General features: G+C 35.6%; 1 protein-coding gene and 2 non-coding genes across 3 annotated transcripts; 1 reads left to right on the top strand and 2 right to left on the bottom strand.

The window, feature by feature from the left end:
* Positions 1-17,393: 17,393 nt before the first annotated feature.
* Positions 17,394-17,512, bottom strand: LOC131150084 (5S ribosomal RNA). Its single transcript, XR_009135468.1, has one exon. It is a non-coding gene; the product is annotated as a 5S ribosomal RNA (ribosomal RNA).
* Positions 17,513-62,414: 44,902 nt separating this feature from the next.
* Positions 62,415-92,828, bottom strand: LOC131148566 (uncharacterized). The gene is made up of 4 exons (XM_058098354.1): positions 92,479-92,828; positions 89,474-89,575; positions 86,062-86,222; positions 62,415-62,738 (listed from the first exon to the last, which is right to left on the bottom strand). The coding sequence occupies exons 1-4, from the start codon at positions 92,573-92,575 to the stop codon at positions 62,631-62,633; spliced, it is 468 nt and encodes a 155-aa protein (XP_057954337.1). The 5' UTR covers positions 92,576-92,828; the 3' UTR covers positions 62,415-62,630.
* LOC131149931 (5S ribosomal RNA) lies at positions 84,412-84,530 on the top strand. The gene has a single exon (XR_009135324.1). It is a non-coding gene; the product is annotated as a 5S ribosomal RNA (ribosomal RNA).
* Positions 92,829-144,179: the final 51,351 nt, after the last annotated feature.

Here is a 144,179-nt window from a genome sequence, read left to right as displayed (position 1 = left end):
GGTTATACAACCCATCATGTGGGGAAGCATGACAGTGTGTTATTCATCTAGTAATGAATTCTAAATGCATAATGTAAATTTAACCAACATATAACATGAGAACATTGTATGTAAAAGCGGATTATGTGGTGTGGAATGTGAATACAATTATGTGATGTGAAATGTGGGAACAAAATATATGAATGCAGACCGGAATACAGAGAAAGTGAAATGTGAGAGTGAAATGTGGAAGTGAGATTTATGTGATGTGAAATACTGAGAAGTGTGAAAACTGAGAACTTGAAAAGATGAATAATACAGAGATAACAGACACAAAGTAAAGTAATAAATGTATTATATATTGTAGTATTATATGTATTTGGGGCGAAGTATACTCTCCGTCTGAGGGCTTGCTGAGAAAGGCAAGTGCCTTGATTAATATCAGATGTAGCCATATCGGGCTACATAACGTATTAGGGTAGAGGGAAGCTATCTTCCCTATCCTTGGGAATCTTTGCTGATAAGTAATTGTGTGGATGTGTGTGAATACGAGAAAAACTAACCACCTGAGGGCTTACTGAGTAAGATAAGTGCCCTGATGAGCATCAGTTGCAGCCACACCCTGTTGTATAAGGTATCAAAGTAGAGGGGTGCTACTTGTATCGGCGGGTAATCACCCAAATCATTGGGAAACTCTCGTTAATAAAATACGTTGCATGTGTGTGAGTAGGGACAGAGAATGATTTTATAATTGTGGATTAATTTGTAAATGATTAATATATTTTCTACACAAACCTCATGATAGCCACACACTGGTATTAATTTATTCCGTTTTACTGAGATGTGTCTCACCCGACATGAATTTCATCTTTTTCAGGACCTCCGCATGATCGAGCTTAACGAGCTTGGGGTTGGGTTTGTTGGCATAATATTTTTGTGAGAGGGTACAAATTTTTGTTGTATTCTTTTGGTTTATGTTTTTAGTTTTCTGGGAAGTATATATGGATACTGGATGTTGGGAAATTCCATTTTTGGGATGTTTATATAGAACTTTGGTATATTATTGAGGATGTTTATTTATTTTTCCGCTGCGTGATTGAAGTTATGGTATCAGACACAGGTAATTGGATCACATCACATCCCGGACCCACTTGGTGGGTTCGGGGTGTGGCAAGTTGAATTCTTAACACTTTTTTATTGTGGTGTGATCTATACTATCTCTGTGAGAATATTGAAAAATTTTATTTCTCTTCTTGATTTTTATGATCTTTGGTGGCTCTAAATTCCTAATATTGTATACTTGTGATCATGGATACTATTTTTAAGGTTAACAAAATGCACATCTTGGAACCTTTTAGTTTAGCTCTTGGATTTATTTTATTATAAAAAATTATAATATTCATATCTTTTAACAATATCATACTTTAGGGAATCCTATGTATTGGCTTTGTCAGACGTTATCACTAGTGGAAAGAATTTACAAGGGAGCAAGAGGAATGGGGATGTAAGCTTTCATACCTTAAAGAGATGGTGGATGTATCATACTTCTATGCTTCATACTGTTAGCATTACTTTCTGTTATTTTCTTCTTTTTTGCTTGGTTATTTATTCACGAAATTTATAAGAAAAGTTTGGAACTTGAGTAATGATATTTTTATAAGATTTTTATCTTTGCTTTCTTGAGCTTTAAGGGCAATAACAGAATAAAGAAGTCGCAACATATTAGCGAACTTAGATATTTACTTAGGATTTTAAAATATGTAATTGATTTTTAATTTGATTACATGTGATGTTTTGACCTTTCCACATACTTAGTGAAGAATACACTTACTCCTCTACTTTAAATTATAGTGCACGGTTTTTTTGGTTTTTAATTATAGAAAATTAGTTTTGCTGCACAATTGTTAGAATTTTATGGACTTACGTAGCTATTTTATAAAATCTTGATTAAATGAATACTAGACATTTTGGGAGCATGAAATTAATTAGCCTTATGGCAAGTGCTCACCATATTAAAGTTATAGACCTAAAGCATCAATCATAATATTTTAGTATGTGTATGAGCCTTGTTCGCACAAGAAGCCCATGACGTGTAGGGTTTCCTTGTGTTGGTATTTAAACAATAAAGAGAGGTCTTGCCCTCACCCTAATTTAGTACAATTGCCCACAAAGTCATATGTTGTGATATAACGCCTCTTACAACAATGCACAACGGAATAACGATTTTTGTTGTAAAGAATCAGAAGAGCACTTACAACAATCTAAATGGTGATAAACAAAATATATCCACAACCACAATAGTATAAATGAAGTAAAGATAAGAGCAACGACACTAGGGATTACGTGGTTCAGCAAAGCATTTTTCATAAATTTTACGAACGGAGGCACCTATTTTCATATTTGTCATTCCTTACCTTAATTCCGAATCTTTTTTTTTTTGTTTTTTGTTTTTGGAAGAAAATAAGTTTCTTTGAAATTTTGAACTTTGAATTGTATACCCATGAAAGAAATGTTGAAGTTGAAAAAAATTGACTAATCGTTCGTCCAACGAGTAACGAATAATCTTTTTATACAGAAAAAAGTAACTATCATGCCCTTTTTCGACGAATCATATAGTCTAGTGATTTCATTGATGAATAAAATTATCAAATGAATTGTAATTACAATTGAAACGATTGAAAAAGAGATATGAGTTAATATATGTTCTAAAGTGAAAAATATCATGAAAAATATTAATTTTAAGTAAAAGAAGAAAGACTTTGAAATGGAAATTGAGAACATTCATGGGAGCAATTGGCAAGAGATTTCACTATGAAGATCAAAGATTACACACTGCAATGATATTCTCTCATTCTCTCACCCTCTCACGCTCTCTTACATGTCAAAATATACCCAGAAGAACATATATAACAAGACCTCTGTTAACCTTATAGGTCATATTGTAATGCCCTGAACCCCTAAACTCAGGTTCGGTGCGTTATGCCTAATAATAACCTGATAAATTATAAATCCTTACATACATTCGCAGCGGAAAACATAACCATAATTTCCATAAACATAGTTCTACAATACAAACATTCCGTAATACCAGAGTTTGCTATATCCTAACTAGAATCCATAGAATTTATCCATCACCTGCATTTTCCATAGATATACATCTCCAAAACATTCCAGTATATTCACAATCATTCCATTCTCTACTCAATAACCTTTAAACATAAAAACATAAAACATAGAATATTTACATCCCCAAAGTTCATCATAATATACCCTTCCTCTTTTACAATCCTTAAAAATGCTAAAACCCTCAAGCTCTCTAGGCCTGACCTCGAGGATGTCCTGAAAAAGAAACATTTACATTCAGGTGAGACACATCTCAGTAAGGGAAGAAATATACATATTAAAATAGCGTGTGGCCATCATGAGGTACATAAATATCATTTTAATTACATGTGCAAATCATTATCATAACTCAGAAATCATTTTCTGAACCTAATCAACCACATGCAGAAATTTAACCCACGAGATTACTTCAGGATAGGGGTGATTACCCGCCCATACAAGTAGCACCCCTCTACTCTGATACATAGGTAACCCTAAGGTCACAACTAAAGCATACCAGGGCACTTATCTTACTTAGTAAGCCCTCAAGTGTTAGATTAATCTCGTACTCACGCATTCAATAATAGTTTAGCGACAAAGGCCCTAAGGATAGGGAAATATACCCGCCCATATAAATAGGTTCCCTCTGCCCTAGTACGTTATGTAGCTATTGCCACATCTGAAGCTACTAGTGCACTCGCCTTTCTCAGCAAGCCCTCAGGCAAAGAGTTCGTCTTGTCCAATCGTAACATGTTCTATGTACATACATACTTCTAATATCATAATACATCATTCCTTTCTGTCATTATACATTCATACACATTCATTCATGTTCATAACTTAACTTTGCATTTCGTTTCACTTTAAGTGACTCTTTCCCATTTACATCGTTTTTGTCATTTAATTTCATTGCCATTTCATCGTCATTTCATTGCATAACATTTCATTTCATTGCATAACATTTCATTTCATTACTTCGTATTACAGCTGGTCTTTAGTCATCATCAGTTAGTTTCCACATAGGAATGCGCTAGAATCTGTTACAGTTAGTTTCCACATAGAAATGCGCTAGAATCTGCTAACATGACTTTCTTTTAGCTGTCTTACATTTACATGGTTGCATTTAACATACACAAGCAACATTGTCCATATCATATTTTATTCATAAAGCTTTACTTACTTAACCTACATTTCGTATATTTAACATATATTCACATAGAATCTCATGCCACACAATTTAACAATAAAATTCATATACATTTCTTACAAAATAAGCCAACCCATAATTAACATTGATATATTGAAAATACATTTCATCACTTACTTAATTTCTCAGAAAATCCCTTTCACTTTCATTTTTTTACTTTCACATATACATAACTATATAAACATTCCTATGCTCAGAAAACATAAATTTCATGGTTGGCATTTTAAACCCACATATAAACATATATATTTAAATAACATATAATCCATTTTAGTTCATGAAAAACCTGATTTAATACATAAATTTCTCCCTTACCTGACTTTCAAATTACGCCTGTAGGATCCCCGAACTGATACCCACATGATGTTCACCTGGAACCTGAATCCAAAAATCCTAACTTAATTAAAATAAATTCCAATTAATTTAAATCTTAAAGAAAATACTTATTTACTATTTCCTAGACTCCAAATAACAATATTCCTTAAGAAAATCCCAAAATAACTAACTTACCTTGATTTTGGGATGTTTCCCAAACCCCTCAACCCAACGATCAACTCCTACAACCTTGAAGAGAATGATCCCATGAACCTCGTGGTGGTTCCAGATCGTCAAACTGGGTCAAAATTGGCCCGAAATCGAAGAGAGAAGGCTGGAGGTCCGTTTTTAGAGAGAGAGAGAGAGAGAGAGAGAGAGAGAGAGAGAGAGAGAGAGAGAGAGAGAGAGGGGATGAGAGAGAGAGAGAGAGAGAGAGAGAGAGAGAGAGAGAGAGAGAGGAGAGAAGAGAGAGAGAGAGAGAATTTATGCTAAAAATGAAGAAAAACCCTTTTTATATGCTGGGGTTTGTCGACGAGACACGTGGGTTCATTGATGAGGCACTATAAAGTCTTCGTCGACGAGAAGATACCTTCGTCGACGAAATTCAGGGTTTCCAAAATTCTCTCTCGGGATTTCTTTGTTGATGAGAAGTTGACTTCGTCAACGAGCTTAGAAGGACACTCGTCGACGAATACAGGACATTCTTCGACGAGGCCTGCTTTTCCTTCTAATTTCTTTCCTTTTCCCTTCATTATCCATTAATCCATTAAATTTATCATATTTTCTAATTATTTAAATTCCCGGGTCATTACACATATCCCATTTTGATTATGACAAATACATTGGTATTTAATGTTTGCGAAGTTTGTGTGCAGGATCATTTTGGAAAAATCATATGGCGGCGTATGATGACTTGAAGAAAATGAAGACCCAACATATTTATTTCTTATAATTTATATTTCATTCTAGGTCTGTAATATTATTAATTCCAAAGGTTTGTAATAATTGGTGCATATCATGCATATAGGATCTATAAGCTCAAGATCATAGATTGACCTTAAGGATCACCTGGTCGACCGATGCTGGGTTTTTGGGACTAACTCAAAAAGGCCTTAGAAAGACCCTAGGTCCTTACACTTACACTTAAGTTAGTCCCCATTATCACATATGGTATCGGGGGAACTTATTGAATTAAAATAGGACTTAATGTATAAGAACAGTGAGGTTTCGAACAACCGAACCTTGGTGTTCAAAACACCTCGGTCGACCGAACCGTTGAATAGTCAATGTGTTGACCTGACTTCAAGCAACCGAACTCAAAATGAGCTGAGTATCCACGGTCAACCGAACTCGTACCCTGACTTTTTCCAACTACTCGGGCACCCGAATATTAGCGTTCAAATCACCCTCGGGCGATCGAACATGTAAGTTTGGCAGACCGAACTTACGACCGGGTGACCGAATCTCGGACATATTAGAAAATCGCTTTGTTTAGCAAACCGAATCCTCATTCAGGCATCCGAACTTCAAAAATCAACTTTTCTATATGTGAGTGTTTGGGTGACCGAACATATGGCTCGATCAACCGAAACTCTCAGGTTGGCCTAATTTTTACCGAGGTTAAATGGGGTTAAACAAGGTTAATTTTCTTAAACTCTTTTAAAACAAATTTAATATTTCCCTATGTATCCCCAATGGTTATAAAATTAGCCAAGTCTATAAATACAAGTTCATTTGCTTATATTGGGATTTGATTAACATTTTGATTAGTAGCAAATCCTCTAAAATTTTTCAAAGCCTATTTTTCATACAAAGCCTATACTCTCTCATACAATCATTCCTTTGCTAAATCAATCTTTGTGAAAGCTCTTTGAGTGGTTATATATTGTTCTATTTTTCTAGAAACTCTCATTGTATTTGTTGTTGTTTGATTTTCATATTGAGAGTTGAACAAAGATTTTCCCCCCGATTTTATTTAATAAATCATTGTGTGGGAAAAATCTTGTAGCTAGTGAGTCTTTGCATCATTATTGCAAGACTCATTGAGCTTGTGTTTTTGATTGTGCAAGTATTATTTTTCACAAGCTAATTTTTCGAATATCTCTTGTGCTTGAACATTGAGAAAATATTTTTAGAGGTATTTTGATTAGGCTTGGTGAAAATCTTTGAAATCCTAAACTGTGATTGAGATTTACATCTATACATTGTTTCAAAGATTAGCTTGTTAATACACTCTTATGCTTGATTGAATATAGACATTATATTGAGTGTTGATTGCACACATATAACACTAAGCTTATAGTTCCTATCTTGTTGATGTGCATTGATTGATATTGGTACAAATCTGCTTGTTGAAGAAGCACTCATTTTGTACTCATCTTGTATCTTGAATTGGTTGTATTCCAGGTGTGGCCTGAAAAGGGAGACTTGCCCTGTGAAAAGTCCTGAATTGGCTTTGACCTAATTAGGAAAGTTAGGTGCACCATCCTGGTAAGGTATTGTAGTCGGTGCCACTCCACCCGTGAAGTGAGTCTTAGTGGAATCCTTGTGCTTGTGAGCCAAGGCAAGGACGTAGACAGTATTGGCCGAACCCTGATAACATTTCTTATGCTTACTTTTAGTTTTCGCACTTTAAATTTCAGCACTTGAATGTTTGCGTTTAATTGTTTAAATATTTGATTGGGATTGCATAGAAAGACCACAGGTTGTGAAATACTGCTAACATCTGGTTTAGCCTAGGAATAATTTTAAAATTCCAATTCACCTTCCTCTTGGGAATACACTAATTCCAACAATTGGTATTAGAGTCTCGTTGCATAGATTTAAATTTTTTTGCAAAAGATTGCAATAACTTACATTGGTGTATCCCCATTCGGCAAGGGACAATCACCTTCTAGCCCTCCATTGTTTTGTGGTGTAAATTACACCTATTGGAAAATTAGAATGAACATATTTATAAAATCTATGGACTGGAGGGTCTAACTTGTGACTGCTAAGGGAAGATGTGCACAAATAAATGAAAATGATTTTTATATGATTAATTCTAAAGCCATGGATATACTATACTGTACTTTAGGGACTAGTGTTTTTCATAAGATCATGGCTTGTAAAAGTGCATAGGAAATCTAGGTAGAGCTGAAAAAAAATATGGAATGACCCAGGAAAAGGGTAATACCACTTCAGAAGCTCCAAGCTCTAATGATCAGGAAGTGGTAAATCACAGGAATAGTGCATTTACAGAACATGAGGTATATGATCCTATCTCAGCCTCTATGATCCATTTGCTGAATTCTGTGATACACTTTATGTTGAATCATCTATTGAATATAATGATAGTTCTGTTGTTAATGCATGTGATGATTCTCGTGAAGAATTTTGTGATATAACTTGTGATGAATCATCTGCTAAAACTTGTGATATGCTGGCTGATTATAATGCATGCATTGATTTTGGTAACAATGATTGTATTAAATTTTGTGATGAATCATGTGTTGATTTCAATAATGAAAACATGCATGTGTATGAAGAACTAGAACATGCTTCATTAAAAATACTTAAGTTTCTAGTTAAGATATCTGAAATGAATTTTTTTTTGAAAAATGAGGATAAATAGGTGACAAAACAATTAAAAGAATTGAAAGCTTATCATTCCACCTTAGAAAAGAAAAATATTGAAAAATATTGAAAATTATGTGCTTAAGGAAAGAAGCAAATGATTATTTTATGTTATAATCAAAGCTGAAAAATGAAAAGAATAATCATAACGAACCCTTCGCAGTTAAAATGAAAAATATTTTCAAAAAGGGTTCATGTTCTACTTATCAAACCCATAGTCATGCCTCATCAAGTAAAAAATAGAATAAATAAGCATAATCTTTTATGTATATTCTATACTTGCGTATTTTGCAAAACTATGTGGTACGTATGGTTTAATTATTTACTTAGAAGTGCCAGAGGCTTAGACGAAGAAATAACATGGGTAATCGTGAGAGCAAGCCCTGTAGGACTTGAGGGAGAGTGGGATCAAATAAGAATTAAATATTCGTTTTAAATTCTTCCTTAAATTCCTAGGTTTAAGGGGTAGTGATGACCAAAAGGTTAGGAAGTGGTCTATGCTTAAAATATCAAATCTTAGAATGTTCATTCATTATACACTTTCATTATATACTAAGATCATTAGAAAATCTAGCCAAGATGCAATCTTAGGTAATATATCCAATTTGAACTTAACACGAATAAATATCATAATGGTTGGATAAAATATGAAAACATTGGCTATAGCATACTTGAATGAAATCCACTTCCAAATGGACAAGACATTGTTGCTTGGTAAATAATTCTAAATGCTAAATCCATATTTGAATGTAAAACTTTAAGCTAAGCATACCTCTTGTCCATTACACAAGCCTTAGGGAATCAATCTTGCCATATATCGTTATATACCCTAAGCTCATTCCAGAACATAAAAGCTTGATCAAATATCAGTCAATACTCTAGGCTTAAGCACTAATGATCATAAAATCCTATTCTACAAGTGCTTATTTAAAAGACATCTTGTTAACCAAATTAGAGGCATCCACTAAGGGAATCAAATCTTCATCCAGTTATAATAAAATTCTCCCTATGTGCTTAAATTATAAAAACTCCCTAATGTTGGTTCGCCTTCTCCTCCATAGGAACTCTTTACCAACCACGATCACATTCGGTCAAGTTTCATCCTATTCCATGGTTTGTATCCTCACTCAAAATAGTGATCATACGTAAAGGATACTTACCAATCACCAAAGAGCTACAGTCAAAATTCATATACTCTTTAGTGCTCTTTGCCAAAACAGTTAGGACAATATATTTAGACTTCTTATTTTGAAAAATGTCTTGCCTATCCTAAATACTCTTCTGTAACTATTAGTGATTTAATTTTCAAAGAGTATTTATTCAAACTTCCTTCACAAGCTCTCAAAATTTAAGTCAAAACTTTTAAGAGCTTCATCTTCGTGAATTAAGTTAAATGGCTAATATGATTGGTATAGGTTTCAACATATATGAAAATGCAATGTTTCAAGAAACCTATGTACGAACCTTAAAGTTTAATGCCATTTAAACTTGTGCCTCTCACATATTGAAATTCATAAGAAAAGAGGCAGACATAGGCTTATTACCTTAATGAATATTTGTGACTTTTTGGTCCGATAAGCTTAAAGCATTCATCGCCAAGTTTAAATCACTGAAAATCTCATAACTCTTGGCTAAAGATCTTGAAAAAGAAAAAGGCATAAAATGAGTTGAGTGCATAACTCAGGGGGAGCTTTTATTCTTCATGGTTATATAAACTGAAATGCTCTCTTGATATCATACCTTTTATGCTCATATGCCTTTATGATATCAGCATTGTAGACTACTATCTATAATGTATTGAATGATTAAATTTCCTTGATGGATGAATTTTTCTTAATTTTTGATTGCTACCTGATTGCATGCTTGTATTGAAAGCCTCTTGCATGGCGGATGCAGTGGATGTTAACTGCATGTTGGTAGTCGAATTTAGGTTGTTGCGTGCTTTGTATGATCTATTTTGATGAAAACAATCAATTATTAGGTACAAGTTTTATGGAAAAATGTTCGATTTACAGATGACATGCTGCCAAAATTTTTACAGGACTTTTCCCAACATAAGACCTTGTCCAAATATGATTATGTTAAAATAAAAGTTAAAATATTTTTGAAAGGATGAGTAAAACACTAATTGAATATTAAATTTCATCCTAGCATAATCATCAAATAGTTAGAGGAGCTCAGCTCCATACCTTTAGCAAGATTATAAAGGACTCACATGCATCATTTCACTCTTTGAATATTGAGGCCCTTCTGGAAACCTTGAGCATAATATCTAGCTTTCATGGTTTTATGATTGAGATATAGATTGCTCTTGGTAATGAGCATCATAGAATGTCTTAATATCTATTTCCGATGCATTTGTTGCCTATAGGGACGACTATACTGATCAGAGATAAATATGGTTAATAAATATCCAGTATAGTTGTTGAAGAATTGTTTGAGTGCTCGCTTACACTTTAGCATATTTAGTGAAATCAATTCCTTGTAAAGTATAAGCAATTTATTTCGTCTAAGCTAGAATTCAAATCAATAGGGGGAACATCCCAAAATTAAAAATGCCTATCTTGTTATGCTCACCAGTATTTTTTTTTTTGGCTTAGATCGGTTTGTTGTTCACTGTGGCTTGTGCTTAATTATGATGATCTTATTGAATATCTTAATTGAAAAATATAATGCTTAGCCACATGTTCTTTGTGCTACCATATGATCTTGCATTTGATTGATTATATCTTTAGGATCATTGTGGTTGTACTTTTCTGGTTACAGTTTGTGTGCTTAATTAACAAACCAGAAAAATGTTGCTTGCTTGCATGATCTTTAAATTTTTTGGCAAGCAACCCCTAGTACATCAAACAAACATCATAAGGGAGATATATATATATATATATATACACTTTTTGGTAAGAAATATTCTCAAAACTTAAAATTTTTATGTCTTGTCTAATTATTTATATATTTATATATATGATTTTAAATTGCATAACTAGTTCGGTAACTTCACATAAAAATACATGCAAACTAGTTAGACTGTGTTTGTGCTCATACCCTCTATTTGCTATCATATGCCGTGTGTGTTAAACTCAAATCTTTCACGAGTCTTATGATATGTTTCAATTGCAATGGTTTGTGTATATTTATGGTCTAACCTTGTTTTCATGTCATTTAAATCATTTAAATGACAAGTTATATTGTGTGTACTTAATTGCTATATTTTATACTTTATGAGGTTATCTTTGTCTTTCATTTTGCATTGCATGACTATTCTATCCCTTAGATGATAGACAATTATACTTATTTTTTATTATCTTGATCATATTGGATTGTTTGAGTTGATTATTGGGGATAATTGAAAATTTGAACTAAATCAGGTCATTTCTATACCAATTTTTTTTTTTGGGAAATGCTCCATTTTCAAACGGCATGCTGCCGAAATTTCTAAAAATCTTCCCAAACTATATCTTGTATCTAAATGACTATTACCCTTTGCTGGTTTGTAAGCTTAATGTCTTATCTTGGCTCTTTTTGCTGTTGCCAAAAGGGGAAGAAGTAGGCAAAACTGGGTAATTGGGCAAATGGGCAAATTTAAGCTTTAAATTTCTTTATGTATATTCTTAGGGGGAGCCTTTCATGGCTGTACCCACTTTTGCATAAAGTTTTTGTCATCATCAAAAAGGGGAGATTGTTGACCTTATGGGTCATATTCCGTTTTGATTATGACAAATACACAGGTATTTAAAGTTTGCCAAGTTTGTGTGCAGGATTTTTTTGGCAAAATCATATGGCGGCATATGATGACTTGAAGAAAATGAAGACCCAACATGTTTATTTCTTGTAATTTTATATTTCATTCTGGGTCTGTAATATTATTAATTCCAAAAGTCTGTAATAATTGGTGCATATCATGCATATAGGATCTATAAGCTCAAGACCATAGATTGACCTTAGGGATCACCCGACCGACCGACGCTGGGTTTTTGGGACTAACTCAAAAAGGCCTTAGAAAGACCCTAGGCCCTTGCACTTACACTTAAGTTAGTCCCCATTATCACATATGGTATCAGGAGAACTTATTGAATTAAAACAAGACTTAATGTATAAGAACAGTGAGGTTTTGGGTGATCGAACCTTGGTGTTCAAAACACCTCGGTCGACCAAACCGTTGAATAGTCAGCGTGTTGACTTGACTTTGAGCAACTAAACTCAGAATGAATTGAGTGTCCACGATCAACCGAACTCGTACCCTGACTTTTTCCAACTACTCGGGTGCCCGAATATTAGCATTCAAATCACTCTCGGACGATCGAACATGTAAGTTCGGCAAACTGAACTTAAGATTGGGCAATCGAATCTCAAACGTATTAGAAAATAGCTTTGGTTAGCAAACCAAATCCTCATTTAGGCACCCGAACTTCAAAAATCACCTTTTCTGTATGTGAGTGTTTAGGCGACCAAACCTATGGCTCGGTCAACCGAAACTCTCGGGTTGACTTAATTTTTACCGAGGTTAAATGGGGTTAAACAAGGTTAATTTTCTTAAACTCTTTTAAAACAAATTTAATATTTCCCTATGTATCCCCAATGGTTATAAAATTAGCCAAGTCTATAAATACAAGTTCATTTACTTATATTGGGATTTGATTAACATTTTGATTAGTAGCAAATCCTCTAAAATTTTTCAAAGCCTATTTTTCATACAAAGCCTATACTCTCTCATACAATCATTCCTTTGCTAAATCAATCTTTGTGAAAGCTCTTTGAGTGGTTATATATTGTTCTATTTTTCTAGAAACTCTCATTGTATTTGTTGTTGTTTGATTTTCATATTGAGAGTTGAACAAAGATTTTCCCCCCGATTTTATTTAATAAATCATTGTGTGGGAAAAATCTTGTAGCTAGTGAGTCTTTGCATCATTATTGCAAGACTCATTGAGCTTGTGTTTTTGATTGTGCAAGTATTATTTTTCACAAGCTAATTTTTCGAATATCTCTTGTGCTTGAACATTGAGAAAATATTTTTAGAGGTATTTTGATTAGGCTTGGTGAAAATCTTTGAAATCCTAAACTGTGATTGAGATTTACATCTATACATTGTTTCAAAGATTAGCTTGTTAATACACTCTTATGCTTGATTGAATATAGACATTATATTGAGTGTTGATTGCACACATATAACACTAAGCTTATAGTTCCTATCTTGTTGATGTGCATTGATTGATATTGGTACAAATCTGCTTGTTGAAGAAGCACTCATTTTGTACTCATCTTGTATCTTGAATTGGTTGTATTCCAGGTGTGGCCTGAAAAGGGAGACTTGCCCTGTGAAAAGTCCCGAATTGGCTTTGATCTAGTTAGGAATGTTAGGTGCACTATCCTGGTAATGTGCTGTAATCGGTGCCACTCCACCCGTGAAGTGAACCTTAGTGGTATCCTTGTGCTTGTGAGCCAAGGCGGGGACATAAGTAATATTGGCCGAACCCTGATAACATTTCTTGTGCCTACTTTTAATTTTCGCACTTTAAATTTTAGAAATTGAATGTTTGCGTTTAATTGTTTAAATATTTGATTGGGATTGCATAGAAAGACCCTAGGTTGTGAAATATTGCTAACATAGGGTTTCACCTAGGAATAAGTTTAAAATTCCAGTTCACCCCCCTCTTGGGAATACACCAATTCCTACACCCGCGGAGGCTTCCCTCCAAATCCCCAACTGCCACAATGTTTACATTCAAAATTCAAATATTTTCTCCCAGCCCAGAAGCACTCGTCAACGAGACAGAGAAGATCACTCGTCGACGAGTCTTTGCTACTGCCCTGTACCAAGAACACATCCATATGCTTTTCTCCCTTTGTTTATAAACCCCATAAGTATAAGATGTTGACTCTACGAGTCCAATCCTGTTTTGATAATGACAAATCACTTGGTATTTGATCTGTGCATTGAGTTTGTGAACAGGAACCATATTAAGCATGCACGGAAAGATAACGAGTCATGGAAGCCTTCAAGTAAAGCTTACAAATCTTGGCAAGATCCATGGAACTCAAAGAGTACGAGAATCAAGATGCAAGCGGCAAAGTTCAAGAATATCTTGGGATTAGAACTCATGTACTTACATTTTCATATGATTTAATTTGAGGCTCAACATAACTTAGAATTTCTTTAGAATTCATGCATTTCATGTATATCATTAGGGAACCTTCATGGACTTAGAAATGTTTTTGAAATCATGGAAAATATGTTTATAAAAGGCCCAAGAAAGAGAGCAAAGCATATTTTGAAATTAGAAAAAGAAAATTGAGAAAAAGGGGACTTCAATAGCCTAAACTCACCCTTAGTAGCTTGGAGAATTTCTTTAGGAGCCTGAAGATTAAGTTCGGTAGTCTGAAGAATTAATGGGAAAACCCAGCAAGTTGGCCGACAATCTATTCCGAAAATTGAAGGGCATTCATTTGTTCAACTATATTTCAATCTAGTATAGAGGTTTGATCATTTAAGTTATTATTCTCAAGAACTTCTCATCTCATTACGTGTTCTTGATTATCCTTAGAAAAGTTTGATCTTGTGTGTGTTCATACATATAAAAAAAAAAATTTGTTTTTGAAAAGATCTTTACTTGAGAAAGTTGTTTAGCTATTAATTGATTGTTGTTGATTCAAGAGTATATATATTTATATAAATAGTGTTCATAGAGCATATTATTGAAAAATCTATTTTTGATTAGGTATTAAAAGGTTGATCTTGAAATTGCTTATACATATACATATTTTTTAAACAAGATCATTACCTAATTAAGGTTGTGTGATTGATTGAATGGTTTGATTCAAGTGTGTATTAAGATAAAAGATTTATATTTTAGATATATTAAAACACTTGAATATATATATATATCCTTGGTATTCAAAAATATCTATTTTATTAAGGGATATCTTGTTTGGAAAATCTCATACTCAAGATTTTATTCTTTGAATTACATATCATATACATTTACATATTACAAAGATCGAGTTGGGATTAAATATTTGATAGAAAGTTTTTTAATATATATTGATAAAATATTCAAGATAAGGCTTTTTATCAAGTTCACATTAGATATATGTATGCATCTTTACAAAGAGAACTAGAACCCTAGTATACTCCAAAGCATTTTAAATATATCATTACATGGGAGTTGTGATTAAAGAGGGTTTGTGTGTTGAAGTATATCATACATAAACGATTGTATCGTTTTTATACATTCATGAGCTTCAAGTTTAATCATATGTTAATGTTCTAGAAAATTGAATTGTACTCACAAGCTTTTGTTAGAAGCATTGTTTTGAGTGTTATTTTTCAGATTCTATTGTATACACGGTTCGGTATGTGAACCGGTGTGTGAGGAGAGAGTTGTATCTCTTGTAAGCAGCGGAGTAGGAGGGAGTCGTGCCTCTTGTAAGCAGTGGATTGTAAGGGAAGCTCCGTCCCAATTTAAGGGGCAGGGATTTAGTGAAATCCTTGAGTGGTTACTCAAGGCAAGGACGTAGGCCAAGTCGGCTGAACCTCATAAAAATCGTGTTTGTCTTCTCTCTTCCCTTTACTCTTTATTTTCAGCACTGCATTTAAATTGTGTATATTGCATGTATAGGTTGGATAGCCTTACACATAAGTAATTGAGTAACAAGAATTCATTGGTAAATATATAAGAAGGGTTTAAGCGGTAAATAAGTGTCAAAGAATTTTTTAAATACCCAATTCACCCCCCTTTTGGGATTACAAATGATTCAACATAAGTGTCACACCATAAACAACAAATCTCCACATTGGCGATTATACGAACCCTAGGAGAACCCGAAAACATATCTGACTGCTCCATTTTGAACTCAAAACGCTCAGTTGGGACATGCACCAAGTCCAAGCAACACCGCTTGAACTTGCCGATGGTAGTTTCAGCTTTTACCATCAATCCCAATACATTTGTAGATGCAGCACTCGAAAACTTCACCTAGGCTTCCAAAAAGACCTTCCCACAACTGTAAACACAAAAACTATAGCAAGTCTTCTATCACCAAAGCCTCCTGTGTAGTCTTCAACAAAACTAACAACTGATGGTTCACTCTGTTGCCTTCTAAAACAACCCATTGTATAATCGTGGGGGACCTTTGACATATCCTGGACATCACAACCCATCCTTGGGTATTGAGCGGTAGACATTCCATATTGATACTCCATAAAACCCCTTTAAGACAGCAAACAAAGTCTCCCTGCGGTTCCATCCATAAAGCCACCCTGAGATAACACCAATCTCCCTGTAGCCTGTCCACTAAATCACCCTAAGATAACACCAATCTTCCTATAGTTTTGTCCATATGAATCAATAAACCAAAGCCCATCTTGGCCATACACAATACATTCATGTCAAAACCTTTCAATAGAGTTTCTAACTGATCAGCCTTAGTCAAAGCCTTTCTAGCCAATAACATATTATTCACACACAACAGATACATCACTCTATAGCATCCTATCACCCTCTTTCAAACTGGAAGCCTCACCAACTCACACACCTGAGTTAGTGGTTTGATAGTACACATGAACCCACCATGATTCTGCTGGTCTCTTGAGTTGAAACTCCTTGCAATATGATCTATGTCATCTCTGCCCTAAGTCTGTTGCTCCACCTGCATCACATACCCATTCATACCATGATATTTTTGACATGAGATAGAACTCCCCACATTTCTGCCCCGAGTCCCTAACTCCACTTGAATAACATGATTGCTGCTATTGCAGTTTTTTGGCATTTTTTTCTCTTCCTTTACCAAGTATGCTGCCCTACGACTTTATCACGAAAAGCCATGTCCTCGATCACCCCTTTGTTTGCTAGAGGATCACCCAACTTACACCCACATTTCTTATACCCCAGAAAAGTGTACTGTTCAAACATAACACAAAGTTTAGATTCTCCATCACTAGAATAGTGCACCAGTAGACATTCACTCACAATTGAGTAGTCTACCACAAAACCTGCCCACAATTTACTTGCAACTTTTCCATCCAGCTATACCTATGACGATCGGTCACATGAGAAATGCGCCATACTCACTGACTTCACCAAGAAGTACTCTGCAAGCCCTCTATATAACCTGCCCTACTCACAAAACTCCTTGAACAAAACCAGCGTACTTTTTTTTTTAATTTTTAAAAGGGGTGCAACACGAGGACTTCCTAGGAGGTCACCCATCCTAGTACTACTCTTGCCCAAGCACGTTTAATTGTGGAGTTTTGATGGAATCCGATGCATTAGTGCTAGTATAATCACACCCCAAAAAAAAAAACCACCGTACTTAGTCCCAATGTTTGACTTGAGAATCTCTCTCCTGGTTTGGTTCTCCACCTCAACCACTATATGAAGTACACCAAGACCCTTCGTGATAAACACATGAAATAGATATGTCTATGCACTGATGCTATTATCATCTGTTCCCAAAGATTTGAATACATGTAGTCACCCATATTCTTTAACCGCATATGCCACAAGATATCTGACTCAAATTCAACAGTTGCAACTCCACCTACAATCGTAACATCTTGCAATGCATAGATATTTCCCGCTATTTTCCCCCTTTCATCACTATCAAGTTACCTTCACACACTTTCATTTCTACACATCCAGACTCGTAACAATATCCATTACGATCTAAAGTTCCGAATGAAATACCATTCTTACTTAGACTCGATTCATGCTTTACATCACATATGGTTCTTACAACACCATTATTTATTTTGATTTTGACATTTCCAATAACAAACATTTTGCATGAAATATCATTTTCAATCAAAATACAACCAGTATAAACTAACCTCTAGATGTCAAACCATTTTCTAGGATAAAAGCATCCGATATCTAAGATCCAAGAATCTCTTGTGAGGCACTCCAAACCCGGTGAAACATGTAGCATATCTCTATCACTACATTCTAAGTCTTACTCCACCACACTTGCAGATTTTGACAAACCCTTAGACATATATCAGAATTCCCATTTTCATGAAAATAATGCCGAAAAATTTTCATCCATGATGTGATACAGCATGTCCTTAGCCAAAAAAAAACAAATGATTGCTCCTAATTCATTCCAAGTCATTGCATTTATGCTATTCGATTGAAATTCTGTATAAACCTTTCATCATACCATGTTGCACCAAGAGATCCTTCACTTCAGATGCCATACAACATGCTCTGATACCAATTGTTGTGAAATAACGTCTTTTACAACAATGGACAGCGGAATAGCAATATTGTTGTAAAGAATCAAACAAGCACTTGCAACAATCTAAATGGTGATAAACACAATATATCCACAACCATAATAGTATAAAGAAAGTAAATATAAGAGCAACGACACCAAAGATTACGTAGTTTGGCAAAGCCTACATCCTCAGGAGCAATCGACTAGAGATTTTACTATAAAGATCAAAGATTACACACTACAATGATCTTCTCTCCTTCTCTCACCCTATCTCACTCTCTTACATGTCAAAATATGCCCAGAAAAAACATATATAACAAGCCCTCAGAGGCTTCCCTCCAAATCCCAAACCTTCACAACGTTTACATTCAAAATTCAAATATTTTCTCGCAGCCCAGAAGCACTCGTCGATGAGAACAAGGCACTCGTCGACAGGACAGAGAAGACCAATCGTGGACTAGTCTATCCACTCATTGACGAGTGTTTGCTGCTGCCCTGCACCAAGAACACATCCATATATTTTCCTCCCCTTGTTTATAAACCCCCGAAGTATAAAAGTCACACTATAAACAATATCATACATCAAGAGAAGGGAAGAGGAGTAAGCTCTCCTCACATATTGTGAAACTCTTCAAACCTCAACAACAGAATTCATGATGCAAGCTACACAACTTGAAATTAATTTATGTTTTATGTTTATGTGCCTATAATTAATTTGGAAAATCTTTGTTGATCTAGAATGTTATTATTATTGTTCCCCAAAAAAAGGTTATCAATTATTATTAGTTTTCAAACTTGTTCTAATTTCTTCCAGATTTAATTTTTGATTCTTCGTGCTATGTTATGTGTGTATTAATTCATAACAAGAACAAGAAAAATAGGATGATTAAATTCATATTTTCAACAAATTTAAATCTTGAACAGGTTGAGCCATGACCGTGAGATTACCATAGTTTTCAATTATTTAATTAAATGAATAATTTTTTCTTTTTCTTGAGGAATGAATTGTTGTTTGATGGGTTTCTTAAAAATGGACAAAAACTAAGTGGTTCAGGCATGGGAGGAGAATTGAGCACATGCTCCTATTTATTGGAAATTTGGATGGATAAAAACACCCCACTTTAAAATATTATTTCATAAAATGTGTAAGGTTTTCAAAATTAAATGAAAAAAAAAAAAAAAACCCACCAAATATATTGAAGAATGATGAAGAAATAAGTGCAAACCTAGATTGTAGGAATTTAGGTTGAGTGTAACTCAAGACTAGGAATCAAGTGAACAAGATGAAGTCTTCTGCATACATTAGCCTACCACACGCAGGGTCAGGCACGTATGGGCATGTGGGGCCCATTATAGGCCTAAAATAATAAAAAAATAAAAATAAAAATTTTTTAAGGTTTTTAAAATTTTTTTCCCAAATTTTCTTGGACATAGACCATAATTTTTTTAAATAACCCAAACATCATTTTCTTAAAATTTGAAATTTTGGGAGTGTGTTTTCGTTTATGCTCTTTGATTTTGGGGACAAAATCTTTTATGTTGATTTATGATATATCCAGGAGATATTCATATTATACATTCTCAGAACTCCTCGAAACATTTGAACATAGAATAAAATTAAAAATCTTTGATAGACATTTATATACAAGTTGATAATGATTACATGCTTAAGTTCTTGATCAATATGGAATTGTAATTTTGAAAACAATCTTGTGACCATAATTATTTGAGAATTAATCGGCATATTGATTATGTCCTCATCTATCGTGGGGTACAATTGATGATGTTCATTGTGAAGGAACAATTTGAATAATAAAATAAATTTTTTTAGTCACATAAATTGTTTTGGATAACAATTGGCGCTTGGAATTCCATGATCGATGGTCATACCCTCTTGGTGTGTCATTGATTGTGAAATTTTTGGCATTGTACATTCGAAGATTCAAGTGCTGTAGTATCAAATTCCAAATTATATAATATTTTATTACTTTGGTTTGTCATGAGATAAATTGTTTAGTATTGTAGCTTGGGAACCTTAGACAAGGCTACAATGGCTAAGGGGTTTAGCCTATGCCTTGTGTTTGAATAGACAATAAGGAAATTATATGCCTTTACAACATCTAGCATTAAAACACTATCTAAAACCAATTTTGAGAATTGAATTGAGTCTCTTAGGGTTTACCTCCCCATCATAAATGTGGATATGGCATTGAGATAAGATGAGCTTGTGAAGCTAAAAGAGATTGTTTTTTTTTTTCCCCAATAAAATGGCTTATCATAAATAAAAATGGGAACACTCAAATCGAGTGCGTTTGATACTTACAAAGCATTCTATGGAGAAGTCCACTAGGCAAAGTGTTCTTGAGATAGGGAATACTAAGGATTTCCTGAAAGCTATTTTTGAAAAATTCTTTAAGTTTGAAAAGATTGACAAGGAGACATACATGAGATTATTTAGTTCTAGTAGTATGATGGTTCTAGTAGAGTGTGTGAGCACAACATGGAACTCGCTCATTATTATAAAAATTTGAATAAGATGAAGGTGTTCTTAGAAAAGAGTTTCTTGGTAGGGAAAATTTGAAATCCTTACCCTTTTAGTTTGATGCAACGAAAACATATTATAATGCTCAGAAAGAGGAATGAAAATTGCTATCTGCATGTGGAAGACCGCTTTTGAGTGCTTAAGTGTTGATGAAAAGGTGAGAAGGGTGGGGGTTTCGCTTGCTTCGGCATGTAATTGTTGTGAGATGAGGCAACCAGAAGATATGGAGCATGTGTTAAATAAAGGAGACCTTGCTACTGAGGTTTGGAGGAAGGTTTTGGTGGAGGTAGGTGTTCCTTTCCTTAGACAACAAAGTTGAAAAGAAAGAGTCCAAATGTAGTTTAATAGGGCTTCCAGATTTTCTTAATTGGGATCATTGATGGCTTTGATTCCTTGTTTAGTTGTTTGGAGGCTGTGGAGAAGGAGATGTATAGCTAGAATGGAGGGGAAATTGGAGAGTAGTACAGATGCGTGGTTGTCTATTAAGTATTGGGTGGGGGTTTTGAGCAGGAACATGACAGGAATGACTCAGTTAAAGGATGCTGATTTTCGGATATTGTAGAATCTGGAAGTGCAAATTGTGAATACAAGAATTAAAACAATGCAATGTGTGAGATGGCTAAAATCGGGGCAAGGGAGGTTGAAACTAAATTTGGACGGGAGCAGCTTGGGGAACCCAGTGCTGGCGGGTGGTGGTGGCATCCTTAGAGACCATACATGTTCTTTTGTTTTTGGTTTTTCAAAATATTTTAGTTCTTGTTCAAATAATGAAGTTGAATTGAGAGTTGTGTTGGAGGGAATAAAGATTTGCAAACATTTGGGCCATACTAGTATTGATATTGAATGTGATTCGAATATTGTTGTAAATTGGATAAGATCTAGTAAGTGCTCCTTGTGGTATTTGTGGGATTTTTGGAAGCAGCTAATTGGTTTATTGGAGGGAGTAGACTTTTCGATAAAGCATTGGTATAAAGAAGGGAACAAAGTGGCAGATGCCTTGACTCGTCAAGGTGCTATGGGGAGGAATAGTTTGTTTATAAATAGTAGTCAACTCCCTAGAGTTATCAATGAGTTGTATAAATTAGAGAAAATGGGTACGACTTATATGAGGTATGTTTAGCTGATTTCCTGTTGGTTTTGGTTTATGCTTTATGTTGTTTATCTTTTGTTTGTTTTGTTGCGTGAGATTTGTTTTATAGGAGGTTGTTTTGTTTTGTTTTGCTTGGACTTGTAATCCTGCTTTGGTTGGATGTTGATGTTGTTTTTTGGGAGACCTTTAAAGTTTTGTCTTTTATTTCTCCCTTTGATTGTCTTTTAACCATGGTATTCCTTGCTAAAAGTGAGGGTTTATTAATAAATAAATGGAAGCGCCGCCCTTCTTTAAAAAGAAAAAAGAAAAAAAAAAAAAAGAGAAGCTTGAATGAGATGATTGTAATTATGGTTCAAGAGGAAGATATGCTAAGGAAGGGTAAGGTGAATTTGGTTCAGGTTGTTACTCATGCTCCATCTTATTTTGATGGGATTATGAAATTTGACAAGAATGATTATAGAAAACCTCAACAATCAATTGAATTTAAGGTTAATGGCTTTAAGGGAAAATGCAACTTCTATCACAAACTTGAGCATACGAAGATGGATTACTGGAAGTATAAGAACTGGAATGAAAAGAATGGAGTTCAAAATCTAGTAAATGCCAAATGAGGGTAAGTTGAAGGTGGACATGGGGAATGGAGTCAAGACTAAGTGGAACAAATGAGAACTATTAAAATGTTGACTTTTGGTCACGTTTTAGAAGTGAGAAACATTGGTTATGTACCGTAAAGAGGAAATTGATTTATGTTTCACTTTTAGAATAAATTTATACAAACATTCATCGTCATCTCACTCTTGTTGCGACGGCCTAATGGGTAGTTATCGATATATCATCTTATTTATATGATGAATTTTCTCACTGTAGTTTTATTAAGCTCATTCATAAAATATTTGACTTGTTTGATCCATTTAAAGCCTCATTTTAACTTTAAATAGGTAAGAGAATCAAAACTATGATTGTGGAGGGCACATGTGATGAAATTAGGTAGAATCATGGATTGACTACATTGATTGTAGAAACACAACTTAAGAAACTTTTATTTTAGGGTGTAAAGTGGAAGTATGTTTGTATAATTCATAGTTAAAAGGATCTTGACCTTAAAATTTCTAATGATCATTTATTGGTCATTCGTTGGCTCAAAATCTTTTGAGTTATACTGTCCTTTCTGTAATTTTTTCTCCCACATTGGTAGAATAGTTTCACATTAGTATAAAAGGTTGTTTTTTATTTTTTATATTATTTTTCCTACATTGGAGAGAAGTGTTTTTTGGACTTGAGGTTGAAGCTATATAAAGAGCTCAACTCTTCATTTGTAAAACACACCTCAAAGTTGTACATTGTCAAGAAGTAATGGATTGATCATCGGCGCCTAAGGAGGTAGGTAATTCTATATCGAACCTCGTAAATTTCTTGTCTTGTTTATTTTACTGTTTTATTATTAGTTTCTGCATTGCTTTAATTTCTTATATATTCAATAGCAATAGTTGTAGTATTAGTGTTTGGCACAAGTGGGGTGCGTGACACAACAATTGGTATCAGAGCTAGGTTGAATAGTGTTGATACGGAGGTGTTCCTCTGTTAGGATCCTTGATTCCACATTTGATACCTAAGAAAGACCTTGTCTAAGCAAGTGCTCAGAGACCATTGCAGCTCAGTTGCTCCCTGGAGGTCGGCCTGGTCAAAGTGGAATTTCATAGGATAAAACAGAGTAGACACAGTTGGTACGTACTATTCATCCTAGGCCTTTTGCTTTGTTGGTTGCTATTAAATATATAGAAGATGGCAGAAACTAGTGCAGCAGTAGAAGAAATTCTGTCCACACGAACTCCAAACCCGTCGGATTTGACATCATCATCAAAGACGATAGCTAATGCTCGGTTTGAGGTAGAGAAATTTGATGGTACCAACAACTTTGGTATCTGGCAATGTGAGGTGATGGACATCTTGTATCAGCAAGAACTAGATATTGCTTTGGATGATAAACTAGTAGATATGGGAGACAAAGATTGGGAAAAGATCAATCGTTATGCATGTGGTACAATTCGTTTGTGTCTCACCAAAAATCAGAAATATTGTGTTATGAGGGAGACATCTGCAAAGAAATTGTGGAAGACATTGGAAGATACATTTAAAACCAAGAGTCTGGAAAATCGACTCTATTTGAAAAAGAAATTGTTTCGCTTCCAGTATCAACCAGGTATTTCGATTAATGACCACATAAATGCTTTCAATAAAATTTTAGCCGATTTGTTAAATTTGGATGAAAAGGTGAAAGATGAGGATAAAGTCATACTGTTACTGAATTCTCTCCTTGATGAGTATGAACATTTAACCACCACTTTATTGTATGGGAAAGATAAAGTTACTTTAGATGTTGTTTGTACTGCATTGATTAGTACTGAATCCAAAAAGAAGGATCAGATGGTCCACAAGGAAACAGCAGAAGCACTAACAATAAGGGGATGTTCTCAGAGTCATATGCTTGGAAGGAAGAGTAAATCTCATGGGAGGAGTAAATCTCATGGGAGACCTACTAAAGATGAATGTGCTTTTTGTCGTAAAAGAGGGCATTGGAAGAAAGATTGCCCTAAATTACAGAAGAAGAATAAGGGCAAAACACATTCTAATGCCAATATAGCCAATGATGATGGAAGTGATTTAGATTTTTCTCTTGTTGGAACATCTTCGTCACATTATTTTGGTGAGTGAATTTTGGATTCTGGTTGTTCCTATCACATGTGTCCCAATAGGGAATGGTTTTCTAATTTTGAAGAATTAGATGGTGGGGTTGTTTTTATAGGAAATGATAATACTTGTAAAACAACTAAAATAGGATCAATACAGTTGAAATGTCAAGATGGAACTATTAAGACCTTGACTGATGTTAGGTATGTTTCAAGCCTAAAGAAGAATATGATTTCATTGGGTTCCTTAGAATCTAAAGGGCTCACTATCACTTTGAAAGATGGAACCTTAAAGATTAAATCAGGTGCACTGGTGGTGATGAAAAGAATAAGGAAAAATAATTTGTATTATTTACAAGGTAGTATAGTCATTGGCTCAGCAGCAGTTGTTTCTGAGAAAGATACAGGTTCAGATACAATCAGGTTATGGCATATGCGATTAGCACATGCAGGAGAAAAATATTTGCAACAATTAGCTAAGCGAGGTTAGTTAAAGGGTGCAAAGGTGTGCAAACTTGAATTTTGTGAGCATTGCTGTAGTGACCCGAAGAATAATAGTATTTAAATAATAATGAGGGAGAGCAATGGAAACAGAAACAGAAGGAGGCAGTAAGCTTCGTCGATGACATTGCATTCTGAAGAATATAATTTCAAGGAATTTTTGTTGACGAATATAGGGATTCATCGACGAAGGTCTTCAGAACCTCGTCGACGAGAAAATACTGAGAAAAGGATTTGGGCTACTCTGAATTTCGTCAATGAAGGGTAAGGTTCATTGACGAATTTACTAAAGAACTCGTCGACGAGGTGACGTATCTCATCAACGAATTTGGCCCTATAAATAGTGCAAACTCGGATTTTCATTCAATTCAGTGCTTTTCTCTCTCTCTCTCTCCTACGGTCTCTCTCCCTTCTCTCTTCGATTTTGGCCCCGCCAGTCGCCGGATTGACGATCTGAAGCCACCACGACGTTCTTGACGAAGTTCTTTTCGAGTTTGCTGGGGCGGATTGTCGGTGGGATCGAGTTGGATTTCATCCCAAATTCAGGGTAGGACCTTTTAGTCAAATTTTGGTCTTCTGATAGTTATAGGAAATGATGTAGGTAAAGAAATATTGATATTCTGTTCTGGAAAATGTTGTTTTCAGGGTATTGTGTAGGAGGCCCTACGGGTGTTAGGCTAGTATACCATAGGGGCTTTCAGTAATCAGGTAAGGGAAATATGCTATGCTAGGCAATTTTACTATGTTGCAGTATAAACTACATGTATTTAATAGAGGATTATTCACGATAGAAATTTATACAGTTTATCATTTATACATATAATATGTTTAAAATTCTTATGTGGCTTGAGAATATGAAAATTGTACGGAAGTATGTTATACGAATTTCAGTACCATGATTATACGAATTTTAGTACCATGATTATACGAATTTCAGTACCATGATTATATATTTTTTCAGAGTTATGATCATACAGTTCTCAGTACCATGACGTACGTATTATAGTTACAGTTTATTCAGTATCATGGTTTATGCAGTTATTTCAGAATCATGGTAAATCAGATAGTTGTATATAAAGATATATTATATAGTATCAGACCCTGTTGGACCATACAGTTACAGAGCACGGTACCGTAGCTACAAATATTTTAGTTATGAGTGCAACCACGTATTTAGATAATACGTGGTAGTAGGTCGATCGTATAGTATCCTAGACATGGACAGGCTCCCCATCAGATATCAGTTGAGGAAGGCAGATCAGACTGAGGGAGTATAGTGAGTTACCCAGGTCGGCCAACCAGTGTAGATCCCGCCTACGGGCCGCACAACCCTATCATGAGATGTTAAATCATGATACATAGTTATCCACAAGGAAAGTTTTCAGTTACTATTATGTATATACAGATTTACAGAGACAGAGAATATACCTATGTACATTAGAAGTATTTTGAATAGTAACCTACAATACTAATATGTTAAGTAACATGGAAATGGTGGTGATTTTTATTACTTGTATTGTATTTACATGATTTTATAGAAATAGATTTTCATAGTATTATAACTCATTTTCCACACACTAGTAATAGCATATTTCGTCTTACTGAGCATTGACTCATCTTAGTGTTGAACCATTTTTCAGGTGATCCAGGTAGGCGAGCAGATAGAGGGGCTTCAGTGTTACCCTGACAATAAAGTGAGTATTGTGGGAGTATTTTTATATAGCCCTAGCCAGTTGAGGGTATTTTGGGGAAACAGTTATATATGTATATTTTGAGACATTCTAGCACTCTGGCATTGTATATAATTATATATGGTTATGTTTATTTGATTTCCGCTTCTTGCTGCTTAGGTTGATGATTCAATTAGGTATCAGAGCATTTTAATTGTTATAGTATTATAAAGAAAAACATGGAAATTAAGTAAGTCGTTACAATTGCATTCTGGGAAAACAAACTAGAGTGAAATTTGGCACAGCAATCCACCAGACTGAAGGTATTTTAGACTACATCTATACAGATGTATGGGGGCCCACAAAAACGGTTTCGTTGGGTGGTATGCATTATTTTGTCACTTTTGTTGATGATTTTTCCAAAAGAGTTTGGGTGTATTCTATGAAGCATAAAAATAAAGTGTGTGATATTTTCCTTAAGTGGAAAAAATTAGTTGAAACTCAAACTGGCAGAAAGATTAAACGGCTCAGATCAGATAATGGTGGTGAATACATGAGTGACCCATTTATGAAGGTATGTTAGGATGAAGGTATTGCTCGACACTTCACAGTTCGAGATACACCGCAACAGAATGGGGTGGCAGAGCACATGAATCAGACTTTACTGGAGAAAGTTCGAGGTCTGTTGTCTAATGCTGGGTTAGACAAAAGGTTTTGGGCTGAGGCTATTAGATATGCGTGTCATCTCATCAATCGTCTACCATCATCTGCAATAGGGGGAAAACACCTTATGAGGTATGGTCTAGAAAGCCTACTAGTGATTATGATTCTTTACATGTATTTGGTACTATGACTTATTATCATGTTAAAGAATTTAAGTTGGATCCAAGAGCCAAGAAAGTAATATTCTTGGGGATAAGTGCATGAGTCAAAGGATATCGTTTTTGGTGTCTAGAGACGAAAAAAATGATTTTAAGTAGGGATGTGACTTTTGATGAACTTGCGATGATGAAGAAAAAAATACGCAATGAGTCATGAGTTAAAGAGAAGACCAGTGGTACTCAACAATAGATGGAGGTTAAGAGAATTTTGGAAAACCCAGTGAGAAATGAGACTATACAAGGAAACTCTCTAGTTACGGTGGGGAATAGTGTACAAGAAGAGGAGCTTTCAATTCGAGAATCTTCACAGCAACAAGAATCAATTGTTTCTCGAAGGCCAAGACGAGAAATTCAAAAACCTGCTTGATATACTGATATGGTGGCCTATGCACTTCTAGTTGTGGACGATAATGTTCCTTACACTAGGAACTCTGAATCAGACAAGTGGAAAAGAGTAATGGAAGAAGAAATGCAGTCTTTTCATCAAAATCAGACTTGAGCTAGCCCAGCTTCCCAATGGTAAGAAAGAAATTGGTTGCAAATGGGTTTATGTAAAGAAAAAAGGATTTCTAGATGCAAATAATGTTCGCTTCAAAAATAGATTGGTAGCTAAGGGCTACGCACAGAAGGAAGGCATTGATTATAATAAGGTATTTTCTCTAGTTGTTAAACATTCTTCCATTCGAATTTTGTTGGCTTTGGTAGCACAATTTGATCTTGAACTAGTTCAACTCGATAATAAAACTGCATTTTTACATGGTGATTTGGAAGAAGAAATCTATATGACTTAGCCAGATGGATTTTAGGTTGCTGAAAAAGAAAATTGGGTATTTAAACTGGGTAAATCGTTGTATGGTTTAAAACAGTCTCCAAGATAGTGGTACAAACGATTTCATCAATTTATGATGGGTCAAAAGTACATCAGAAATACACATGATCATTGTGTTTATTTTCACAGACTACAAAATGGATCGTTTATATATTTACTCTTGTATGTTGATGATATGTTGATAGTTTCAAAGAATATGGAAGAAATCAACAAGTTGAAAAGTCAGTTAAATCAAGAGTTTGAAATGAAAGATCTTGGTGAAGCAAAGAAGATACTTGGCATGGAGATTCGCAGGGACAAAATAAAAGGAAGAGTTAGTTTGTCTCAGAAACAGTATTTGAAGAAGGTAGTATAGAGTTTTGGCATGTTTGAGCAGTCAAAACCAGTAAGCACTCCTCTTACTCCTCATTTCAAACTTAGTGCGACTTTATCTCCTAAATCAGATGAGGAACGTAAGTATATGTCACAGGTTCCTTATGCAAGTGTTGTTGGTAGTCTGATGTATGCAATGGTTCGTACTAGACCTGATATTTCACAAGCTGTTAGTATGGTGAACAGGTATATGCATGATCCGGGTAAAGGACATTGGCAAGCTGTGAAATGGACTTTGAGATATATTATGAATACGATTGACGTTGGTATAGTATTTGAGAAAAACAATACTATTGATCAACGTGTTGTTGGATATGTGGATTCTGATTTTGCAGGTGATTTGGATAAACGTTGATCAACTACTGGATATGTTTTTACATTTTCTAATGGTCTAGTGAGTTGGAGGTCTACCTTACAGTCTACCATTTCCTTGTCTACAACAGAAGCAAAGTACATGACAACTTCAGAGGCTATTAAGGAAGCTATTTGGTTGTAGGGTTTACTTAAAAATTTGGGAGTTGTTCAGAAGCACATTGTTGTGTTCTATGATAGCCAGAGTGCTATTCATTTGGCAAAGAACCAAGTCTACCATGCAGGAATGAAGCACATTGATGTTCGGTTCATTTTATGCGGGATATTATTGATGGAGGCAAGATATTTCTTCAGAAGATTGCTACAACTGAAAATCCTGCAGATATGTTGACCAAAATTGTGACAACAATCAAGTTCAAACATTGTTTGGACTTGATCAATATCCTGCAAGTCTAAATATTTTTGGAAGACGCCGATGATATGGAACTCCAAAAAATGTTGGTGACTGAAAAATTTGTTGAATTTATCGTCAAGGTGGAGATTTGTTATTTTTTGTTCTATATTGGTAGAATAGTTCCACATTAGTATAAAAGGTTGTTTTGAATTTTTTATATTATTTGTCCTACATTGGAGAGAAGTGTCTTTTGGACTTGAGGTTGAAGTTATATAAAGAGCTCAACTCTTCATTTGTAAAACACACCTCAAAGTTGTACTTTATCAAGAAGCAGTGGATTGATCATCGGCGCTCGAGGACGTAGGTAATTCTATACCTAACCTCGTAAATTTCTTGTCTTGTTTTTTTTTACTGTTTTATTATTAGTTTCTGCATTGCTTTAATTTCTTATATATTCAATAGCAATAGTTGTAGTATTGGTGTTTGGCACAAGTGGGGTGTCCGGCACAACACTTTCCATAATATTGAAGTGATTGAATCAAATAATGCTATCTCTATTAATGAGATCCCATAGAGTTTGGAAACGAAATGATAGATGATTTTTGGTGGATAGCCCTTGAGCATCAATGAATGGAAATTATATGTGATGAGCTGGTGTCAAACATCATAATCAAGTCTAGGATTCATTAGGTTGCCCATTGGGTCTAAGGTAGATGCAAATGAATTTTTTTAAATAAAAAAAAAAACAAGTGTGATTCCAAAAGTGAGATTGAAAAAAAAAAAGAAGAAGGCAAGATTGGTAGATAAAGGCGACAATCAATGAAAGGGCATGATCCAAAAAAGTATTCATTTCACGTTCTGAAGGCCTTGGTGGTTTATTTTAATTTAAAGCTTCACTAGATGGATGTTGAAACTACTTTCCTTAATGGATATCTATTTAAGGATGTATATATGGAGTAGCTAGATGGTTTTTTTAGAAATTTGAGAAAGAACAATTGGTGGGTAAATAATGAAATCTATCTATGGATGAAACAAGCCTTGTAGCAATGGTATTTGAAATTTGATGAAATTGTCACTTCCTTTGGGTTTAAGGAAAATACAATTAATCCTTGTGTATATTGAGGATGAGTGGGAGCAAACTTGTAATCCTTGTGTTCTATATTAATGATATATTGCTAGCCAACAATGATGTAGATCTTTTGAATAAAATTGAAAAGATACTTGAAACCTAAGGTGTAGCCCCAAGAGGGGAGGGGGGGGGGGTGTGAATTTGGTTATTAAAATTTCTTTTAAATTCTTTATGAATTCTTAACCTTTTATAATTTTTTCGAAGATTTCTTGACTTAATTTAGTAATCACACAAAGGCTTAAGTCTTTTATTCAATCCACAACCACAACACAAATAAACAATCAATCAACTACTTAAACCAATCAACCACAATATAAGTAATCAATCAATATATGCTTTGCAATTCTTTTGGTAATATTTAGCTTGATTGTTTGCAACCCTATGTATATGAATATGTAAGCCTTGTAGAGAATGCAATTTTCCTTTCAATTGATAATCAAAATAATATCCAATTACTTTTTCCAAAATTAGAATTCAAATATGTTGGCCTAACTGGACTTTTCAATCTTGTTTTGATGATAACAAAATGAAGGATGTTTTAACATGTTGTGTTGAGTGATTTGATTTAGGTAAAAGGGCACTCACAATTGATAAACTGAAGTTCAATGTCAATCTAGTGGAAGCTCCTCAAAATATTGAGGTCAATGAAGAACAAATGATGAGGTTAAAGGTCAAACAATTCTTAAAGTCAAAAGTGAATCTCGAGAGACTGAAGGAGGCTGAAGAACTTAGTGTTTTAGGAAAACCATGATTAGAAGGATTGTTGTGATACATGTGAAGCTCTTATAAATCAAAACAAACTAAGAAACACTTTTTTGAAAGACCTTAAAATATGTCTTTGATTAAAAGGTCTCAAAGGAAGAAATTTTTTAAGGTAAAAAAAGAAAATACTAAGAGCCAAGTGACTGCCCTACATAGCTAGGCGACTGCCACAATTTAAAAGAAATAATTTAGGAGGCAGTAGGGTTCTAGGCGACTGCTTGAGCACTGACAGGCGCCTGGGTGGTCAAGTCAGACGACTGCTAACCTTTTGGATTTTTCAAATTATTCTTTGAAAAAATTTTAAATTTCAAAATTAATTCAATAATTTAATTAAATTAGGAAATTGTTCCTTGGAAAAATTTTGAATTTCAAAATTAATTTAATAATTTAATACTACCTAATTAAATGACGAAATTGTTCCTTGGAAAAATTTTGAATTTCAAAATTAACTCAATAATTTAACGCTACCTAATTAAATGAGGAAATTGTTCTTTGGAAAAATTTTGAATTTCAAAATTAATTCAATAATTTAATGCTACCTAATTAAATCATAAAATTATTTTTTGAAAAATTTTGAATTTCAAAATTAATTCAATAATTTAATGCTACCTAATTAAATGAGAAAATTGTTCTTTGGAAAAATCTATAAAAACCTCCTCTGGGCAATGAAAAAGAAAAAATAGACAAGTAAGATAAGTTTAACAGATCAAACAGTCAATACGCTGAATTCTTCCTGCATTGAAATTCTCCTTAAGTTCCTTTGCTGACATCATTTTGCTGGAGAAAAACTCTATGTTTTTGGTGGATTGAAAAATCAAAAGCTTGGTTTCGAGTTGCACTCAATTCTTTTTAAAGAACCATCGGTGACTTCTAAAACTTTAGAGCTTCTCATGTTCTATTTAGCTTTGGTGTTGTGAAGTACAATTTAGAACTCAATTTGTACAACATGCTCTGAATTTTGAGAGTATTTTTTGTATGCAGATCTACTTCTATCTTCTTATACTTTGAACGATTCAAAGGTTTGTTGGATCGTTGGACCAAGCACAAGTCAGTGCTTGGAGAGGTTTCTCTTCCCGAAAAAGAGGGTAAATTGTGTAAGGTTTTTGTTCCACCCGGAAGGAATAAGATATAGTAAATTCCTTGGGTGGTTGACCTAAGGTGAGGACATAGGCTGGGTATAAGCCGAACCTTGTCAAAGTGGTGGTGTCACTCTCTTATCCTTACTCTCTTTTAATTTCAGCAACGATATACCCTGTGTGGATGTTTAATACTTTTAATTATAAAGCAAACACATATTAGAAATTAAGTAAACCCAAAAACTAATTTGTTCTTTGGCTTGCGGAAATCGAAAGGGAGTACGTTGGTTAATCGATCTTTTGCGGAAACCGAAAGGAAGTACGTTGATTGGTTAACATCCAAAAACTTATTAGCTGAAGGTTTAATTAAGTTCTAATATTGAAAGAGTGTTTGAATGTCGTTGTAATATTCAAATTCAAAAGACAACAACAAGAGTTGTATATTTATATACAGGGACTCTAAAGATTCAAATTGATTTTTGTTGGGTGGTTGTTGTGTTTGAATAGTAAGTTAATTGAATGTATTAGTTGATTATGGATTAATTAGAAAATAGGAATTTGTGTGGATTGCCTCATTAATAAAAATACAAGTAATCATTAAAAGATTGTGAAAAAGGGACAAGAGTTCTAAAAAAGAATCAAAGAAATTTTAAATAACCCAATTCACCCCCCCCCCCCTCTTGGGTCTACACCTTAGGTTTCAGTTGGTATCAGAACCTAGTTATAGCAAAACCTAACAAGTAGCTATACAAAGTTCAAAATGGCACAAATAGGAGTAGCTCCCTTTGGTGAGGGTCAATCCTCAACTAGGTCACCCATCTTTTGTGGATTAAATTACACCTTTTGGAAGCAACGAATGAGAATCTACCTTCAAACAATGGACTGGAAGGCATGGAATGTTGTCACAAATGGGAATTTAATCCCTACTAAGCTTGTTGATGGAAAAGAAGTACCTAAAGAAGATAAAGAACTAAATGACTCAGATTACAAAATGTTGCAAATTAACTCAAGTGCAATAAACGCCTTATACTTTGCACTTGATGCAAATGAATTTAATAGAGTAATGGCATGTAAAACAGCCAAAGGGATTTGGGATAAATTGGAAGTAACCTATGAAGGCACAGTAAATGTTAGGGAAAGTAGAATCGATATGTTAACCAGTGAATATGAAGCTTTTAGGATGAACTCCGAAGAAGTATAACAAGCATGTACACTAGGTTCACCCATATCATAAACTCTCTAAGTGCCTTAGGAAAAATTTATTCCACCCATGAGATGATCCGTAAAATTCTAAGAGCACTTCTACCTATTTGGGAACCAAAAGCCACAGCCATTACGGAAGGAAGAAATCTTAGATGAACATAGGATCTCTTCTAACCTATGAAATGATGTTAAAAGAAAGAAGCACTGAAAACAAAAATAAGAAGTCCATAACTCTAAAAGTTTTGAAAGAATATTCTCAAGTGAGGAAGATAATGAATCTAGTGAATTAGAAGATGAGGACTTAGCTCTCATAACTAAAAGACTTGGAAAATTCTTAAGAGGAAACAAAAAATTCGCTAGAAAATTTAATGGATCAAAAGCTGAAAAAGGAGAAAGCAATAAAAAAGAATACAAAAACAAAAATGATCCTCCCACTTGCTATCATTGTAAAAAGGTCGGGCACATCAAACCGGAATGCCCACAACTCAAGAAGGAAAAGAAGAAAAAGAAGCCTGCAATGAAGGCAACGTGGGATGACACTAGTTCGAGTGAATCAGAAAGTGAGCCAAGTGATCGAGAAGTAGCAAACATGTGCTTCATGGTGCATAAAAAAGAGGTAAACTCTTATTATTCTCTTTCTGAAGATTCGTGTAATGAATCTTGTAGTAATTCATGTGAAAGTATGCCTTCTTACAAAGAACTTCAAGCTAAATTACTCTTTCTACATAACAAGTTTATTAAAATCTCAAAGAGGAATACAAGCTTGAAACAACAAAATGAAGCACTTAGAAATAACTTGAATCTTCAAAACTTGTTGAAGAAGAAAAAGACTTAAAGATTGAAGAACTTGAGAAGAAAGTAGATAACTTATCTCAAGAATTAGATAAGTCTCAAGTAAATGAAGATTGTAAGAAAGTGCAAGAAATAAATGATCTTAAAAATCAAATTCAAGAGAAAGAAAAGATCATCTACAACTTTACCAAAAGTAAGGATAACTTTGAAAAGATGATAGGACAATAAAGAATGACAAACAACAAAGAAGGAATTGGTTATAATGAAGCACGAAACAAAAGAAAGAAAAACTTGTTTATGGGATATTTTGTAAATTGATCTAGACATTATGCTAGCACTTCATCAACAAATATTCATGAGCACACCACTTGCTACATGTGTAAAAATAAAGGACACATAATGTTTAATTGTCCACTTAGGAAAAAGTGCATTAGAGTAAAAGATGAGTGGAAGTTAAATGCCAAAACTAGACAAGATTTAAAGAAAGCTAAGAAGGTTTGGGTTCCAAAAGTAACAACTTAAATCCTTTCTTGTAGGTTTGTTTTAAGACCACACCGTCTAAGGATAAATGATACTTGGACAGCAGATGTTTAAGGCATATGATGGGAGATAAATCTAAGTTCACCTCTCTTACACAAAAGGATGGAGGATTTGTTACCTTCGGTGACAATGCAAAAGGCAAGATCATCGGAATAGGTAAAATCGGTAAAGACTCTCACTTACTATAAATGATGTCATGTTGGTAGATGGTCTAAAGCATAGTTTACTAAGCATTAGTTAACTTAGCGACAAAGGATTTGAAATAATATTTAAGAAATACAAATGTGTAATTCAAGATTCTAAGGATCAAAAGACATTATTCACTACACTTAGAATGAATAATGTATACTGCATAAACCTTGATAGCTTAATCTCTCAAGACATAACTTGCTTAGCAGCCATGAGCGAGAATAGTTGGCTTTGGCATAGGAGGTTAGAACATGCAAGCATGGATTTTATATCCAAGCTCTCTAAAAAGAATTTAGTTAAAGGCCTACTTAACACCAAATTTGTCGAAGATAAAGTATGTGATGCTTGTCAATTAGGAAAATAAATCAAGAAAAGCTTCAAAAAGAAGAAACATATATCAACTAGTAGACCTCTAGAACTCGTACACTTAGACTTGTTTGGTCCTACTAGAACCCAAAGTTTAGGAGGAAAACAATACGCCTTCGTAATCGTTGATGATTACTCAAGATACACATAGGTGTTGTTCCTAACTAACAAAGAAGAAGCTTGCAACTCATTAATCACTTTATGTAAGAAGCTTCAAAATAAGAAAGGATATAATGTCTCAAATATTAGAAGTGGCAAGGAAGAGAATTTAAGAATCAAAGTGTTGAAAAATTTTGTAATGAATATGGTATTAATCACAATTTTTCAATACATAGAACCCTACAACAAAATAAAGTTGTGGAAAGGAAAAATAGAACCCTCCAAGAAATGGCAAGGACTATGCTTAATGAAAATAACCTACCTAAATATTTTTGGGCCGAAGCTGTAAATACAACTAGCTATATAATTAATAGGGTTTCCATTAGATCAAACCTAAACAAGACACCCTATGAATTGTGGAAAGGAAGAAGGTCTAACATAAATTACTTTCATGTCTTTAGATGTAAGTGTTTTGTTCTAAATAACAAAGACAACTTAGGAAAATTTGATGCTAAATCGGATGAAGGCATTTTCCTAGGATACTCCACAAATAGTAAAGCCTATGGAGTCTACAACAAAAGAACACTCACCATAGTTGAATCAATTCACGTAGACTTTGATGAATCTAACCCTTTTTCAAGAGAAGTCAAAAATGAAGAAAAAGATGATATGTTCAAAAAGGAGGATGAGATAGAAATCAAGGAAGAAAAGGAAATAAACAAAGAAAAATCAAAAGATGAACTCATAGAAAATATGGAATTACCAAGAGAATGGAAGTATAAGAAAGATCACCCTAAAAAAAAAATTATAGAAGAACCGGTAGCGCTTGATCCTGACAAAATAAACCTTCAGTTAATAGGTTTTGAGTTCTTCACCAATCAACGTACTCCCTTACGGTTTCTGAAAAATATTGATTAACCAACGTACTCCCTTTCGGTTTCCGCAAACCCAATAACAAATTAAACTTTGGTTTATTTAATTTCCAATACGCGTTGTTTTTATGATTGAGAGAATTACAACATCCACACAATTTATATTTTTGCTAGAATTTAAAGAGAATAAGAGAAAAAGAGTGACGCCGCTATTTTTACGAGGTTCGGCTTATCCCCAACCTACGTCCTCGCCTTAGGCAAACCACCTAAGGATTTCACTATACCTGTTCCTTTTCGAGTGGAACAAAACCATTACAAATAATCTCTTTTTTAAGAAAAAAACCTCTCCAAGTGACAGACCACGCTTGGTCCAAAGATCCAAATCAATCTTGAATCATCAAAGAACTACTAAACAGAAGTAAGGATCTGCGTACAAGAACACTCTCAAAACAAGGCAAATTTGTACAAGTTAGAGCACTTAATATATTTCAAAGCAAATACTAAATAGAAAATACAAAGCTCAAGATTTAGATGTCACCAAAGGTTCTTTCCTATAGATAGAGAAAAACTTAGTTGCAAATCAGAACCAAGACTCTTAATCAACTAGCAATTTCGTAGAGTTCTCCCCGTAAGAGTGTAAGCACGTATGGATTTAGGAGCATATGAACGTAGAATGCTTTGTATTGCTTTAACGTATATTTTCAATGAGCAAGGGAGGTATTTATAGACTCTTTTTTGGAAGAGTTTCCTTATTTACCAAGTTGACTTGGAGTTTTTGGTCAATATCACAAAAAATTTGAAATCCTAGAATTAATTTTGAAAAACTTCCCGTTTAGTTTGAATTTCAAAAACTCCATGGAGTCAGTCGGTTGACTCACACAACTGTGTCAAATTTTGTGCAGATCAGTCGGCTGGATAGGCGGCTGACAGCGTTCTGTCTGTCCAACAAATATTTCAATAAATAGTTAGTCGGCTGGACAAACTAGGGTGTCAGTCGGCTAACTAATCCTAGTTCAAATTGTCAGTCGGCTGGGTAGGTTTTACATTCTTTATGCTTGTCAGTCGGCTGGCTGAACTTAGTTAAAAAATGGTTAGTCGGCTGGACAGACCATTCTTTTTCAAATATTTACATTTTTTATTTTTAAACTCTAGTTTATTTTGAAAAACTCAAATACAACTTTTTCAAAATCATTTTCAAGGGTTTTTTCAAGAGATGGTCTCTAAGTCTTTTGATCCTAAAAAGCTTCATATTTATAAATAGTATAGGATTGAAGTACTTACAAATATCTTTCTAAGCATAAACTCATTTAGCTCTAAGTCTTCAAGTCTCTAGAGGTTCAACTTTACTTCAAGTCCTACTTAACCTTTAAGCTCTTCATTTTTCTTTTATTACTTCAATATTCTGAAAAGCTTTCACTTGATTGACTTTGATTTTTGGTTTGCTTCCATGATCATGAGTGTTGCTTTACTTAATCCTGAAATAAAGTCACTTAACAACACATGTTAAAATATCCTTCATTTGTTATCTTCAAAATAAGATTGAAAAGTCTTGTTAGGCCAACAATCTCCCCCTTTTTGATGATGACAAATGAGGAGCAAAGATGAATGTTTCTTTGAAAAAGCTCCCCCTCACTATAAGCATTCTTTCAATATGTTAAGAATGTAACATCAAATACATATAGTCAATTTTCTCAAAGTCAAAGGCAAAGATATTCAATATGCAAATAATGAACTCAACATGACTCATTATAAGCTCAAGCATAGCATTTTAGAATCTCAAACATATCATGTCAATATACTTAACATACAGTTTCATGTCATGACATTGTTGCTTTCTAAATACATACATAACTACTTAACATGACCTCTTTTCTTTTCCCAATTTCTCCCCCTTTGGACATCATTCAAAACAAGGGGAAATACGCAGGTCATATTAAGCAATACAAGCAAAGCAACCAAACGAAGTGTTTTGTCATACAAAATACCAAATTATAGTAAAAAAGTTACAAGATTCAAGTTTTGAAGGACAAGAATAGTAAAAACATCAGCTTTCATCAGCAAGATGATCATCTACGTCTTCTTCATTCCTTTCTTCTTCTTATAAGTCCTCTCATTCTTCTTCTTCTTCTGAACCATACTCTTCTTCCATGCCTTCCTTATCATTATCCTTACTTCCTTCCGTGGAGTCCTCATCATCACTCCCATCATCACTAGTAAGAGCAGAACTGATATCCATATGATCAGTGGTACGAGAGGAACTGGGTAAATGCTTTTCAATGCGGTTCAAACGTTCATCAAGTGAGGAGTAATTTTCCTGAAGGGAAGAAAAGTTGGATTGGAGAGACTAAAGCCCGGTTTACATGGTTTGACTAAAAGTGGTGAATTGTTGATAGAATGGATTAAACCATGCAAGAGTAGTAGTAACAGGGGGTTGTCATACTTGACTTCCACTTCCCTTTAGAATCCAACCATCCTCATACTTATCATAACCCATTAATTTGAGAGTTGTACAATTGAAAATGTCATACTGGGTGCATTTTACAAAGAAATCAAAAGGTGAAGATATTTGGAGTTTTGCAAAAATTTAATTTAAAATTCCTCCATAGGGAAGAGTGACGCGTTGTGCTTCCACCCGAGATATCATCCATTGAAGCATAAGACTCAGTAAGTCTAGTTTCTTGCCCTCGAGCAAGCACCAGAGGACAAAGCAATCAACATAGGAGATATACGCGTGTGATCCAGCTTGAGGAAGTATATTATATGTGATAATTTTTTGTAAAATTTGAGCTTGAAGATTCAAATGTTTGTAGAGCGGAGGATTGTCAAAAGAAACTGGCTCGGTATCTAATATCGAGGGAAGGAATTCTTCTGGAGTGAAGCCTTATTCTAATATCCAATAAGTACTAAAAGGAGGGCATTTAAAATATCATTTGGTGATTTTAAAAGTTTTTGCAAGGGATTCGGAAGTGAGAGAGACGGATTTTCCCATCACCTTGGTAGAAAGTCTGTTTTCTTCCTTAACAAGATTTGCATAGAAAATTTTTACGAGGTTAGGAAAATGTCCCTTGGCTTGATACAAAATGAAAATTTTCCATCTTAGTGTCTCGAATAAGGAAATTATAGGAGAGAAATCAGATGTGAAAAATGAAACATCAAGGATTTTACCTAAGATAGGATTCGCTGCGCTTAGATGATTTCAATAAAAGTTCTTGGCGTGTGGGGCTACAAGCCATTGTTCGATTGAAGAATCTTCAGTGTGTTGAGATGAGGTGGAGGGTTTCTTACTTCCTACAGACTTAATCCTCGACTTTTTGGAACTTTTATATGGAAAAACGAAGGTGGTTTTGATAAGACAGTGGTAGATTTTTTGGAAATGGAGGACAAGAGTTTGGTGATTTTTGCAAGAGAAGGAACTGAGGAATGGGAGAGAAAGAAAGCATAGGAAAGAATAAACCCTAGGTTAGTTGGCTGGCCACTTGAATGGCTTGGGTCTTTATAAACGAGTCTTGGGTTTTTTCGTCAACTAGTCGGCTGACCTCAGGGTCAGTTGGCTGACTGGTCTCCGTTTTAGAAAAATAGCTCAATTAGTCGGCTGGGTCTTAGGTCAGGCGGTTGACTGTAACACTCTTTTCATGCATTTGATCAGTCAGTTGGTTGGGTCTTTGGTTAGTCAGCTGACCGTTGATCTTTTCTGAAATTTGATTCTTTACACTATTTCTCTACTATGTAGTAGACCAAACTCTCTTCTAATGGTTATGAATCTGTCTTCTGAGAGAGGTTTAATGAAGATATCAGCCCATTGATCATTTGTATTAATGAATTCAAGAGTTATATCTTCTTTTTGAACATGATCTCTTAAAAAATGATGTCTTATGTCAATGTGCTTGGTTCTTGAGTGTGAAATAGGATTTTTGGATATGCTTATCGCACTCATGTTGTCACACTTAATTGGTATAGTTGTGTATTTTAAATTAAAATATCTTAATTGTTGTTTCATATATAGTGTTTGTGTACAACAACTCCCGGCTGCTACATATTCAGCCTTAGCAATTGACAGGGCCACTGAATTTTGTTTCTTTGAAAACCAAGATACCAACAATCTTCCTAAAAAGTGACATGTGCCACTGGTGCTCTTTCTATCAATTTTGCATCCGGCATAATCTGCATCTGAATAGCTAATTATTTCAAAGTCGGTGTCTTTTGGATACCATAGTCCTAGTTCAATTGTGCTTAATAAGTATCTTAGAATTCTTTTTACAGCAACTTGATAAGATTCCTTAGGTGCTGATTGAAAACATGCACATATACACACACTAAACATTATGTCGGGTCCACTGGCTGTTAAATATGGTAAACTTCCAAACATGCCTTTATAATATTTAATATCTATAGGTTTTCCTTTCTCATCTTTATCTAGGTTGATAGAGGTCCTCACAGGGGTTCCTATGGGTTTGCTATTTTCCATATCGAATTTTTTAATCATTTATTTTATGTATTTGGATTGACTTATAAAAGTCTCATTCTTTGCTTGTTTAATCTGTAGTCCAAGAAAATAGTTTAATTCTCTCATCATGCTTATTTCAAATTCTTCTTGCATACATTTTGCAAATTCTTTACATAGATGTTCCTTAGTAGCACCAAATATTATATCATGTACGTAGATTTGAATTAAAAGTGTGTCATCTTTCTTTGTTTTAATGAACAAGGTACTATCAATTTTTCATCTTGAAAACCCTTTTTCTGTTAAAGACCCTTTAAGTCTTTCATACCAAGCCCTAAGGGCTTGTTTTAACCTATACAAAGCCTTAGTTTAAACACATAATCAGGATTTTCTATATCTTCGAATCTTGGGGGTTGTTCAACATATACCTCTTCATTAATATACCCATTTAATAAGACATTTTTAACATCCATTTGGTATAACTTAAATTCTTTGTAGGAGGTATAAGCTAATAACATCCTTATAGCTTCCATTCTAGCAACAGGGATAAAGGTTTCATCATAGTCTATCCCTTCCTCTTGGTTATACCCTTTAGCTACAAGTCTAGCTTTGTTCCTAAGGACTATACCATATTCATCCTTTTTGTTTCTAAATACCCATTTAGTTCCAATGATCAAGTGATTTCTACGTTTGGGTACTAATTTCCAGACTTTACTCTTTTCGAATTGATTTAATTCTTCTTGCATAGAAATTATCCAAGAGTCATCTTTAAGGGCTTCTTCGACATTTTTAGGTTCATCTTGAGATAGGAATGCATAGTGATTACATAGATTCTTTAAAGAAGATCCGGTAGTTACACCTCTAGATGGTTCACCTATAATTTGATCTTGAGGGTGATTTCTTACATACTTCCACTCTTTTGGGAATTCAAGATTTTCTAGAGGTTTATCTCTTGATATTTCTTCATTTTCTTCCTTAATATCTAGATCATCATTCTTTTTGAAAATATCATCATTTTCTTCATTTTTGACTTCTTTTGAAAAAGGGTTTGATTCATCAAAGTTTACATGAATTGATTCAATAATGGTTAGTGTTCTTTTGTTGTAGATCCTATAGGCCTTACTATTTGTAGAATATCCTAGGAAAATTCTTTCATCTGATTTAGCATCAAATTTTCCTAAGTCATCTTTGTTATTGAAAACAAAACACTTACACCCAAAAACATGGAAGTAAGTTATGTTAGGTCTTCTTTCTTTCCATAATTCATAAGGTGTTTTGTTTAGGCTTGTTCTAATAGAAACCATATTAATTACATAGCAAACTAAATTTACAGCTTAGGCCGAAAAATACTTGGGTAAGTTATTCTCATTTAGTTCTTGCCATTTCTTGAAAGGTTCTATTTTTCCTCTTAACAACTCCATTTTGTTGTGGGATTTAGGTGCTGAAAAGTTATGGCTTATACCATGATCATTGCAAAAATTTTCAATGTTCTTATTTTTAAACTCTCTTCCTTGGTCACTTCTTAGGTTTGAGACATTGTAACCTTTCTCATTTTGAAGTTTCTTGCATAAAGTTATTAGTAAATCACAAGCTTCATCTTTGTTAGTAAAGAACAATACCCATGTGTATCTAGAGTAGTCATCAACAATTACAAAGGCATATTATTTTCCTTCTAAGCTTTGAGTTCTAGTAGGTCCAAATAAGTCTAAGTGTATGAGTTCTAGGAGTCTACTAGTTGATATATGTTTCTTCTTTTTAAAACTTGTCTTGGTTTGTTTTCTTAGTTGGCAAGCATCACAAACTTTATCTTTGATAAACTTAGCATTAGGCAACCCCTTTACTAAATTCTTTTTAGAAAGCTTGGATATAAGGTCCATGCTAGCATGTCCTAATCTTCTATGCCAAAGCCAACTATTTTCACTCATGGCAGCCAAGCAAGTTACATCTTGAGAAATTAGGCTATCAAGGTTTATGCAATACACATTATTTATTCTATGTGTTGTGAATAGTATTACATTATCCTTAGGATTTGTATTATACATTTGTCTTTTTTAAAGATTATTTCAAATCCCTTGTCACTAAGTTGACTAATACTTAATAGATTATGCTTTAGACCATCCACTAGCAAAACATTATCAATAGTGAGTGAGGAATCTTTACCTATTTTACCAATTCTGATAATTTTGCCTTTTGCGTTGTCACCGAAGGTTATGTATCCTCCATCCTTTTGAGTGAGAGAAGTGAACTTTGATTTATCCCCCGTCATATGTCTTGAACAACCGCTGTCCAAGTACCATTTTTCTCTAGATGGAGTGGACCTAAAGCAAACCTATAAGAAAGGATTTATGTTGTTACTTTTGGAACCCAAACTTTCTTAACTCTCTTTAAGTCTTGTCTAGTTTTAGTGTTTATCTTCCAATCATTCTTTACTTTGATGTATTTTTTCTTGAGTGAAAAATTAAACATTATATGTCCTTTATATTTTTACACATGTAGCAAGTAGTGTGCTCATAAATGTTTGTCAATGAAGTACTTGCATAGTGTTTAGATTGATTTACAAAATATCCCATAAACAAGTTTTTCTTTCTTTTGTTTGGTGATCCATTGTAACCAATTCCTTCTTTATTGTTAGCCATCCTTTGTTGTCCTACCATTTTTTCAAAGTTTTCTTTACCTCTAGTAAAGTTGTAAATAATCTTTTCCATATCTTGAATTTGGTTTTTAAGGCCAACTATTTCTAGTTCTTTCTTGTCATCTTCATTCACTTGAGACTTTGCTAATTTTTAAGACATGTCATTTACTTTCTTCTCAAGCTCATCAATTTTTAAATCTTTTTCTTTTTCAACAATTTTTAAGGATTCAAGCTGATTTCTAAGTGATTCATTTTGTTGTTTTAAAATTATGTTCCTTTTTGAGACCTTGATAAACTTATTATGAAGAGAAAATAATTCAACTTGAAGTTCTTTATAAGAGGGCATACTTTCACATGAATCATTACATGATTCATCACACAAATCTTCCGAGAAGGAGTAATAAGAGTTTACCTCTTCGTTGTGTGCCATGAAGCACATGTTTGCCACTTCTTGTTTGTTGGATTCACTCTCTGATTCACTTGAACTTGTGTCGTCCCATGTTGCTTTCATTGGAGACTTCTTTTTTTTCTTTTCCTTCTTGAGCCGAGGGCAATCGGGCTTGATGTGTCTGACTTTTTTACAATGATAGCAAGTGGGAGGTTCATTTTTGCTTTTGTATTCCTTTTTACTATTTTCACCTTTTTCAGTTTTTAACCCTCTGAATTTTCTAGTGCATTTTTTGTTTATTTTGAAGAATTTTCCAAGTTTTCTAGCTATAAAAGCTAATTCTTCATTATTTAATTCACTGGAGTCATTATCTTCTTTACTTGAAAGTTCTTTTGAGGCTTTTAGAGCTATAAACTTCTTATTTTATTTTCAGTGTTTCTTTCTTTTATAGCCATTTCATAGGTTAGAAGTGATCCTATGAGTTCATTTAATGAGGTTTTTTCGAGGTTTCTACCTTCCGTTATGGCTGTGGCTTTCGGTTCCCAAATAAGTGGAAGTGCTCTTGGAATTTTGCGAATCATCTCATGGGTGGAATATGTTTTTCCTAAGGAATTTAGAGAGTTTATGATATGTGTGAACCTAGTGTACATGCTTGTTATGGTTTCATCGGAATTCATCCTAAAAGCTTTGCATTCACTAGTCAACATATCAATTCTACTGTCTCTAACATCTAATGTGCCTTCGTAGGTTGCTTCCAATTTATCCCAAATTTCTTTTTCTATTTCACATGCCATCACTCTGTTGAATTCATTAGCAACAAGTGCACAATAGAGGGCATTTATTGCACTAGAGTTAACTTGCAGCATTTTGTGATCTATTTTGGTCATCTCCTTGTCTTCCTTAGGTACTTCGTTTCCATCCACTAGTTTAGTGGGGATTAGGTTACCATTTGTGACAACCTTCCATGCCTTCTAATCCATTGTTTGAAGGTAGATTCTCATATGTTGTTTCCAAAATGTGTAGTTGAGTCCACAAAAAATGGGTGGTCTAGTTGAGGACTGACCCTCACCAAAGGGGGCTACTCCTATTTGTGCCATCTAGATCTTTGTATAGATTCTTGTTAAGATTTACTATAACAAGGCTCTGATACAAATTGAAACCTAAGGTGTAGCCCCAAGAGGGGTGGTGAATTGGGTTATTAAAATTTCTTTTAAATCCTTTTATGAATTCTTAACCTTTTATAATTCTTTCAAAGATTTCCTGACTTCTTTTAGTAATCACACAAAGGTTTAAGTCTTTTATTCAATCCACAACCACAACACAAATAAATAATCAATCAACTACTTAAACCAATCAACCACAATATAAGTAACCAATCAATATATGCTTTGTAATTCTTTTGGCAATATTTAGCTTGATTGTTTGCAGCCCTATGTATATGAATATGTAAGCCCTGTAGAGAATGCAATTTTCCTTTTAATTGATAATCAAAATAACATCCAATCACTTTTTCCAAAATTAAAATTCAAATAAACCTTCAGTTAATAGGTTTTAGGTTATTAACCAACCAACGTACTCCCTTATGGTTTCCACAAAATATTGATTAACCAACTTACTCCCTTTCGGTTTCCGCAAGCCCAAGAACAAATTAAGTTTTGGTCTATTTAATTTCCAATACGCGTTGTTTTTTAATTAAGAGAATTACAACTTCTACACAGTTTATATTTTTGCGGGAATTTAAAGAGAATAAGGGAAAAAGTGTTAGCTTTATCATGATCCCAAGAGAGGGGGTGAATTGATATTTTTAAAATTTAATCCCAAGGTAAATATTCTAACACCAGTATATTCACAATTTTATGATCAATCTAATGCGAGTAATGTAAATGCATACTAGAAAGTAAATAAAGCAATTTAATCATACACACATGCACTAGAAAAATAATAAAGTAAAGCTGACACACAGAAATGTTATCAAGGTTCGGCCAATTGCCTACGTCCCCGCCTTGGCTAAGAAGCACAAGGATTACCACTATAATTGCTCACTTAAATGGGTGGAACGACACCTAAACAAGTCAGGTCAATTAGCACAGGGCTGACCTCAACCTTTACAACCAATCCTTATCGGGCTGGATTACCGCCCCCTCAGACCACGCCTAGAAACACTCTGATTTCACAATCAAATAATATTGGTACAGTGATTGTGCTTTCGTGTAAAGCATATATGTACCCAAATATGCTCAGTCACATACACCACAAAATGATTTAATATGTAAGCTCAGTGTGGTCTAATATTTCAACTCTCAAAATATATTTTATATCAATGTAATGAGTGTGTGAGAGTGTCAACAAACAATCTTTGTATCTCAAGATATTCAATCAATCATGTTCACACAAAGATGTCAAGCAAGCCTCAAGAATATCAATCAATAGGATATCTCAATCACGTGAATATTAGATAATGTATATGCTTGGTTTGCAAAAGATGTATAATCTTTGTATTCAGCAAATGATATGTAAATAAATATTGCAACAAAGATTAGTATCACATAAACAAATATCCTTTCAAAAATATGTTGAAATAAGTCGCCCAAGATATTTGAGAATGTTTTTGAAAATATTTTTGCAACCCAAAAAAAAATACAAGCTTCCTAAGATATTGCAACACAAATGCAATACTCAGAAGCTTAAAGCAAGTCTTCTTAGGATAGGCTTATTAGCGAAGCCCCCTAAGAACACTTAGGTTTGACTCTCAAGAAAATTCTTTCAATCAATCAAACAAGGAGAGTAAACCTTTAAGAACAATCACTCAATCAACTTACAAACAGTTTAAGCAATATGAGAAGATAAGTATAAGTGAGAGGAGTGTAAAAATGAGTAGGAGAAATTTTTTGCCTGAGAGAGAATTTCTTAATGAAGTTGGCTAATATTCTCACTAATTTTCCCAAATGAAGGGGTATATATAGACACCCCTAGAATTATAACCGTTAGTGACATTTAGTAATTTTAACCCTGCTAAAAAATAGTTAATTGTAGTAAAAATGCAGGGTAGCCCGAAAGCACCGGTCGACTAGGATGGGCTCGGTCGACCGAAGTTCTTGTGGCTCAGTTGACCGGGCTAAAAATGAACTTCAGGATCGGTCGACCGGACAAGTATGTCCAAACGATTTTTCTAAATTAGCGAGGTTCGGTCGACTAGGGCTAGAATGAACTAAGCTGGTCGGTCGACTAGAGCATTGGATTCCCACACGTGGGAACTCGGTCAACCAGGTTGGTGTAGTTCAAAAGTCTCTCGATCGATGAGGAAGTCAAACTATTGACTTTAGGGTGGTTCAGTTGACCAGGATCAAATAAGCTTTAGGAGTTCGATCGATCGAACTGTGGTCAACTTGTTGACCCAGACCGGTTCGTTCAACTAGGGTCAAAATGAACTCCCTAGGTCGGTCAACCGAAGGTGCACAAAATGTGCATTTTGGTCCTGATTCATTTTACATTCACCCTATTCAAGTGTCTAACACATACACATGCAATGGTGAGCGTTCTAAAGTCTTTTCTAGGTCCAGTTCTAGTTATTTTTCAATTTTAGTCTGAGCTTACCTATTAGACCATGCATGTTATGTGTGTGATGATTATTACAAGCAAAACCCTAATTACTATTACAGACAAATTACACAAATAAACTATATATTACAACATAGAATGAATTGGGTCTTGACTTTCACTTTTTCTATGTGCATCTTGATCTGACAATGTAGGTTCCTGCACATGATCTCAAACACTCATTAGATATAATGAGTATTTGTCATAATAAAAACTGGGCGTGACCTATAAGGTCAACAAAAAGAGTGACGCCACTGTTTTTACGAGGTTTGACTTAACCCCAGCCTACGTCCTCACCTTAGGCAAACCACCTAACGATTCCACTATACTTGTTCCTTTACGGGTGGAATGAAACCATTACAAATAACCTCTTTTTCAAGAAGAGAAGCCTCTCCAAGCAACAACCCACGCTTGGTCCAACGATCCAAATCAATCTTGAATCGTCAAAGAACTACTAAATAAAAGTAAGGATTTGCGTACAATAACACTCTCAAAACAGAGCAAATTTGTACTAGTTAGAGCACTTAATATACTTCAAAGCAAATACTAAATAGAAAATACAAAGCTCAAGATTTAGATGTCACCAAAGGTTCTTTCTTATAGATAGAGAAAAAATTAGTTGCAAATCAAAACCAAGGCTCTTAATCAACCAACAATTTCGTAGAGTTCTTTCAGTAAGAGTGTAAGACGTATGGATTTAGGAGAGTATGAACGTAGAATGCTTTGTATTGATTTAATGTATATTTTCCTTAAGCAAGGAAGGTATTTATAGACTCTTTTGTGGAAGAGTTATCTTATTTACCAAGTTGACTTGGAGTGTTTGGTCAATATCACAAAAGATTTGAAATCCTAGAATTAATTTTGAAAAACTTTCGTTTAGTTCAAATTTCAAAAATTCCGTGGAGTCGGTCTGCTGACTCACTCAACTGTGTTAAATTTTGTGCAGATCAGTCGGCTGGATAGGTGGCTGACAACGTTCTGTCTGTCCAAAAATTATTTCAATAAATAGTTAGTCGGCTGGACAGACTAGGGTGTCATTCGGCTAACTAATCCTAGTTCAAATTATCAGTCGATTAAGCAGGTTTTTCATTCTTTATGCTTGTCAGTCGGCTGGCTGAACTTAGTTAAAAAATGGTCAGTCGGCTGGACAGACCATTCTTTTTCAAATATTTACATTTTTTATTTCTAAACTATAGTTTATTTTGAAAAACTCAAATACAACTTTTTCAAAATCATTTTCAAGGGTTTTTTCATGAGATGGTCTCTAAGTCTTTTGATCCTAAAGAGCTTCATATTTATAAATAGTATAGGATTGAAGTACTTACAAATATCTTTCTAAGCATAAGCTCATTTAACTCTAAGTCTTCAAGTCTCTTGAGGTTCAACTTTACTTCAAGTCCCACTTAGCCTTTAAGCTCTTCATTTGTCTTTTATTACTTCAATATTCTGAGAAGCTTTCACTTGATTGACTTTGATTTCCAGTTTGCTTCCATAATCATGAGTTTTGTTTTACTTAATCCTAAAATAAAGTCACTCAACAACACATGTTAAAATATATTTCATTTATTATCATCAAAACAAGATTGAAAAGCCTTGTTAAGCCAACAATACTACAGGATAGTTTCATATAAAAGATTTTGGTGATGCCTCATTTGTCTTAGGCATACAAATTCATTGTGATAAATGAGGCATTCTTGGTTTATCTAAAAAAATCTATATTGAGAGAGTTTTGAACAAACATAATGTGTAGTCTTGTTTGCCATGTGCAGCACCCTTAGCGAAGGGTGAGAAACTCTCTAGAAATCAATGTCCTCAAAGTGATGGTGATATAAAACATATGAAAAGGGTCCTTATTCTTTAGCAGTTGGTAGTCTCATGTGTGCTCAAGTATGCACACATCCTAACATTACCTATGCAATTGGTGTGCTTGGTAGATACTTAAGTGATCCTAGGGAAAGTCATAGGAACGCCGCAAAGAAAATCACGAGATATTTGCGAGACACAAAGGATTACATGCACACTTACAAGTAATCAAATCACCTTGAGGTGATTGGGTATTTCGATGTTGACTATGCAGGCTGCATGGGTGATAAGAAATCCATGCCCATATATGTTTTTAGGATGGTAGGAGGAGTTATATCCAGAAAGAGTGTTAAGAAATTCGTACAACTATCTCAATTGTGGAGGTAGAGTTCATTGCTTGTTATAAGGAAACTTGTCAAGCTTTGTGGTTGTGGAATTTTATCATAAGATTCTATGTGGTTAATTTTATTATGAGACCACTATTGATATGTTGTGATAATACTATTGCTATTAGTTTCTCTTAAAATAATAAGAGTTCTTTGCAATCGAAGTATATAGATATTAAGTACTTTTTTGTTAGAGAGAATATTGGAGATAGACAAAATTGCATTAAGTATATAGGCACAAAGCAGATGATTGCAAATCCACTAACTAAAAGATTGACCCCTAAAGATTTTTAAGAGCATGTAACTAGCATGGGTTTAGTTAAGGTCGTTTGATATTTTGAGTTACTAGGAGTGCCTCATAATGATAGATGCTAATTATGTATTTTTTTATGATTATATTATTCTCAAGAATTATGTGAATTGATCAATTTAATTGTTGCTTATTATGATATGTGCACACTTATATAAATTTTGGTTATGGTCATATTATGAATTGCATATGTTGAGGCATTTTGTTTGGCCTCATTTATAGAATGTTTAGATTGTTGTCTATTTGTGATATATATGGAGACATTTTGATATTAATCTCAATTGATATTTTGATGTAGTCTCATTTGTGAAACATAAAGACATTATGATTTAGTCTCATCATCGTATGCTTTAGATACATTTTGATATTGATCTCAATTTACTTTTGTGAGAAGTATATGCATCTTGATGGATGCTAAGGCTATTAGAGAGATATTTGGGCCAATATTATTATCAATACCAAGACATTTTTGTTTAGTTTCAATGAGCTTCGTTGAAGCTGGTGCTTCTTGGGCAAATGCTCCAACTAATTGCAAAATAGGCCATATTGCAAAATGTGCTTCGTTGATCACATTTTGCAATGTTGTTTTGACCATATTCCTATGTTGCACATATGGTCACAAGATTGTGTATGTTTTGACAATGTAATCTTAGAACCCCTTCGGGTATGTATACTTATGTTATTGGATATGCATTATTTCATTATGGACCTAATGTATGGTCACGAGTTTATATGTGTTTTGACTTGTATGATGCTAGTATATCGAATACAACTTTGTGCAAAATTGGATATGCATGATCTCATTTTGGACCATTATGTTGGATGGTGCTTGCTTATGTTCAATATTCTTTGTTGTGGCCACATCTTGTGTATTTTAGTCCAAATATTTTTTTTTTCTTTATAGAAATGTAGCTATACAGTCTAAGTGGGAGATTCTTAGAATTTTTTTGACTTACATATCCTTTTTTATAAATCCAAAATTAAATAAATATCGGACATTTATGGAGCATGTAATTAATAGGCCTTACGCTAAGTGATTACCATATAAAGGTTATGGGCCTAACACATTAGTCTATGGGATTTAAGTATGTTTGTGGGCCTTGTTTGCACAAGGAGCTCATGATAGGTAGGGTTTCCTTATGCATATAATTAAGAAACAAGAAGAGGTTCTGCCCTCACCCTAATTTAGTGTGGTTTCCCATCAAGTCATACATAAAAAGAAGGGAACAGGGTAATGAGCTCACCATCAACATCGAGGTCGAGTGGCTCATTTTGGTTGCCAACATATTTAGTGAATAAATGAAACCAAATAAGTAAAGAAATAAAACCAATTATTCCCTTACTTACCATTTTTTTTTTAGGAAATAGATTATGTTAGCTTTACCATGATCCCAAAATGGGGGTGAATTGGTATTTTTAAAATTAATGTCCTAGGTCAGTATCCTAACAGCAGTATATTCACAAGCCTAAAGTCAATCTAGTGCAAGTAAAATAAATCAATTGTAATATGTAGCATAAATTAAATAACGCAATTTAATCAACTAAGCATGCACCAGAAAACAATAAAGAGAAGTGAAACGCAAAAGTGTTATCGAGGTTCGGCAAATTGCCTACGTCCCCGCCTTGACTAACAAGCACAAGGATTACCACTATAATGCTCACTTAAACAGGTGGAGCGGCATCTAAACAAACAGGTCAATTAGTACAGGGCTAATCTCAACCTTTACACAATTCTTACCGGACTGGATTATCGCCCCCTCAAGCCACGCCTGAAATACAACAATATTTTCTCAATTAATTGGTACAATGATTATGTTTTCATGTAAAGCATATATGTACCCAATACACGCAAAAACATACACATCAATGATATGGACATAGTGTAAGCTCAGTGATGCAAATAGTTGTGCTAACAACACTCAATATGGTATACTTAGTGAAATGCTCAAGAGTGTTCAATACAAGCAATATCTTGGAATGTAAGCAAAGCACAGTTCAATAGCACATCAATATTCCAAAGATATCAATCAGATATTCAAACTAATTCAAGAAGATTTTATTTAATGAAATAAGCACACTACTAGTTTGAAAATATTTTGTTTGTTGAAAATATTTTTGCATAACAAAAATCAAAGCTATGGGACACTTACAATAACAATGCAAATATCCTAAGCTTGCTAGTTTATCCTGACACAAGATTTATAATATTGAAATCTATGAGATAAACCTAAGCCAAACTTCCTAAAAAATAATATCACAATCACACAAGCAAGTGAGAGTTTTTAGCAAAACCTAACAATCACAACCACACAAAATATGCTCTCACAATCTCAAAATGTATCAAGGGAATGGAAATTTGATAGTATTTGGACAAAGAGAGTATTTCCAAAAGAGACGATTTTTGGCTAATGAAATTGCTAATTAATTGGTAATCCTCATAAATAAGCCTATATTTATAGGTAAGGGTGAAATTATAACCGTTTGAGACTTGTTGGAAATTATTAGAAAAGTTCCAAAGTGATTAGGAAGTATTAACCCTCATTAACTAGAATTTATCACAGTTAAAATAATTTTAACCTGGTGAGGTTTGGGTGGCTGAACCGTGGTTCGGTCGCCCGAACAGACACAATAATAAAAGCCTTTTAAATTAGTTCAGCAGCCCGAGTTAAAGTTTGGTGGCCCGAATCAAAGTCAGAAACATCTTTCCATATTTTCGGGTGCCTGGTCATAGGTTCGGTAGCCCGAAATCGTGTGTTTGATCGCCTGGGGCTCAATTTGAACTAAATCCCTCAATAACCCGAGTTGGTGAAATGTCCTTTTCAGGTGGTTTGGGTGCCCGTGGACAGTATGAACAATTTTGTTCGATCACCCGAGAGCCTAAGTCAACTATTGACTTCTCAACAAGTTCGAGCGCCCGAAAAGTTTTGAATTCCTAGGGTTCGGTTGCCCGAGCTCTCTCAAATTTCCTAATAATATTCAATTTAAGTGCATTTCTAGCACTCCTATATTTTATATGATATGTGTGCATGAGTGTTGGGACCTAGAGTCATACTATGGTCTTACTGAGCTTACCATATATCATATATGCATGATATGCAGGTAATTAATACAGACCATATCCTTAGTTACTATTACAGACCCATATTACATAAATTGAATTGGCAATACAAATTATAATCTTCAGGGTCTTCACGTCTTGCTTCAAGTGTCATTTTTTGAGATGTTCATCTAAGCCTACACAAACACTTGAAAACCATCAAATACCTAAGTATTTGTCATTATCAAAACCGGGTGTGACTTATAAGGTCAACATTCTCCCTCTTTTTGATGATGACAAATACATCATGCAAAAAATGGGTATAGCCTTAGAAGGCTCCCCCTAGCAATGTGCATTATGTAAAACTTTAAATAATTTTTTATTTAAGTTCAAGTCAACCCAATTTTTGCCCTCTTATCCATCTCCCCCTTTTGGCAACAACAAAAAGGGCCATGAAACTAATAGCTTTAGGCAATGGGTAAGAATCGTTTGTATACACGAGAAGTTTGGGAATTTTTAAAAATTTCGGCAGCATGTCGTTCGAAAATAAGACATTTCCTGAAAATTCATGTATAAAAATGACCTATTTTGAGTTTTTAAGACCTAACAGTTTATCCACAATTAGGCAACTCAAACAGTTTCAGTATGATCAAAATATAAAACATAAGTGCAATTATCATCATGCAGTAGATATGAGAATTATGCATTGCAAAATATAATCAATTTCACAAAGTCTAAGCCAATAAAGATATCAACACTTATATTAGTTGTTAGACATTTAAAATTATTTGAAAGCTCCCCCTAAATTTATGCAAACTATGAAATATCTAGGATGCATCTCTACTATGCATGAGACCTAATTCACGTCTAATTTGTATAAACCTATCTTCTGGAAGTGATTTAGTAAAAATGTCTGCCCACTACTCATTAGTTCATATAAACTCAAGAGCCACATCCCCTTTCTACACATGATCACGAAGGAAGTGATGTCTAATTTCAATGTGTTTAGTTCGTGAATGTGAGAGTAAGGGTGCTTAAATATATTTAAACCTTACTAAGAAATTTTCTCCAAAAATATATTTCAGTAATAATATAGGAGAACCTAGGGTTTTGCTCTTCCAATAATTTTTGCATAAATTTTATACATACATATATATATATATATATATATATATATATATATATATATATATATATATAAGAAATATGTTCTCCAACAAAGATTTTTGAAAATAAAAGTGTTTGGAGAATCTAGGAGTTAAGTTCAAAAATATTTGTTCTATGAATAAAAAAAATGCCCAAACAGAATACTCTCTTAAAAATGATTTACAAAAATAAATGAAAAAGAGTTTGGAAAGTATGAAAAATTTGACCCCAAAATGATTTTTCAAGTAAAACGGTATGTGGGGGAACTTTGATTAGGAAAAATATTTGAAAGAAAAGTTAGGCTAATCAAAGTTGCTAATCTTAGCTTATGAAGGGGTATATATAGAGTTTCTAAAAATTATGACCGTTGGGGACACGCTGGGTATTTTTCAAATTGTTTAATTAAAAGTTAATTACATTTAAGCCCTTAAAAAATTCGAAACCAGAGAGGTTTGGTCGACCACTTTTGTGGTTTGGTCGACCAGGATGAATTTGAACTGAGTGTTTGGTCGACCATTCTTAAGGTGATTTCAGAACCTTCGTAGTTTGGTCGACCAAACTGAGTTCGGTTGACTAAACTTTATGAACTTCTTTCGACCAAGTTCTTTTAAACTTAGTGGTTCGGTCAACCAAGGCATTGGGACTTCCCACATATTCCTTTGGTCGACTAGGACGTTACTTTACATTTATGGTCGGTCGATCGAAGAGTCAAACCGTTGATCCTAGGAAGTTCGGTCGACCGAAAGGCCCTGAGTACTAGGGTTTGGTCGACCGAACATGCCAATTTTGGGCGTTTCGGTCCTTTTCCTCTTATGCAATGTCCCTAATCACATGATAAGCAGTTCTAAGTCAAAAGGGAACTTTTTCATGCAAAATTTTGAGCCCTAACTTCAGTCTAAGTCTTTTGAGCATATACCCTAAAAAATCCGGTGTCGGTCGACCAAAGGGTGATCTCTAAGGTCTTATGGCTCCCTATGGTTAGTTTATGGTCATCAATGAGGTTTTATCCATATCATGCATACAATGCATTATTAAAGACCAAATTAAAAATTAAATGCAATACAAATACAAAACAAATGTCTTCTTCTTTGCTCTTCTGTATTTCATGGAAAACGCCAGTTGATGTGAGCTTTCTGGTTTCCATTTTCCTCTTCTGTGTGTGCATTATGAATTGTAAACCTATTGAAAACATTAGGCACACATATAAGATATATGTGCTTCGTCAGCATTAAAACAGGGATCGGACTCAAAAAGTCAACAGACCTAGACAATGTTTAATTTAGGTTAGGCCTTAGGCTGGTTAGAGTTTTAAGCTTTGGGGTTGGTTAGTGTTTTAGGCTTCGGGCCTAGGGGTTTAGGCTTTAGGTTTTGGGTTATGCTATGGGCTTGAATCTGGGTTCGGGCCAAAGCTAGGGTTAGTTGGGTAAATGGATAATGCTTACTCGGATTAGGGTAGCGTTGACTCGGGTCCTCATGTCAAGTTAACCCGAGTATTTAGGTAGGGTTGACTCGGGTCTGGTCACTTTGACCTAGGTATTTAGGTTGGATTGACTCGAGCGTGGGTCACTTTGACCCGAGTATTTGACTTAAGTAGACTGGGGTTTGGGTCACTTTAACTAGGGTATTTGGGTCAAGTGCTCTTAGATTTCTGGATTAGTCAATTTGGGTCTTTATGGGGTATTTTGGGTAGGATTTTTTGGGCTGAATTTTTGGGAGTTAGGAGACTGGATTGAGGAATCTTCTTGGTTCTATTTTTAAGAGTTTAGGGTTTATTTCATGTTAAGGCATTGTCAAAAAAAATGTACCTTTGAATTGCAAAATCACTTTTATATTAAAACCAAGTTCAATTTTTCAAATTGCCACTTCTATTTTCAAAATTGTTGACTTTATAGGTCATATCCTGTTTTGATTATGACAAATACAATAGTATTTAATGGTTGATGAGTTTGGCTGCAGGACCAATTGAAAGTATCATATGGTGCACGCACATGGGCTTAAAGAAGACAAACCCAGAATGTTTATTCATTGTAATTTAATTAAGTTGTTATTCGGGTCTATAATAATTAAGGCTTAATGGTCAGTAATAATTAATGCATTACATGCATAATAGGGTAGATAAGCTCAAATGACCATAGAGAAACCAAATGACCGTAGGGCGGTCAACCGACGCCAGATTTTTTTGGTCGGCTTTCAAAGACCTTAGACTGGCCATAGGACACTATTATGCATGAAAATAGTCCCTATTGCCTTAAAATTAATTATTATACATATAGGAACAACATTATAAGTGGAATAGGACTGAAATGCCCAAGGATGGCTTGTTTGGTCGACCGAACCCCAACGGATCAACATGTTGACTGCCCAGTCGACCGACCAGAAGTATATAGGCATAACCTGGTTGACCGAACATCCTCGGGTCAACATGTTGACCGCTCGGTCGACCAACCAAGTTTATATAGGCAATGCCCTGGTCAACCGAACTCCCACGTGGGAAATGCCAACCGCTCGGTCGATTGAACCTCGTAGTTCAAATTGACCCAGTCAACTGAACCACGTGGATTTGGAAAAATTGCCCTTGAACCATGCAAGTTCAGTCGACCATCCTTCAAGTTCAAATTTCTCTCGATCGCGGGTTGGCAAGAATTACCTAGGTTAAAACGCAGTTAAAATTTATTAACCTCAGTTAAACTTTTTCAAAAATGACTACTATGTCCTAAACGGTTATAATTTTGGGAAATTATGTATACATCTCATCATTTGAAAAAATTAGTCAAGGATTAGCAATCTTAATTAGCAAAAATCCTCTGAAATTCAAAAAATCTTACTTCCATTTTTAAGCCTCCTACACTCATTCTTGCTCACTTTTATTGCTTAAATCTCTTTGTAAGTGTGATTGAGTGTTCTTCTCATAGGCTTAAGCTCTCTCTTGTTTTTGATTGATTGAGATTATTTTATTAGAGAGCAAAACTTCAAGTTTCCTTAGGAGACTTTATTAATAAGTCTTCCTTAGGAATACTTCATTGGACTTTTGGGTTTTGCATTGTCATTGCAAAACTCAAAGTGTTCACATTGGATTTTGATTGCAAAAAATATTTTACAAATCATTTTCAAAAATATCTCTTGTGTTTGTCTTTGAGAAATACATTTTGAGATATTTGCTAGAGTGCTGAAAAATCTTTGTTGTTGTATCGTTTGTTTGATATCATCATCTTGACACAAAGATTAAATAATTTTTAGAAATCATTTTTAAATATCTCTTGTGGTTTATATTGAGAAAAATATTTGTTGAGATATTTAAAGCATACTTGTGATCTTTGTTGCTGCACTGTGATTGAAAATATTATTTTGACACAAAGATCCTATCACTTACACTCTCACGTACTGATTGCAATATTTGTATTAATTTTTGAGAGTAGACATTAAGACTACACTAAGCTTATCGAATCCTATCTTTCGGTAGTGCATTGATTATACTGTGCGTATTGTAGTACATACCTGCTTAATGTAAGAAGCATTTTTGTGTACGTAAATTTTCATACAGTTGTTGTATTCCAGGCGTGGGCCTGAAGAGGGAGACTATCCCTGATAAATAGTTCCGGATTGATTTAGACCCAGTTAGGAAAGTTAGGTGCACCATCCTGGTAAGGTGTAGGTTGAGGTCAGTCTCATTAATTGACCTGGTTGTAAACAGTGCCGCTCCACCCGTTAACTGAGCATTAGTGAAATCTTCGGGCTTACGAACTAAAGGTAGGGACGTAGGCACAATTGGCCGAACCCCGATAACATATCGTGTGTGCATTTTATTTTTCCGTAATTTATTTACCGCATGTGTATGTTATATTGTGAATGCAGCGCATGATTTAATTTCAGCACGTTTTATTTGTCTACACATTTGGAACTGTATAGACAGACCCTAGATTGTGGATATATTGTTGGATTAGCTAAACCTAGGAATAAATTTTAAATTTCCAATTCACCCTCCCCCCCCCCCTTCTTGGGAATACACCAAAGTCAAAAAAAATATTGCCATTAGATTCAATCATAAATTTTACCTAATGATGCAACATATCATAATTTCCATTCATTCTATAGCACTCATTCAACATTGAATGAATCTAAATAGCCAAAACAAGCAGCATAAAAATGAGAGAGTTAGTGTAGTTACCTCTTGAACTCGCCTTCCTTTACTTCTTCTTCATTGTCTATGCTTGCAAAGGATTTCTCTGTTTTCTTCTAAACACTGCTAGTTCTCTTCCCCAAAAGACTTTATTCTCTCTATCAACTGAGCTCAATTTGAATAAATCCTTTCTCCATAGTTTCTATATTTGTTGGTCTTTATGTGTTCCCTATGAATACTCTTTGACCCTCCAAAAAGAACCTCTTCAAGTCTCCTTTAAAAGCCTCTATTTATAGACAAGCTTGCATGGGGACTCCCTTAGGATTGCAAAACATGACTGGCCATGGGAGCCAGCTGTGTGAGGATATAGTTTATGGGAAATAGGCTTGCATGCCATAGCTGACCATAGGAAATGGTAGCATAGGGAATGGCTGCCATTTAATGGAAGGGCCATAAGTGGGCCTTTAACTGCCCCTAGCCCCAAATTGAGCTTTAATTAAAATGAAAGGCCCACAATAGGCCTTTTATCTCCCAAAATGAGCCCATAGTGGGCTACTATTTCAAAATATGGCACCCTAATCAACCTTAAATCACAAAATTTGCCCAACTTGGGCTTCAAAGGAGGCAATGGGCTCAAAATGGGACCAAATCACAGCATAGTCCAAATTAGGACTGAAATGCTTTGACATTTGAAAATGAATTTGAAATTTTTTGTGCATGTAGATGAATGAAGATGAGTAGGATTTGATGCAAGCAACCCAAGGAGACTAAAACTTTCCTTTTTGTAATGTTTTTCTTTTTTCTTTTTTCTTTTTTTTGGTTTTTGGTGTTGTACCTATAATGCACAATGGATGAATATAAATAACACTTTCTAAAAAATCATAGCGAATGCAAATTTTTATTTTAGGGCATTGAGATTAAAAGAGTCAAAATGAGAGATCCCACTTAGATGAAGACCTTAGAAGGCACCTCCCAATAACAAAACATGATTAATAAACTCAAGAATAATCAAACGAAAACTTAAAAGAAAAGCAAATTTGAAAATAATCAAGATTTTTCAAGACAAAAAGTTTTTCTAAATAATGGTCAGACGGAATGGGGTATCTATACCAACATTACATGCAAAAGTCCATTTTGACAAAAAATTGACTGCTCATGATGCAAAGTCTAAATTTCAAGATATGTGAGGAACATCATCCAAATCACACCATTGTTATGAAATTGTGACCTAAATGCATGTAATTTATCACTTTGTGAACCCTGAGACTTTGATGTTACCAAATTGTAGATCCACTTACATCTCAACATTAGTAGGAGTAATCATTACCATCTCCACTATCATTCCATCCTAACAATCACTTCTTGATCATCTCTTCATCACATTTCTCTTAATTGTCATTATAGGATATCCTACTTTAATTGGTTATAATTATGAATAGAATTCATAGTGGATCATGAAGTCAATGAAACCCTGTAATCACAAGGCATGGGAGCTGGGTACCCTGTATTATATGTGGGTTCGAATATCTTGATTGGATTAAAATAAGATTCTAATGCATGAAATGAGATTTAGATTTGAGAACTTTGGTGGGCTTGAAGTTCCTTTGCAAAAGAATGAGTCAAACAGCTTTGAAGTTTTTGTAGTATGCTATGCTTTAGTGCAGTTTTAAGTCAAGAGCTTCTATAAGTATGTTTTTCTCAAATAGCAACATCATTCTTTCTAAGAGTTTTTTTGCATCTATCATCATCCTAAACATGAGTGTTGTTCTTTCCATCATAGACTTGGGGTGTTTGTTTTTTCCCTAGATTTCCATTTCTAAGCATGGTAGGTAATGCACCTACATTATTTTTAAATGATTACCACCTTATGTGTGGTCTTGCTGGTTATGATCTTATGTCACACCAATATTTTTTTTACATGATTACCACCTCATGTGCAATCCCATTAGTTGTAATCTTCTATCACACTTTAACACCCTTTTTTCTTTTTCTATTAGTAATTACCACCTTAACTATGGTCCCATTGATTGTGATTTTCTATCACATCAACACTTTTTTTTTAATTTTTCTACATGATTACCACCTTTTATGTGGTCTCATTGGTTGTGATCTTCTATCACACCAAGGCCTTTTTTTTTTTCTTTTCTAACTTAATTACCACCTTATGTGTGGTCCCATTTTTGGTGATCATGATCATACCAACACTTTTTTCCCTTACATGATTACCACACTATGTGTGGTCTTGTTGGTTGTGATCAATAGTCACAACAATTCCTTTTTTTCTTTTTACATGATTACCACACTGTGTGGTCCTTGAGTTGTGATTTTTTATCTCCCTAAAACCTTTTTCATTTATGCGCTAAGATGGTAATTGACACGTTGTCACGATCACCTTTTCATTTTGGATACATTGTGATAGTGTCTTCTTTCTATTATGATTTATTTTGGTATTTTTTTCATCCAAGTGTTTATATGGATGTTCATAATTAACTCTAAACAAAAATCAGCAAATTCAACTTTGTTGCACTCTTTTTTTTGGGAATACGCACCGGGTATCCACGCGTCCGTTTTACGGTCCACGTGACTAATCCTGCGCCCCTTGAAGTTGACCCCACAACTCCAAAGGGAGGGTAAATTTAGGAGTCCAAAAACATAAACGAGTTCAAGAGGGTTTGAACACCTGACCTCGTGAAAGGCACTCTTGAAACCCGCACTACCACCTGAACCACACCCTGGGGGTAACTTTGTTGCACTCTTCCAGATAGAAAAGATTAACAAAGGGGGCTGCTATTGTTATCCCTTTCTTTTTTCCTGAGCTAATTTGGGACTCCAATTTCGAATTTTAGGAAGTTTGTACTTTTTTATGAGTTCATAAAATCCAAGTTGGATATTTTGGGGGTTTAATTTCAATAAATTTTTAGTCTAAATTTATTTTAATAGCAATTTAGTGAAAATAAGACATTTTGAGGGTATTTTCGGAATGCTTAGAATTTTGAATTAATACCCTAGCCCCTTGGTTATAAAAATAAGCTACGAAGTTAGGAGAGAGGGGACCATATTGAATTCAAGGGAGCACAAAGTTTGGAGTATGCATTCATTCCAAGAGGTGCATTCATTCCAAGAGGGGAAAAGCAAGAGAAGGAGAGGAGATATTTTGCCAACCATCCAATTTCTCAAAGAATCAACTTGCCAAAATCATAAGACATGATTCACTCGCTTTGATCTTCATTGAAACCTTGTGTTTTGTATGCTCAGTATTAGCTTAATGGTCAATTTGATAACTTGATATGTGCGTACATATAAGATAGTTTCAAAACTAGGGATTTTGTTTTTGTTATTTGAAAAAGATTGAATTTTATAGCTCAGATCTTTCGTTTTCTTTATTGTGAGGCCATGGTTGGACCCAAAAACAAGAGATGTTTGACTCATTTAAAGAGAGAGAGGAGGAAAGAAGTGTTTGGCTGAAGAGAAAAGAGGAGAGAAGGATTTACTTATTATAGTTGCAATTTATTTTATTTTTCTGTGGACCATAAGTGAAGTTCACAAATACATGAATGTCATAATATTATGGTGTTAAAATAAATATCGTTATATGTTATTATATTAATCTGCTTTAAGGATTTACTTATTATAGTTGCAATTTTCCTATCACCACTTTAATTTGCTCCATGTTCATAGTAAGTTCTGAGATGATATAAATATTTATTTTTTTATTCTACCTCAATTTCCTTCTAGCAAATCAATTTTTTTGTCTATAAGGATTTTTTTCTTTTTTTTTTCCTATTTAATTTGGGTAAGAAAGTCGACAATCTGCCTTCACAGGAAAACATGATAAAAAATTACTGAATATTTCAAATATTTAACATGACATAATAGCAAAGTTGGTATGATATGATATTACAGAAGGGTACCTGGAGAGAGACCATCCAGAGTCATGTTGAAGACGTTGCAGTAAAAAAGAAATTTATTCTTTACAGGCCAATAAAACAAGCAACAATTGAGGCATAGACATCACATCTCGCTGGGCAGTCTTAGCTATCTGACAGAAGTGATCCAAACCCAATTTTGAAATTGAAGGCAATGCAAGTCAACTCCTCGCTGTTCTTACCCTCCATCTTCATCTTAAGTGTGTAGGAGCCCTGTAGATAACAAATACTGTCAGCTGTAATGCACATGGGAGGAAAACTTGTGTGTGTGTGAGAGAGAGGGAGAGAGAGAGAGAGAGAGAGAGAGAGAGAGAGGGAGAGAGATGTTGAGATTGACTTAATGACTATATAGTCCTAACAATTTTTCCCTAATCAAGAATTAATCCCAATGCCTGCTCACAATTAAGCAATTATTGTGCAATTATGACCATCTCATTTTGTGCCCTCAAGAAGCTGGAACCGATGCATACCCAGGATGCAGGTTCCTCAGTTTTTAATCCAAGTGTCAAATTTCTTCATCATCACATCTTCGGTTCTTTCAAAACTACTGCATATATAATATGCAGTAGTTTTATATGTTCCCAATCATAGGTTACTGGAAAACACCAACACCCTGGCGAGCCAAGTAGGTGCAAACATTCTTAAACATGGTACATTTTCAATCCAGAATGCTAAATTTAAAAGTGGGGAATCGCCACCATTAATCCATTCCACAATAGAAAATATCTTCTAAATTTTGAAACACCTCAATGTCCTCTCCAAAACATACAACTGCCATTACACTTCTTTCACCGATTTATAAATTTTAAGACCCCGCTCCCCTTCCACAAACCAGAAGGTTCCATGTTCTAGGTAACATTGTTCCCAATATTCGCTCATAATTAAGCAATTATTGTGCAATCATGCCTCTCCCACTTTTATGTCCTTAAGGGGCTGCACTGCTGCGTGCCCAGGTTTGATCATGGGACACAGTGCAGAATCCTCAATTAATCTAGGTCTCAGGACGGACAAAGATTTGGCTTGGTGGATTCAAACCAAAATTATTCTTAATGGATTGAAAGGATGATTCTTCACCATCAAAATCTCCTTGATTCTTTCATTTTAAAGAATCCGGAAAAAACAAAAAAACAAAAAACCATGAGGGAGAAAACTACAAGCATTCCCTTGAGCTTTCTCCCAAATAAACCTGGCAAAGCAAAAGCTCCTCCATAATGCCAAAAGAGAATGGACAAATTTTTTATCAGAGATTAAAAAAAATAAAATAAATTCAAAGATTATTTCTGAATGTTTCCCCATGAATTTCCATTTTCCAAAGCCCAACTTCAAGGCCCAAACATTTCAACTGACAATTAACGCTATACTCCGGCACAGCCACCCCCCTCTGAGGAGCACCTCTCTCTCCCACTAAAGATTTGGATGAAACAAGATCTCCATGCGCTTTTTAGACAGAATAAGGCATAGATTTGGACAAAATCTATGCATATCCATTTCCTTGCAGATTTGGACAAAATTCTACCCAGCCAAATTTCCCTATAAATTAATCAATGCTAGGACCCCCAAACTTTACTATTTTTGAACTTGACAACAAGGAGAAGGGCTACGTAGATGACTTGAAGTAGCCCCAGTCTTACTTATAATGTGAAACCCATGAGGCATGGGAGAGAATTCAAAAGTTCAATAATTTTGCAAGTATTGTACGTGATTATAAACGAGAACAAAATGCATACGCAACACATAGGAACCAGTACCTATACACCGAACTTTGTGACAAGGTGAGCATTAGGATAACCACTCAGAAAAATATTAGGTCACCCTTAATCAAATTTCCCTTTTCAAAAATAACAAGACACACTTCAAAATGAAGAAGATTGCATTTTACACGTGCTCACATCATTTATAAAAGGCATGATTTTGCTTATGTGCATCATGTATTTCAAATTTTAGCAATTGTTTCTTATTTCTATGCAAGTATATGATACTTATTTTAAAAATAAATAATAAATGTGGGGCTATGCTCGTTATATTTTGTGTTTAACTATGTCTTTGATATTTATGAGATGCAATTCAAAGAAATGTATGGGTTACATTGGAAACAAAATGTTATAAACATGGGAGTTGCAGATTTGAAAACTTTGAGACATTTTGAGCAGTTCCTCATAGATAAGAGGCTACTGGCTACAAACAGTCAAAAAAAGAGTATATGATTTATTCATGGAGGAAAATGGGGGTTAGCCCATAGGGAGCCACCAACTTGAGAAATCTTCGTCCGTGATTGGAGATCCAACGAAAGAGATTTAATGATGAGAAGCAACATGCATGAGCATGGTCCATAAATATATTTTTTTATTAGAGAATTTTATTAATAATGAAACCAAAGAATGAGAAGTATGAAGACAAGACGTTCACATGGAACAATGAACAAAAATCCACAAACCAAAAAGATCACATAAGAGCTGCCCTCCAATCCCATTGAAGATTGGACAGCATCAAACCCCAAAAGAAACCAAGAGAATGGACCCAAAAAGAAGCCAAGAAAACCACATTGCCACAAAATGAATGTAGGCTTGATGAGCATCACCTAAAAGTCCTTGTGTTCCTCTCGAGCCAAAGAGTCCGAATGATCACAAAAGCTGATCCATTCCATAGAGCATATCTCATTCTGCTTCAAACCAAACCCTTGTAATTCAATAACGGGCTCCCTCACATTTTGGGGCACCACCCATGCTTCTTCTTGATACGAAAATAGAGTATTCTAAAGAAATAATGAAACCTTGCAGTGAAGAAAATAGAACTCTCTCTCTCTCAACAAAAATAAAAAAATAAAAAACTACAGGAAATAAAGCCTTGGAGAGGGGTGCCAGAGGATTCTATATTTTGCACACCACATGGCTGCTCCGACAGCCTGCTCTAGCTGCTTCTTGCTGGTGAGCTCCATGGGAGCAAGCATAACAACTACTGACCATTAGGGTAGTTGGACCAACAACAACAGCAAGAATTTAAAGAAGAAAAAGGAAAATGCAAAGAGAGGAGGAGAAGATAAAGAATAAGAATCCTAATACCCTACGTGCTCGCTGCTCAGTGTGTGTAGGAGAGGATATTCATGCAAAAACCAAAACACAAACAACTACCCACAAAGAAGAGATAGAAGCCATAACTGTAATGAACCCCAAGGATTATCCCTTGCATCCCAAAACCCTAAGTTGTCTATATTTGAATGTGAACCCTTACTCTAGCCTCCAATGCTGCCTTTCCCTTAAACGTCTTTCCCTAAAGACCTTGAGTCTCCTCTCCTCCAAATTCCAAAGTCCTTCTCACCTTATCAAAATCCCTTCCTTGTCTCCCTCAAAATTGTTCCATCTAAAATCCTGCCCAAGCCTCCCTTAAATAAACTAAGGATTATGGTTTTGCCATAATACATCCCCCTTCCCCTAAATACCCTCAAAAACAAAGGGCCTTCTTTTTCATGTCCAAAGTGGTGCATTTGAACATAGCCCTTGTCCAAATTCAACTACGAAGGTCTAATTGGACTATGGCTACTCTCCTAACCCAGAAAAAAGTGAACCAAAACCCAAATATGAAATTGGAGTCCAAGCTTAGTTCAAACCCTAAGTACACTCACCAAAGTTAAGTAGTGCTAATGGTCATTTCAGTCTTTCAGTATTATTAAGAGTGTTAAGTGTTATATTAATTAATGACAGTTAGTGAGGATATTATGGTCATTAGAATGTATTTGATACATATTATAAATAGAGGGACAGACCTATCTTTGAGTTAGTTCATTCATTTAATCTCAACATGGCATCAGAGCAACATCCAACCTAGACCCTATCACCAAACCAAACTCAGCCACCACTAGAAAATACCCTCCTGTCGCTACCCTTCTCAGAACCAGCACAACCCTTCATTATTTGACAGAACCAACCATATAGCAAAAAACAGAACCCTCTGAACAATAACCCTACAAAATCCCATCGCTGGAAACCTCCCAGCATGCCAGCTGACTGCCGGCAGTCCCAACCCCACACGCCAGCGCATGAAAGTGTTTCAGGCCACTTTTTCCTTATTTTTACATCCACCATGTTCTGATTCCTTCCCTAGACCATATTATCAAGCTATATTGAGCATGTTTTTTGCTTCAACAGGCACTCATGGTAATCCATTAGTTGTTTTTCGGTGTTAGTAATCGCTATTTGTGAGTCTCTTGGAGCAGTGGCAGTGTTCATAAGTTGATTTGTGAGGCTGTGGCAGTGTTATATCAATTTTTTGGTGGTTCACCTCATCCATGGTTGTTTTAGTGGTTCACCACATTTGTGGGAAGTTTTTGTCGTTCTTCTTGTTTGATAGTGATGTGGCTGCTCGTCCAGTCTATGAATCCCAAAAACATGTTTCCTTCATCGCTGCCACAGGTAACAACTGAAAAGTTGGATAGGAAAGAATTCTGTTCAAGCTGCAAGATCAGGAAAATCAGACCACTAGCCCCAATTTGGACCTTCTGATGAGATGAGAAAAGAAGTGTGGATTCAGCAAGATACCCAGATTGTTTCCCTCTTGTGGAATTCAATAGAGCCCCAGAATGCACAAATGTGCATGCATCTAGATACATGCAAAGAGATTTAGGATTATGCCAAGTTTATGTACTCCAGCAACATTACACGTATGTATGATTTATCCCAAGAGTACTTTCCGTTACAATAGGAAGATATGAGCATAACAAATTATTTTGGAGAAATGAGACATATTCATGAGGAGCTTTACATCATGCAACCTATAACTGCTTATGTTCATGAGATGCAGGAGCAGTGGAAGCAGATGACAGCTCTTCAGGTTCTAACAGGTTTAAAACCTGAGTTTGAGGCAGTATGATCCCAGATACTTAGTAGTGCAGAGTTGCCATCATTTTCCAATGTCTATTCTTGTGTCTTTCATGCTTCCTTTAGCACACATTTTCCTGCTCTTGCATCTGACTCTAAGAGGACAGCCTTTGCCATGCATGGTAATCCCACAGCCTGTCTGTCATCTAGTACTTCTCGTCCTAGTCCTTCGGTTATAGACTTTGCAACCACTGATAATATCACAGGTATACCTAATTTCTTCTCTACTCTCCAGTATCCTGAAAACTTACCTTGTGTTACTCTTGCTGATGGATCCACGAATGTTGTTAAGGGAACTGGGCTTGTAAATCCCACTTCTTCTATTTCTCTTCCTCCTGTTTCGTATATTCCTGAGTTTCCTTTCAATCTTATGTCAGTTACCAAGATTACCAAATCCATTAATTGTTCAGTAACATTCTTCCCTGATTTTGTGATCATTTAAGATTAGAAAACGAGGAAGAAGATTGACGGAGGGCGTGAAGCTAGTGGACCTATCACTTTGAGCCACTATGTCCTTCTACCACCTGCACTGTTGCAGCCAAACCTCTCCAAATCCATTGTTGCCTTGGTCATCCTTCGTTGGAAAAGTTGAAATGTCTAGTTTCTGATTTCAATCCTATGTCTAGTCATGATTGTGAGTTTTGTTAGTTGGGAAAGCATTATTGTGTCCCTTTTGCTTCCCGAGTAATTAAACAGGCTGCAAGCCCTTTCATGTTAGTCCATTTTGATGTTTGGGGTCCTAGTAGAGTTGTGTCCAAGTTGGGTTTCCAGTACATTGTAACCTCTATGGATGATTATTTTAGTATAACTTGGAGCCCTTTCATGTTAGTCCATTTTGATGTTTGGGGTCCTAGTAGAGTTGTGTCCAAGTTGGGTTTCCGGTACTTTGTAACCTCTGTGGATGATTATTCAAGTATAACTTGGATATATTTGTTTTGAGTTATTTCATATATTTTGTGGCTTTTGTTCTTAAATAAAGACTCAATTTGGTTTGCCAATTCGAATACATTAAAGTGATAATGCTAAAGAGTATTTCGGTACTCAATTCACTACTTATATGACGCAATTTGGTATTGTTCATCAATCATCCTGTGCCCACACACCTCAACAAAATGGGGTTGCAAAGAGGAAAACTAGACATATCCTTGAAATCACTCGTACCTTTATCAAATGCATGTACCTAAAGTGTTTTGGAGCAATGCTATACTTACTACTTGTATCTTATCAACAGGATGTCATCCTCAGTTCTTAGAGCTATTCCATAATCTGTTCTCTTTCCTAATTCACCTCCATTCTCTCTACCCCCATGCATATTCAAGCGAGTGTCCTTTGTGCATCAACTAACTCCTAGGGTGGATAAGTTGGATCATTATGCTATAAAATGTGCCTTTCTGGGCTACTCAATATACTCAAAAGGGATATTGTTGTTATAATCCCACTCTACATCGCCTTCTTTGTTTTTGCAGATGTTACCTTCCAAGTCTACACCATACCACTTTCAGTCCCTAAGTGCTGGATATTGTTGTTATAACCCCACCCTACATCGCCTTCTTTGTTTTCGCAGATGTTACCTTCTAAGTCTACACCATACTACACTTGGCCCCTAAGTGCTTCTTATCTCAACTAGTCTCTTCCTCTCCCTAATTTTCCAGATTCTAGTTTGTTGTCCTCGCCCAATCAACCACCTGTGTCTCCATGCAGTTTGAGTCCTTCTCATTGTCTCAATTGTCCAAATTTGCAAGTGTATTCATGACGGCAGCTCCAAGGAAGAAAGTCCCCTCTAGCTTCTATTACCACACCTTTGGCTTCCTCATCTGATGATCATATTCCCCATGATGTTGATCCTCCCATTGCAGTCCAGAAAGGTAAAAGCACACTTACACAACATCCCATCTCCAACTATGTTTGCTATGACTTCTCATCACCCTTTTATTATTGTTTTGTGGCTACTATCATCTATTGCCCATACTAAATCTATTTCAAAAGCCTTAGCCCACTCTGGTTTTGTGGCTTGTTTGAAGCCACATCTTGTTGCTAAAGGGTATACTCAGTATGGTTGGGATTTGTCAAACTTTTTCCCTGGTTACCAAACTTACAGCAGTAAATCTGTTCATCTCCTTTGCCATCACTTGTCAATGGCCTCTAAAGCAATTAGAAGTGAAAAATGTCTTCTTGCATGGTGATCTTGAGGAGGTCTATATGGAGCAACCACCTGGGTTTGTTGCTCATGGGGAGTTGGGTTAGTGCGCCAACTCGAGAAGGCATTATGCGGTTTAAAACAGTCTCCCAAAGCATGATTTGGTCAACTTCAAAGTTGTAGTACTTTAGTTTGGTCTTCGACGGTGCGCAATGGATCTATTTGTGTTTTATCATCATACTTGATCGGGTAGGATCATTTTTATTGTGTATATGGATGATATTGTAATCATAGGAGATGATGATCAAGGTATTTAGAGCTCTTAAAACATTTTATACAGACTACGGGGGTGTTTGATAAAATATAGCAATTAGTGCTCAATGTTGAATCCAATTCTAAATCTGTGAACTGGGTTCTGAACATAATTGGGACGAGTTTTTTAATCTAAATGCTGAATTATTTTAGTTGCTTGGTAATTGATCACTAAATATATGTATTCTTCCAATTTTGACCCTTTAAACTATCAAGATAAAACTTGTTTATTAAAATTTAATAAGCATTTTTTTAGATAAAATTTTTTTTTATACATCAAAAATAAATTGTCTCAAATATAAAACATAAAATAGTAATTAAAAATATTTTCTAATGTAAATACTTTAAAACATAAAATATTATTTATTGTGAAACATAATATTAAATTATTGTTTCTAATTAACACTTCAACTAAATATTTGCTTTCACTCCATTTTTACTTTTTTTTACATTTTATTTGCAAAAGTCTTGGTTTTATAATTTCTATCAATGGATCTAACATTTTGATCCTTTATATTTACAAATAAAAATCTTCATAATTCCCACAAAGTAGGAAAGAGTTCAAAATCAATTGCATTCATGGCCTCTTTTTGTTATGGGCTTGGATACACCAGAGAGTGGATTTCATTTTAATATGCAAAATAATATTTGGGTCTCTGCAAACTGAAAGCCTTATACTAGTCGGAAATAATTCAAGCAAGATGGGTCTTCCCAAATCATATTTTGAGATCTTATACAGCAGTAGATAAACCAGAATATGACAAGCAATAACAATAACAATAACAATAAACTGAAACATAAATGAAAAGGAAGAAGGAGGAGAAGAAGGTAAAGAACATGTTGGTGCTGGAGAAGCAAGGAGAATGTTGAAAGAAAAGGGGCAACACTGAAGGTGATCGTGCAGCAATGAAGAGTGCAAAGAGGTGAGAGCCAGATATAGGGCATGGGTCATTTAGGTGATTGCGGGAGAAGAGATGAGGTTGTGTAATTTGTGTTACTTTTCAGGGCAAAAACGTCAAAAAAGCTTCTAATTTGTGCTCCTACCGAATCAACACTAGGGAGATTGCTGATTCTCCTAGAGGCAATCCAGAGCTATTTCAGTGGCTAACCAAACAACACCAATTCACTGAATTATGGACCATTAAGAACCCAACCTCTATTTAGAGGCCATTAAGCACAAACAATGATTCCTAAGTTTCACACAAAAATTTGGGACCGCTGAAATACTTCTTGGGTATAATGTATCCAAATCTTGTATGGGAACTATGTTGGCCTTACAAGGCTTAACATCTTGTTTTGATGCTAACAAACAAGAGAAACTTAACATATTTAGTTGAGTAATGATATTTCAGGATTTAAGAATGACAATACAAAGTAAAATGCTCGCAATGAAGAGTTAAAGCATGGATGCAAAGATGATCAAATAAAGCTTGAAGAACATGAGAGCATGGATGTTACAAAAGGACTTGCTAAAAGCTTGAAGTATATCAAAGCTTGAAGAAAAGCAAGAGAGACAAAGAAAAGCAAAGCGAGAGAGCCTAAAAAAAAAAACAAGCATGAAGACTCAAGCACTTAGAATGTCTAAAGTCATAAGAAGTCTTTCTGTAAGTACTTCAAGTATACACCAATATGAAATTCTTTGAAGCTCATTAGATATAAAAGACCTAGAGACCTAAACTTTTAATCTTGGAAAATATTTCTTAAGTAAACAAAACAAAATTACAAGAATTGAGAAGCAAGAAGAGTTTTTGAAAAGAAATCTTAAAAATAGCATATTGAACTAGACAAAAGCCTAACTGAACACTCTCAGTAGACTGACATATTTAATGGTTTTTAAGATGGACTGACAGAAGGTCGTCAGGTGACTGACCAGACCTTGACAAAAGCCTAACGAGGTAAACTGAGAAGCCTGACTGTGTTTTGCCAGGCGACTGCCACCCTACTGACTTTCAAATTAAACTGAGATTTAAATTGATAGGCGCCTGACCTAAAATGACAGGCTGATGCCACGCAGTAAAATTCAAATTTTTATAACGGGAAAGTTTTTAAAATTTGATTGCTTGGGGCTCAAACTTATCTAAAACTTAGGCACTACTCCAAGTAAACTTGGGGATCAAGTTAAATGCTTTTCTAAATCTATAAATAGCCCCCAAGGACATTGATTTTATTCACCAAGCATCAATTTCAGCTCTCAATTTCTCTAAATTGCTCTCATTTTTCAAATGATCTCTTGATCACATATTGCTCACGAATTCCACTGAGAATTGCTAACTCTCAATCACTGATTGTGCGCTCAAAGTCTGAATCTTTCACTCATTGAAAGAATTGGCCGATGAAAATTCCTTGAGCTTCAATTTCAATTTCATATTGTATTACTTTGAAGTATATAGTTTTGAAATTGTACTAATCTACTCTGTTTGAGAGTGTTCTTGTACGCAGCGTTTATTTCATATTTTTTGTAGTTCTTGGACGATTCAAGGTGTTTGGATCGTTGACCAAGTGTGGGGTATCGCTTGGAAAGGTGCAGCTCTAGCCTATTGAATGAGTGACCGAGTGTGGGGTATCACTTGGAGAGGCGGTGCTCTAGCCTACTGAAGAAGTGTGTGATGGTTTTATTCCACCCGGAAAAGAACTGGTTTAGTGAATCCTTAGGTGGTTTGCCTAAGGCGAGGACGTAGGCTAGGGATAAGCCGAACCTCATAAAAAACCCAGTGTCACTCTCTTTCCCTTACTCTCTTTTAATTCCAGCAAACATATAAACTACGTAGATGATTTAATTTCTTAATCATATATACTACGTAATTTGGAAATTAAATAAACTTAAGTTTAATTTGGTTTTGGGATTGTGGAAACTAAAAGGGAGTATGTTAGTTGATCAATACTTTGCGGAAACCTCAAAGGGAGTACGTTGATTGGTTAACACCTAAAGAAAAATTAACTAAGAGTTTATTTAAATTATGAGTTATTAGGGAATTTGAATTGTGGTTTGCATTGAAGAAACAAATTTCATTACTGCAGGACTTGAATCAAATACACAGGGCTGCAAAAGCTGAAAGTTGAATCTTATATCTTGTTTAAATATATTGTGGTCAATTGGTTTGGTTGATTGATTAGATGATTGCATGGTTGTGGATTGAATAAAAGAACATTGAATTTTGTGTGATTGCTAAATCAACAAGAAGTCAAGAAATCTTTGAAAGAATTTAAAAGAGATTAAGAATTCATAAAAAGATTTAGAAGAAATTTTAATAACCCAATTCACCCCCCCTCTTGGGACTACACCTTGGTTTTCAATTGGTATCAGGGCGGGGTTGTAACAAATCCTAACTAGTAGCTACATAAAGATCTAGATGACACAAATAGGAGTAGCTCCCTTTGGAGAGGGTCAATCCTTTACTAGGCCTCCCATCTTTTGTGGTTTAAATTATACATTTTGGAAACAAAGGATGAGAATTTATTTTCAAACAATGGATTGGAAGGTTTGGAAGGTTGTCACACATGGTGACTTAATTCCTACTAAAACCGTAGATGGCAAGGAAATTCCCAAAGAAGAAAAAGAGATGATTGACAATGACCATAAGATGCTTCAAGTAAATTCAAATGCTATGAATGTATTGTATTGTGCCCTTGATATGAATGAATTCAATAGAGTCATGGCATGTAAATCAGCAAAAGAAATTTGGGATAAATTAGAAGTAACCTATGAAAGTACTATTGATGTAAGGGACAATCGAATCGATATGTTCACTAGCGAGTATGAAACTTTTAGGATAAACCCGGATGAATCTATCTCTAGTATATACACTAGGTTCACCCACATAATAAACTCCCTAAATGCATTAGGAAAAACTTACACCACCTATGAGATGATCCGAAAAATTCTCAGAGGGCTGCCACCTATATGGGAACCAAAAGCCACTGCAATAATTAAAGGAAGAAATTTGAAAAACACATCCCTAGATGAACTCATAGGTTCTCTTCTTACATATGAAATGTCTATGAATGAAAGAAGTAGAAAATCTAAAGCCTAAGAATCAATTGCTTTTAAAACTTTAAACAAAAACTCTAGCGATGAAGATAAAGATGAAATGGACGAAGATAAACTAGCCTTCATATCCAAGAAACTTGTAAGAATACTAAGAAGGAAAAATAAATTCAAAAGAAAAATCCAAACTCAAGTTCAGATGAGGAAGAAACTAAGAAGAAAGAAACAAAGAAAGAACTACCTACATGCTATAATTGCAAGAAAGTTGGACACCTAAAACCGAATTGTCCAAAACTTAAGAAAGATTCTAAAAAGAAAAAGAAAAAGGCAATGAAAGCCCTACTTGAGACAATATGAGTATAAGTAGTTCCGATAGTAAATCAAGTGACCAAGAAGTTGCTTATACTTGCTTTATGGCATGGGACAATGATGAAGAACAAAGCTCTTCATCCAAATCGGTTAATGAGTATAGTAGTGACTCATCTAATGAATCTAATGATGAGAGTATGCCCTCACTTCAAAATGATTTATTCAAGGTGCATAACATGTTAGTTAATGTGACTAAACGATACACTTCATTGAAAAACAAGAATGAAGGAGTTATGAAAGAGTTAGAATCCCTTAAACATGCTGAAAGAGAAAAAGATTTAAAAATCAAGAAAATAGAAAATAAGAATGAAGCTGTGATAAAAGAGTTAGAAGCTAAAAATCTTACTGAAAGGGAAAAAGATTTGAAAATCAAGAAATTAGAAAGCAAGAATGAAAAGTTGATGAAAGAATTAGAAAACTTAAGATCCCAATACTCTATGGAAAATGAGAAAGATCAATATATTTCTGAATTGGAGAATAAAATCAGAAAAATATCTCAAAATCAAGAAAAGGGCAAAAGTATACAAAATTCATAAATTTATGATCTTAAGAAAGAAATTGAAAATCAAACCAAAATTATTTACAATTTTACAAAAGGAAAAGAAAATTTTGATAAAATGATAGGTGCATAAAGAACGTCCTTAAATAAAGAAGGCATAGGATTCAATGAAATTGAAAATAAAAGGAAAAAGAATCTTTACATGGGATACTTTACAAAAGCATCTAAAAATTATGCTAGCACCTCTTCAAATGTTTACACTCACACCACATGCTACCTATGTAAAAAGAAGGGACATATGAAGTTCGAATGTCCATTAAAAAGAAAGGGTGTGAAAACTAAACAAGTATGAAAAGTAAAAGAAAACATCCCTTATTAAACCATCCGAACCCAAGAAAGTATGGGTACCAAGATGAAATAAGAAAAATCTCAGTTTTTGACAAATGAAAATAACATTGTTGGCCAAAATCATAGTATGATTCATACAAGTCTTAAATTAGAAAGTATTGAGATATATGAAGCTTGGGAACTCATATGAAATCAAAGAAAATCTGAGCTTATTGCTTGAGTTTTTTAATTGAGAAAAGATATTTGAGAATGATAATGATATGCTCCATCCTTAAATGTTATGCTGATATGCTATATGCTACATGTGTATATCTTGAAATCTCCAAAGACATGAAAATGATTGATGATTTGTGGCTCACTATATATTGAAAATCTGAGCATTGAGTTATTAAACATGATTTAGAAGCATAAATTTTGATATGATATTGATTTATGAATATGAAATTAATTCTTGACTATACATGCTAATGATGGATCACATGGATAAATTGAAAATTTTGTATCTAAATAATTTAGTATTCATGAGTAGTGCATAATATGACATTAGCAATGGTATCTATAAAGTATATTGGTATTCATGAATACATCAATTAATATTTGAGCATGACAAGCATATTTATATCCATGAGCATGTTATGACATTGATATGATATTCGTATTTGATATTAGTATCCATGAGCACATACATGATATGAATCAATGTTTGACACATAGGATGATAAATTTAAAAACATAATTGGTATCAAATCTGAATGTATTAAATTCAGGGGGAGTCATATGACTTATTGCTTGTACTATGTTTTGTTTCTCCCTAATTTTTCAATTGATATCATGAATTAATGAAATGTTCAATTAGTATTATTCTTTAATGTTTTAATTGGTATCACAAATTCAAATGTTCAATTGGTATCATGAATTAATGAAATTTTCAATTGGTATCATGAATTAATAAAATTTTCAAAGAGGGATAATGCTCTTAATAAAGATGTTACAACACATATATGAATTACAAATATAAAATATACATGACTATTTGACTATTGAAGCACACTACGCACACCATATTGAAAAATAATAAATTGAGTGTGTACATATGCTTGATATGCATGTTTGATGTTCATATGCTCAAAATATGATTTTATTTGAACTTAATCATTTTTTATATCCTACTCTTTTTGATTGATGTCAAAAGGGGGAGAAGTTTTGAGCAAAATTTGAGCATAGTATTGAAAAATTTGAACATAATATATGTATCAAAAGGGGGAAAAGTATTTGAACTTGAATGATGATCTTGAACTTGAATAATGTGATGAGCGTGATAGTACAAGAGTTTTTGAAATTGATCTTGATATTGTTAAGTTTGTTGAAATGATGCTTATTGTAAGGGGGAGTCTTTTTTAAGGCTCACTCAAATTTTTACTCCTTGTTTGTCACCATCAAAAAGGGAGAGATTGTTGGCCTTACAAGATTTAACATCCTGTTTTGATGCTAACAAACAAGAGAAACTTAACATATTTGGTTGAGTAATGATATTTCAGGATTTAAAAATGAGAATACAAAGTAAAATGATCACAATGAAGAGTCAAAGCATAGATGCAAAGATGATCAAATAAAGCTTGAAGAACATGAGAGCATGGATGTTACAAAAGGACTTACTAAAAGCTTAAAGTATATCAAAGCTTGAAGAAAAGCAAGAGAGACAAAGAAAAGCAAAGCGAGAGAGCTAAAAAAAAAACAAGCATGAAGACTCAAACACTTAGAATGTCTAAAGTCATAAGAAGTCTTTATGTAAGTACTTCAAGTATACACCAATATGAAATTCTTTGAAGCTTATTAGATATAAGAGACCTAGAGACCTAAACTTTTAATCTTGGAAAATGTTTCTTAAGTAAACAAAACAAATTTTCAAGATTTGAGAAGCAAAAAGAGTTTTTGAAAAGAAATCTTAAAAACAGCATTTTGAACTAGACAGAAGTCTGACTAAACACCCTCAGTAGGCTAACATATTTAATGGTTTTTAAGATGGACAGACAGAAGGTCGTCAGGCGATTGACCAGACCTTGACAGAAGCCTAACGAGGTAAACTGAGAAGCCTGACTATGTTTTGCCAGGCGACTGCCACCCTACTGACTTTCAAATTAAACTAAGATTTAAATTGAGAGGCGCCTGACCTAAATGACAGGCTGCTGCCACGCAGTAAAATTCAAATTTTTATAACGGGAAAGTTTTTAAAATTTGATTGCTTGGGGCTCAAACTTATCTAAAACTTGGGCACTACTCCAAGTAAACTTGGGGATCAAGTTAAATGCTTTTCTAAATCTATAAATAGCCCCCAAGGACATTGATTTTATTCACCAAGCATCAATTTCAGCTCCCAATTTCTCTAAATTGCTCTCATTTTTCAAAGGATCTCTTGATCACATATTGCTCACGAATTCCACTGAGAATTGCTAACTCTCAATCACTGATTGTGCGCTCAAAGTCTGAATCTTTCACTCATTGAAAGAATTAGCCGATGATAAAATTCCTTGAGCTTCAATTTCAATTTCATATTGTATTACTTTGAAGTATATAGTTTTGAAATTGTACTAATCTGCTCTGTTTGAGAGTGTTCTTGTACGCAAGGTTTATTTCATATTTCTTGTAGTTCTTGGACGATTCAAGGTGTTTGGATCGTTGACCAAGCGTGGGGTATCGCTTGGAGAGGTACAGCTCTAGCCTATTGAAGGAGTGACTGAGTGTGGGGTATCACTTGGAGAGGCGGTGCTCTAGCCTACTGAAGAAGTGTGTAACGGTTTTGTTCCACCCGGAAAAGAATTGGTTAGTGAATCCTTAGGTGGTTTGCCTAAGGCGAGGAAGTAGGCTGGGGATAAACCGAACCTCGTAAAAAATCCGATGTCACTCTTTTGCCCTTACTCTCTTTAAATTCCAGCAAACATATAAACTGCGTGGATGATTTAATTTCTTAATCATATATACTACGTAATTTGGAAATTAAATAAACTTAAGTTTAATTTGGTTTTGAAATTGCGGAAACCAAAAGGGTGTATGTTGGTTGATCAATACTTTGCGGAAACCTCAAAGGAAGTACGTTGATTGGTTAACACCCAAAGAAAACTTAACTAAGAGTTTATTTAAATTCTGAGTTGTTAGGGAATTTGAGTTGTGGTTTGCATTGAAGAAACAAATTTCATTACTACAGGGCTTGAATCAAATACACAGGACTGCAAAAGCTGAAAGCTGAATCTTATATCTTGTTTAAATATATTGTGGTTAATTGGTTTGGTTGATTGATTGGATGATTGTGTGGTTGTGGATTGAATAAAAGAACATTGAATTTTGTGTGATTGCTAAATCAACAAGAAGTCAAGAAATCTTTGAAAGAATTTAAAAGAAGTTAAGAATTCATAAAAAGATTTAGAAGAAATTTTAATAACCTAATTCACCCCCCCCCCCCCACCCCTCTTCTTGGGACTACACCTTGATTTTCAAACTATTTTGTCACAAAGGAAGTATGTTGATCCATTGGATGAGACTAGGTAGTTGGATTCAAACCAGTTGATACACCCACATATCCTAACATCAAGTTAGTGCAAGATATGGGCGACTTGTTAACTAATCCTAGATGATGCCGAAGACTTGTTAGAAAGTTGAATTATCTCACAATCATTCGCTAGACATATCTTTCACAACAAGTGTTGTGATTCAATTCCTGGATTCTTCGAGGACAAGTCAATAGGATGCAGTAATTTGCATCTTGAGATATCTCAAAGGTGCACCTAGGAGAGGTTTCTTATATTGAGACCAGGGTCATACTTATATCCGAGGATATACAGGTACAAATTGGTCGGCTATCCTTTCAATCGAAGGCCCACAATCAGATATAGTATCTTGGCTAGGGGTAATTTTATTTCTTGGAAGAGTAAGAAACAATCTTTAGTAGCCAAGTCAAGTGTTAAGCCAGAGTATAGGGTTATGGCTCACACTGCATGTGAACTTGTTTGGTTTAATAACATATTGGAAGAATTAGGTTTTCCACATTCTCAGTATATGGAGTTGACGTTGATAATCAAGCTGCTCTTCATATTGCCTCTAACCCAGTCTTTCATGAGCAAAAAAACACATTGAAGTTGATTGTCATTTTGTTCAAGAGAAACCTATGTAGAAGTTCATTACTACCACTTATATAAAGTCTAATATGCAGCTTGCTGATTTATGTACCAAAGCTTTTGGGGGTGCTTGCGTTAAATTTATTTGTAACAAATTAGGAGCATATGATATCTATGCTCCAGCTTGTCATATGCTCCCAGCTTGAGGGGGAGTGTTAATGGTTATTTTAGTCTTTTAGCACTATTAAGGGTGTGTTAGTATTATGTTATTTAGCGAGAATTAGTAAGGGTATTAATTGTCATTAGAATGTATTTGATATGTATTATAAATAGAGGGACAGACCTATCTTTGAGTTAGGTCGTTCATTTAATCAAAAATCTCAACAAGAAGAAACAAAGGACCCTTAATTAATTGCTTTTAATTTGCCTTTTGTCAATTACTTGCTCAATTAATGTAGAATTGCGCTGATTTTGATAAATTTACTAATTGAATGAGTGCTACAATCAAATATAATTTTTTAGATAAGACTCCCAAAAAAACATTATTAATGTAGCTTGTATTTCTAAATGAGAGGATTTATTTGAGAGTGTGAAAGAAAGGAAAAAGAAAAATATTGAATAGATTTATTGCAGAATGTATTTATAAATAGAGATGCAGGAAGATTCAATGAAACAGAAGTAAAGTGCAGAGTTAGAAACATAAAAAAATTTAGTAGTAATTAATTTAACAAAATGAAAAGGAAAATAAAAGAGTTGGGAATATTGAAAGAAACAAAATTTAATATATTTCCGAGCAAAACATGTTACAATATAAGATTATAATCTCTAGGGTCGAACAGAAAAGTTACATAAATTTAAATCTAAAAATAAGAAATTTTAATAAAAAACCACGTACAATACACATGCTTCAATTTCAACCATGTCGCCATAACTAAGCAATAGCTTATCCACATTGCAACTTCTTTACGCACAAAAAAGACCATGTGGCAATTCTACCCATTACTGATTTTGCTTTTATATTATACTGTTGATTTAAAAGGGAAACATAAGGTAAATAGAGGAGATGGTATTAGGTGAGTATGTGCAGGAAGAGAGAGAGAGAGGGTTAACATTATACAGTTTGCTTTTCCATTATACCATTGACTAAAAAGGCATGCATGCAGAATTAAGGTGAAGACAGGGCTCCAGAGAAGGAAACCACTCGGGGTTTTCCATGGGTGCCCGCCACAATCTCCTCCATTGTCTTCAATTTCAAAATCCTACAATTCACAGATGAGAAATTGGGTGGAAGCAAAGTATGAGGTTGAGGTTTTCCTCAAATTGCAATGAACAAGAGTTGACCCTCTTCAATCTGAGCAGGATCAATCTGGAAAGATGAAGAGGAATCAAGCACACTTTCGACCTTTTTTTCAATCCGCCGTTGATCCTTCAGTATTTCTTTAGAAGTTGTTAAAAAAAATTTAGAAATTGGTTTTCATGGGGAATTTTACATCTTGATTGATAATTAAAAAATAAATAAATAAATAAATAAAAAGACACATTGTTATTCTATCTTGCTTTCATTAGAGGAGCGAAGGTGATTTGCAAAGAAGCTTCATGATTTCTTATCCACCAATTACTCCCGTGGGTGAAAATCCCTTAGGACCCAAACCATTTTTTCTAGGCTCGATTAAGAGTAAATTGTTTTGGTTGTTTTATTGCACCAGAGAATCTCTGAAACAAGGGGCCATTCATATGATATACATGCAGATAATAAGGAAGCTTCAGGGCAAGGAAATTGCTTGAAATGTTGCAGGGAAGAGTGGAAGCAAACATAACTAGCAGAACAGTCCCAAGCAGAGGTGAGGAGAAAAAGGACAAAGAGGCTGAGAAGCCCAGATGTTTGGATTGTGGTTCTTTGAACGTAAGCCATGAATTATTTCAGTTGCCTCAAGTATTGAGAATCATCCACAATCAGTTTTTCATCGTTTGGAAGCTCTATGGCAGCAGCAATGGAATTTTTCCTGTGGGTGGGGGCGTGGAAGACAATCTCACAATTTTGGAAGGATGAATTACAGCAGGATTCACAGGATGCTGCCAGCAAAACTAGATAAAACCGCTGGGGGGGGGGGGGAGGAAAACAATTCAAAAATAATGAAGGCCGTGCAACAGATTGATACAGGAAATTGATTTAATAATTGGGAGGAATTTAGGGGGCCGAGGCTCAGCTCTCATGATAAAGCACAACTTCGGACTGGGCCATCTATTAAAATTGGGCCTCAGGATTTGGTGACTAATGGGCCCAACGCAGTCAGCTAGGTTAACAAGGTAAATGAGCTTCAATCAAATGAAGCCCAAGTCACGACACAATGTTTAAGGAATTTTGTGCAGGTGCAGGCAGGTAGGCTAGGAAGAATTTCAGTGTTCTGAACCAAAAGAACTAGACAGAAAACAGAGGTTCAACGCCTTCCCTGGAGGTTGCAAGAACGATTCGCAGAGCTGTCTCTTGTGAAGGGAAGGAAGAATCCTAATGGGGCAGAAAGAGAACACAGTGGCAAGGTAAGATGTGAAAAAAAACTACATTGAAACAGAAGGCGATGGTTCAACGACTCTCCAAATAACACAAGAAGGTCAAGGAATCATTGAGGTTTGGGGAGAAAGAATTGAACAGAAAAGGGAAGGAAGCTTTTAATTCATTCAAGCCTCTTCCCCTTGAATAAATTGACCAGGAGAATGAGTTGTTACATTCTTTTAATTCTGAGGAGGGTTTACTACCGGATCAGTTGAGGCGCACAGCTTTCTTTAAGCTCGAAGATGGGGAATCATTGCGACAGAATGACAAAACAGAGCTTTTGGCCGTAAAGAAGAAGCAGGTAGGTTCAAATACTGGTTCCTCAGAACAGCAGAAAGTTGGTGTTGTTGAAGATCTGAAGGGAGGTCAAAGTTCAGATGAGACCCTAATTCTAGAGGAACATAGTCTTTGTCCCAGGGAATCCCGCCCCCGCCACAGGAGAGGGAGGGTCGGTGTTGGTTGTTGGGTTATTTCTTCTATTGTCCCAAATTCAACCTCTGAATCTTATCCAACAGAAGTTCACAATCTGGGTAATGAAAATCTTGGGGCTTGCTTAATAAGCCTGCCAACACTGAAGGTATTATTTCTACTCCTAAGCATTCTTTTACTTCTTTTAATTCTTTTTTGTGCCATAAAGAGTCAACCCTATGGGGGTATATTTTAAACCATGGACCTTCTGGGTGATAAGGAGGGCAACCATGAGGCTCAAAATCTTCTTGATGAGTTAGATTTTAACCTAGTGAATCGTAAAGGTGAAGTTGTTGGATTAGGGGAGTGTATAAAGGTCATAAGAGGAAATCCTCTAAATTGAGTAGGAAACTATGCAGACTTGTTTCCTCAATAAATTATGGAAAAGGAGAGAAACGATTGAGTAATAGCATAATTAATCAATGAAGATTCTTTCTCAGAATGTCTAGTGTCTAGGGTGTGCTAAAAAGTATAGAGTGGTTAAAGAGTTAATTAATAGAATCTGTCCTGATCTCTTGTTTTTACAAGAGTCTAAGGTAGAGGTGGCAGATAGTTTTTTGGTGAGGAGTTTTTGGAATCAAGACTTAGAGATTGGACGTTCAGTCCTTCCTTTGGAGCCCCGCACCTAGTTCTTTTTTTTTTGGTGGGGGGGGGGGGGGGGGGGGGGAGGGAGAGAGAGAGAGAGAGATTATTGTGTGGGATATGAGGGTTGCTTCTATTAGGAACTGTGTGGTAGGGTCTTTCTCTATTTCTGTGTTGTTGGAAGTCAGGGGTTATAGGAATTGGTGGTTTATTTCAGTTTATCGACCCACAAGATCCACCATGCAGAACTTTTTTTTCTTTTGGAGAAATTGGCTTGTCTTTTCGGTCTTTGTGGCTTGCATTGGGTGGTTGGTGGGGATTTTAATGTTTATTCACGGTGCTAGTGAGGTTAGGGGGCAACAGGATGACAAACAGTAACAGGGGGTTCAACGTTTTCATTTGTGTTTGTAAGCTGAGGACATAGCTTTGAGTAACAATCATTTTACTTGGATTGATTATGGGGATAGGTTATCTTCTATCCAAATTGATCATTTTCTTTTCACTAATGAGTGGGAAGATCATTTCCCTAATGTTGCACAAGTATGGAATAAGGACATTTCCGGGGACCTTAAAGAACAAAAGAATGCGATCCTTAACAAAATTGAAGGTTTAGATAGGTGGGAGGAGTATGGCTTGGCTAGTGAGGAGGATAGGATTAGGAGGGGTCACCTAGTGATGATTTGGACTTGATATAGTTTCAGGAGACTATTAGTTGGAGGCAAAAATCTGGGGTCAAATGGGTGAAGGAGGGGGATTGTAACACCAAATTATTTCATAGGGTGGTTTATAGGAGGAGAAGGAATTTTATTAAAAAATTGGACCTAGATTTGGGAAGAGTAGCACATGATTCCAAAGTAAGTAGGGAAGAGATCACAAATTTTTCGAGTTTGTATTCTGAGATCTCTGAGCATAGAATGGTCATTGAGGGGTTTGATTGGAGCCCTATAACTAAGGATCATGCTAGTTGGTTGGAGACCTTTCAATATTGAGGAGGTACAGGGTGTGCTTGATATGGAGAGAGATAAGGCACCACACCCTAATGGTTTTACCATGGCTTTTTTTCAGGAGGGTTGGAAGGTAATTAAAGATGAAATTATGCAGTTCTTTCACAAATTTCACCGCAATGGGGTTGCGAGGAAGAGTGTAAACTCTACTTTTATCACACTTCTCCCTAAGACGGTGAGGTCTAAGAAAGTGAGGGACTTTCAATCAATTATTTGGTTAGTAGCCTGTATAATATTTTGGCTGAGGTTTTGTATGAAAGGTTTTGAGAGGTTTTAGGGGGCACAATTACTTTGGAGCAACAAGCTTTCATTAAGGATAGGAAATTTTTTTTATGATGTTTTGATCACCAACGAAGTGGTCGAGAATGTGAGGAGGGCAGGGAGTTGAGTATTATTTATGCTGGATTTTGTAAAAGCTTATGACATGGTGAGTTGGAATTTTTTAGACCATGTTATGGACAAAATGGGTTTTGAGGTTGTTTGGAGAAGGAGTGGATCAAAGGTTGTCTATCTTCAGTAAACATGTCAGTTATAGTGAATGATCAACCAAGGGATTGGTTTGAGGCTTCACATGGGTCGACAAAGGGACCCTTTATCTGCATTTCTCTTTACTATTGTTGTGGATGTGTTAAGAGTCATAAGCTGAGACATGGATGCGATCATACCAGCACTAATGCACCGGATCCCATCAGAACTCCATAGTTAAGCGTGCTTGGGCAAGAGTAGTACTAGGATGGGTGACCTCCTGAGAAGTCTTCGTGTTGCACCCCTTTTAAAAAAAAAAAAATGCTGACACGTGCTCAAGGTCTTGATCTGATTCAAGGGCTTAAGATCGATAAGGAGGAGATTGTCATTTCTTCCCCTCAGTTTACAGATGATACCTTTTTGTTTCTTGAGGAAAATGTTGTGAATTTCTGAGGCTTTAACTTTGCTAAAAATCTTTGAGAAAATTTTGGAATTAAAGATCAATATGTCCAAGAGCAGGGTTGCAAGTATTAATTTGTGAGGTGCATTTTAGAGGCTATTTCTAATTTATCGCATTGTAGTAAGTTGGATAGGCCTTCAACTTATTTGGGTCTCCCTCTCAATGGCAACCCTAACTCATGCTCTTTTTGGGAACCTGTGGTGGAGGGGGTGAGTAGTAGATTGGAAGGTAAGAAGAGGAATTATTCATCTTTAGATCAAGAATTCCAAGATCTTGCTTTTGTTGGCGGGTAAACGGCATCCACAAGAACATGGATCTGATACCAAATGATAAGACTTCAGGGTTTTATTGTAGGGAAATTGGGGAAATAGAGAGGACGGAAAATAAGATTGATCACTTCAAAGGGAATCTGCCTCCAAATTTGCCCAAGGTTTTGAATTATGTTATTGCTCAAATGAAAAAACCCCATAGTGTTACAAATAAATATATATATATATATATATATATGTATATATATATAGTAGGGAACCCTACTCCTGCTAGAAATGTAAAATATCCCAATTCAAGTCCTTAATATATATATATATATATATATATATATATATATAGTGGGGAACCCTACTCCTGCTAGAAATGTAAAATATCCCAATTCAAGTCCTTAATGGACTCAATCCTAATTGATTGGGGAACTGAACACATTAAATAAAAATCCCAATTGATTTGGTAATCCTAACACATTAATTAGAAATCCCAATTGATTTGGGAATCTTAACACATAATTAGAAATTCCAATTGATTTGGATATCCTAACAGCATGCATTTATTTCTCAAAAAAAATTAATGTATTCAATTAATGTACAGAACTGTCCTTGTCGCATCAGTTCTAATATTCACATGTAACGCACTAACAAAAGGTTTTGAATCCACACGGCAATCAAATATTATATTTATTCCCCTATTTTATAAAGTCTTTATTCTCCTTTTACACTATTTATAGATTGACTAGCCAAGAATATTTTGGGAAGCCACAAATTGTCCATATGAGGATGAGAGTGAAAGGGTATTTGGCTTTTAGTAGTATAATTTCCAGGAATAAAAACATTGTAAATGATATATAGTACAGTGATTCATAAAATAAGAACAAAAGCACAATGCTTATGGTAGCAAACAATTGTATCTGTGCATTCACAAAACATTGACAGTAAAATGATCAGCTCAAATTCTGCTTGGTTTAAATAAATCACCATGTCTACATATACAGAACAAACTTCATGATAAAATCTTAACAAAAAATATGCTATATTGGAGGGGTAAGTCCTAAGAATTATTAGGTCTGAGAGAGCAAAAATTACAAAACCTGGTATAGTGTAACTTACTGGTGGGGTAAATCCTGGTAAATTTTGGGTGTGCGAGATCACAAAGTCTCCTGCTGAAATGGGGCAGGATGTCTCCTCACAAAGATTGTGTTTTTCTGTGCGGACATGAATCCCAACGTAAGAAACCTGAATAACCAACCTTCCCCCAGAGATGGATTCACCTGCATGAGAAAATACAACAAACAGCATCAGCATGAGCACACCCCAGCTTTCCTTCACAAATATTGGCACCCATGTACTTTGTTAATATCTATTTTCTCCTCCTTCCGCAAACCAAAATGAGAACTGTTGGCAATACAGCTACCACCTTTCTTTTTTTCTTTTTCACAGAAAACAGAGCCACCACCTTTCTGAGGACCCAAAAAAGGGTAGAATACAATATCGCAGTCTTCTGAAATCCAAGAGTTGATTGTCTTTAAAAATTACAACGAAGTGTTATAAAAAGAATCTAAAATATTGAAAAAAAAATTTAGAAAAATCTATGAATGCAAGCACCAATAGTTTCATGTCTGATACACAGTTCAACATAAAAACAATAATGAGAAATGTGCTATTCTGAGACAACCTTCCTTTTTAGATTTGCAGTGTTATTTCCTCAAAACTGTCTTTGATGTGATCTACTTTAGTCCCACTAACCCATTCTCCCATTAATGAGCGAATTTGCATTTTTTTAACACTTTAATGTTGGTATTTCCGGAATTGTTAAAAAAGTACCAGCAGGTTTCAATTGGTATTGTCCAAAATTTACACCTAAAGGCACCACCAGTTTTTTGGGCAAGAGAATATTTTATTAAAGATTGAGGCAAGGTACAAAAGAAAAGGGCAAGATGTCCTCGAAAACTGGTAAAATTTACAAACTGAATAATTATAATTACAATAGAGCTGCCTCCAATCCCTTTGAAGGTTGGACACTGATAAGCTCCCAGAGAGGAAAAAAAACAAAAAACAAAAAAAAAACAAAAACAAAAAAAAAAAAAAGCAAAAACAAAACAAAACAAAACAAAAAAACAAAGAGCGGACTCAAAAAGAAGCCAAGAACACCACTCTATCCCATTAGAAGTAGGGATAATTTGTGCAGCTCCCAAATATTCTCATGTTCCCCTCAACCCAAAGAGTCCATAAGATTGTGAATATAGCACCACTCCATAGAGCATTGTCGTTTTTGCTTGAGCCAAAAGTCCTACACCTCACTAGCAATATATCACCAACATTTCACAGTGCCATTGAGTCTTTGCCAAAATGGGAGAAGAGGGCATTCCATAGCTGTGTTGCCACCTCACAGTGCACAAACAGGTGAGCTTTCATTTTGTTGAACTCACAACACATGACACGCATGTCGAGACTAAAGAGATTTGTAGCGTCTTCTTTCTGAAGCAAATCATGTATGTTAATCCTATTTAGAATCACAATCCAAACAAAGGTCAAATCGTCAAAGGAACCTTAGCCTTCCAAATGATGTGGCTCCAAGGGAGGAGGTTGGGAGAAGGGTTTTTGAAAGATGTAAGAAAAAAGATTTTGAAGCGAACAGCCCCAAAGAATCACCCACCCACACTCTCTCGTCCTCCCTTGGAAGGAACAAAGTAGTCCACTATAGAGAGTAAGATGGCAAACACATTGACCTCTCTTTCATTGAGAAATGGAAATACCACAAAAACAAGCCCCCCTAAGAAGAAATGAATGAGCTGATAGGGGCATTGTGGAAAGAAGAAAGCTTGCTTAAACAAACAAGGCATCTTCAGCTCCAAAGAAGTCTCACCCACCCAAACATCATCCCAAAAGCAAACCCTATTGCCGTTTCCCATTTTTAAGTAGGTAAGAGGGAAGAACAAACTCGCCACATGGAATACGAGTTTCCAAGGGCATGCATTATAAATAATTCGACTTCCTCTTGCCTCCCACCCATTACAATGGAGCCTAAATTTACTTTTAATCACCTTGTGCCACAAGTCACTAACTTCAAGGGCAAATCTCCACAGCCATTTACCAATACGGGATACGTTTTTGAATACCACATTACCAAATCCTAGGCCCCCTTCAGAATTGGGTCTACTTACAACCTCCCAACTAACTAAATGTTCTCTCTTACCCTCCCAAGAGCCCAAGGAAAGGAAATCACATATCAAACTCTTAAAGTCCCAACTACTTTCAAGGGCACTCTAAAGAGAGAGAAAGGAAATAAACAAGTATGTTGGAAAAAGAGGCAATGATAAGTGCGACATGTCCCCTGAGAGACAAGTATGCCTTCTTCCAACCCTTCAATCCCCTACCCACTTTCTCAACATCATTGGAAAGAAATACTTTTGAGTCTTTGAAACAAGATCTCAAACTACTCTTTTTCTCTCCAACTTCTTATCAACAATACATTATGTGAACCAAAAATTAATTTATTTATCATATGGCTTCTGAATGTGTTAAGGCTTATTCATCAAGAAGAGAGAAATTTGCACCAGCTATGTATATTAATGTACAAAATCTAACAAGTAGGGGTGATTTTTTTTTTTTCTCCAAGAAAGAACTCCCTTAGATGATTCATACCAAAAAACAATTAGCATGAATTGCTCACCACAATCACCCCTGTAGATGGTACTACAAATGGCAATGCAAGCACAATCTAGAACTGACAAAATGCAAAAAACGAAGCCATTAGGTGATATTAAAGGGCAAGTGAGAGAGAGAGAGAGAGATCATTTTCAGATAAATCAATTAGTTTCTTTAACATAAAAGGATCTTTTTGGGCACATGGATGGGGGATCAAGAGATTATTAAACTAGGCTTCGGGCCTAGGAAGGGGGCAGCTTACCAGTGAACTGCCGCCTCTCATCTTGAAAACTAAAAAGCGCTTACACAGGATGCAAAGAAGAAACGGCATGCCTTGTTAGGAGCTCCCAATTCATTTTTTCACGTCTTTCTAACCATAACATAAAATTCATTTTTTCACATCTTTCTAAGAATTACTCAAAGTAGAACATGGATATTCCAGTTAAGGTGTCAAACACTGACTACAAGCGAAAAAAGGCATGAGCTTTGCTAGAAAAAGATATGTCCAAGCCAATGAGTTTCTCAAAGAAGAAAACAAATCTGAAAATGACTATGTCAACAAACTTATTTCACATGAAATATTTGATTTGGTTACTCAAGTAGCAGTTTGACAACTTCAAAATTGGCAGCCACAAAAGGAGAGAAGAAAGGTGGTGATTTTTCATTCTGCATATCTTTATTTCACGTTACACACATACACACATTCACAAAATGCAAAAGTGGAAAGCAAAAGCAAAAACAAGCAATCTCATATTAAAATTCCATCTGCTGATTTTCAATGGGATCATAGCTTCCTAAAAGAAGCAATTTAAGCCAGTAAATATAATTTAAAACAAGATAATCTTTACTTAGGATCTGGAAAAAGAAAAACTACCAGTAGAGGCTGACAGGTTGAAGGTGGCTGGCTGGCCTGCCACCACTGGATTAGGAGATATCTCAATGTCCTGAACCTTTACAGCATAGTCAGCTCCCTTATCTGCATACCCATTTCAAGAACCATAGAAAACACCAGTTACATACTCATCCACTTCAACAAAATTTTAAATTAGTTGACAGAAACCTGCCTACAATCCCTAATTAAGGCCAAATAGAAGGAGTGAAGCAAAATCAAACAAATAGCCCACTGCTTGGTTGCTGAGAAAATAGGTGGACAGAGAGAGAGAGAGAGATTGGCCTCTTTACGTGTGTGACCATGTGCATGTGTGCACAACCTTTAAAATGCACACGTGGGGCAACCAATTTCAATAATAGAAGGTGCTTGTTCTAACACTTGTTGCCACCCCACACATCTCTCCCTCAGTCCCTCTGGTAGACAAAAGTCTCACTAAGGGCACCAAGGGGTGCAACCAAAGTAGAAAAACAAGCATAAGAAAATGGTTAAATCCTTTATAATTGTAAAGAAGTATCAAATCCTTTGAAAGATGTTATATTTCTTTCCCTCTAAATCATTCAAGAAGGGTCAAAGGGTCAACTCTAGGATCTTCATTGATCTTTCTAGCTGCTGCTTCTCTAAAACCCTTCAAATATTTCGAAAGCAAAACAAGAGGCCCTATTTTGCATTTTGTTTTGTTAGGAATCGTAAAACTGCTTCTCTGTAACCTTTATGTTGCACTTAAGTGCTTATTTATAGAAAAGGAGCACCTGAATCCTGAATAATAGGGTAGTATCATAACCTGCATTACCAGTTCATACTCAAATGGGCATAATAAAGGGGATTCCCCGAATTTGGTGTACACTTTTTATTTTTTTAAAATATCCCTCTAAAGTATTAGTAATATAAAAAAATTAATGGCAATATAGGAAAATACTACTTATCCTACAAGGCTATAACTACTCATATCTAACACATAAATATCCATAACTACCTCATTATTAATTCATAACTATTTATAACTCTTTCTCTGTGTTATCTTGTTAAAGTTTTTAAATAAAAACATAGACAAATATCTAGTCTAATGATGGTCTTCTTCTCTGTAACAAGTCATTCATATTAATCCTGTTAATAGTCAAGGTCCATATGAAAGCCCAGACCATAAGGGTCCATTTGGATCAATGATTTTGTTTGGGGAAATGAAAGGAAAATAAGAAGGAAATTGATTTTCCATTATATTTTCTCTCTATATCAAATAATATTAAAAGAGTAAAATTTTAATTAAATATAAGAAAAATCAAATGCTAATAATGTGTAAAATCAAATTTTGCTCATTAAAGGGCAGCCCGGTGCACAAAGCTCCCGCGTATGCGAAGTCCGAGGAAAGGGCGGACAACAATGGGGTTATAATACGCAACCTTACCTTACATTTTTGCAAGAGATTGTTTCACACAGCGACAACCTTACCGTTGCGCCTAAGCTCCCCTTCAAATTTTTGCTCATTGATTTGATATTTTTTTTATTTTATTTTTTATTTTTAAAAAAAAAATCAAACATGAAAAGTGAATTCCTTCGTATTTTCCTCTCTTTTCCATATTTTCCAAGTTTCAAAAGAAACCTTAGCCCTCCCATTGATAGGATACAAATGAAAAATACAAATGAATTCACTTTTTCATGATAGAAACGGGAGGAAAATAGGGGTTGAAGGTTTAATAAATCTAAGGAGAAAGACTTGGAAGAAAGAGGACCCAAAGAATGTCCTATACATCACTCCTCATTTGGGGAACAAAAGAGTCTAAAAGACTCAGCAAAGTAGATAGCTCAACAACCTCTCTTTCATCAAGAATCCTAAACAAGTGAAGTCCCCTGAAAGAGAGCTCCCTTCCAAAGGAAAAAAAAATATTGGAGTGGTGCGTTCTAAATAGAATATAATCTAAAAATACAAGACACCAACATCTCCAATGAAGCCACCATGTAATACTCCTACTGCCATTACCATTACCCGATCTAAACCCAAGAAATAGGAAGAAGAAACGAGCAAACTAGCAAACACACTTCCAAGGATTTGCATGAGAGACATTGGCACTTCCCTTGGTATCCCACCAATTCAAACCAAATCTATACTAATTCAAATAACCTTGTGCCATAGGGAATCAATCTTAAAGGAGACCTCCATAACCATTTTTCAATTAGAGAAATGTTTTTAGATACCACATTACCAAGCTACAAACCCCTCATAATTAGGTATCCTAAGCACATTTCAACTAACAAAATGTTCCCTCTTATTCTCCGATATGCCAAACTAAAGAAAACCTCTCACAAGCCTCTCCAGAACCCCTGCTACAATCATGGGAACTCTAAAAAGGGATATGGAAATGTAGGAGTGTTGAAAAAGGAGGCACTAATGAGCATAACACGAACATAAGTACACCCTCTTCCACCCTTCCAATTTCCTAACCACTATCTCAAATATCATAATGACTAATGAGGAGATAATCTGTCACAAAATTTTTGTGTTGTCGAGTGACTGGATTCCTAAGTGTAGTCCTTCTTCCCAAATGATGCCTACTGGTGTGATTAGAATATGATTGACCAGAAGATTAAAGTGCTAACTTCTATTCGCTTTCTACAGTTTGTGGGCAACAAAACAAAGCACAGAATAATTGCAGATGAGACACACACACACAAATACTACAATTCGAGAACATCAATTACAAAAGCAAACGAGGATTCCAAATGATAATTTTTTAACATTCATCTTCGCTTGGCCACCAAGGAAAATATAAACGTAAGAAAGGAAAAGAGATCCAATCCTTAGAATCATAATTCTCATAAATATCTAAGATCCGACTCAGCCAAGCTTTGCATATCCAGTAGGCTGACCTCAGCCGCCCTCACTAACAGCGAGTGAAAATACGAAATTTCTTTTCCTTTCTTCCCGTTTCCAACATTTTATCGGGGACCAAACGGGTTGGAGGAAATCTTAAAAGGCCGAAACTAAAACTGACCGCAGTACTTAAAATCCGTGGCTTGAATCAACGGTAGAAGAAAAGAAGCTGCGAATAAGAGGAGAATAGTGCGCTTGAACCGAACTGAAACCTCCATGGACACCCCTGAGAGCAAGCGAGCAAGCAACCGCGCCGATGTGAGAGAGAGAGAGAGAGAGAGAGAGCTTGTTGCAAAGTTGGAGACGCCAAGCGATGACAACGATGTCTTGTTTTTGAAGTTCGCCAGAGTATAGAGACAACTTTTAAAATAATAATAAAAAATTAAAAAAAAAAAAATGGCCCCCGACGTCGCCGGCGAAGCAGACAAGCCAGAACGAAGACCAAACGCCCTTTATTTTATTTTATTTATTATTTATTTACTTCTGCTTTTCTTTACTTTTAGTGGACTCTTTTTTAAAAAACATATAATATTCAATAAATATTTTCTGCAAATAATGCGGTGTAGAAGTATTTTTTTTTGAAGTATTGCCCCTTTCTAGACTCTCTCAAAATAAGTTTCGGTGGAAAATCTTCAAAATCAGGAATAAGCATCTTTGGTTAGGGCATCGGGAAAAAAAAAACTTTCCATTTTAATCAATAATAATTGCAAGAGAGAGAGTCAAAGTTAAGAATTTTTCTCAATTTATTAGATTTTATAATTTTTATATTGATTTCATCTTTGTTGTGACGTGTTTTTTTGAGCTTTCCAATGATTATCTTAAGATTCAAATTCCTTTTTTGATACTTTCGATAAAGAGTTGTTATGGAAGGTAAAATATAAATATATATTTTTTTGAGCTTTCCAATGATTATCTTAAGATTCGAATTCCTTTTTTGATACTTTCGATAAAGAGTTGTTATGGAAGGTAAAATATAAATATATATTTATTATGTAGGGACCTCTGTGATTACACTATATATATATATATATATATATATATACCCTTAATATATCACTAATTAGCAATTAAATCGCTTCTGCTCTTTTGTTTTTTCCTCAGTTATGAAAATCATGGACTCCTAAGGTGATACTATTTAATTAGGAGGTTACTTTTTCCCAATTCAATCCCCACATTTAAGGCTATAGTGTTTTTTTTTTTTTTTTTCAATCCTTGAGTAAATGAATTATATATATTTCTAGTCACGATGTTTTTTTCTTTTAGCTTCTAACTTTGAGGAAATTTTGCTAGCTTTGAAGCTTTCAAGTATTTTTTTCCCAAACTCACTCTCATTCCTCTTGTACCAAACTTGTAGCCACTAGGAATTCCATCCGAGCTTTTAAGGTCTTTTTTTCAAGTTCGTTGTCATGGAATTTTCACCCAAAATTTCAAGCAGTTGACTCTTTTTTTCCAAACTTATTGTTGTTTCTCCCATTCTACACCTGTAACCCTCGAGAATTTTCCCCTAAATTTGTGAGCAATTGGAACTTTTCCAAGCTCATTGTTGCTTCTCCTAGTCTAGACCCATAAGCCTTTGCCAAAATTTTCCCAATCTTTTAAGCAATTGGGTTTTTTCAAGCTCATTATCATTTCTCCCACTCCTACTCCATAAGAAATTTGCCCAAGATTTCAAACGGTTGGATCTTTTTGCCAAACTTATTATCATTTCTCCCATATCAAGCTCGTAGACCTTGGGAATTTTCACCTAATTTTTTAAATGGTTAGGTCTTTTGTCAAGCTCATTGTTGTTTCTCCCATTTCAAGCTTGTAGCCTAGAGTTTTTCCCAAGCTTTTAGGCATTTGAGTTTTTTTTTTTTTTTTTTTTCAAGCTTATGTATTTTCTCTATTCCAAGCTCATAGCCCTAGGGTATTTCTAGCACTAAACCAGGGTAAACAATATGTTTATTAAATTGAGGATGTGATGGTTTGACTAGCATACAAACATTATTATTACATGCAATGCTTTTGTTTTAAACAATTCATCGTTGGACCTTTAACGCCATAAAGGCAATCGCATAGTCGAGTCTCAACGTCGGTTCATCAAGGAATAAAATAACTTTAAGAAGATGAGAAGATTACAATGTCTTATTGTTTGGCCATCATTCCTTTCAAGCTTCACAATTTCGTTGATGTTCTAACCCACTAACCCTAAACAAGGCCAATATTTTGTTGCTTATCTTTCAGAGACATCATACAGCATAATCCTAATTTACAAAAGAAAGTTCTAATCAATTAGACAGCTACTTTGTGCCAATCCAACTCCAACCATGCCAAAACTTCAACTTCAACGAGCCTTCACATTGCATGTGTAGCTACTAAAGGAGAGCACAAAAGGAAAAGACCTTAATTCAAATTTCACATTGGAAACCCCATGGACTTGGTGCACCGAAGTGTTATTTGTTTTCACCTCTTTGTGCATTGTTTTCCACGCACTTCAACAACTAGCTTAGCATTGGTAACTTGCTAGAACTATTTCACAATAGCTCTCTAAGCTTAATTGTTGTCAATCTCAGAAGAACAGATTGTTTTGTGGAGGCTCGTTAAGAACTTGTCTCACTTGCTGACCTTGATATATCGAGCTATTTGGTTGAGTTAGTTTCAAGCAGGCTCAAATTGATTTCATGTTTTTTCAACATTAATTTATTCAATAATCATTTTAGAGGGAGCATTGGGTTTGACCCATCATCTTCATATGTGTCCCCAATTTAGTTCCACATGACGGGTTGTGCAGCCCGAAGGCGGGACCTGACAATGGCTAGTCGACCACTACTAAGTCAAATATGTCTATAAGTACAATGGGCCCGCCCCACCCTAGTCCAAACTGCCAGGGGGACGTCTACAACACTACACTGAAGCCACATCGACTATCCATCTCCCACCCCCTCTACTAGCAGGGGTGGTAGTACAAGTCTGAACTGAACTGAATAGCTACGATATCATGCCCTAAATACTGATCTAAACTACCATCCGGGTTCTGATAACATATAGTACATATACATATACTGGTTTAACATGAAAACTAGATTGATAGCATTTCTCTGAATTCTTTCATATCATAGTAAACACGGCCTTACGCCGAATAAAATACATAATTACGACCTTGCGCCGGCTATTAATCACGGTCTTGCATCATACATATTATACATACTGATCTGAATAAATGTATTGTTTATCGTAAGTGTTGAAATCATAATTTCCTGTAATATTTCTGATTTTTCTGAAAAAAAACTGTAAATATGTCTCTATTATAAATCTGACTTAGCACAATACGATATACGTGAAATAATATTCATGCCACATAAACTCAATAAAATCATGAATTCTGTTCTAAAATCACATTTCCTGACATTTTTACACCAAAAACATATTCCTGTGTAACAGTAGTATTTTCCCAAATATACTTATACATAATACATGCTTTCTAAAAATTAATCTACTATTAAATAATAATTTTCATGAAAAATTACTACTTTAGTTTACTCCCTTACCTGACTACTGGAAAGCCCAAAAAATAACTAGCCCTACACTCGCTGGGTTCTCAGCTCAACACCTTAAAAATAACATTTTTTCCAAATAGAACTTTAGTATTTCTCCAAATACTACTTTTCTACAACTCTAGAAATACCAAATATCCATTAAAAAGCCTAGGAAAAACCAACTTATCCCGAATCTGGGATGGTGTCCAAGTTAGCCCTACCAACGATCTACTCCAGCAGAAATGAAGAGAAACTTCTTAGGAGTAGCGCGGCCGCTTCGGATCGTCGAACCGGTAGAAAATCAGCCCGAATTTCTAAAGAGAAGGGGAGAAAACCATACAAGAGAGAGAGAGAGAGAGAGAGAGAGAGCGAGCTGAGAGAAAAGGATTTCTCTCGCAGAAAGGGTCATCTTGGCCTTATATAGAATGCTTAGCCATATGTCTTCGTCGACGAGGCCATGTAAGAATTTCGTTGACAAACACTTACCCTTCGTCGACGAATTTCAGGTCCGAAAACAACCTTCTCGCTATCTTCTCGTTGATGAGACACGTGTCCCCGTCAACGAGCCCAAGAAGCCCGTTCGTCGATGAGACCCTACTGAATTTCCAATTTTAATTTCTTTTCCTCTCCTCCTCCTATTATTTAATTAATATAATTCACCGGGTCTCTACACGAGTACTCTGGTAATTATTTATGGATACCATAGTAGAGGGAAGTCACTTGTATGGGCGGGTGACATTCCCTATTTTTGGAGACTTTACCTAGATACATAAACTGAGGAGTTACTAAGAAAGGTGAATGCCCTAGTATTAGCACTAGAGTAGAGGGAATCTACTTGTATGGGCAGATAGATTTCCCTATTCTCAGGAATTATCAGTTTAAATATTCATGTATGTGGGCATGTGATTGGAGGGTAGAGAAAATTTACCATGGTGTGATTATGAACATGTTACCTTGGCTGCTATTGGATTACGATCGCGTTTGTATGGTTGTTTTAATTATATATTAAACACTTCAACCACACACTATTATAAATTATTTCTTCCTTTCTGAGAGGTGTCTCACCCCATCGATGATTTAATCTTTCTAGGTTATCAAGGTGATCAAGCTTAGATAGCTCCAAGGCGGGGTAGTTTTGTGAGTGGTTATTAGAACGGTTATGTATTAAGTTTTACGTTTAGCATATTTTAAATTCTGGTTGTAAAATGAGGAATGAGTTTGTAATTATTATGGATTAGCATATGTAAATATAGAACTTTGGTATATTATGTTCGAGGTTATTTTTATTATTTTCGCTGTGTGAATGATATCAAAGACATGTGTTGGTCTTACAATACTCTGGGCCCCATGTGGCGGGTCTGGGGCGTTACAACTAATATATATAATTATCTTACTGTTTCATCATGATTCCAAAATAATCATAACACTGTAAAACTGATCTGAAAATACTGTACTATCTAAACTGAAATAACTGTAATATCTGATGTAATATTTGAACAGAATAAACTGTAATATCTTATCTGTAATATCTGTACTGAATAAACAGTAATATCTTAGTGTTATCGTTTTGAAATTCTAGAAATCATGGTATTCTAAAAATATAATAAAATATCTATCTGTATATACACTGTAATTCATAATTCTGTAAAATTTGGTAAAACATATTTCTGTGCAAAAATACTGTAAATCATGATATTCTGAAAAACTGTATAAATTCTAAAATGTTCTGATATTAACTCATGCCACATAACTAAATAAATAAAAATCCTTGTACTGAAATTTGTATTTTCTGATAATGAAGATAATTTATACTCTGTAGAATTTACCCTAAAACACATATATATTACTGATAAAATTTCTAAAATTCCTAACACAGCATATTTCCCTTACCTGAAAAATTAAGTTCGTTTACTGATTTCTAACTTACACCCATGGCATTCATAATTTCACAATCTTGAAATTATACACATACATATTTCCCTATTAATCAACTGAATTTTTAGAATAATTTTTATACTCACATTTCCTGAATTTATAAACTATTTATCATTTACCTGGATTCCTGAGAACACCCACCAGGTTCCCTAACCTACCTGCAGTATAAGCCCCAAAACCCTGAATTCACAACACTCAAATTTAATCATCCCAAACATATGTATAACTACATCTAAAACCAAATATGGGTTCAGAAAAACCTACAAGCCAAATAACCCTTAAATAACCTACTTACCCTACTTTTGGGATGGTTTCCAAACTTCTCAAATCGAAATTTTGCTCCAGCTAAGTTGTAAAGAATCTCCCTAGGATCATCGTGGTAGCTTCTGATCGTCGAACTGTGGAGAAACGGAGCCGAATTCTTAGAGAGAAGTGAAAGAAACCGAAAATCTAGTGAGAGAAAGAGAGAGAGAGTCAACTGAATTTTCGCCCAAAAATTCGATTTTTTGTATATATATAGACTGCTGCCACGTGGTTTCATTGGCGAGACATGTGGACTCGTCGACGAGTCGAAGAAGGAACTTCATTGATGAGGATAATGAGTTCATCGACGAACCAAAGGGTCTACATCCCCATCCTGGTATCTCTTCATTGATGAGGCACTAAAGCTCATCCACGAACCGTATATGAGAGTTTGTCGACGAAACTAGGGAGTTTGTCGACGAAACCAAGGAGTTTATCGACGAACCCTGCATTTATTTCTTTTTAATTTTCTTTATATTTTTCTGGGTCTCTACAACTTTCCCTAGTGTTGTATAGTTTGAAATTGTCTTTGTGTGAGGAAAATGTGCCCTAAAGGTACCTAAGATACCTATTATTCTTGCTTGGAGGGTCCATAAAGACCAAAGAGCACTAATATGTGTTTTTTTTACCATTTTCTTGAAGTTTGCTCCCTTTCTTATTCCAACAGATACCAACCATACCATTAATAATCATTGTGGTCACACGTATGGACCCAATCTATTAATCTTTGGTTGAAATGCCCTTGTTGTAACGCCTCAAACCTGGTAGGGTCTAGAGTGCCACTTACAAATAAGTTCTCTAATACAACAACTATAATGACCTAGATCCCAATAGGGTCTAGGGTATGCCTTTCCAAAACTCAATTTAAAACAAGCAACGAAAACAAAATAAACCTCAAATACTATACTAGAGTACTAAACCATCACAAACATGTAGGTATCTCCAAATAACAATATTACAACCTAAGAGATATAGAAACATACTTAATTCAGTAGTTTACAAACACTTACTCTAACTATGCTATCTAAACGCCGCCCTGAAGCTCGCTAAGCTTGATTTCTTGTAATTCCTGAAATGTGAAATAAATATTAGGGTGAGACACTTCTAAGTAAGACAAAATAAATTATTATCAGTGTGTGGCTAACATGAGTTTTAGTGTGAGCAGAAAACCTCCATTAATTTAACTTTAAATAAAATTGCATTTATAAAACTATAACTCACGCCTATATAATTAAAAATACACATTTTCCTTCAGATAATAACTCCGGCTCAATAATAGCCCCATTTACATAAATCCACAAATATGCATAGAAGAACTCCCCTTTTTTCACTAACGACATGTTTAACCCCCATGACTGGTTGCGCAGTCCGAAGAATGGACTTAGGCTTGGCTGGCCTACCATCAAGTTAAGTCAAGTAACACGTCTACAAGTACAATTTTCCTACCGTATCCTAGTCCAGACCCAGGAGGGTACACAACCCTTCTTAGGCCAAATCGACTTTTCATCACCTACACTTCCACAACAGTGTGGCTGCACTAGTAATGTCACTAACTACGCTACTGATATTTCATCACACCTGGTCCATCAGGGTTCTTAAATCATATATTGCAATTTACATAATAAAATAGATAAAATGATCCCATTTTTTCAACATATGATTCACAATAACTTTTTCACAATTTTCCTGAAATCCTTGGGATGGGTATAAAACCGTCAAATTCACAATATACATGTTATTCTCAAACATTTAAGAAATTAGTATATCACCATATCATTTATAATATATTACAACAAAAATCTCAATAGGCTTTAATTATACAATAAATGAAATACTCCCATGCCACACATTTTGAGTGTTAAATCACACTTTAATAAACTAACGAAGAAAACATGTCATAATAAACTCGATATATTTTGCTAAAAATAAGAGTATAATTACCTCTATAGTTTTAATTCAACTCAAAATATATATATATTTCCCATAAAAAAGAGATGATCAACCCTACTCACTTTATTTCTTCCCAGATATATGTATAATAAACCAACATCACTAATTTCATATGTCTGATTCATTCAGAATATCTGATATAATATCCCTATATTCATATACTCACATATAATCAAGTTTAATAGGTTCAAATTTCAAAATTGATTGACATAATCTATTCCCCTTACCCATTCTCGAAGACATGCCTGCTATGTTTCCTGAAACGAACCCTAACTTCCTTAATCCTTGACGAGGAGAGAGAAACTGACAAGCCAAGAGGGGAGAGAGACGATCGGAGAGTAAGAGGGAGACCCGGGAGAGGTTAGGAGGGAGAGAGAGAGAGAGAGAGAGAGAGAGAGAGAGAGAGAGATGTGAGAGTGAGAGGGGGAGAGAGAGAAAGCCTAAAACCCTAGAGAGAGAGAGAGAGAGAGATGAGAGTGCTTTAAAAAAAATATTAAGACCACCCCATTTAACGATTCTAAACAGCCTGAAATCGTTGACGATTTTCTTGAAACTGTCGAAAGTTTGGTCTTATTCCAAACCAATTTTTTCGTGTTCTTACATATAGGTTCTTGGTTGTTTAAAATCGTCGACGGTTTCCTTAAGCTCCCTGAAACCGTCGATGGTTTGGTCTTGTACCAAACAAAATTTATTATTATTATTGAAAAGCTAAGGTGTACTCCCAATAGGGGGGGTGAATTGGATTTTTAAAAAACTTTCTTTTTAAATTCTTGTTATACAAGTTCTTTTAGTCAAGTACTAACCCCTTTTTCAATTTGAGTTAATTTGTAATTTCAACAATCAACTTCACAATCACTCAACCCAATTAATGAAGTAAGATTGACATTGCAACATGAAATAAAATAGAAGATTCAACCAAGATACCAAAATTCAAATGCTAATATTAAATAAGTATCTTGATCTTAAGTATGTAACCAACCAATATATTAATAAGTTTCAGTATTAATCAATCAACGCACTCCCTTGTGGTTTCTACAATAATATTGATCAATCAACGTACTCCCTTCTGGTTTCAACAATTCCTAAAGGCAAATTAATATTCAGAAAATTAAGTACACAACCATGCAGTTTATAAGTGCTGAAATTTAAAGAGAGTAGGGAAGAGAATGACTTTGAGTTTTTACGAGGTTCGACTACACCCGCCTATGTCCTCGCCTCAGGCAACACACCTAAGGATTCCACTATACCACTCCTTTATGGGCGGAGCAAACCTTTACAACACTCCTTCGATAGGATAGAGCCTTCCTCTCCAAGAGATACCCCATTCTCGGTACAATAATTCAACAACCTGAACCGTCAAAACCAACAAGAAACAAGAACAAATTCTTGTGTACAAAGACACTCATAATAGAGCTGATTAGTACAAGTTAGAGCACTAGTATACTTCAAATTTAAATATCAATAAAGAATGAATTTGAAGCTCAAGAAATTAATCACCGAGTTCTTCTTTAGATTGAAAGAAGCTTGGTAAGAACACAAGACCCGAGTAGTTGTATCAAAAGGAATTCAGTATAACTTCAACAAGAGCGAGTGAGCAAGAAAGCTTTGAGAATTAGAAACTTTAATTGCTTGATTGCTTGTAGTTGTTGTTATAAAAATCCTTTGGTATTCCATGTATTTATAGAGTTGTAAAAGTAATTCCTTATTGCCCAAGTTTACTTGGAGTATTTCCCAAGTATTTACAAATTTTGGAGTCCAAGCAAACATTTTTGAAGACTTTTCAATGCTGCTTTATTTGAAAATTTATGAGCGTTAGTCGCGTGACCATAAATGTCAGTCGCCTGTCACGTTAAAAACTCAACATTTTTCAAAAGTTAGTGCCCTATCAGTCGCCTGACAATGTTCGATCAGTCAACTGACTACTGTCAGTCGCCTGAGAGTGTTTTGTGAGGCACTTGTCACAGTTTTGTTTGCCTTTCTTAAACCATATAATTTGTCAGTCGCCTGAGCATGTATTTTAACGGTTTTTAAGATTTTGTTTTCTTGAAACCATCAACGGTTTGATCTCATACCAAACCAATTTTTCCTTGTTCTTACATATAGGTTCTCAGTTGTCTGAAACTATCAACGGTTTTGCTGAGCTCTTCCTTACACTTGTAGTCAAATATGAGCTTATTTATATTAAGGCTTCCAAAAAAAACACATGGTGATTGGAGTGGGGCTTTAGAAAAGTCCTTTGATGCTTAAATTAGTAAAGATTGAAGAAATGAGGCAATATAGGATCATGAATGTGTTTGTTTAGTGAAGTCACCTTTTATTCTCCTCCTTCACCTTCTTATATCATGCCTATTGGGCTCCCCAACCATCAATGAAAGGTTCTAACTCTGCCCCATTTTTTATGTGGTTTGTTATAAGAGGTGAAATGTGCATCTATATTCATTAGGTAATATCCTCTACAACTGCCATGGTGATGCCCCTGGTGAACTATTATAATGCTTTGAATGGGGCACACATATACCCCTTGCATATTACCTATCATTAAATGAATCTTCTGCACTCTCCATTTTTCCTTAGTTATGGAGATCATGGGCAACTTAAGTGAAAATATCTAATTAAAGGGTTATCTTTCCCTTTTAGCATAATCAATTTTCAAAATCCAATTCATTTGCAGAGTTTATTATTATAAATTTTCAAAATGGAAATTAGTAGAATTTGGTACTAAAATCTCATTATGTTAATGAATCGAGTTTGTAAAACTTTATTTTAGCATTCATAAATTGTCAACCCTCCCATATAAACCATGCATGCAACCTCTCTCTCTCTCTCTCTCTCTCTTTAACACACACACACACACACACAAAATTTGTGACAACCCAAATAAAAATGGAATTTGAATAATTAAGAGGGAGAGAAATAGAAACAGAAATAGAAGGAGGCCGTAGACTTCGTCGACGACATTGCATTTGGGGGATAAAAATAATTTTAAGAGATTGCCTGGATTCGTCGATGAATACAGGGGTTTGTTGACGAGTGTAGAAGAAAATTCGTCGACGAATACAGGGATTCGTCGACAAGAAAATACCGAGCGAGGTTTTTGGCTACTTTGAATTTCGTCGACGAATACAGGATCTTGTCGACGAATTTAATGAAGGACTCGTCGACGAGGTGATGTGTCTCGTCGATGAATCTTGCCCTATAAATAGCTAAAAATTTGATTTTTATTCACTTTTAATGCTTCTCTCTCTCTCTCTCTCTCTCTCTCTCTCTCTCTCTCTCTCTCTCTCTCTCTCTCACTTTTCTCTTCAATTTTGGCCCCGCTAGTCGCTGGTTTGAAGATTTGAGGTTACCACGATGCTCCTGGCGAAATTCTCTACTAGTTTGCCGGGGCAGATCGTTGGGGAAACGAAGTTGGAAATCATCCCTGAGTTGAGGTAAGGTTTTCTAAGCCAAATTTGGTCTTGTGATAGTTATAGGAAATGATGTACGCATGAAAATACTGAAGTTTAATACTGGGAGTTTTAAGTTTTAGGGTATTGATCAGGAAATCCTATGGGGGTCAGGTTAGGATATTTTAGTGGCTTTCTCAGTAGTCAGGTAAGGGAGTAAACTAAAGCAGTTACTTTCCACGCAATTTATTATTAATTATGAGTAAATTTATTTTCAGAAAAGCAAATGTTATACCTGTATATTATGGATGAAATATACGTTGGGAAATACTGCTATTATGTTGAAACATATCTGTATATATGAGATGCCATAGAACTACGATTTTAGAATAAGAAATATGATTTTATACAGCGCATGTGTGGCATAAATATTATTTTATGTGAACGTATTATGATATGAAAGATTTTATGAGCAAAGTATGTTTTCAGGTATTATGAAAGGATATGTTATGTTATGATGATTTTGACGAATGTATGATAATCAATTTATTTTCAGAATGTATATGCCTGAAATGATTTCGGCACGGGGCCGTAATTATGACATATTCGGCATGAGCCCGTAATTATGATATGTTCGGCATGAGGCCGTAATTATAATATGTTCGGCACAAGGCCGTAATTATGATATATTTGGCACGAGGCCATAATGATGTTATGTATGATCATGTATTATATGTTATCACAACTAGGATGTTAGTTCAGTTCAGTTCAGGGGCTCGGTAACGTACCTTATAGATCAAATGTTTATGATCAAATTAGTGCTAACCATCCCACGAGGGGGTGGGAGATGGATAGTCGATGTGGCTTTTAGTAGAGTGTGGACGTCTGCCTGACAGTCTGGACCAGGGTGTGGTGGGCTCATCATACTTACAGACATATTTGATTCGGCATGTAAGAACCCAAAATATAAAAATGGGTTTAAATATTAAGAGAGGGGCAAAATTGGAAATTTTCGGGTCAAGGGCTATAAAAGGAAATTATGTACTGTGATTTGTAGGTTTTGAAACTCGATTCGCTGTTTAGGGACCTTGGAGTTCGGGATTTGCTTACGGGGTTAAGGTAAGGGGAAACTGTGTTATATTGGTTATTTTTTAAATCGGACTTGGTGGAACTGTGGTCCACGGTCCTGTGTGTGTTTTGGCTACTCATTTGGGGGGATCTAATAAGGAAGACTATGAGTTTTTCATTATTACAGTTTTTGGGAAAAATGGGGCAACAGGCTGAATCCCAGGTTTTGTTGAAAACCGAGTGTATATTTGATTTATACTGTGATATTGGGATGGTCGTGCCTTGATTTTTTTTAAACTGTATTTGTTTGGAAAACCATGATTTAGATTACCAAATGAGTGTGGTTTAATTGGTTATATGAGCATGCATGTGTGTGTGATATGCAGAATTGTTGATAGGAACGCGGTTCCGGAATTGCTGATAGGATTGCGATTCCAAAATGATTCCAGGTACTGAGAGTGTCCGGCTATATATCAGAGGGCGTGTGTTTATTGCCTACCACGTACGCAAGAGTGACCGGCTCTATATCCGAGGGCGTGAGCCTATTCCGGCAGATTAGGCCAAAGGGTGTGGATCCACCAGTTAGCGCCGGTATGATGCCATGGGAGTCGAGGACTAGCCATGTGCCAGTGGTGCCGTGCTTTGTGGGTTGGCTACAGGCAAACGCCAAAATGTTGGACCGGCTTAGGGCCGATGGGTGTGATGACACCGGGTTACTGATCGTGTGTGTGTATTGTGATGGGGCTGCGTATAAATGGCCGTCGTATGCGTGCATATGCATTGTGTGTATGAGTACTGGATTGCATTCAACTGCTTGTATGTTGTGTCATGATAACACTCAAATGCTACACATCGATATAACATGTGTTCTTCCTTACTAAAAGGTGTCTCACCCCTACTGTACGTACATTTTTATAGGTCCTTCGAGTAACCGGACCTAGCATCCTGGTGTAGGGAGCGTAGTGGCCGGTGTACTGCGTTAGTGCTTGGGTAAGTGCTAGGACTGTAGTTTTGTTGGGTTGCCATTTTAAGTTGTATTTGAGCACCCAGTTTGTACGTTTTGTTAGAGCCATGTTCTGCTTTTGTATAGACTCTGGTATGGTACTGCATATGTTGATATAGAATGACTTTTTCCGTTGCGTATATGATTATGATTGGATGTGTTTAGGGTGCTTGGGAACCCCACGGCGTCGGACCCTCATCCAGTGTACTATGTCTATGATGATTTGTATGATACAGGGACATGTTAGGTTATAGTTTTCACCCCTGAGTCCCATTTCCGGGTTTGGGGCGTGACAGCTTGGCATCAGAGCTAACCAGGTTACTAGATCTTGTAGACTTGGTTAGGGTTAGTTATGAGTACATACCAGAGTATAGGATGTGGATATGGGTAGAGTTGGTTAAGGGTTGTTTAGTTGCTAGACCGAGAATTGTCGATGGTATTTCGTGTTTTTCCTGGGATGACGATTCCAGTAAAAGTAGGGCAGATCATTGATGACTTTCGTGTCGATGTGATAGGACAGACCTAGACCTGGCAGAGAGTGGTTAACACGATTAGTATAGATCATTGTGTTAACTGTATGTGTTGTAGGGATATTGATAGATTCCTATTGTGTTGCAGAATGGAGCCTAAGGATAATAACCTGGGAAGTGACTCCAAGGAGACTGCGAGTTATGAGTCTCCTTCTGTGCCTCGAGGTTTGACGAGGCAAGTATTACGAGAGATCAGGCAGAGTGTGAGGAGACGTGAGCGCTCTCCTACTGCTGTGGGGTGCACCGTTGAGAGGTTCACACGCATGCATCCTCCGACATTCTCTAGAGGACCTGACCCAATGGTAGTAGAGGATTGGGTGGAAAAGACTAAGAGGATCTTGGAGGTCCTGCACTGTACGGATAGACAGCGAGTTCTTTATGCCACCTTCCAGCTGTTTGGGGAGGCGGGTCGATGGTGGACTGCAGTGAATCCGCTGGAGAGGCAGAGAGTTGGTCCTGAGGAGATGACATGAAGCCGTTTTAGGGAGGTATTCTTTGACAGATACTTCCCGGCTTCAGTATGCGATGCGAAGGCAAATGAGTTTTCTGCACTGACTTAGGGGAGTATGACGGTGCAGGGATATGCAGCACGGTACGTAGAGCTGTCCCGCTTTGCACCATATATGATCTCGAACGAGTATGAGAAGACTCGGAGGTTCGAGAAGGGATTGAGGAAGGATATCCGCTGACTGGTGGGTATGCTTGAGATCCGCGAGTTCTCAGAATTGGTGGATAAGGCCACGGTGATCGAGACTGGTATCCAAGAGGACGAGGTGGATCGGGAATCAAGGAAGAGGACAGTACCTTCTGGTTCTCAGACTGGATATCGTCAGGGATTGTGTAAGAAGAGGTGTAAGGGCTCAGGTTACCGATAGAAAACCGAGCACCAGGATTCTCAGGTAAGCCAGAATGATGGTCGTTGTACTAGATGCCACAAGCGGCACGAGGGTGAGTGCCGGCCATTTGAGGGTAGTTGCTACAACTGTGGCCAACCAGGCCACAAGTCTCGTGATTGTCGAGCACCGAGGCAAAACGTGCCTGCAGTTAGTGGGGACTGAGGGAGCAACCACCTTGGGGAACCATTCAGACGAATACAGCTCCGGCCAGAGTATACTCTCTTACTCCAGCGGATGCTGAGCATGCAGGTAACGTCGTGACAGGTACCTTAGAACAAAGCTTCTATTTTGTTTGATTCGGGTGCAACCCATTCCTTTATATCTGTAAATTTTGTGGGACGGTGTGGGGTTGAGACTCGAGATATGAATGAGGTGTTATCTGTTACTATGCCATCTGGGAGTGTATCTTTCTGTAGGAAGATGTTGGTAGACTGCCCAGTGGAAATTCAGGGAAAGCTGCTACCAGCAAATCTTGTAGTATACGACATGTCGGGGTTTGATATCATTCTGGGGATGGATTGGTTGTTCTCCAGTTATGCTGTGATCGACTGTCGTAGGAAGGTAGTAGTTTTCAGACCTCCTGGGGAGCAGGAGTACGAGTTTGTAGGATCGTGTTTGCGTTCAGCGCCACAGATATTGTCGGCATTACAGGCGAGGAGGCTACTCTTGGATGGATGTCAGGGGTACTTAGCTTCTATGGAGGAATCGCCGCGGGATGAGTTGAGACTCAAGGATATTCGGGTAGTTAACGAATTCCCGGATGTGTTTCCAGATGATTTACCCGGTTTACCTCCAGATCGTGAGGTGGAGTTTGCGATAGAGTTGCTGCTTGGTAAGGCACCGATCTCTAAAGCTCCGTACCGGATGGCTCCAGCAGAACTTTAGGAGTTGAAGGAGCAGTTGCAGGAATTACTGGACAAGAGATTCATTCGACCTAGTGTTTCGCCCTGGGGAGCTCCAGTACTATTTGTGAAGAAAAAGGACGGGTCGTTGAGGATGTGCATTGATTACCGTAAGATTAATAAGGTGATTGTGAAAAATCGCTATCCGTTACCTCGTATAGATGATCTTTTTGACCAGTTGCAAAGGACGTGGGTCTTTTTGAAGATTGACTTGCGGTTAGGATATCATCAGGTGAGGGTTAGAGCGGAGGATGTAGCGAAGACGACTTTCCGAACTAGATACGGCCACTACGAGGTTTTAGTCATGCCTTTTGGGTTAACGAATGCTCCAACGGTGTTCATGGATATGATGAATAGGGTTTTCTATGAGCACCTAGATCGATTCGTAGTGGTATTCATTGATGATATTCTGGTGTACTCGAGGAGTACGGAAGAGCACGCGGAACATTTGAGGTTAGTGCTACAGATTCTGCGGGAGAAGAAGTTGTATGCTAAGCTGAAGAAGTGTGAATTCTAGTTGAGTTAGATTGCATTTTTAGGGCATGTGGTTACTAGGGATGGTATATCAGTTGATCCTAGCAAGATTGACGCTGTGGTCGACTGGGTAAGGCCGAAGAATATGCAAGAGGTTCGGAGTTTTCTGGGATTGGCGGGTTACTCTCGTTGATTCGTAGAGGGTTTTTCTAAACTGTTTAGACCTCTGACACGATTGACCAGGAAAGGAGAGCAATTTGAGTGGACCAGTGATTGCGAGCAGTGCTTTCAGGAGTTGAAGCACCGGCCGGTTATTGCTCCAGTATTGACCATTCCTTCGGGGGATAGTGGATTTGTGGTTTATAGCGACGCATCTCTAAAGGGCTTGGGATGTGTGCTTATGCAGCAGGGTAAGGTTGTGGCGTATGCTTCTCGGCAATTGAAAGAGTATGAGAAGAATTACCCTACGGATGATCTGGAGTTGGCTGCTGTTGTATATGCACTGAAGATTTGGTGACATTATCTGTATGGGGGTACAGTGTGAGATCTTCACTGACCATAAGAGCCTCAGGTATTTATTTACGCCGAAGGATTTGAACATGAGGCAGAGGCGGTGGCTAGAGTTGATTAAGGACTACGATTACACGATCATTTATCACCTGGGGAAGGCTAATGTGGTAGCTGATGCGTTGAGTCAGAAGTCGGAGCCCACGGCTATATCGGCGGTTGCAACTTGGTGTCACATCAGATGAGATTTGGAAAGCTTGGGTATAGAGTTGGTGGTTGGTGATCATCAGGCTTATCTTGCTGGTTTGGTGGTCCAATCGACTTTGTTTGAGCGTATAAAAGCCGCGCAAGCTAGTGATGCAGAGTTGGCAGAGGTTATGGAAAAGGTACAGCAGGGGTTGGCGACAGAGTTTAACATCTCTGTGGGAGGTGTAGTGAGGTTTGGAACTAGATTGTGTGTTCAGAACGATGATGAGATCAGAAGGACGATTCTGGAGGAAGCGCATCGTTCCATGTATACGGTACATCCTGGTAGTACAAAGATGTATCGAGACTTGCATGAGACCTTCTGGTGGTCTGGTATGAAGAGGCAGATTGCTTAGTTCGTGGAGCAGTGTCTGACGTGTCAGCAAGTGAAAGCTGAACATTAGAGGCCTGCAGGGCCATTGCAGCCTTTGCCTATTCTGGTGTGGAAATGGGAGCATATTTCCATGGATTTTGTGACCGGGTTGCCGCCAACACTTCACGGGCAGAATGCTATCTGGGTGATCATGGATAGATTAACGAAATCTGCTCATTTCATACCGATGAAAGTTAGCTATCCTTTGAGTAGGCTAGCAGATTTGTATGTGCATGAGATTGTGAGAATGCAAGGGATACCGGTGTCCATAGTATCAGATCGGGACTCGAGGTTTACTTCCCGATTCTGGATGAGCTTGCAGGAGGCATTGGGGACGAAGCTTACTTTCAGTACAGCGTTCCACCCCCAGACTGATGGACAGTCGGAGAGGACGATACATATTTGGAAGATATGTTGCGAGCTTGTGTGTTAGACTTTGGTGGTAGCTGGATACAGTTTATGCCACTTGTGGAGTTTGCTTATAACAACAGCTTCCAATCTAGTATCGAGATGGCACCGTTCGAGGCTTTGTATGGTTGGAGGTGTCGATCTCCTTTGTGTTGGGATGAGGTTGGTGAACGTCAGGTGTTAGGACCTGAACTTGTGCAGTAGGCGTCTGAGAAGGTTGGTTTGATCCGGGAGAGGATTAAATCGGCTCAGAGTCGGCAGAAGAGTTATATAGATGTTCGCTGCCGTGAGTTAGAGTTTGAAGTAGGAGGTAAGGTATTTCTGCATATTGCTCCGATGAAGGGAGTAATGAGATTCGACTGGAAGGGCAAGCTGAGCCCGAGGTATATCGGACCATTCGAAGTACTTGAGCGAGTAGGTCTGGTAGCCTACAGAGTTGCATTACCTCCAGCACTTTCGATGGTCCATGATGTGTTTCACGTCTCCATATTGAGGAGGTACGTGTTGGATCCTTCATATGTGATTAGTTATGATGAGTTGGAAATTGGGGATACTTTAGCATATGAGGAGATACCTCTTCAGGTTCTGGACCATAAAGTTTAGAAGCTTTGTACCAAAGAGATACCGTTAGTGAAGGTATTGTGGCGAAACCACGAGGTTGAGGAAGCTTCTTGGGAACTGGAAATGAAAATATGCCAGAAGTATCCACAGTTATTTTGAGCACTTGTACATGATCCTACGGTGGGTTGGGATAGGTGGTTAGTCGTCGGAAGTGTGAGTATTGTGAACTCGTGAGACTGTTGTATATGTAACCACAGTATTCCTTCGTCATAAGTGAGGGTATGTATGTGTATGTGTATGATGGGACTGTGCTGTGATGATTGCTAGTTCGCTCTTGAGTTGTGTCTATGTGTATGTGTATGATGCGACTGTGCTGTGATGATCGCCAGTTCGCTCTTGAGTTGTGTCTATGTATTTGATTGTATGTATGAATCTGGGAATAAGAGATGGCAAATTTCGAGGATGAAATTTTTGTAAGGAGGGGAGTTTGTAAGAACCCAAAATATAAAAATGAGTTTAAATATTAAGAGAGGGGCAAAATTGGAAATTTCCAGGTCAAGGGCTATAAAAGGAAATTTCCTTTACTTCCTCATTAAGAAATCTCAAATATCTCTCTCTCTCTCCCTCTCTCTCTCTCTCTCTCTCTCTCTCTCTCTCTCTCTCTCTCTCCCTCTCCCTCTCCCTCTCTAAACTTGTCCCTACTCCTTTTCTCTAGAATTCTTCGCTGATCGTTGATGGAATTGGAAAAAGGAAGCTACCATGAGGATCATGGAAGAATTTTCTACAACTTCTATAGATCGGAATCTCATTTCGGAGATTTTCAGGTTTTGGCATAAAATCAAGGTAAGGTTCGGTTTTTAATTCTGATCCGGTAGTTTGGTAGGTATCAGTCTTGTGAGTATATTTTGTACTGTGATTTGTAGGTTTTGAAACTCAGTTCGCTGTTTAGGGACCTTGGAGTTCGAGATTAGCTTACGGGGTTAAGGTAAGGGGAAACTGTGTTATATTGGTTATTTTTGAAATCAGACTTGGTGGAACTGTGGTCCACGGTCCTGTGTGTGTTTTGGCTACTCATTTGGGGGGATCTAACGGGGAAAACTATGGGTTTTTCATTATTACAGTTTTTGGGAAAAAGGGGGCAACGGGCTAAATCCTGGGTTTTGTTGAAAACCGAATATATGTGTGATTTATACTGTGATATTGGGATGGTCATGCCTTGATTTTGTTTAAACTGTATTTGTTTGGAAAACCATGATTTAGATTACCAAATGAGTGTGGTTTGTTTGGTTATATGAGCATGCATGTGTATGTGATATGCGGAATTGCTGATAGGAACGCGGTTCCGGAATTGCTTATAGGATCGCGATTCCAAAATGATTCCAAATACTGAGAGTGTCCGGCTCTATATCCAAGGGCGTGTGTTTATCGCCTGCCATGTAGGCAAGAGTGACCGGCTCTATATCCGAGGGTGTGAGCCTATTCTGGCAGATCAGGCCAAAGGGTGTGGATCCACTAGTTAGCGCCGGTACGATGCCATGGGAGTTGAGGAATAGCCATATGCCGGTGGTGCCGTGCTTCGCGGGTTGGCTACAGGCCAACGCAGAAATGCAGGACCGGCTTCTGACCGATGGGTGTGACGACACCGGGTTACTGATCATGTGTGTGTATTGTGACGGGGCTGCGTATAAATGGCCGCCGTATGCGTGCATATGCATTGTGTGTATGAGTACTGGATTGCGTTCAAGTGCTTGTATGTTGTGTCATGTTAACACTCAAATGCCACACACCGATATAACCTGTGTTCTTCCTTACTGAGAGGTGTCTCACCCCTACTGTACGTACATTTTTATAAGTCCTTCGAGTAACTGGAACTAGCGTCCTGGTGTAGGAAGCGTAGTGGCTAGTGTACTGCGTTAGCGCTTGGGTAAGTGCGAAGATTGTAGTTTTGTTGGGTTGCCATTTTGAGTTGTATTTGGGCACCCAGTTTGTATGTTTTGTTAGAGTCATGTTCTGCTCTTATATAGACTTTGGTATGGTACTGCATATGTTGATATAGAATGACTTTTTCCGCTGCGTATATGATTATGATTGGATGTGTTTAGGGTGCCTGAGAACCCCATGGGATCGGACCCTCATCCAGTGTACTGTATTTGTGATGATTTGTATGATACAGGGACAGGTTAGGTTACAATTTTCACCCCTGGGTCCCATTTCTGGGTTCAGGGCATGACACGGCAGTGGTCGGCTAGCCATTGTCGGGTTCCGCCTTCGGACTACACAATCCACCATGGGGGGTAATACATGACACCAGCTAGCTATTCATTCTGGGTATATTTTTAGTATTATCAGTATAACAGATGTTTACATGCGATATAATTTACCAGCTATTATGAAATCATATGATTATTCAGTATGTTATGTTAAATGTCTACAGATATATGAAATGTACTGTATATGCATAATTACATTAAATATTAAATGATTTTCAGGAAACCCAGAGGGACCAGTGGGTGGTCAGGGCTGCCGTTAAGTGGGTTTAGCTTCCCTACTAGAAGGGTAAGCATTGAACTAGGATTAGGAGATTTAGTTGTACGATCCTAGTGTTATGTTGACTTTTTGGAAAATTGTAAATAAATACAGTATTTTGGGAATGTAAATAACTCTGGTATTATGTTTCATGGTTGAATAATTGAGATTTTATTTTACTGCTACTTAGGTTTCCGCTGTAATTGACAACTGTCCCCATTACCCACGGGTTCAGGTTGACTTTTCCATTTATTATGTTATATTTCTTATTTAAAATTGAGGTCGTTACAAAATTTATGTCAATTAAGTTCTTTCAAAAAAGTGGTTCAGACATCTCACTAGTATTATTCATCTTAATCCTTCACTACCCCCTTATTGTGCATGGATAATGGGTTGGAAGCATGTTTATGACAAGGACCTTGCACGTTATGTAAGGGGGCATGTTTATGTAAGATATTCACCAAAAGGTAGTAACCAATTACTTGTCTATGTCTACCAAATCAGACAAAAAGCATGTGACACATGATAATGTACAAGTTTTGTGTATGCACACATATATGTATATACATCTTTTTTTTGTCAATATATGTGTGTTTGTTTGTGTTTTATGTATGTATGTATGTATGTATGTATGTGCAATCATATATTAGCCTTAGATGTTAGTAGTAATGAACGTTAGTGATAGAGGTTCCAAACTAGAATCCCATACATAATAATTATATATTGTTGACTTATACGAGGATGAAATTTTAAGAGTATATTGCAAATTTTTGACTTAATTAAAGTTAATACATCTATTTACTACTATTTGTGAAACTAAAAAAATACATTAATACATATTAGTTAATAAATATTGTGTAACGCCCCGAACCCTTAAACTCGGTCCGATGAGTTAAACCTGATAAAAACCTGATAAATCATAACAAATACGCAGCAAAAAACATAACTATGATCCTCAATTATATAATACCAGAGTTTACTATTCTTATCCACATTCCAAATTAACTATTCACCACCTGTACTCACATATATACATGTCTCCAAAATATTATCCACATATACGAGTATTCACAACTATTCATCTATCTGAAGACTTCAATACATAAAACATAAAACATAAAATATACATCTCAAAATTAACATAAAAATATACCATTTTCTCTTTCTATTTCCCAAAAATGCTATAAAACCTCGAGCTCTCTAAGTTCTATCTTGAGGAAATCCTAAAAAAAAAAATTCATATTCGGGTGAGACATATCTCAGTAAGGGAAGAAACAATATATTAAAACAGTGTGTGGCTAACATAAGTTTATATAAAAACATAATATTTAATATTTGAAAATCGTTAACATAATTTCTGAAATCATTTTATAATCCTAATCAATCACCTGCAAAAGATTTAACCCACGAGATTATCCAAGGATAAAGGTGATTACCCGCCCATAAAAGTAGCACCTCTCTGCTCTGATACTTAGGCAATCCTAGGGTCGCTGCTGAAGCATACCAGGGCACTCACCTTTCTCAGTAAGTCCTCAAGTATTAGATTGATCTCGTACTCACACAATTTAAGCAATGGTTTACCGACGAAGGCCCCAAGGATAGGGACATCTACTCGCCTATATAAGTAGGTTCCCTCTGCCCTAGTGTGTTATGCAGCTACTGCTACATCTGATACAACTAACGCACTCGCCTTTCTCAGGCGAAGAGTACGCCTCACCCAATCGTAACATGTTATACGAGCATAGATACTTCTAGTGTCATAATACATTGTTCTTTCTGTCATTATTCAATCATTCACATATGTTCATGTTCATAACTTTAATATTTCATTTCATTTCACTTGAAGTGACTCTTTCCCATTTTACATTGTTCACATTTCACACTTCATTTTCGTTTCATTCATTTCCATTTTCATTTCATTACATACCTAGCATTTTCAGTTGTTTTACCTAGCATCTTTCAACTATTTTACCCAACATCTTTCAGTTGTTTTACCCAGCATTTTTCAACTCTTTTACCCAGCATCTTTCAGTTGTTTTACCCAACATCTTTTAGCTGTTTTACCCAACATCTTTCAACTGTTTTACCCAGTATCTTTCAGTTGTTTACATGGTTGGATTAACACACACAAATAGCATGGTTCATATCATATTTTATTCTCAATGCATTACTTAATTAACCTGCATCTCATACATTTAACATATATTTGCACAGAACTTACATTTACTCATGCCACACAATTTAGTAATAAAATTCATACATATTCCTTATAAAATAAGTCAACCCACATTTAGCATTTAAATACTGAAAATATAATTTCCATTTCTTACATAATTATCTTGAAAATATTTTCCACTTTCATCAGTTCATTTTCGCATGTACGTATCTAATAAACAACCCTAAACTCGTAAAAACATAATTTAAATGGTTGACATTTTAAACTCATATCGAGACATATACACATATATATAACATAATTTATTTTCTATTAAATTTATAAAAATTTTGGTTTAATATATATATTTTTCTCTTACCTAGTTTCTTAAACTACGCCAATAGGGACCCCAAAAAATATATGCGACCCTCACCTGAGCCCTGAAATAAAAATATTAATTTCATTAAATTAATCATAAATAAAATATTATTTTAATATTTTATAGGGCCATAAATTCCAAATAAATGGTTATACCTTCAAATATAACCAATTTGCCAAATTTCTCAAATCCCACTCTCACTTTGAAGTGGGGTCTAGAAAACTCCAATTGAAAATTTATTCACGCCAAAATGATGACGATCACAACTAGGACCCTGTGGTAGTGACTGATTGTCAATTTAAAGGCATATTTAAAGAGAAATTGAGAAATTAGAAAAATTTTGTCTTATCCCAGGAATAGTGCCTAAGTTGCTCCAGTGACAAATCTGCTCCAGTAAAAATGTCGGTGGCGGAGTTAGGAACCCAACGGTACCTTTCGTTTTTCGATCGGCGCTCATTAGGCTGACGAAATTGAGAGTGAGAGACGGAGACGGAGGAGTGGATGGAGAAAGGAGAGAGTGAGAGAGGCTGAGAGACGATGTAGGAGAACTTCTGTTCTGTCTGCAATCTCCCAGGAAGCTTTAACTTTCTTCTTTTCTCTTTTCTTTCTTTTTTTTCCCCTTTACTTACTTTATCATATGACAATAATAATATTTTATATATATATATATATATATCATATTATTCATTCAATAAATCAAATTTAATAATACTTAATTAATTAATTGATTAATAATAAATAATTTTAATTTAATTTATTTTTTATTCCTTTTATTTGTTTATTTAATACATTAATTTAATAATGTTTAATTAATTAATTGATTGATAATTTTAAGTAATTAATTTAATTAATTTTTAAAATTTTTTTTCTTGGGTTATTACAGATTGCGTTTAACTCACCTTTGTTCGCTCCCCATAGTTGCTTTTGAAAAGAGGAACTTCTATAAAGGAACTAATAAAAGAGACATGATTAAGATTCTTGTAAACATTGCTCTTCTCCCTTCCCCTTCCTTGGGGCATGAAAAAGGAGTTGATTGAAAGAAAAAAGCAAATTTTGTGTGTTTGGTAAAAAAGTTGCAAAGTGGTTCAAAATATTTTAAATGATTAATAGATATATATTTTCATGAATTGTAATTAATGCATTAATAATTTTATAATATTGAAAAAAAAAACTAAGTAATGGAATGAAATCATTTGTTGGGAAAAAAAGTTCGCTTTTAACTTTCAAAAACTTCAAACCCATAACTTATAAAAGTTATCAAAAAAAGTTAAAGTTTAGCTTTTTAAAAGGCCAAATGTAACTACCAAACAAACTTTATCCACATTTTACTTTTAAAATTGAGTAGTTGATCAAAAACGGGGGTGGGTTGGTGTCAAACTCACTTAAAGTACCGTTAGACAACATGTGAAAGTAAACTCTATTAAGCTAATGTTTGAATAAGAAGTTATAAACTATAATAACATAAAAAGTAATTAGGATCTTGGTTGTAAGTCATTAGGTCGTTTACTACCCCCCCCCCCCCGAAAAAAAAATAGCATGTTAGCTGCGTAAACGGAAAGTAAACTTAAAAGTTACCGTGATCTAAATTAGTCAAATGACGCGCTTGAAGAATTGAGTTACAACCTAAATTTACTCAACACAATAGGTTGAACAACAACTTAGTTTAGGTTAGATAACATAACCTTATAACTTGAACATCTTATTAAAAAATGTTGACCCAAAAATGGCAAGGTTGCCTTGAAATAGTGAACGTTAATGAGCACAAATGGGGGCATTGAATGGGACTAAGTTCACATCCTCCATATCGAATAATAGACCCCAAATAAAAAATCATTTCCAAAAATATAATAGAAGAGAACTAAAAAATGAGATGAAAAAGAAGGTACACATTCTCACATGAACTTACATGACAAGAAAGTCTAAGGAAATTTCTAATCCAAGCATTGGAAGGTCAAAGCTAGAGCATTCTTTAGCCAATTTTGGTTTGTAGGTTACCTCAAGCAAGATTCCAAAAATAAAGTTTGGAAAAGTTCATTAGTATGACATTCAATCAATATTAATTGGTGTCATCTATATGAGATTTTCTTGTGCAAAGGCCATATTAAATTTGTGTAGCAACGTCCAAGATAAAAGGGTTTCCCACCACTTAAAATGGTTTGACAACAGTAACATCGATAGAATGCTCAACTTATAAAGTCATTAAGATATAGATGTAGGTCAATCTTCTTTAGTAATAGATCCATGCCATGTAAGCTAAAAGTAATCAATGTCACTAGATTTATTTTTTTAAAAATTAAACGAAAGAAAGATGTAACTCACGCATAGTAAAATTAGTAAAAAAAAAATTAAGAAAAAAACAATTCAAGAAGATAAACCTAAATAAATTGAAAATTTCTCAATTGTCACACAATGAGCCCCTAAATCTCATATGGACCAATATGGACAACTATGAATTCCTAAAAATGGGCAAAAAAAGGATAAAGGTATGAAATTGCAATAAAATAGTTAGGGCTAGAGAAAAAGGATCTTTGATATGCACTTTAGTCCATGGGAAAATGTCTATATTTAGCTCAAGACAAAATTAAGCATTGATAACCGCCTTCAAATCCTTCATCTTGTGTTTTCATTCACCTTGCTTTTATATGTTTTTATTTTATTTTATGTTATCTAGTGTTTTTCTTTAGGTTATCTATCTTTCTTGACTTCCAAGAGCTCCTTGAGTAGCTTTTCCTTGTTTGGCTCTTTATTTGATTCCTCGTCTAGTTCCTCAAAGGGATAATAATAGATTGAAAAGGAGAAGATAGAGCTCAATATGTTGCACAAGAAGCCTTGGGCAAGTCCTCTGCCTTGATGGCTATGACTAAGAAGGCTTTTGAGTCTTGTACCTAAAAGAGCTTGACTCTGGTCATCTAGGTCCAAGGTCAAAATAGTCTGTATATAGTCCTTGGGCCAAGGAGCTCACACTTAATGGAGACAATAGACAACAAGGGGCCTAAGCTAGCATCTCCCACTGTCATCACCTTAAAGAGATCTACCTTCTTGGGCACCATTGGCCCTACTTTGGCAAAAACTTTTGTGACTGCTATTACAAACATTAAGCTCAACATATGGTGCAACTGGCTTTTTAAAGCTCAACTATCATTCTCTCAACAATTCGTTTTCCTTTTCTCTTGTCTATAGTTATTGTATTTTTATTATGAGTAGTTTTGTTTTTTCTTTTATTAGGCCAATGACTTTTTTAATGATGTGCTGTGGTGCTTCTTCATCACTAAGAAGTAGTAGAATGAGCTAGTTGTAGTCATTAAAAGCCTGAGGGTGGATATTGATAAAATTAGAAGCTCTTTGAGGGCTATGGTCTTCAATCTTGAGATGAAAAAGAAGCTAAGTGAGGATCATGTCAAATCTTCCTCCCTCAAGGAGGAGTTGTTTAAGGCTAACATCTTAGCTGAGGCAAAGTAGACCTTGTTAAGCTCAAAAAAGGTCATCATAGTTTGGTTTAAAGCCTTTAATAAATAACATGAAGTTTTGTTGACTTTAGTACGACCTCCTAGATAGACATCTTCAAGTGGTGCAAAAGAATGGTTACCAATACCTTATGTTCTGGTAGATTCTACTTGAATTTCCTAGAAAGCTTGGATCCCTTAGTTGTGGACCTTCCAACTAATGATGATAGGCCTCCTTCAATAGCCATAGATGGGGTTTAAGCTGACTCCATCCACCTCAAGGTAGGAGGAGACCCTAAAAAAGTGAGCCATCCAAGTTGACAACAAGGACATTATTGAACTAGAGGGGGACCCCACCTTTTAAGGAACAGGGATTTTGCCACTTTGTTCTTTTGTTTTGTTTCTGATGGAACCAACCTTATTTATTAATGAAAGTTCCTTTTCTCTATATGTTCATGCCTCTTATTTCACCATATGCGATTTTTTGTTTTTATGTCCTTGGTGCATAGATGCTTTCTAAAATTCCACATAAAGCATGTTTGTTGATGTCAAATTCTATCTAGGGGTGTTGATGAAGGGGGTTAGAACATTACTCCCAAACAAGAAAACTAAATAAAGTGGGGAAATACAATTAAGAAAAAAGAATGAAGTCACTACCTTATTTTTTTTTAAAAGGAAAATTAAAGAGAAACACTAGATAAACACAAATAAAATATTAGGTCCAAAGTAAAAATTTATTAGATAAGGTGATTGTCGAACCATCTCAAGGATGGTTAGCCAACTAGCATCTTATTGTCACTTATTTCATAATTTTTTTCTATGACAACGTGTCTGTGTATCTTTAAAGAAAAGAAATTAGAGGGGAAATAAAATGAGGAAAAATACCAAGTCTTTCGGTAAGGCTGTTATCATCAAAGAGTATTTGAGCATGACTTTGAGGAGCATTTAAAATTACTATTTAAATGGGGTTGGCCTTGAATCCCTATTTTTTATAAAAATGAAATGGATGATGTTAAATTGTGTTACGAGAGAGCACACTATCAAGTTTGCATACTAATTAGAAAGCATGTATTAAAATGGTTGTTTGAGACAATGTCAAATTGTGTTACAAACTAAAGACACATCTTTGGGGATGTATTCTGAAAAAGACATTAGGTTTGTACTACCAACTAAAAATTCAACCATGAAGGGTGTTTTTTTTTTTTTTTTAAAAAAAAAAATGGATATTGTGTGCATACTACCAACTGAAAACACGCTAGAAAAATGCAAGACTTTAAATTACAACCTAGGGCATCGTTGCCAATTTTAAATAACAAAATCCTTTTGAAGATTATTTTGCTTAAAAAAAAAAACTTGATGGTTCCCTAATAAGGCTAATTTCATATAACAAGCATGAATCCTTACAGTTTGAAGATTCTTGCTCCTTTTGATCTAGTAGTGATGGTCAAGACACACACTCCTTTCGAGCATTCGATCATCTGGAAGAGAGACCTTAGCTTACCTACGGATAGGGAAACACTGTCCAATAGGTCTTCCCCAAATCTCATCTTTAGTTAGTTCAGGCTTCTAGGAATAGGACAATCAAACAATAATCACAACCATGTTGAATGATTGAACAAGCATTTCAAATTAAGCACAATGCAAGTATAAAAGTAAGTCAAGAGACAATTGTACAAAATTCTAAGAGGTTAACCAATCGAGAGACCTCAAATTCAATTCCAACTCAACTCTCTCTCTCTCTCTCTCTCTCTCTCTCTCTCTCTCTCTCTCTCTCTCTCTCTCTCTCTCTCTCTCTCATGATCCCAAAATTTCCCATATAAACTTCCTACCATTGGTCCTCTCAACAACCCCAAACATCATTTGTACCCTTTACAATTTCTTACAGCCTAAGTACCGAAAAAATCATACTGATAGTGAAATTATATGAACCAATTAATTTTCCATATTTGAAACAAAAGAAAATATATAAACACTAAGTGTACAAACATGAAGATTCAAAAACTTACTGAATGCCCCACATGCATTAAAATTGCCAACACAAGTAACATACATTAGAATCAATAACACATTTGAAAAGGTGAATCAATAAAGAGAGAGGTAGCATATGCACTACGGTTGAGCTTAGCAAAAAAGGATGAATGGTAAGGATTGTCGATGAAGGGGGTTGGACATATGGAGGAGGGGAGGTTTAGCTCCCTCTTTTTGGTATAGGGAGTCCATGCCTAGGATGGGAGAGTTGCCAAGTATATAAAGGAAGATTGAGGGATATGGTTATAGGAAATAAGAAATAATATTATGATTTTAAGCCAATCAAAGGTGGTTTGATCAATTCCTTTCCTATGAACTTGAACAAAGATTTGTTAGAGGGGATAAGACCCTTCTAATCTTATCCTCTAGGGTGATTAGCTTATTGAAATCTATTAACCTTAGAGGCTACAAGAGCTTAATTGTCTTGTTTTGATGATAACAACCTATTAGTGGTTCTAGGTAAGCTTATCTTTGCATATCAAGCGATGGTTAGTATAAAAACAAATGCAAATATTAAGTAGATTCTTAATAGGTTAGACATCATCAAAAAGGGGGAGAATGTTAGCCTTGATGGCTACACTATCATGGCTTATTGTGCTTTGATGATATTAACCTACTTGTTGTTCCTAGTGTCTTCCATCTTTGCAAATTATGCTTAGTACAAGTACAAGTGACACATTCACGAAGTACTGGATCAAAGGCAAAGATTGGACCGAGTTGACGATCGAAGTAGGAAAGATCAAAAGGTCACATACTCGGATGAACCCAAGCACAACCGATGGAAGCTTCATCATTTAATTATTTGTAATAAGGGTTGTGTGTGGTAGGAACTTGTTACAAAACTTGCGTTTGGTTTCTTCATAATTTCTAAGTAAGAGTGAGTTTACAGGATTGCACTAAAAGTCACACACTCAATTCATAGTTTTAAAAGTTAAAATCAAAGAGTTTGTTAAAAGAATCCTAAACTCAAATATATTTTTCAAAGGGACAAGTTTTCAACATCTTGGTTTTACAAACATTTACATACTTAGTCCCGGTTTTATCAAAACGATTCTTGTGTCCTTAGCATTCAAAGAAAGTAAAGTATATTTTCAATAAAGGACATACAAGTATATAAGATATCAAAATGGTTTTTCAAATGTGTTTTTATTAAAAAAATATCTTATATTCAAAGGGAAACTCTCTTGGACAAGTTTTAATCTTCATTAGATTTAATATATTTCATATACTTTTGTCCAAGAATGTTTTAAATCATTAAAAAGTTTTTTGTCAAAGAAAAAATAGAGCAATCGTTGACTAACGTAGAGCAGCCTTGAGTCCTGGACACCTTTGGGTATTTCAGACATAACTTTTGCTAAAAGAGTTCAAAAAGATGATCTTGTTGTTTATGGAAAGTTAAGAAAAATCCCAAAACTTTTATGTTTATAACCTTTTCTGATTCAGGGCTCTGGTCGACCAATACAAGGGAATGGTCGACTAGAACAGGGGAATGGTCAACCAACTTTTCCAATAGCTACTTTTTCCTCATAGACCAGGTGAGTGGTCGACTAGTGCAGGGCAATGGTCGACCAGTGGCCTCGTGCCCAGCGCTATAACAGTTAGAAAACAACTAGTTTTGTTTGGGAGTTGCTCCCAACGACTAATTAACGACTATAAGGGATTTTTGGCTATAAAAACAAGTCCATAAAATTTTTTTAGCATTGTTGGCCTTACAGGACTTAACATCCTATTTTGATGCTAACAAACAAGTAGAACTTAACATATTTGGTTGAGTGATGATATTTTAGATCTCACATATGTGAAAGCAAGGTCAAGTACTCACAAGGATCAATTGAAGCTTATATTCCAAAGGAACATGATGATATGAAATTTAAAGAATACTTAAAGGCATGGATGATAAATGAGAGGATGAACTTGATATTAAAGCTTGAAAAAAGGGCCAAGACAAAACATGAAGACTTAAGTGTTTAAGAATGTTAAAAAATCTAAGAAGTCTTTATGTAAGTACTTCATTCGATTTCAATATGGATACAATAAGCTCTTAGGATAATTACTTGGACCTAGATACCTTTTAAAATACTTGGAAAATATTTTTATAGGGTCAGAAGTTATTTCAAAAATATTAAAATTGTTTTTGGAATGAAAAGCACTGAAAGGGATTTTCCAAATTCTGTTAATTTTTCTACATTCGCATTGATGAACATTTTTCTCTATAAAAAACTCACTATTTTAAAAAGTTTTCAACATGAAAGTTGTAAGATTTTCTCTTGCATTTCTTTTGACACCAAGAAAGTAAAAACTAGAGTTATATATAAAAATTTATGACCAAAATATTGAAGCAGGGTAGAAGCTGCCAGCACCTCAGTAAATTGTCTAGTTAGCCTACTAACCAGAATGACCTGTGTTCAGTCAGTCGACTGACCAGTTAACAGAATTAATTTTTGGGAGATAGATAGCACTCAGTCGCCTGTCCAGCCAACTAACCCTGCATAAATACCCACCCAGTCGCCTGGTCAGCCAACTAACCCTACGAAAGTTTAAATTTAGAACTTTAACAGGAAAATTCTAAATATTAGTTTTTAAAATCTAAATGTTATAAAAACTTGGGGGACACTCCAAGCAACTTAGGAGACAAGGAAACTCACTCTATAAATATATGGTTTTGCAAATTAAATTACACCAAGCAATTGAAAATCAATTCTCAAAACTGAAACTCTCATACTATTAAAAGCTCTCATGCTCTCATCTTTGCACAGCTAAATGTCTTAGATTTTTTGGAAGCAACTGATCAATCCTTCTCTGTGTTTCTGAATTGTTGATTCTCATCTAGAAGGAAAACTTGGTGAATTTTTTTTTAGCTTCAATTGTATTTCATATTGTGAATTTGATTGAAGTATATAGATTTAACTTGTACTAATCAGCTCTTTGTGAGAGCACTCTTTGTACACATCTATTTGTTGTATCTTTTGTAAATTGTGACGATTACAGGATTATTGGATCATTGGCTAAGTGAGGGGATATCGCTTAGAGAGGTGCTGCTCTAGCCTAATTGAAGGAATGACCAAATGAGGGTATATCGTTTGGAGAGGAGTGCTTTAGCCTAATCAAAGGAGTGTATAAATGGTGTTGTTTTGCCTGAAAAAAAAAAACTAGTTTTAGTGAATCCTTTGGTGGTTTGCCAAAGGCGAGGACGTAGGCTAGGTATAAGCCGAAGCTCGTAAAAACCGTGGTGTCACACTCTCTTTCCCTTACTCTCTTTACTTACAGCATATATGAACTGCGTGGATGTTTTAAATTCCTTAATCATAAACACTACGTGGATTTGATATTAAGTAAACTTAAACTTAATTTGTTTTTGGGATTGTGGAAACTGAAAGGGAGTACGTTAGTTGATCCATTCTTTGTAGAAACCGTAAGGGAGTACGTTGATTGGTGAAACACTCAAAGACTCATTAAACTGAAAGTTTAGGGATTTTATATTGCACCTCATTTTAAGAAAGCAAATTCATTAATTACAGGGCTGCAAATAAACACAAGTTGAATCTTCTATCTTAGTTTGAATATTTTGGATGATTGGAAAATTGATTGGTTGGTTGATTGGTTAAGTACTTTGTTGGTTGTTGATTGAATTTTGTTTTTAAATATTTATTATTTGAATAAATCAACAAGAAGTAAAAAATTCATTAAAAGAAGAAAAAGAAGTTAAGGATTCTTGAAAAGAATTAAAAGAAAATTTTTAAATCCAATTCACCCCCCCTCTTGGGACTACACCTTAGTTTTCAATTGGTATCAGAGAGGGATTATAACAAATCCTAACAAGTAGTTATAGAAAGATCTAATGGCACACATAGGAGTAGCTCCTTTCGGAAAGGGTCAATCCTCAACCCGGTCACCTATCTTTTGTGGTTTGAACTATACTTTTTTGAAATAACGCATGAGAATATATCTTCAAACTATGAATTGGAAAACTTGGGAGGTTGTCATGGATGGTGACCTAATTCCCCTTAAACTAGTAGATGTAAAATAAGTTCCTAAGGAGAAAATTGATATGACAGACTTAGATCATAAGATGTTGCAAGTTAATTCTAGTGCTATGAATACTTTATACTGTGCTTTTGATATGAATGAATTTAATAGAGTCATGGCTTGCAAATCAGCCAAGGAAATATGGGTCAAACTTGAGGTAACCTACGAAGGCACTATAGATGTTAGGGATAATAGGATTGATATACTTACAAGCGAATATAAAGTTTTTAAGATGAACCCAGATGAATTTATAACTAGCATGTATACTAGGTTCACTCACATAATAAATTCCCTAAATGTCTTAAGAAAAACCTACACTACCTATGAGATGATAAGAAAAATTCTTAGAGGGCTACCACCTATATGGGAAACAAAGGCCACTGCAATAACGGAAGGTAGGAACCTTAAAACCACTTCTTTAGATGAACTAATAGGTTCTCTACTCACATATGAAATGTCAATGAATAAAAGGAAGGGAAAAACCAAAGCCCAAGAATCAATAGCCTTCAAAGCCTCAAAAGAAAACTTTAGTAGTGAAGAAGAGATGGATGAAGATGAACTAGCCTTCATATCTAAGAAACTTGCAAAAATCCTTAGAAGGAAAAATAAATTCAAAAGAAGAAACCAAAACTCCGAATTAGAAGAATTTTACAGAATCATGCTTATACAGTATTTTACAGAATTATGATTACGTAGTATATTTTAGAGCATGATTGTACAGTATTTTACAGAGTGACTATACAATGTTTTTATTTACCATGATTATACAGAAATATACAAAATCATGATTATACAGAACTTTATAGAATCATAATATGCAGAATATAGAACCATGATGTGATGACCCAAAAATATATATACGATTAAAGCATAATAATAATAATAAAATAATAAAAATGGTCATTAAGTTAATATCAATACAGAAGTGCTTTTTTGTAGGATCAATGATTCCATGTTTGATGCCTAAGAAAGACCTTGTATTAGCTAGTGCTCAGAACCATTGCAACTCAGTCACTCCCTAGAGGTCAGCTTGGTCAAAATGAAATTTTAAAAGGGATAGACACTGTTTGTACATTTAAATAAGTACATATACATAAAATAATATTTTGACAGACATAATTTGTTGAAATACATGGTATAATAATAATAATAATATACGTATCCTATGCGGGACCCACAAGATTGTGTGGGGCCCACATGAGTCTCGATGTCGTGTAGGGTCTACATGAGTCCCAAAGCTGTGTAGGGCTCATAAAACCGTGTGAGGACTATTAGAGTTACGTAGGACCCACTTCGGTCTCGAAGTTATGTGGGACCCACAAGACCATATAGGGCCCACATGAGTTTTCAAAATTCGAACTTAATTTTTAAAAAAAAAAAAAATACTAAAACATAACTTAAAAATAATAACAATGATAATAATAATAATTTAAAAAAATAAAAAATAAATAAAAATTAATTAAAAATTAATCAAATAGGGGTGTCGGCAAGCACTCTCATTTCTCTAACATGATCCCCATCCCCATCCCATACCTAACCCATCCATGTCCATTCCTTAATTTTAAAAAATTATAATTTCACCCCTCTCCCCATACTTTTACAAATTTCATTTTCTTCCCCAAAATTTTCCTATAAATAGAAAACTCTCAACCTTCATTTTTCATAAAAAAAAAAAATTTTAAGGAAGAGAAAGATTAGTGAGTAAAAGAATTAGTGGTGGAGGGAGAATTTCTGTTATAATTAAATTCTCACTCACTCAATTTTTTTGAAATATTCATTGTGTTCTTAGCATAAGGTTAAGTAAGAGGTAAGTAAATTCGATTATGTTAGATTTTTATTTAAAATTTTTACTCGAGTTTATTTGTAAATAAATTTTGATTATGCTAGTTATTTTCATAAAATTCTCTCAAATTTATTTTTACGCATGTTTAGTTATACAAGTTTTATCTTTAATATACTTGCATTTATTTTTGAGTTAAGAAATGTTCTAAACCCCCCGTATATCTTACAACATTAATTTTTATTCAAAAAAATATTTTTAACATGAAAATTGTGTGGCATGAGTTTATTTTTACATTACATATTTCACGAAAATATGAGTAAAAATGACATGAGTTATTTTTTTTACGTTGCATATTTAACTAAAATATGAGTAAAAATGAGATTTTCATGATATTATTGTAATTTAATAAATTCTATAATAAGATATTTTCAAAACCCCTTATGGCATAGATGATACAGAAAATTACGAATGCTCGGTACCGTAACTTAAAGTTTAAACGAATCAGAGTGCACCCACGTTGTTTACAGAGTGGTTTTATATGGTAGTGGATTTCTCCTGAGTGCACACCTGGGTTAGACTAGAGTTTAATAGGGAAAATCTCACTTAATGATGATATACATTGATTTAGTTTGGTTGGCTAGCCAGCTAAGTCCAGTTTTCGGACCGTACAACCTAGTCATGGGGGTAAATATGACTTACGATTAACAGGCCTAAGGGTGGTTTTTTTACAGTATGTGTATATACATATTTAATTGTGTAGACAGAACTATTAATGAATTGAAGGAAAAGTATATGTTTCTATGAACAGGGTCATTTTTGTGCCTAAATGATGATCTAAAGGAAACGTATAAGGAAATATATATATATATATATATATATATGTATGTATATAATTAAATATTATAGTTACAATTTTAAAGTTAAAAGTTTAATTTAACAGTTACAATATATGATTATAAAATTTTATTGTTGTAGTTGATGGTAAAATTTTTATACATAAATTTTTAAATTTACATTTATTTTTAAAGCATTTTTGAAGTTATACTATTAAATATTATTTTATGAAATTAAAATATTATAAAAGCTCATTTTGGCCACACACTAATAATAATCTTATTTACTTACTTAGTGTCGTTTCACTCCAATCATTATTTTACATTTCAGATCATTTTGAAGAGTGTACCAGAAATCTAGCGTAGCAAGTGTATGGGCGGGAATAGAAAGAGTAGAGTAGAATAAAAATTTAGGTATAATACAATTTAGAATATGTTTGTGTATTTTAGAATTTTAGAAATTTGTATTTTAATAGTTGAGACATATATTTGTAATAAAACTAATTAGTGCTCTGGTAAAAACAATAATTTAGATTTATTTGTGTCCGCTGAAAAATTTATATGTAGGAACCCACTTGGGTTCAAGTCCTTACACATGATATATAGAAATATAGATTATACAAAATATAGAGTCATGACATATAGAATACAAAATTACAGTTACAAAATTACAGAATATACAGATATATAGTTATTACAGCGTCACGGCTATACAGTTGATACAGAATCATGGTTATACATAAATACAGAATCATGGTAAAACAGCTAGATTTATATAGAAATATTATTATACAGTATCAGACCCTAATGGAATACAACAAGTTTATAGAGCACGGTACCGTTGTGTTACAATATAGACAGTGCAACCATACGTCTCAAATATAATATGGTACAGCCGATTGTGCCCTTAGGTAGTGTTGTGAACTCCTTGGCGTCTGGGCCATGTGGAGCGAGCCTTTCGTGCTATAGGCATCCAAATATGCATACAGTTAGGCTAGCACTGGAGGGTCAACCAGTGTTTAGCCTCGCCTTCTGGCCGCACAACCCAGTCATGAGGGGGTAAGTCATGTCACGTAGCCATCTAGGGGGAAGTTTACAGATATATAGTTATGTATAGTACACACAGAAAGCAGAGATTATGTATTATAGATAGAAGTACTTTTGAATAGATAACTCAGAAATTTTCATATTCTATATGATATAAGCATGTGCTATTATACATATGTTTTTCTTGATGTATATCGTATACAATATTAAATAAATGATATGTTGCCAACTAACTCATATGTCACACGATAACATGTTTCTCCTTACTAAGAGGTGTCTCACCCCAAAATTATTAAACATTTCAGGTAATCCAGAGAGGTGAGTAAGGCCGACTCAGAGATAAAGTTGGTGTAGAGTCGGCATAGTTTTTGGGGTGAGTTTTGGGCTGGTCTGTGGAGCTCACAGTATTTTGGGAAATGTTATATGTATATGTGTATGATACAGCTAGGTATATAGTACTCTGGTATTGTATTTTGGTATATGTTGGATATGTATGTATTTCTACTGCTTAGGTGTTATATGAAATGAACAGGATTCCACGGTCTCACTTTGGGTCGTGATGATGTCAGTTATGCTCATGCAAGGTATCAGAAATCATGTATTAATATAGTAAAGGAAAAAAAAAATGGATGAAAATTTCAGGTCGTTACAATTTGGTATCAAGGCCTAGGTTGTTAGGTTCTGTAGACTATAAAGTGCAGCGGAAACAATACTAGAGTATAGAAATAGATTAAGAAGTTAGTGAATCAATGTTGGGGAAATGAAGATAACTATTTAGGGTTTTAATGATCGGGAAGCAGAATTACCGTTGTGATTTTTGTGTCTTTCCTAGGGTAACAATTTCAGAAAAGTCATAGTAAACTATAGTCGAGTTGTGTTTCTCAATTACTAGACTGAATCTTAAATTGAGGGTAAAAATGATAAATTAATTGGTGATATGAGATTTCAAGTAGATGAATATGTTAGTTATATTATACAGAAAGAGTCCTCAGATTATGTTTATTTTTATTTTTAGGATGGACCCTGGAGGGAGTAGCGCTCATGCTAGAGGGGATGAAGGGGCAGGCCCCTCTGGTGCAGGTGGTGGGGATTTAGACACAAACTTACATAGTGTGGCTCAACAAGTTATGGTTGAGATTGCACGTAGCTCCAGAGTGCAGGGAGGACCATCGACAGAGCGAGACTGTACTATTAAAAAAATTCACGAAGATGAATCCTCTGGCCTTTTCAAAAGGAGCCAATCCTGCAATGGCTGAGAATTGGATGCAGAAGATCGATAAAATACTAATGGCCTTTCATTGCACTGACGAGTAGAGAGTACTTTATGCTACTTATAAACTTATAGATGAGGCCAAAAGGTGGTGGATGACTACGAGGTTACTAGAAGAACAGAGACAGATACTAGTAGCTATGACCTGGTGCCGATTTATAGAAATCTTCTTTGATCACTATTTTCCCGCCACCGTCAGGGAGGCGAAAGTAGCAAAATTTCTGGGATTGACTCAGGGGAATCTTACAGTCCCGCAGTACGCAGCGAAGTTTATTGAGCTGTCGCGCTTCGCCCCTTATATTGCTTCAGATGAGGTGAAAAAGGCTAGGAAATTTGAGAGGGTTTGAGATGGGATATTTATAAACAAGTGGGGGTTTTAAAGCTGCATGACTTCTCTAATCTGGCTGACAGGGCCACTATGGTAGAAGAGAGCGAGCAGAAAGATACATGAGCATCAAGCTAGAGGGATGTGGGGACCTCGAGTCAGAGAAAGAGGCCTGCATCGTCGGGATTTCAGGCGAGTTCTAGACGAGGCCGTTGGAGGTGAGATAGATCTGACAGAGATCAGAGATAGAAGGGAGGAGATCACGGGTATCGGGGTGAGCAAGCATACCCTATTTGCTCCGTTTGTGGTAGGAGGCATACAGGAGCATGCCGGTTGGGGAGTAAGGTTTGCTACAGTTGTGGAAGACCTGGATACGTAGCACGGGAGTGTTAGTGGTCACTGAACAGAGCACCAGCCCCTAGACAGATCCAGAGACAATTAGGCACCCAGGGGTGGCGGCTAGAGGAATGTAGCCCCAGAGATGGTTTATGCATTGATGTCGGGAGATGCAGAGGCTGCCGCAGATGTCGTGACAAGTATTTTTACTGCTTTATCATATAAAGTTGTTGTTTTTTTTTACACAGGTGCCACCCATTCATTTGTATCATCGGGTTATGCTAAATTATCTGGGATTGAGGCACAACTATTAGATGTAGAGTTTTTTGTTGCTACGCCAACTAGATCTGTAGTGAGATGTAAGAAAGTATTTAAGAATTTTCTAGTGGTCATTCAGGGGAAAGTGCTACCAGCTGATCTCGTGGTGCTAGACCTGCAGGGGTTTGACATGATATTGAGTATGGATTGGTTAGCAGTTAATCATGCCAACATTGATTATCATCAGAATGAAGTGATTTTTAGACCCCTAGGAGAGCAGGACTTTAGATTCGTGGGATCGTGCGTACGTGCCCCACCACAGTTAGTGTCGGCTTTACAAGTGAGAAGACTGCTTTAGGGTGGTGGTCAGGGATTTGTAGCTTATGTAAAGGAGAGACCAGAGGGAGAATTAAAGCTTACTCATATTTCAGTGGTTAGAGAATTTCCAAATGTTTTTCTGGAGGAGTTACCTGGCTTACCACCTGATTGAGAGATAAAACTTGCAATTGATCTGTTTCCAGGGACGACGCCAATATCTAAAACGCCTTACAAAATGGCTCTAACCGAATTAAAAGAGTTAAAATATCAATTACAGGAGCTGTTAGAAAAAGGTTTTATTAAGCCTAGTGTGTTGCCTTGGGGAGTACCGATTTTATTCGTAAAGAACAAAGATGGGACCATGAGGATGTGTATTAATTATAGACAAATAAACAAAGTGACAATAAAGAATAAATATCTTCTTCCCAGAATCGATGATTTATTTGATCAGCTCCAAGAGGGTCAAGTCTACTCCAAGATTGATTTTCGATCAGGTTATCACCAGGTGAGAGTTAAAGCAGAGGATGTTTCGAAGACGGCTTTTAGGACCTGTTATGGGTGTTGACTATACAAGTCCAATCCAATTTTAATAATGACAAATCACTTGGTATTTGATCTGTGCATTGAGTTTGTGAATAGGACTTATATTAAGCATGCACGGAAGGATAACGAGTCATGGAAGCCTTAAAGTAAAGCTCATATATCTTGGCAAGATCCATGGAACTCAAAGAGTACAAGAATCAAGATGCAAGCGGTAAAATTCAAAAACATCTTGGGAATGGGTACTTAGACCTCATATATTTACATTTTCGTATGATTTAATTTGAGGCTCAACATATACCTTAGAATAATTTTAGGACTCATGCATTTCATGAACATCATTAACGTACATGGACTTAGAAATAATGTCAAAAACGTAAAAGAACCAAGAAAGAAAGGAAAATAGATTGTTGAATCGGAAAGAAAATATGCAAAAATTGGGAACTTCAGATGACTAAACTTTAAGTTCAATTGACTGAAGAATTTCCTCAGACATTTGAAAAATAAGCTTAGTCGTCTGAAGTTTTATGGGTGAAAAACAGAAACTGGAAGAAGCACCTCAGATGACTGAACTTGACACTTCGGTCGTCTGAACTTGACACTTCGGTCATCTGACCCTTGACGACGGTCGTCTGACCCTGTGTCTAGGCTATTTTTTTCGAAGGATAAAATGACTTCAGTCGTATGGGCTCTTGACCTTAGTCGTCTGAACTTGCGAGAAAACTAAAAAATTTAATTTTTATTAATAGAACTCACAAGCTATCTCATTGATCCAATGGTTGAGATCAATTCTAATGGTAAGACACTATATATACTGCATATCTAAACCCTATTATGTTAGCTAAACACAAGAAGATCAATGTAAAGCGAAGTACACATCTTGTTGAAAAGAAAACTGAGATACTTGAGTTGATTGTTGTACGTTTGGCTATCTAAAGGGATCTCTATTATACATTTTGTGCTTCAACTTGGTTTGAGGTTTGCTTATTACATTTAGTTTTGTTAGAGAATCTCATATCACCATCTGTTTTGATAGTTTTAGAGAAGCTTGATATTGAGTTTTCGCATTCATATAACGATCGTTTTTGACAAACTCAATACTTGAGAAAGTTTTGTATTTGACCATTGATTAAAATTTCTTTATTCAAGTGTATTCTTAGTTTAAAGATGATATTTTTGAATACATATATACTATTTGAATATACATATATCCTTAGAAGTGCATAACTATCTATATACATATTGAAGGATATATTCTGAAAATCAAATATTAAGTTTGTTGATCTTTGGCATTATCATCTTAGATATATATATATATATATATATATATATACATTAAGTCAATATTATCGAGATCACATTGAGTTTGAAAGTAGGGATTAAGTGGTAAATAGATTCAAAGAATTTTAAAATACCCAATTCACCCCCCTCTTGGGATTACACCTAATTCAACAATGGGCATTACGAATTTCTCGTTATGCCGTTTGGTTTGACGAATGCACCGGCAGCGTTTATGGACTTGATGAATCGGGTGTTCCATCAGTATTTGGACCAGTTTGTTATGGTCTTTATAGATGATATACTCGTCTATTCGAAGAGTTTTGAGGAGCATGAAGGTCATCTGAGGCTAATGTTGCAGGTTTTGAGGGAAAGAAAGTTGTACGTGAAATTCAAGAAATTTGAATTCTGGCTGAGGTAAGACGTTTTTCTAGGGCATGTGATATCTGAGAATGGTATAGCAGTTGACCTAGGCAAGATAGAGGTAGTGATAGATTGGGCGAGGCCAAAAAATGTTCAAGAAATCAGGAGTTGTCTAGGACTGGCAGGGTATTACCAGCGCTTTGTGGATGGGTTTTCCAGACTGTCAGGTCGTTTTACATGGCTCACAAGAAATAATGTGAGGTTTATATGGTCTGATGAATGTGGGCAGAGCTTTCAGGAGTTGAAAGAGAGGCTGGTTACTGCCCCGGTGTTGGCTATTCCATCAGGAGAGGATGGATTTGTTATTTACAGTGATGCGTCTCAAAAGGGGCTTGGGTGCGTGTTGATACAACATGGGAGAGTTAATGCTTATGCATCCAGGCAACTTAAAGAATATGAGAAGAACTATCTAGCGCATGATTTAGAACTAGCTGCAGTGGTGTATGCCCTCAAGATCTGGAGACACTATCTTTATGGAGGGAAATGTGAAATCGTCACGGACCACAAAAGTTTGAAATATTTCTTTACTAAAAAAAACTGAATATGAGGCAAAGAAGATGGTTGGAACTCATTAAAAATAATGATTGCAATTAGCTACCACCCAGGGAAAGCAAATGTGGTAGTTGATACATTGAACCAAAAGTCAGTGGGAGCAGTATTGTCAGCAGTGGAGATTCAACACCTTATTTAGATGGATTTGGAGAGGTTAGGTGTAGAGCTGATAGAGGGTGATCACCAGACATTCATTGCCAACCTAGTGGTACAACCTACTTTGCAAGAAAGAATTAAAGCCGCCGATCCAGAATTAGTAGAACTGCTGGATAAAGTATAGGACGGACAGGGAGAGGAGTTCAGTATTTTGGATGATGGAGTTTTGAGGTTCGGCGCCAGACTATGCATTCTTGTAGATGTCGAGATTAGAAGGATGATTTTAGAGGAGGCTCATAGATCCCTTTACATTGTGCATTCGGGTAGCACAAAAATGTATCGAGATCTACGAGAATCCTTTTGGTGGAGCGGCATGAAAAGGAAGATTGCTAAATTCATGAAACAGTGCTTGATGTGCCAGTAGATAAAGGTTGAGCACCAAAGACCGACAGGGCATATGTAGCCACTTTACATCCCTAAGTGGAAATGAGATCATCATGGACTTCGTGACAGGGCTACTGCTAGCACGGCATGGACAAAATGCTATATGGGTGGTCATAGATTGGCTGACGAAGACCACTCACTTTATCCCTATTAAAGTTAACTATTCTATGGATAGACTGGCAAAGTTATACATTCAGAAGATAGTGTGCTCTCACGGTGTGCCAGTATCTATAGTATTAGACCGAGACCCCCGATTTACTTTGCAGTTTTGTAGGAGCTTCTAGAAGGCTATGGGCTTATAAATAGCAATTAGCATCGCTTTTCATCCTCAAATAGATGGGTAGACAGAGAGGACGATCCGGATACTTGAGGATATGCTGCGAGTGTGCGTGTAGGATTTCGGGGCAATTAGACTCAGTATTTGCCGCTGGTCAAGTTTCCGTACAATAACAGCTATCAAACCAGCATTGGGATGACACCGTATGAGGCTTTATACGGTAGGAGGTGTCGTTCTCCATTATACTAGGATGAAGTGGGAGAAAGGCGAGTGTTGGGACCAGAGTTGGTGCAGCAGGCGTACGATAAAGTCTAACTTATTAAAGACAGAATCAGCACAGCTTTGTCACACCCCGAACCCCAAAATGGGACCCAGGGGTGAAAATACAATCTAACATGTCCTTGTGTCCGATAAAACATCTAGAGATACAACACAAAGGATGAGGGTCCGACCCTGTGGGGTTCCCAGGCACCCTAAAAGGTCATTTTATGTGTACATATGCAGTATCATACTAGAGTCTATACATGTGCAAAAACATGCTCTAAAAAAACGTACAAACGGGTGCCCAAATACATCTCAAAATGGCAACCCACCAAAATACAGTCCTAACACTTACAAAAGCGCTAACCGTAGTACACCAGCCACTACGCTCCCTACACCAGGACGCTAGTTCCAGTTACTCGAAGGACCTGTAAAAATGTATGTACAACAGGGGTGAGACACCTCTCAGTAAAAAAGAACACAGGTTATATCGGTGTGTGGCATTTGAGTGTTATCATGATACAATATACACGCAGTTAAATGCATTCCAGTACTAGTTTCCACGGTGCATACACGTACACATACACATACACATACACATGATCAGTAATCCCGGTGTCGCCACACCCATCAACTCAAAGCTGGCCTACGACATACGGCGTTGGCCCGTAGCCAACCTGCGAACATGGCGCCACCGGCACATGGCTAGTCCCCGACTCTGATGGCATCGTATCGGCGCTAAATGGTGGATCCACACCCTTCGTCCTGATCTACTGGAATAGGCTCACACCCTCAGATATAGAGCCGGACACTCTTGCCTACACGGCAAATGATAAACACATGTCCTCGGATATAGAGCCGGATACTCTCAGTACCTGGAACAATTTCGGAACTGCGTTCCTACTAGCATTTCAATAGTCACACACACATGCATGCTCATATAACCAAACAAACCACACCCATTTGGTAATCCAAAACATGGTTTCCAAACAAATACAGTTTAAACAAGTCAAGGCACGACCATCCTAATAACACAGTATAAATCACCATATACGCTAGGTTTTCAACAAAACCAAGGACGCAACTCGTCGCCCCCTTTTTCCAAATACTGTAATAATGAAAAACCCATAGTTTTCCCCGTTATATTCCCCCAAATGAGTAGCCAAAACACACGCAGGACCGTGAACCACAGTTCCACCGAGTCTAATTTCAAAAATAACCGATATAAACACAGTTCCCCTTACCTTTTCTCCGAATAGCCAATCCCGAACTCCAAGGTCCCTAAACAGCGAACCGATTTCCAAAACCTACAATCAACAGTACAAAATATGCTCACAAGATAATTTCCTACAAAACTACTAGATCATAATTGAAAACCGAGCCTTACCTCGATTTTTCGCCAAAACTCAAAAATCTCTAAAACGGGATTCTAATCCGTAGAACTTGTAGAGAATCCTTCCACGATCCTCGTGGTAACTTTATATTCACGATTCCAGCAACAATCGGCAAAGAAATTTAGAGAGAAGAAGTGTAGGGAGAGTTCTAGAGCGAGAGAGAGATATTTGAAGTTTCTTAGTGAAGAAGTAAAGGAAATTTCTATTTATAGCACCTTTGACCCGGGCAAACTCGTCGATGAAATGGTGCCCTCGTCAACGAGGCCCTATAGTCTTCTCATTGACGAGACAGGGAATTTATCGACGAATCCTGATATTCTCGGTTTCCAAAACTCCTCAGCTTCTCCTCGTCGACGAGTCTCTGAATTTCGTCGACGAGAAGGACAAAGACTTCGTTGACAAAATCTGGCTTCGTCAACGAGGCTTGCTCTTTACAAAAATGCCCCTCTCTTTACATATTTAAACCTACTTATCACGGGTCGGGTTCTTACAGCTCAGAGTTAGCAGAAAAGTTACGTAGATACTCGCTGCCGGGAATTAGAGTTTGACGTGGGAGATCGGGTATTTTTGAAGGTAGCTCCACTGAAAGGAGTTATGAGATTTGGGAAGAAGGATAAGCTGAGCCCTAGGTACATTGGCCCATTTGAGATACTTGAAAGAGTGAGGTCAGTTGTCTGCAGGCTAGCTCTACCACAAGCTCTATCTAGAATTCACGACATATTTCATGTTTCTATGTTGAGGAAATACGTTCTAAACCCTTCTCACGTGATAAGTTATGCATAGATAGAACTCAGAGATTCACTATTATATGAAGAAGCATCCGTACAGATCCTAAATAGGAACAAATATGAATTGTGTACCAAGAAAATTCAGTTAGTAAAAGTCTTATGGAGGAATCATGCTATAGAGGAAGCTTCGTGGGAGCTTGAGGAGGAAATTAACGGAAATAGCCATACTTGTTTAGTGGGATACAATAATAGTCAGTATCGTTCAAATAATAACAGTTTTATTTTAATCAATATAGAATGATGAATGTATAGTTGTATTTTAGATTATAGGGTAGGTAGTGTCTTGGTTTTGGGAGAATTTTTCTTTTATGGGTATAATTGTAATCTCCCAGAACAGCTTATGTAACCACCATATTCCTCTACCATAAGTGAGAGTAATTAATAAAATAAGTAACTCATTTTCCTTAATGGATGGTGTTCAATACAGATAGCAAATTTTGAAGACGAAATTTTATAGGGAGGGGAGAATGTAGAGATCCAAAGAATTATAGTAATTAAATAATGAAAGAAAAGAGAGGAAAAAGGAAATTTCAAAAGCCACTCACAGGGTCTTGTCGACGAACGCAGGGCGCTCATCGATGAGCATACTTCTTGGGCTCGTTGACATGGACACGTGTCTTGTCGACGAGAACTTACCGAGAGGGAGTTTAGCAGAGCCTGAAGTTCGTCGATGCGAAATTCAAGCTCGTTGACGAACTCCCTTCATAGACTCGTCGATGAAGTGACATGACTCATCGACGAATCCGCATTTTATAAAAAGGCCTAACTCGGGTTCTAGTGAGAAATTTATGCACAAAATTCCTTCTCTCTCTAAAACTCATCCCTCTCCCCTTCTCTCTACGATTCCGGCTCCGTTCTTCACCAATTCGACGATCGGAAGCCGCCACGCTACTCGTGGAAAGATTCTCTTCATGTTTGCTGGAGTAGATTGTTGGTTAGGCCAACTTGGGCACCATCACAAAACCAAGATAAGTTGATTATTTGGGCATTTTTAGTATTACCAAGCTTATTTGAGTTTAGATTCTATGTTGTATGGGAATATACTGGTGTTTTGTGGAGTAAAACTGGGTATTATGTTTTCAGAATTATGGTATTTTTGGGACCCGACAGATATGGGTTGAGGACCCCAGCGGGTATATTTCCAAGAGCTCAGGTAAATTATGGTTTAGAAATGCTGGACATGTGGAGTTGGGGAAAATATGAATGTGATAATTATTATGGTAAATTCAGTTGTTTGACTAGGAATTATATGAGTGTTGTTTTAGGGAGTTGAAAATTGGGAATGCCGCATATGTGATTTTATAAGTAGTATTTAGAGTAAGATAGCCAGGTAAGGAGAATACATGTTTAGCCAGCCTTACTAGATATTTTATCAATATAATATAGTATTTGATCAGAGCATGAAAATTAAACAGTTTTAAAGAACATATTTATAGAGTTTTATTGAATTGTGTGGCATGAGAAATACTGGAATGTAATAGAATATGTTATACAGTTTTGTAGAAGCATGATTATATAGCCTAGAGAATTATGAAACATAGCTTATACAGTTTTACATACAGAGCTACGGCTATACAGAATTTTACAGAGATATAGTTTTTATGATATATAGTATTTTACAGAATTATTCTTATACAATATTTTAAAGAATCATGCTTATACAGTATTTTATAGAATTATGATTACATAGTATATTTTATAGCATGATTGTATAGTATTTTACAGAGTGACTATACATTGTTTTTATTTACCATGATTATATAGAAATATACAAAACCATGATTATACAGAATTTTATAGAATCATGATATACGGAATATAGTACCATGATATATAGAAATACAGATTATACAGAATATAGAGTCATGACATACAGAATATAGAATTACAATTACAGAATTACAGAATATACAGATATACAAATATATAGTTATTACAGCATCATGGCTATACAGTTGATACAGAATCACGGTTATACAGAAATGCAAAATCATGGTAAAACAGTTAGATTTATATAGAAATATTATTATACAGTATCAAACCCCGATGGAATACAACAAGTTTATAGAGCACAGTACCGTTGCGTTACAATATAGACAGTGCAACCATACGTCTCAAATATAATATGGTACAGCCGATTGTGCCCTTAGGTAGTGTTGTGAACTCCTTGGCGTCCGGACCATGTGGAGCGAGCCTTTCGTGCTATAGGCATCCAGATATGCATACAGTTAGGCTAGCACTGGAGGGCCAACCAGTGTTTAGCCCCGCCTTTGGGCTGCACAACCCAGTTATATGGGGGTAAGTCATGACATATAGCTATCCAGGGGGAAGTTTACAGATATATAGTTATGTATAGTACACACAGAAAGCAGAGATTACGAATTATAGATAGAAGTACTTTTGAATAGATAACTTAGAAATTTTCATATTCTATATGATATAAGCATGTGTTATTATACATATGTTTTTCTTGATATATATCGTATACAATATTAAATAAATGATATGTTTACAATTAACTCATATGCCACACACTAGTGATAACATGTTTCTCCTTACTAAGAGGTGTCTCATTCCAAAATTATTAAACATTTTAGGTAATCCAGAGAGGCGAGTAGGGCCAGCTTAGAGATAAAGTTGGTGTAGAGTCTGCGTAGTTTTTGGGGTGATTTTTGGGCTGGTCTATGGAGCCCACAGTATTTTGGGAAAAATTATATGTATATGTGTATGATACAACTACTATGGTATTGTATTTTGGTATATGTTGGATATGTATGTATTTTTGCTGCTTAGGTGTTATATGAAATGAACAGGATTTCACGGTCTCACTTCAGGCCATGATACTGTCAGTTATGCTCATACAAGGTATCAGAAATCATGTATTAATATAGTAAAGGAAAAAAAAAAAGGATGGAAATTTCAGGTCGTTACATGTTAGGACTTATTCTATGGAGGATAATGTTCAAAAAGTTTTACAATCTTTACCCGAGTCATGGCATGGTAAATTTACCGCCATTGAAGAGGCAAAGGATTTAACCAAAGTCACACTTGATGAACTTATTGGATCATTTATGACTTATGAACTTAAGAAAAATACACCTTTGGATCCTCAAAAGCCTAGGAAGGATAAATGTGTTGCTCTTAAATCATATAGTCCAAAATTCAAAGAAATGCTAGAAGATGATGAGGATAGTGAGGATGATATGGAATCACTCATAAGAGACTTTAGGAAATTCCTTGTAGAAAAACAACACTTTAGGAATGAAAAAACAAGCAAAAAATGAGAAAGAAGCACATCCATGCTTCATGGCTAATGAACAAGAAGATGAATTTAGTTGGGATGATGATGATGAATATATTCCTTCATATGATGAAGTTGCAAATAATTGTGTTAAATTGTATGATGAATTAGTCTTAGCAAAAAGAAGGAACAAAAATGTTGAGAAAGAGTTTGTTATGGATAACTAAGGGATTCCTCATTGAAAGAAGAAAATGAAATATTAGAAGTCAAAATCAAAGGCTTGGAAGATAAATTGTTAAAATGGAGGGGAAAAGAATCTTGCCTTTGTTCCATCTTAAAAAGAGGAAAATATTTCTCTTCAAAAGGAAAATGAGGAGCTCATTGAAAAAGTTAAAAAAGACCATGAATTTTTTCAAGAAGAAGTAGAGAATTTGAAAAATCAAATTGAAAATATTTTAAAAGAGAATACTTCCTTGAAAAAGAAAAATGAGGATCATGGTAAAATTATAAGGGGAAAAGAAAACTCAAATAATTCTTTGGGAGTAAAAAGAAAAAATTTGTACAAAAAGAATTTGAAATCCTCTTATATATCACGCGGTTATGCAACTACAAGCAAAAATAAAGCAAATAAATCAAGACCCTCACACGCAAACAAAATTTGCTTATATTGTGAAAGAAAGAGTCACATATGTTATTTTTGCCTTATAGAGGAAAAAAAGGCAAACAAAAGAATTTAAAATGGGTAGTGAAGAAAAACCGATTGGCACCTAAGGAAGAATGGGTACCCAAAGGAAACATGTGATCTTTGAATTTTTGTTTCCTTAGAACCTAGGATTAGGAATTTGGATTAAGGTAGACTTTACTTTACCTAGGTAAAAAGAATATGATGACTAAGATGTGCTTAAAGGATAAAATCCCAATTTATACATTCTAAAATGTTAAATTGCTTTGTTGGGATTTCTTGATGATCAAGCCAATGTTGATGAATGAAAATGCTAAAACCAATATGATTTCTTGAATTGTATTCATCTTAAAAATTGGTTTAGTTCCTTTTATTGGCTATCATTTATGGGATGAAATAGCATGCGAAGCTTGTTAGTTAGAAATAAATTTCATGGGCGATAAATGGAAAAACCTTGTTTTTCTTCATGAGAATTACAAAGGCTTTAAATTCGTGATTCAAAAGCATGCTGTGATTTGTTTTGATGATATATGCTTCTGTTTGGATACATTGTAAAATGTCTAAGCATGGCATAACATATCCCATTCTTGAAGTTGAGATTTAGTGAAAGTTAATCATAACAAAAATTGGAAAATTTGCATTGAATGTTTGATCAATCAACATATAGTATTTTTCTTAAAAATCATCATTCATGTGTAAGTAAGGAAGCCAATCTAGACTTTTCAATTGTTACGGTTTAGCACCAAAATTTGGTTTATTTGTCTAGCACACACTCACCTCACCACCATGAAAACTAATTTTAAGAGGGAGAAATAATTTTAGCTATATGAATTGTACCTCTCCTTTTGATGATGATCAAAGGGGAAGAATATTTGGTGTTCCATTTGTTAGGAACAAGATGTGTAGGGGAGAAGTGAAATGCATATGGGCTAGAATGCATATGGTTGCATGAAAGTTCAACTTGCTTATTACTTGTCTTATCTTAAATGACCTTTCTATTTTATGGTGTGCATGTTTAAAGCTCTAATAGATATTAAAAAGTATAGTTAAACCTTATATGCATAAAGTAAGGGGGAAAAAATTATAGTTATGCATATAGTAAGGGGGAGCATATTTTAGCCTTATTCTAGAATATGCATAAATTAAGAGGGAGTTTTAAATTATACCCTATAGGAGAACACCAATGGTTTGTCATCATCAAAAAGGGGGAGAATGTTAGCCTTAGAGGCTACGCGAGCCCAATTGTCTTGTTTTGATGATAACAACCCATTAGTGGTTCTATGTAAGCTTATCTTTGCATATCAAGCCATGGTTAGTATAAAAATGAATGCAAAGATTAAGTAGATTCTTAATAGGTTAGACATCATCAAAAAATGGGAGAATATTAGCCTTGATGGCTACACTATCATGGTTTATTGTGTTTTGATGATATTAACCTACTTATTGTTCCTAGTGTCTTCCATATTTACAGATTATGCTGAGTACAAGTACAAGTGACACATTCACGAAATACTAGATCAAAGGCAAAGATTGGACTGAGTTGACAATCGGAGTAGGAAAGATAAAAAGGTCACATGCTTGGATGAACCCAAGCACAACCGATGGAAGCTTCATCATTTAGTTATTTGTAATAAGAGTTGTGTGTGGTAGGAACTTGTTGCAACTCTTGCGTTTTGTTTCTTCATAATTTCTGAGTAAGAGTTGAGCCAATGCATGCATACTAGGACACTTGAGTTTATAGGATTGCACTAAAAGTCACAAACTCAATTTATAGTTTTCAAAGTTAAAATCAAAGAGTTTGTTAAAAGAATCTTAAACTCAAATATGTTTTTTAAAGAGACAAGTTTTCAACATCTTGGTTTTACAAACATTTACATACTTAGTCCCGGTTTTATCAAAACGAGTCTTATGTCCTTAGGGTTCAAAGAAAGTAAAGCATATTTGTAACGACTTCAAAATTTATATCATTTTTTTTCTTCATATTATATATATATATTTATATATATATATATATATATATTAATTGTTCTGATACCCTCTACTATGAAACTTGGGCCTTAGCAGGCACCGAGGTAATCCTGTATAAAGTATTCATACCTACGCAGCGGAAACATAAACCATACATCCATACATACTATACAATACCAGAGTTCAATACATTCAGACCACAGTCATATAAAACAACTCCCTCCAATATCACCTATCCCAAAATACAAAACTCAGTCACAAAACTCACCATAAAACCAGGGCTTTCAAGAAATCACTCTATCTGCGAGCCTGATCTGCTCGCCTAGCTGGCTCACCTGAAAAATGGTAAAATAATAGGGTGAGACGACGCTCAGTAAGTGGAAATATCCTATTACTAGTGTGTGGTGACCAAGTCGTAAAACTATAATTGTAGTGACCCGAAGAATAATAACATTTTAAATATTAAAGAGGGAGAGAAAATAGATATAGAAACAGAAGGAGGCCGTAGACTTCATCAACAAACACAGGGTCTCGTCGACGAAGGTCTTCAAAATTTCGTCAACGAACACAGGGCTTCGTCGATGAGAAAATACCGAGAGACGGTTCGGGCTGCTCTGAATTTCATCGACAAACACAGGGTCTCGTCGACTAATTTTGTGAAGGGCTCATCGACGAGGTGACGTGTCTCGTCGACAAACTTGACCCTATAAATAGTGGAAACCCGGGATTTTTTACCATTTTTTCACCGAGCTCTCTCTCTCTCTCTCTCTCTCTCTCTCTCTCTCTCTCTCTCTCTCTCTCTACGTCTCCCTCTCCCTTCTCTCTTTGATTCCCGCCCCACCAATCACCGGATTGACGATCCGAAGCTGCCATGACACTCCTGGCGTAGTTCTCTGCGAATCTGCAGGAGCGGATCGTCAGGAAAGCGAAGTTGGATTTCATCCCAAATTCAAGGTAAGGACTTTTATCCAGTTTTTGACTTCCTGGTAGTTATAGGAAATGATGTAGGCAGAAAAATACTGATGTTTAGTTCTGAAAAATATCATTTTTAGGGTATTGTATAGGAGGCTCTGCGGGTATCGGGCTAGAGTACA

The sequence above is a fragment of the Malania oleifera genome, chromosome 2 (assembly GCF_029873635.1).
Source record: "Malania oleifera isolate guangnan ecotype guangnan chromosome 2, ASM2987363v1, whole genome shotgun sequence".
Lineage (NCBI taxonomy): Eukaryota > Viridiplantae > Streptophyta > Magnoliopsida > Santalales > Ximeniaceae > Malania > Malania oleifera.
This window is presented reverse-complemented; position numbering and strand designations above follow the sequence as displayed.

Excerpts from the sequence above, each read along its gene's own strand:
- LOC131148566 (XM_058098354.1), bottom strand. The coding sequence starts at position 92,575 with ATGGAGGTTTCAGTTCGGTTCAAGCGCACTATTCTCCTCTTATTCGCA. Across the intron at positions 86,223-89,473 it reads CAACCTGTCAGCCTCTACTG|GTGAATCCATCTCTGGGGGA; the intron begins GTAGTTTTTCTT and ends TTTCTCATGCAG. Across the intron at positions 62,739-86,061 it reads TACCAGGATTTACCCCACCA|GGCTCCTACACACTTAAGAT; the intron begins GTAAGTTACACT and ends TGTTATCTACAG.